The sequence below is a fragment of the Cajanus cajan genome, chromosome 7 (assembly GCF_000230855.2).
Source record: "Cajanus cajan strain Asha chromosome 7, NIPB_CcT2T_4, whole genome shotgun sequence".
NCBI lineage: Eukaryota > Viridiplantae > Streptophyta > Magnoliopsida > Fabales > Fabaceae > Cajanus > Cajanus cajan.
The window spans coordinates 1,394,968-1,539,146 of NC_138523.1; the positions used below are offsets into that span (position 1 = coordinate 1,394,968).

The window sequence follows — 144,179 nt, forward strand, 5'->3', positions numbered from 1 at the left end:
TAAAATAATTTAAAAAAAAACAAGTATAATTTAGCTTTAGTTAAAACTAAAAATTGAATTATGCAAAGGTCCGTGAAACATTGAAATGCATTCCTCTCCCTCTTTGTGAACCATTTCATTGTTCAATTTCATTATTCAATCCTTTTTTTTGTTCAATCTCGGGGGAGGCTATCTCTCTGTCTCTTTGTGACATCATTTCCATCTTCGCTGCCATCTCTCTCGTGAACCCTACTTTTGCCGCCACAACAAGCCTCTCATCTTTCTCCATGTGTCAATGTGACACCACCACCAAGAGACACATCTATTACAACACCTTCTATTTTACATACTAAAAAATCACACTACAAAAAAAAATTATTATATAGTGTACATATTTTATTATAATATAATATTTATCATTAAAAATTATTTTTACCTACATTATAAATATAATATATATTCATATATTGTTAAAAAATTATAGATATGTACACAATATATATTATTAAATTTTATTTAAAATTAATATTAAAATTATATATAATTATATGCCAAATAGATTTATATATATACGTACATATTTTGTACTTAAAGTAACATTTTTTTTATATGTTAGTATATGTAATATTTCTTGTAATATCAAAATCTATTCATAATTGATAAACTAAGAAAACACAAAAATCCTAAATTACTATCTTGATATCACATCCTATTAAAGCTCGACAAATTACTAATTCATAAAGTCTAAGCCTCATCTCCAATATTATCCTCAGGATGATCCTCAATTGCAACACATAACAAAAACACAAGACAAACAAAAGGAGAGCAATAACAATCTCACTTTGACTACTAGTGTAGAATATGACCAAGTAGCTGTTGTGCACTAGGGGGTTTACTACACATATACACATGTCTCCACATTGGTGAGATATTTTCCGTTTTGGGCCCAAGTCCTCACGGATTTGCTTTTGAACATCACCCAAAAAGTCTCTCAACCAATAGAGACACATAGCTCCTCTACAGCCAAAACTACGAGTATTATCCGATGGAGCTCAGAGTGCTTACACCGCCACTCCATCATGACCTCCCTCATGACAGCGGGACACGCCTCCTAACCCTCCATGTTATTGGGAAGTCTCTCTTCCACATGGACCCACTGTGAGGAAGACTTTCGACATAAGAGATCCCAAACTTGGATCCACCTGCCAACCATCATACTCGTCGAGCCGGTCACCTGATCAGACCATCAGCTCTGATACCACTTGTTATGCACCGAGAGGGTTTACCACACATATACACATGTCTCCACATTGGTGAGATATTGTCCGCTTTGGGCCCAAGCCCTCACGGATTTTCTTTTGGACATCACCCAAAAGGCCTCTCAACCAATGGAGACAATTGTGTGTATATAAACTCATGTTCATCCTCTTGTTTGAATGATGTGAGACTTTGCTTGCATACCAACAGTAGCCACACACGAAAAGGTAACAAACATATATATATATATATATATATATATATATATATATATATATGAGAAAGTATACCACGGGTTCAACATAATATAACAATCATAGTTCAAGTTCACTTAACACATTGTAATCATGTGTCACATTAATGCTATGGACACAAACTTTACTAGTCTTAATGTATGTGATGCTAGTAAAACATGCCAATATATCCTTGCCCAAAGGCACACATAGAGTAGCCTAGGAGAATATATCATCTCAAATTATTATAGCACTCTACAGTAGAAGGAGATACACAGAACAGGAAAAACTCGGACTGCCAAACTTGGTTATCCCTAAGATCATGAAATCTTTAAGCTTTTACATAAGGGGACCTTCTTTGGTAACTTATTTTATATTATACCTATCACAAAGCACTTTTATGCATATGATGCATGTTACATAAGACTTTATGCATATTCATATTATATATATTCACCATCACATGCTTATGTTATACAAGTCACATGTAAATCATATATTGTTTAGATAATCATACCCAGACTTTTATCCTAGCTAAACCTCAGCTTAGACTTTGCATCCTATGACCATCACATGGTCCACACATAAAATACTTGATTAAATAAAATCCTATGCACATCATACTCATCATATGTTTCAAGGAAGAATTACCATCAATTCCATAAAATCTTATGATACATTAACATAAAATACTTGATTAAATAATATAGATCATCCAACATGATTAAGCATATCAAAACATAGCGACATACATGTAAACCAATAACGACATACATGTAAACCAATAATTAAGCATAAGAAGGGTGACACCCTGCGTACCCCTATGCCTGACATATTCCAAGCCGAGAGCACTTGTTGCCCTCTAGAAGGAACTCGCTCGATGTGATCACTTTCACGCCTAATGAAAATGCACCAAAGAGTCCCCTGGAACTCCCACACTCAATGCGGACCCTTCCACACCCGACGTAAAGGTCACAAAGAGCATCTCTTATTCTTAGTCACTCCCGTGCCCAATAACCACTCATGGCGCCCGACTTTACATAAGAACAATGCTCATGCAGAAAATGCGAAAAATCGCACAAGACAATCCAAGAAGCGTAATCATACATAAACAAGCCATCAATTAACATTTGTAACATATATATTATTCCTTACCTATTCATTTTACTCTAACCCTAGGATTCCCACAAGAACCACATGTACTCATAGATTCATGATTCCATGCAATTATACATAATTAAACATGATTACTTATTGATTACTATAAATAGCACACATAAGAAAAGTATAGAACACAAAATCACAGTGTATAATCAGTGTATAATCAAGATTTGGGATTTCTCCCTCACACAACATACACGACCGAAAAGAAATTAAAGATTAATCTCACTACCCCATAGATAACCAACACCCCAAAGCAGGACTACTTACTGACCCTTTACCTTGATGAATGCCAAAAGTAGGTGGTAGATCTCCATAATAATCTCCGAAAACCTTTAATTCTCCAAGAATTTTAGAAGCATAAAGGGAAAGTAAGCATAATAAGGAAACATGTGAAAATCTAATATGACAATAACCCCTTTATTAAAGCCTCATAACACATGTTTTAATCCATCAATAAAACAACTAACCATAGTTACTTTCTCTATCCCTTAATTATTTAAAATTTATAGATAAATACATAAAATAAAACATATATCTTCCAACATAATAAAATAATTTTGCAAATCTCCATTTTCTTATCTAAAACCATTTTTATTTATAAACTTGTCAATTAGTTAATTAGTCAAATCAAAGTTCTCAAGGCATATTTGCTACATATTAATATTTGTTTTTATGTTTTAACATGGTTAGAGTTTTGTAGTTCAATTGGCATAGAAAATTATTTTCTAGAACTCCTTCAATCCTTCAACTTTTAATGTGCATAAGCTTCAAATTGGATCTTCGTTTTAAATGAAATCAAATTTCACAATCTTTTTTTATTAATATTAAATCAATTTTGATACTTGTAAAGGAGGAGAGATATAAATGTTTGAAATTTTGCCATTGTGTTTAATTATATATATATATTTTTTTTATAACTTGTGTGTTTAATGACTATGCTTTGTATTCAAGTTATGAGTTGATCATGAGTGAATCTAAGTTTCATGTTTGATATTTAATATAAAATAATTAAATTACTAATTATTGAACTGAATTTTGAATTGTCTAGTTGGATAATTTGAGAAGATTTACTTTTTATACTTGGTTAATACGTAGAGCTTAAGTGTTATCTTAAATTTGATGAAATTTCAATTTAGTGCATTTTGTGTTATTCTTTCAATCATTAGTATAAAAGAGGTATTTCACGTTGGTTATTTTGAACTTTTTACTTCAGAAAAAATACCAACATTAATGCGGGAGACGTAAATCTACGTCGGCTTTGTAAAATCGACATAAATTTTCGTTGGACATTACCAAGTTTTGACGTAAAAAAGTAGTAAAAAAATTTAAAAAAAAAACATAACGAGTGCAAGTAGAACGACTCGTTCTCCATTCAAAACGGCCCGTTCTGCATGGAGAACAGGCCGTTTTGAATGGAGAACAGGCCGTTCTGCTAGGAGAATGAGTCGTTCTGCTTGGAGAACGGCCCGTTCTGCTTCATAGAACAACCTAAAAGAAAAGGCCAACAACCCATACAAATAGAACAACCAAAAAATTGAATAGAACAGATAGCCACAATAGCAATGCGAAGCAAAAAGATGTTAACGAAACCTTGATTCATACCTGATGAGCTGCAACAGTGTGCGAATGAGTAACAAAGAGTTCACCGCACTCTGCAGAAGACAAAAAAATGATTCAGTAACACAGGAGAGGGAGAGGGTTTACAGAGAAAAAAAATGAAAAGTGATGAAGAGTGAATGCGCGCAGTGTGCCTCGCACTCTCTTATTCAATTTCGCGTCCTTTTTTACGTTGGACCTGGTAGGGTCTGACGTAAAATGTCAAATCTACGTCGGACACAACATACATTTGACGTAGATTTGACATTTTACGTCAGACCCTACTAGGTACAACGTAAAAAAGTTCACAAAATTTATAAAAATGTCACCGCGTCTTTTTTACGTCAGATTTTAGTGTGTCGGACGTTAAAGAGGTGACGTAATATACTAATTTTCCACTAGTAAATGAACACTTGATTGTAGTAGGTTTTGATTTCACAATTTTCATTTCATGAACTTGGATGTCAATGCAAAATGCTACCAATTTTTTTTTTCAAATTTAAGATATGAGAGTTATTTTTTATGTACTAATTATAACCAAGTATAAAAATGTTTTTTTTAATAGGATAAAATCTCACCTTATACCAAAAAAAAAAAGAATAAGAAGTGAGTTTTACATGGAAGATTGATATATGGACTTATGTAATATAGGAGGTAGTTATGAATTCTAGTTGGATCAATATTCATCGCACAAATGAAGAGTATGAAAATGGAGTGGAAAAGTCTCTTCAATTTGTTAAAAGAAAAGTATTTGCACTACAAGAAATGCTATATATAGTGACATACAAAAAATGTCACTATAAATATAAAATATGTATGTATAAATCTATTTAATAATAACTAAACACAATTTTAGTATTGATTTTGAATGTAATTTAACAACATATATTGTGTATCCCTATAGTCTATACCTTACACTTTTTAATAATATATATACTAACATATATTGTCTCTATAGTGTAGGTAAAAGTTATTTTTAGTAACAAGTGTTCTGTCATTATAGAATGTATATCACTATATGACATGTTAGGAATAAACAAGATCTCACATCGTTAGAATAAAAGGAAAAATAAGAGTTTATAACTACACACATACTTTGATTAAAATCCTTTTGAGTGATGACTAAAAACAAACTTATTAAAGTTTAATCTCATCAATATCTTATTATTGTAAAAATTTATGTGCAAATGTAATAAACAATAAAAAAAGATATAATTCTCTTCTTAATAAATATATCTTCCTCATATAAATACAAATCATAACATAACCTTGTCATATTGGTCATTTTAACACATTATATTTTATGGTGTTATACATGATTTTTTTTTATAGGTTTATGGCTTGTTCTATCATCAGAGGTTGGAATATTTTAACTACATTAGACTCAGCAGAGGTTGCTTGTTGATTAATATTTGGAAAGAAGTACATGCTCTATTCCTCACAAAATGCTTTTCTTTTTTTTCATTTCAAAATTAAGTGATTTTTAATTTGATGACATTTTGAGCAAGTCAATATTATTCTATAATAAGTGAATAATTACGATAAAAATTCTTTAACAAACTCATCTAATTAATTCTAAAGTATCAATCATATATACTTTAAATATAACATATTTCTTTTATAATTATTACATATAACTGACAAAGTAAGTAGAGCACAGTTGACCAATCCTTTTAACCCATAAAAATGATAAGGTGGGTTTTTGATAATTCAACCCATCAACTTTACCTATCTTGTCTCTACTAATTGTGAGATAATACAAGATGAATTCACTCGGATATTTAACCTGCTTAATTCATATTTATTTCACTTCTAACTAATCAATATTTAATTTATATAAATAAATTATATTTTTATATAACTAAAAAAAGGTAAAATGGATACTTATTTATGAAAAAGGAGTGATGTCTAAAAAATAAAAATAATTTTTATTCTCTTTTATTTATTATAAATTTTTTATATTTTGTTATCAACTCGTCAACTTGCCTTTCATTAACCCGTCTGGATTCGACTAAAGGTGGGTTGATATGGGTCCGGTGAACACAGAGTGACCCATTTTGTGACTCAAATACATAAAAATATATAAAAATAATAAAAATAAAAAAATAAAATAAAAAAAATAAAATAAAAAAAACTAGACAGAATCAATCAGCCTTGCTAATGAGTGGTTTCTGTTTTGCTTAATCCATGCATAAGACAGAAAGGACAGCCTTGCAATCGTAGATCTTGAAATCACGTGCTTTGATTTCTTCTTACAAGTGGCCTATTTGCATTTTGAAGTCTCTTTCAGACCAAATCTTATCCAAAGATGAAAAGATAAACAAATACAAAATACTGTGCCCTTGAACATTTCTACGTAAGAGTCAAACTTTATATATAGGAGTTTATTCCTTGTACTATTATTATTATTTTTTTTTTGGGGGGGGGGGGGGGGGGGGGGGGTAATGTGTTGTTTGTAATTTTGCCTTTAGACTACTTTTACGACCGTGTGTTGGCTATGCATTAATTTTATATATGTCGACAATTTTGAATGCATCAACTTGTAGAACTATTAAATTCTGTTTTTTCTTTACTACGACATGATGTAGTTTAAAATATTTTTTAACCCTTATATTGACAAGGAAAGTTTATACAACAGCACAAACTGTGATTATGGATATTATTCGTTAAGAAAAGAAAGTTGATTGCGGAGAAACAATAAAGCTTAAAGCATGATATATCCAAATGTAACGTACGAAAAAACCTAATAAAACAAAGTAAAAAAAAAACATTAATAACACATCTTTAATATTCTTTTTTTTAACACATTTTCTTTTTTAATATTCTATTTCTGACCCATTTGTTTTTATTGATTAAAATTTATTTAAGTTTTTGGACATGAGACATTGAATAAAAAAATAGACTTACATGATTTTCATGACATCATCTATCTTGCATGCATCAAATCAATAATCATAACAAAACATTTTTTTGAAGAGTCTTACTAAAAAAATTAAAAATCTCAAGGCGAAAGTATCACCGTAAAATCTCAACAATAATAAAGCCAAATTCAAAGTAATTCCAAGGAATTTAAATTGATACTAAAAACAATTTTAACTAAATAAAATATAAATCCTTATTATACAAATACTAGCATAATACAATTTTCTATCTATTTTTCGATGTCACATTCTAATAGAACATTCCCAACAAAATATGACACCTTCTACCCCACATGCATCATATCAATAAGTATAAGAAAAATTTTATGAATAGTTTTACTAAATAAATTAATAGCCTCAAGGTAGAAATATTACATTAACTAAAAACTCAACAATAACAAAACCAAATTCGAAATAATTACAAGGAATTCAAATTGATACTAAAAACAATTTCAAATGATTAAGTATAAATCCTAATACAAATAATAGAAAAATATAATTCTCTATCTATTTCTTGAATGTCACATCCTATTAGAGCATTCCCAACAAAAAGTTTAAACCTCTCCCCAACATTATCATATTCAGATGCTTTTACAGTCATACATCAAAACAAACCACAAAAGAAAGAGGAGTGAGAATCATCTCACTCTAACTATACCAGTGTAAGTTATGGTTGGATAGTCACACGCAAAATAAACAACATTGACTATACATATATATCAACAGTAATTATTCCATTCATCCAACATTATTCACATTTATAGTTAACATTAATCAAGGCACAATTAAGCAACATACATTAATCACATGATACATCAAAGACTATTTTGCATATCTCAACATTCATCATGAGTTCTTAATTCAAAAGCAATGAGGATGCTATGATCATGCAATGGACATGACTCCTTGTAAACTATATGTGTGTGACGCTAATAAAATCACATATCTCAACCTGAAGGCATGAGTAGTATAGGAGAACATATCAACCATCACAACACTCTACACTAGGAGGATATACGTACACCAAGGGCACATTGTGATATCTATGTCGGATAAGTTTCACCCAATGCACACAAAGGACAAGATTGAGGTTCCCAAACCTAATTAATCTATAAGGTCAAAAATCTCCAAGCTTTTACATAAGGGAGACTTTCCTTAACAATGCATTCCACATTGTACCTATCACAAAACGCATAATGCACATGATGCATGTCACATTGACTCAATACATGTGCACATCAACAATATTCATGATCATATACTCAATCTCAAGTCTCAACAATCACATCCCTACTAGGAAATTTCACCCAAACTTTCACACTACAAAGTTAGTCTTAGACTCAGTCACATGATTAACTGCACATTACTCGCATAGCACATATCTCATAATTTCAACAATCACTTTATCCAACACACATATTCCATCAAAACTCAATGCAACACTCTTAACTACACATAGTTCATTCAACATAACCAATTAGTTCATACAATTCATATATTCCAAAGTTATTCTAGTAGTTCATCAATCAATGGTGTGTATTTTATGGCGTAGGAATGGGGTTACGACTGGAAGTGAACACCCTGGAGCTGGTATTGTTCAAATAGAGAGGAACTTAATTTATTACTGAAAGGTCACACTTGACGTAACCTCCCAACGCCCGACAAATTTACAACAAGGAGTCCGCTAGAGCTCTAGCGCTTGGTGTGATTCCTCCTATGTTGGGCATAAACCTTTTCATCTTAGTGTGATCATCATAGAGAGCATTGCACATTCTCTGTCATGCTTCTTCTTAATAGTCCCATGTGACACCTGACGTGGTATCAATAAGGTTCTTTTGTAAAAAATATGAGTTATGCACAATTAATTTCTTAAACATGTTCTTACAAACTTATTCAATGTTAAGGGAGGCTATAACATAACCAACCCTTTCTACTCTATAAGTTTCCTATTCACATATTATTTCTCTAATAATTTGTTTTGTCTCAATCCTTAGGTTCCTCTAGGAATGCATAAGAACTCATAGATTCATAAATAAGGGTAATCACATAGATCAAAAATGAAAACATGATTTGGTAACACAATCATAATACTAGAGAACCACAAGTAACATAGATCACAATCTAAAACAGATTTGGGATTCTTTCTTCATGCATCATACACAAACAAATGAGATTGGGGGTTAATCTCAATACCCCACAGATAACCCACTCCCCTTTTACTTCAATGATTGTCAAACTCTAGATGTGGATCTTTAAGATCGTTTGTGGCTACCTTCAGTTCTCCCTCCTTAATGAGAAGCGAGAAGATGAAAATCCACAAAAGTAGAACTTTTATTGAGAAACACTTTTCTTTCACTTAATACACCCTTTTGAAGATCCAACATTTGAAAAAGAAGAATAACGTCCTATGAACCTATTGTCAAAAAATAAGCCTAATCCAATGATTAACAAATCTCTAATTGTAATTCACAAATCACTGCCTAGTGGATATGTGAATTGAACAATAGATTTCTCTCTCTTTTCTTATCTCTCATGTTTTATTGTTATTCTCTCAATGATGAACCACTCTCCTCTTCAAAATACAAAAATGTGGCATTTAGAATGATGAGATTTATGAGACAACCTTAACTTACTATTTTATATATATGGAAACTCTTAAAGCCCTAACCCACGTTTAAACCATGTAAAAACAAATTTAACCACGATTAAATGTCCACCTCTTATAAAATAATAATAATAATAATTAATTAACTTCATAATAATATTTCATTTTAGATAAGAATAAAATATATTCTTAATTACACACCACCTAAATCTTATCTATTCTAATTACATAATTATTTGTATTACTCGCCTCTCAATTATTTAGAATCATAATATATAATAAAAATATGTTAAAACAAATAATATATATATATATATATATATATATATATTTATATCTAATAATTAATATGCCAAGTAATTTTACAAAATCTTTCTTTAATTAATAAAAATATTCATAATTATTTTTTTAAAAGTATTTGATATATTTATAAAATTTATTTAATTAACTAAAATACCCTATTAATAATTTATAAAAAATAACTTAAAATGTTACACCTTTGAGTTAAAAAAAACTGTATCACTAAGATGATGTTGATGTACATCAATTCTCACAGAACCGATATAATTTTTTGTTGCAAAATGTTATTTTTTTAATAATGTTAAAGAATGTTTTTATCAATATTTCTCATTTAAAAATAGAGTGACAAAAAAAACATGAAAACATTTTTTTTTACCAATCCCACAGAATGCATATAGCTTAGTCATAATTTAAATATGTAGTTGGGTGTTACGATTTTTAATTAACTAAAGAACCGCTAATTATTTTTTATTTATTAAAAGGTTAAGTAACCATCTTATATATAATCTATAATTATTATTGATATTATATTGATATTTAATTTTTTTTAAAAAAATTTCAAGTTCTTAAAATAAATATTATTTATCTATCTTAAAATGATTATTAGGATGTATAAAAGTAATTAATTTAAATTTTAGAGGAATAAAAAATAAAAAAAAAACTATTTTACACAAATTAAATTCAAATTTTACTCATTTTATAAAGATTAAAAAATAATTTTTATAAATTTTAAAAGAATGAAAATAAATAATTTTTTTATAGAAATTAAAATCAAAATTATCTATTTTACAGAAACTAAAAACATATTTAAGTCAATAAAAAAAATTAAAGGATTATGTTTGACTGCAATAAGAATAAATTTGAAGAAAAAAATATAATTTATTTGGATTTATTTTATAACATAATTATTTATATAAATATATTTGATATAACTTGTTAAATAACGTATAACATACATATTGTTTTTAGCCTATTTTAGTAAAATATTTACACATAAATGTTATACATATAATGACATACAATAAAAAGTGTTCTATAAATATAATAGTGTTAAAATAATTATGAAAAAAACCTATTATTCATATAAAAAATAGTTTAATATTATTTCTCTTTCATTATTGTAACACTTTACACAAATGATTACATGATAAACTTAATTAACAAATGCTTAATTAATTTGTTTATCCAACACTCAAGCAATATTTCTTTAACTATTGTTTCTCAAAAGTATCAAAATAAAAATACTATTAGCTCTGACAATTAAAAGTTAACTATAGATTTTAGTATTAATTAAGTTAAATTATATTGATTCGAATGATAATATAAGTAATAGTAATTTATATTTTTTAATAAATTATTTAGAGTTTGAATTACAATCTTATATATGATATAAATTATTTGAAAGAAAAAAAGTTATTTTAGGTACACTCATAATTTTGGATTCACAGAAAATACTTTCTATATATCAATATCCTCGTTATCTCTTTTTCCTTCCTTCCAAGGGAGATGTCGAAAGCAGGACTAGTGACTAGAGTGAAGTCGTAATAAGGTAGTCGTACTAGAAAATGCGGCTGGATCACCTCCTTTTCAGGAAGAATTAATACTTGTTGGGTAGTTTAGTTTGACACTGCTTTACATCCAAAAAGAAGTGAGATTCTAATGATTATCCTAATATTAAAATCTTAAGATAAAAAAGTGAAAAGTTAAGTGTGGCGAACAATGTAGTGCCGTTATTTTGATAATCATTTGGTGTTTTATTCAATAGGATGCAGTCTTGCTGAGATAGCAGGAGCTAACACAATTGATTTTGAGCATTTAGCCACAAAGATAAGAAAGATGTCACATGTCTCTACCTAGCTCTATGCTAGCTTTAGTTTTGAGTATAGCCTACAACCATCTTGAGTTTTAATTTCTTTTTCTCTTTTGGAAAAAAATGAGGTACACGACGATTTTTATGTGGAGCAACGTTAACAACTTTTTCTTTAACACTCACTTATTAACCTTTGTTATTATTCGTTAAAATTTATTAGATATCATAATTTAGTAAGTTATTAAGTTTGTCTCCTTATTTAGTATAGTAACATCTAAAATCAAAATATTTTTTTTAGCTAATAATTAAAAAAATTTGTTAAGAAGAGAGTGTTAGAATGAATATAATTAACATTTCTCTGTTTAGATACATGGGTGAAAGTAAAGGTTTTTTTTTTTTTTTTTTTTTTATTACAATGCCACTCCCTAAAAGTGCCACCCGCATAAGATTATTCAGGGAACTGCCATACAATTTCATATCCATGAGAAGTTGGGTTTAGGATCGACTTCTCAATGATACACTGAAAAATTAAAAGAGAGAAAAAAAAAATAGAGTAAAGGTGAAATAAAAGATAAAATAAATATACGAAAATGAGGACTTTTCTCCACGATATTCTATATTAAAATTAACTCTTCTATATCTATGATAAAATATATCATTTTGAATTCTTTAGTTTCTAAATGCTCTCAAGTAAGATGAATGTATTGATATGAAATTTATCCTTTTAGATAAAATATGTTTTAAATCTCTAATTTCTAGATAAATTTGATTTTAATCCTTACAATTACAAAAGATAATTTCGATATTCGTATTTTTAATATTTGGTGAATGTTCGCCCCATAATCTTAGTATCCTAACGATAATGATTGACAAATTTCTCCAACTATGAAATAATATACAATGACGAAAATAATCGTTTTTAATGTATAATGACTAAAATAATTTTTTTTATTAAACATTGATATACTTAAAACACATTTTATTTTTATTTTTATAAAATAAAATTTTATTTGGGGATTTATATATTAAAAAAAACCAATTCTTAGAACTGATCCTAGTAAAATTCTTTAAAAGAAAATGTGACTCGCTTTATTAACAAAAGAAAAATTCATTATATCGTGTATAATAGACTTTCCTTTTCATAGGCTAAATTTTATTGATTGAAGTACAATGGATACTTCTTCCCATACACAAAGTTATATTTCATAATATCAAAATATGTTCAACCATATATATTATGAAAATCCAAATTAAAATATAGATATGAAAAGTAAAATTAAGTGTAAAATATTAATATAATCTTTGTATATATAAAGTACCAGATGTCATCAAACCCAAATTCTTTTAGCATTGTCCTTATGATTAGGTATGTGGACGTGACGGCTCAGTCAAATTACTTAAAAAGGAAATTTCGTAGGTCATTGGACAGTTGGCATGCATACACCATACTACAATAGTTAGAAATTCTTTTCCGAACTTGAGTTTTAATTTAGGGGAAAAAAAGAGGAAGATAATTTATTATTTTCAATAAATATTTTTCATTTCAAATTTTGTTTTGATTGTTTTTGGGTACAAGTTTTGATTAAACACATATAAAATATATTAATATTAATAAAAAATTAATGTCAATATAATTAAGAATTGAATTTGAAAATAAGTTAAATTACTAAAACTAGTATATAATTATTCTGAATTAAATTGTTTCACTATTCTGAATTTAATTACACATTTTTTTTTAATTTCATTATTTTTACTTTTTTTTTTTTACAATTTTTATGACGAGGAACGAAGGGTCTTATTTTGAATAGTTATTCATAATGTTATTTTATTTTCAAGCAATTTTCCTTATAAATATTCGTATAAAAGAGAGATTTTGTGTTGTTGTATGAATTTTACATAAATAAAATAAAATATATTATATCACAATTTTTTTTTCGAAAAGATGAAAGGTGATTATTAAAAGTAAAATTAAATTAAAATATTATTTAACTTAAACTTAATTACATAAACACAAATATGTACATATAAAAGTAGATTATTAAAAAATAAGGTAATGCTATACTTCGAAACAATGTACCGAAATTCTTTCTGAATACTTAAAACATTGACGCTGGTCAAAATACATATCTGACTTTTTAAAAAAATAAATAATTTGGAGGATCTTTTGGAGCTCATATTCGAAAGGTTTAATATCATTTTAATTAATAAGATAGATAATTGTCGACATATCAAATTGCAAAGGATTGTCGTGTTGCACGACATAACCTGTAACATGACATGTGCTCCTCTCACACGATTAATTAATGAAAAAGGGAGTATGTGACATAAGATGCATGATATGAAGAAAAAAATATATTATAAATAATGTTGTGAGAACTTGACATACAATTATACATGTATCATTATTTTTAAATTAGTTTTTGAAATTTTCGTTTCTATTAAACATGCACATTTTGCATACTTTGTTTGAACATAAATTAAAAATGAGTTTAGAACATGATGCGATGTCGTCCCGTGCGCATATCTATCCACAGTCACAAAACAAACAAGACAGGCTTCCGGTCTTTTGTCACAGTTGGGGCAGCCCTAATAATATAATGCTTTGAATTATTAAATGCTTAATTTTAGCTACTTGAGTATATCTGGAGGACTTTGGATATAGTGATGCTATTTGAACGTTTTTTTTTTTAATATTATTTATAATAATTTTGATTAATAAAAAAAACTAGATTAAAATACTTTTTTTTTAAATCTTATCGTAACACTCCAAGATTTTCATAATAAATTAATAAAAAGTTTTCAATAATTAGTTAGAGTTTTTATATATATAATTATGCATATTATCAGATAAAAAAAGAAAATATTTTGAAATTACTTATTTATGAATTATTCTTTAATTCTAAGCGAGAAATAATTAATTATGGTTAATTTATTTTTATTGATAGGTTAAACGTGAGTTAGGATTTTAGAGTTTCCTATATAAAGAATAGTAAGCTTGTTTCTCATAAATTTAATTCGAGTTTTTGTGATCAGAAGAGGAGGAGGAATTACAGACATTCAAAGACAACCTTGGAGATTTATTCTTAATGTTTGGCATCCATCGAGATAAGGGGAAGAGTGATTAATCTCATGCTAGGTATGGGTTATCTGTGGGGTAACGAGATTAACCCCAATCTTGTTTTGTTTACATATGTTGCATGAGGGGGAAACTCCAAATCATAATTATGTTTCCCTTATTGTTCTTATGTACTCTAATTATAATAATTGATAAGTAGTCATGTTTCTTCTTGTATAATCACATGTAATCATAAATTTGTGGGTGTTTGTGGGTTCCCTTATATGTGAGAGTATAGATTGATGGTTTATTAGTAATTAATTATGTTTATGTACAATTTTACTAATTGAAACCTGTGATTGTTGATGGGTCACTTATGTGATTTTTCCCACTTACTGTAGAAGCATCATTCCTAACGTGGTGCCATGAGTAGTCATTAGGCGTGAGCATGATAGAGAGCATGAGTTGCTCTTTGTGATGTTCACTCAAGGTGTGGGTAGTGTCACGCTAACAGTGGGAACTCTAAGGGCTCCCTATATTATAAATTCATTGGGCATAGAAGGGTTGTGCTTGAGCGAGACCCTTCTAGAGGGTAAATGTGATCTTTCTTTAGATAGCGTAGGGTGTATGTACTATGAAATGTGGAGGGAGAATTTGATAATTGGATGAATATATGTTGTTGTATGAATTTAGTATGATTAATCTATACTGAAGATGTGATAAAACATGTAATATGTTGTGTGTGGACCATGTGATGATCATATGATGTGAAATCTAAGTTTAACTTTATTGTGTGGAAGTTTGGGCGAGATTGCTTATGTAACACCCCAATTTTCAAAAAGGTTATTATTATTATTATTATTATTAGATGATATTTGGTCATAATTATTTTAATAATTATAGAGGAATATTATTTTGTACGTTTTAAATAATTATTATTTTGGACAATTATTTTGTACGTATTAAATAAGTATTTTTATTAGCATTTTTAAATAAATATTTATATGTTTTAAGAGAAGGTTGATTTTATATGATATTTTGTTATTGAAATTATATTATTATATTTAGGGTCAGAAATATATTATTATTATAGAGAAAAAATATTTTATAATATACATGTATTTATTTTATTTAATTATTTTGAGAAAAATTAGAAGTGGGTTAGAAGAGAAGGAAAATGGGTTGGGTTGACCCAGTCCAATGGATTAATTTTAAGAAAGGAGTCGGGTGGTGTTAACCCTATCTGCCTCATTTGCATTCTGAAGGGTTAGAAAAAAAAAGAGGAGAAACAAAGAGCTCTAAGGAAGAGTACTCAGAACGATCTTAGATCATACCAAGACCATTCATCTTCTGCTCATCCAGGTACGGGGGAGATGGGTTTCTTCATATGTGAATATAGGGGTGTTCAGGTAGTGAGGGCAATCCCTAAGTCCCTCTAGGAACTCTATTTAAAATTCTGAACGATTATCTGTGCAATCGATGTTCTAAATTCTTAATTCATTTGGAAGAACTTATTTCTTGAATTGTCTTTGAATTCCATTGGGGCTTTCTTGTTAATTCTTTATCCTTAAATTTGATGACTTGAATTTTATGTGTTAAGAAGAGTTTAGATTTTTTTTTGTAAAACCAATGGAAACCAATTTTTGAGGCTTGAGATGTGTATGGATTGATTTGGAACGTATGAAGAATATAAATGGAGTTAAACTGAACCAACGGGGTGTAGAAGTAGTGAAAATTGGTAAAAACCTTGTTGAAACTCGTAAAACGCAAGTTTAATTTCACAAAGGGGAGTCTGGGTAGAGATTTGGGCGCTCAGCGCCAGTTTTGGGAGTCGGGCGTCGGGACCCCGACATACGTTTGTAATTTTGCGATATCTTTTTGTGTAGTTATCCAAATCGAGTGCCGTTTGTTTTGTTAGAAACTAGACATCTGGGGCTACCATTTAGACACAAGAATCGTGTAAAAATATTAATATTTGATCAAGTTATGTGAGTTGCAATTTGAGCCTTCCAATCTGTGTGCGAACCACAACATCAATTTTTGTGAGCCCTGAATGGTAACCTAAACGACTTTATTAGGATTTGTGTTCTTCATGAAAGTTGTAGATATTGATGTTAGGATTCTAATGGAGTTGGGATCACTTAGAAAGAATATGTATATCTCGAGTTATGGTTAAATTATTAACTGAATGTCATAGATATTGTGATGTGTGTGAAGAATTATGTGAAATTTGTGGTCTATGATGTTGATAACTTAATGATAGGTACCTAGCATGTGAGGATGATATTGCATGGATTGTTATTGACATGTGATGATGTTATATAATGGAGATGCATTAATTATGAGTTACGTGGGATGCATGAGTTGCATGAGACTTATGAGTTGCATGTGGTGCTTGAGAAGCCAGACGTGGCTATATTGCATTGGACCCTGGGCCCAGAGAGGGGTTGAGACAGGGGGGACCATGACGGGAGGCATTCCATGCGTGGGCCGTTGGGTGTTTAACTGCGCAGCTCACTAGCCACAGAGGGTTTAACGGTGGGTGGATTGCCTTTGCACGGGCCGCTGGGTGTTTAACCGTGCAACATACCGGCCCTGGGAGGGTGTGAGAACGGTATGCCCGCATTGGCAACAACTAAGGGAATTGACGAGGTACGCCCATTGTGCGGAGTGCCAAGTTGAGACTCTTAGGAGAGGAGATGTGTATGAGCATATAGTGAGCATGTGTATGAAAGCTTGTATGATTAAAAAAAAATGATGTTTGGTAATTATATGAGATGTATTTGTTGTTTATAGTTAATGATGATATTTTGGTGCACGGTGTGGGGTGGGAATTGGGTAGCTCTATGTTCATATATGATGTTATCTATCTCTCACCGTCCTGTTTTTATGTGGTTTTCTTTTAGGTGAAGATGAAGGCACTCATAGTGTTGAGTTCTAAAGGGAAAGGGTTCTGCTCTGATAGGATGTGACATTGGGGCATGAATTTAGGATGCTTTAGTTATGAATTGTTATTTGTCGTTTGAGGAGACTTATTTTTAGGAGTTTTATATTCACCTTATATTTGTAAATTCTGGATCCCTTTCATTTTTCTTTAGAGACCTTGATAATTTTCTTTTAAGAGTAAAACTTTATTATCATTATTATTATTATTTCTATTTATTTCAAGACTTGTGAACCTATGAGTTTTTATTAAAATATGTGGACCCTTCTTGATGTTATATTTATTGAATTATTCTTATTGTTGTTACTTATCTATTATGTGGTAGAAGGGTGTCACAGCTTAGTTGGTTGTGCTTGCTGTGTTGTTTAGGATGAATATGATACAATTGATAAGTATGTGTATAAGCATGTTTTGATGAATATGTTGAATTTGAAATTGCACAGATTATAATATGTGATAGTTCATTTTGAGAAGAAACTTTGTATATATTTATTTGGCCTTTTTGACCTTTCTATGTGTCTTATATTCATGTTTTGGCTTAAATTTATGATAGTATTATTTGATGAATGTAATTTTTACTCAATTTTTGGATTTTTACTCACTTTTACTCTTTGTTCTTGTGCAGGCCATATTTGAAGCTCCCAATATCGGATTCGGACGTTCTTGGTGTCTATGGAAAGATAAAAGAGATTTCTACAACTTCTCTATTGGGAGCAAAGTCCAGTTCAGTTAAGGGACCCAAAATTACGTTGCAAAGTTTTGGCCTTGTGTAGTATTTTCTGTTTGTTTTTAGATTGTAATGTTAGGATTTGTTTAGTGGTGTAATTATTAGTTGATTTAGTGGGCTGGGCCTTTAATTACTTAGATTAGGCCCACCGAATTTCTCTATTAATAGGTGTTGTGAGACTTGTTGTATACACTTTATACTTATTTTATAGATTTAAGATTTCTTGCTCTAGAAGCTTCTCTCGTTTTCTCTCAACTCCCTTCTTTTCTCTTTCACGAATTCCTCTTTATTTTGATCAAGACTCTTCATTTCTTTCCAAACAGATTTGTGCATGGACAATGATGGAGATGAGCCGCTATGTTCTCTTGATCGATTCAAGTTTTTGATTATGCAGTAAAATCCTCTCGAATTCGAATTCCTCTCTTCTCTTCTTAAATTTTTCTATTCTTCAATTAAATTTGAATTAAATTTATGATTATGGATTTCATTTTTAATTAATTGAATAATATAAATAATTCAACTTAATTTTAGAACACCGAATTGGATTCAATTCGGATTGGAATAATACGAAACAAATTTTTCTTCATAGGATTTTCATGGAGCATGATTGCGTTCTTCATTCTTTAATTTGAATTAAATATTAAATGTTGGAATTCATATTATATTTTTTTACTACAATAATCAGAACTTGAATTGATGTTTTATCCAATTGGATTTTAAAATTTGTGATTCTATAGAGTTTAAATTTCAATTTATAGTTATTGCACATAAGCGTTCGACATTGTTAGCAATATGAAATGCATCATGTGCATTATTTGATTTTTATGAATGGGTACAATGCGAATTACACCACTAGGGAAGGTCATCGTGTAAAAGTTGGGCGATTCATGACATAGGGAATAACCAAGTTTGGGATCCATAGTTCTGTAACGACCTGATAGGTCACTACAATTAGTACAATATAACACTACATAGTGGAAAACATAGAAGATCTACTAAACTAGATTTATCACGCATGAGTACCTAAACATTCATGTAACATATATATAGTCCCTATCAACTTTGACTTGAAAACATAAAGTCCCTTATGGGATTACAATTAAACTATGTACATATATACAAGCATACATCTAGTAAAGCATACTGAAAACCTATAAATCCTAGCGCCAGCTAAGCATCTTTATACACAACTACTGTATTAGAACAACACAACGAAACAAGGCCATCTTTAACATGACCATCCACCAAGCGTGCCCTCCAACCTAATCTTGCCCTACTCCTATATCAAGTATGATCATTATAGTCTAACAACATGAAAAAGTAAGGGTAAACTTGTGAAAGAAAACAATATATATCAAGTAAGGAAGTAACAATTTCATCAACATAAACAACTTAAAGTAATGGATTAGTTTTTCAACTTAAAAGCATAACTCAACTTCAACATTATCTCACAACTGAAAATCAATAAGGAAACTGAATAATAACTTATATTCAATTGATAACAACTGAACAACTTACATCTTTCTCAATACAAGCAATTTCATGCATAACTTAACTTTAAACACTAGTTAGTTTCTAACTTGAGACATAATCTCAACTTACAACATAAATCACATCTTTCAATCATCAAATACAACTTGCAACATGAACATTCTTAACATAAACAAATTAAACAACTAATGCGTCATCACACATATCAATTTATGATGATCTCCTACATCAAATGTGAGCAATTTAAGTGACTAGATCTTATCGAACCACAACGTCTGACCTATCACAACTAGGTCAAGTATAGACAGCATAGGTCTCTCAAAGTGCCAAGTATACAACTTAAATTGATTTCTTAGGTTCCGCCACTTAAACTAAGAAATTCTAGTATGTTGTTATGGTAGAACAACTTGGATGTAAGCCTACCATGAGCTTAGCATGCATATCTAAGTCTCATACGAAATTAGCTCATTAACTACCCTTTAAATATTATGCACCTTTCCAACAATCAGTTAAGAATTTTACCCTTTGACTTCATACTTTACTTAGTTGGTCATTTTATACACGTATGACTTAAGATGACCCCCATACAAATTCCACATAAAATATAGAGAAGACAACTTAAAATCAACTACCCATTTAAAAGCCAAATTACGTACTGAAAGGTTCTTAACTTAGACTCTCGAAGCATCATAACTTACATCCATGCAATGGGATATTTTAATTTTTATAACAATTTTACTCTTCTTTAGTTTTTTTGTATCTCAACTAAGACATGTATCTTATACTACATATTTGTACAACTCATCATCATAAAACTTCAACAATAAGTAGCTTTCAACTTAAGCAACTTAAGGTTATAAACAACTTTCAACTTTCAACTTTAACAACTTAAATCAACATCATGAATCAACATATAACATGTTATGAATAAGATTCAATTATTAGCAACTTACATCAACAAAAATAAGAAAAAGAATAAATACCATATAGGTCCCCCTAAAATAGCCCAACATAAATAAATTGACCTAGCTAATTTGACATCAAAATGGTTTCATACCAATTTTTTCCCAATCATAAAAATTTGGCCCAACCAATTTAACTTGAAATACCTTTCAAGTGAATCTATCGAAATTTCGTTTGGCCAAGGAAATTTGGCCCAGCCAAATTAATTTCATAGTGGTTTCAACCCTAAATTTGCCTAGTTATAAAATTTTGGCCCAATGAAATTGTGTTGATCCTACATGCAAAAACATAATTTTTGGAAACTCTTAGCTCATCAACTCATCTATAAGTTCAACAATTGAAATCCAAACCATAGTAATGATTCTAAACAACTTAGATAACACAAATCCAACTTTAGACTCAACATGCAACCTAATTACATCAAGAAATCATCAAATTTTGGGTTTTGGTTCAGCAACCCCAAAACTCCAACTTCACCATCTTCAACAATTACCCCATAGACAACAAATTAAGCCACCAATGGGCAAGTTAACTACAAATATAACATGCAAAAACTTAAAAGAATCAAATAACAAGTTTCCCTTACCTCGATTGCTTTAAAAAACAAGGAAGAAGAGTAGAAAACTTGAGAACCTTGAACTCTTGTACGATAAATTCTCTCTAAGATTCTTAGCTCCTTAGCTTGAAAATCAGCTTCCATTACACCAACTAACGATTAGGGAAATAAAATAGATATTCCGATGGAATCGGATGGAATATCAAACTTTATTGGCTCTAAAGCATTTCTCTCTAACTTCTATCTAAGATTCTAGAGGTATGAACTTATGAAGTTCATTTCTCAGAATCCGCCTTATATACCTAAACTTTTCTTAGCCAACTCTCACACACTTAAGCTATATCGTATATAACTTAAGCTTAGAGTTATCTCAACTCTAATTTCCACCCCCACAAAGGCTAAAAACAACTAATTAACATTAAATGTAATTCTTGATTACATATATGACAAATATACATAATTAAGAAAGAACATGATGTTACAAGTTCCACCCATTGTGTGCATGGGGTGTTACTTGGTGAACATCACTATTCTGACGTGTGCTAACATATATCCTTCTACTATAAAGTTTATTGGCATCAACTAACGATTGATAATCATTTTATTGGCACCACAAACATATAGTTTAAGATTGTTTATGTGCATTGCATTACCATAAGCATAACAGTTGTATCTTGGATGAATGCAAATTATGAATATGATATATGCATAAATATGTAATTGTTGGAAGATGTGTTGATATTTATTGATCTTAAATGCAAATGTATAACTTTTGCTTGTTTTCTTTGACTACCCAACTATAACTTACACTAGTAGTCGGAGTGAGATATTTTTTACTCTCCTTTTCTTTCTCTATCTTTTTGCTTTAAGTTTTTCAAAAGAAAAGCATTTTAGATGAAGCAGTGACATACTTCGTCTGTAAGATGAATACACCAGATGAAGCATATAGTCTAAAATAAATACCATATTTATTTATCATTATACTGATAGACTATTCCTTTAAAGAAACATTATACTTTATTCCTTAACAGATCGAATAAGGAAGGATCCTTGAAAAGAACAAAAGCTTTCAAAAAGGAAACACCAAATCATTGTGTCAGTATAGAAAGAGAAAATCTCGGATATCTCAAACAAGACACTGAAAAAGACTACTCTGCACCAACTACTCTACACTAATATTGCCACACTCAAAATAACTGCCTAAGATTAGATAAGGAACACACACATCCCTGATCAACATTAAATGCATCTATAGTACCCACTAAAGAATAGACAGACAAAGCAACTCAAAGAAATTTGGACGTTGCTATAATGGTCATCTTTAAATGCTACTATATAAGGGAAAAACCCTCAAGCAAATATGATTGACCCAGATAGAAAAAGAGAGTGGATTGAACCAAAGATGAGCATGATGTAAACCATGAAGTAAGTGGAAGTGTGCAGAAAAAGGAAAGAAATCCTTTAGAATATATTCACACAAAACAAACTCAAGCAGTAAGAAATACAAAGCTAATATTCTACAAAGAAGATCTTTATAGCAAATATTGTATATAATTTTTTGTAGACTACTTGCGCTAAAATTATATAGCATCACGTTTAGAAGAGACAAATTTATTTGGTAACTCTTATCAATTGTATTTGTAAGGGCTTGTTTAAAAGAATACTTAGTGGTTAAGCCTGAAGAGGCTTGTTTGAAAGAATACTTGAGTTTAAGTCTAGAGAGGCTTATTGAAAGAATACTTGGGTTTAAGCCTAAAGAGACTTGTTGAAAGAATACTTGGATTTTAGCTAAAAGTGGCTTGGTAAATAATACTTTATCTTATTGAAGATAGTGAAACTCAATCTGATTGGTTGAGAACTAGATGTAGTCTTTGGATTGGAGGCGAACCGACATAAAAATATTTGTGTCATTTTTTCTTGTGTCATTTCGTCTACTTTATTACTTCGTTCGATTTACTTTCTAGTACTTCGTCTGTTTGTACTCTTCAATTCCTCATTGCAAAGTGCGAGTTTTTGATATACACTATTCAATCCTCATTGTAGTGTGTATCTTTTTTTCCAATAGAAATATTATTTTAACTTTGTGTGTCTAATGTCAAATTTATTTTGTTAGAGCTACTTTAAATTAGGTCTTTGACGTTTTGTATCTTTTTTTTGTATCCTCACTTGTTAAGACACCTTTTATTTACTCTCACAAAATTGAAGACTTCAACCATGTATACATAAAAGAAAAAAAAAACATTACAAAAAGAATTAATAACAAAGACTCAAAAAATTATAAATATAAAAATCGAAAAAATTTATCTTAAACTATAAGCACTAAATTTTTTTTAAAAACAATTAAGCATAAAAACCATTTTTTTAACTATATAGACTAATTAAAAATAATCTAAGTAAAACTATATAAGGGGCAGTATATTTAATTTTTATTTACCCTCTTAAGACTTAAAGTTATTCCTAGTGATCAGGAGGAGATCCACATTTTAGAAAGGTAAATAATACAAATTTGACGCAATATAGATAAAGTTATTCCTAGGGATCAGGAGGAGATCCACATTCAATCATCAAATCAGCCTTCATTAACAATAAATGTGTGAGCACGTGTCTCTCTCTCTCTCTCTTATAATTTGTCTGCTTGAAAATTTTGACTTAGCCAACAATAATAAAACCTGAATCTATAACTATTACTGGATAAGGCACATAAGTATACTTTATATGCTAGAATCTAAATAAGCCTTCAGAAGATAACTAAATTAAAACACAACACTATCAATTTGAGTTGCGGTGTGTGTGGCGATTCATTCTCGTTACTCAATTAAGTGGCTAGATGGTGTAAAAATAAACTAAGTTAATTTAAATATATTTTTAGTAACTTAAATTTAGGATAAATTTATTTTTAATTTTTTTAATTTAAAATTGTTTTATTTCTTATAATTTTTAACAAAATCTTATTTTATTCCCTAAGGTTACTTATAACATATTTGTACAAATTGAGACAATGATATAGGATTAGTTAGGTTTAATATAATATTTTCACTAATAGAAATACTAATAGGATTTGAAGTAGATAAGGATGAGGACGAGTAGGGATGGCAAATATACCCGTACCCGCGGATAATACCCGAACCCGTCCCGACTTTGACGGGGAATACCCGGTTTGACCGGGTACGGGTACGGGTATGTACTTACCTGCCCCGTACCCGTACCCATACCCGTCCCCGTTCCCATTTTTAATTAAATATTCACTTTTAATTTAATTATATTAAAGAATTTTTTAGTATTTTTTATGTGTAATTATTTATTATAATATGAGATAGAGAAATAATCTAATTATAATTATAATATAATTAAAAAAATAATTTAAAAATATTATATTTAAAAAAATAATAATAATAAAATAAAAATTTTGACGGGTACGGGTATACCCGATACCCGACGGGAACGGAGATGGGGATGAAAATCACATACTCGACGGGTACGGGTACGAGGACGGGTATGAGTTTGGCTCGCGGGGACAGGGACGGATATCATGAAACTCGTACCCGCCCCGCCTCGTTACCATCCCTAAGGACGAGAGGCTTGTTACTGAGTTCGATACTTTGAATAGGACTCATGGGACGATAATATTAAGATGTAGCAAAGAAATAGGACAATGAAGGCTATTTCTGTCAAAGACCGTCTTTTTCCAAATATCGTATTCTTGCAAACAAAGAATCTAACTTGCATCAATTTGGTCATAATAGTCCTTCCTCTCCCGTACCTCTGATCAGTTTTTCATAAAACAATCCTCAAATCAAAGAGAATCTCTAACAAAATTTGAGTATAAAAATTAAAATAATTTTTTTTTTTTAAATTTCAGGGATTAAAAGGACTAATTTTAAATTTGAAGAACTAAAAATAAATTTACATTAAATTTGAGAGACTAAAATATATTTAAGTAAAAAAATTAAGTGGCTAGATTTTGATTTTGAATCTTAACTCTTACATATATATAGAAAACTCAAGTTACAAGAAAATGTTCATCCTATTAAGTTTTTGAAGGTGATAAATTTCCGTGTTCAATGAGAGATACCTCTTGATAATGAAAGAAAAAACTAAAACATCAAACTATTTTTTTTCATAGATGACAATTATCTTTTATTAGATGTTTAAATTGAGTAAAATTATTATAGATAATAAAACTTTTTTTTAAGTATTTAACTCAGCTCTATATTTAAAAGAGAAATTCTATGGTACCCATCTTATTTGAGAGGGTACCGGTACAGTTTTTTTATATTTTATATTTTTAATAATTTATTTAAATATTTATAATATTTTATTCTTTTAATTTTTAAATTATTTGGTCATTTTATTTTTATTTTATATATTCTAATTTATTTATAATAATATTATTATATATTTAAATAGTTTAATTTTAATAATTTTTTAAGTATATTTTAATCTTTTCATTTAAAATTTTTGAATTTCTATATTTTAATTTTAATAATTTTTTAAGTATATTTTTTGTCTTTTTGTCCTAAATTTTTGAATTTCTATATTTATAATTTTAATAATTTTTTATTTATACTATTTCTTAATTTTTCTTTTTTTTAAAAAATATTTTATAATATTATTGAAATCTTATAATTTTAATCTCTATAATTTTATCTTACTTTTCATTTTATAAATATAATTTAGATTATTCATTTTATAAGTAAATTAGTTTTTCTTTTAATTTTTATAAGTTTACATAAAGAATGTATTGAAACCCCTCAATCTTTGAGGGTACCATAGCAACTCTCTATTTAAAATTCAAATTTGAGATAATGAATTAAATTCAAACAATCCGTTATTACGCTTTTTTTTTTTTTATAACATCACAATAGTTCATTGTCTAGCTAAAAAGATTATATAAAATCAAGGTCTTGAAGCCGTGAAAGACTTTGATGTGTTTATATTGTTTGTCATTTTGGACGTGCATGTGTTTGATTTGTCCCTTATGTGCATGCATGTAAATTTCTTCTGAACATGCAAGACTGACTTTGGTTATACAATGAATGAAGCCAGAGTTGTGTCCATCACCTTTTATTTTTCCAATTTAAAAGTTTTTGTTAACGAAGAAGTTGACCGTGACACTGGCAGTCCTATATATATATATATATATATGTGTGTTGAAATATATGCGGATTGGTATATTCTCGTGGGATAAGGATCATCTGCAGTTGAGATAAAACTGTACCAGGTGCACCTTTCTACCGTAAATTTTTATTCAAGTAAAGTATAATCAATGGTAAAGATTCATGAAGTGGAAAATTGAAATGCAGGAGATCTTGATCTATTCTTGGGAGGTGTAATCTGCACAAAACAAATTGCTTATGTCCCACCCAGCAATTTCAAGGTGCTTGTCTCCTTTCTTTAATAAGTAGGAATTAAGAAGACAGAAAATGTGAAGAGAGAAAAAATAGTTTTTAATTTATATTATTTGTTTAAAAAAATGGAAAGAGAAAGAAGAAAAAAAAGTGTCTCACAAAAAAGTAAACTGTGTTTGGTGACTGGTGTCCACGAAATTCACCATGGAGAGCGGAGGAGAAAAATGTAATGATTTAAAAAAAAAAAAAAAAGTAAATTCACCATGTTAGGAAAGGAGGAATAGACACGTGAGATATCGGTGTGGGTCAGGGTCTTAGGAAAAAAATTTATACCTCACAAAATGCGAGGATTTAAGTGAAATAATATTTATATAAGCACTAAATATTTACTTATTTGTTGAAAATATGATTGGGCGTATTTCTATAATTTATTATGCACTGTACGAAATTTTGGAATTGTAACATTGAGTTGTAGGTTATTTGATTAATTGAATGATTTATGTAATATGTTATTTTATATTTTAAAAACTTTAATAATTGAGGAATTCTTATAAGATTATGTTGTTTGGAAATCGTTTTACGTTGAAGTCATATTATTGACTAAATTTAGGAGAAGATATATAAAAAAAATTTAAGACTTGAATTTCTTAAATTTATTTCTTTAAGAATTTTAGAGAGAAGTTAGAGAGATATATTCTAGAGTCAAAGAAAAACCATTCTTCCTTCTAACTTCATGAATTATTCTAATCTTCCCCCCAGAGCTTAAATTATGTTGTTGAGTTTTGATTCGAAAGCTTCGGAGCTAAGAATCAGGAATCGAGATTGTCATGTAGACAAAGCTTGGAGGGTCGTGTTCTTCGTTATTATTCCTTCTTCTTCCTCTTTTCTTAGAGGTTTGAGATAAGGAAAACTTGTAAATTGATTATTATTATGGTTTATATGTTGATTTGTTACATGAATTCATCTCTTTTAGTTGTGTGGTTGAATTAAGAAGTGAAGAACTTTATGGGTTGGATTTAGGTTGTTTGAAAAGAATAATTTGATGAATTGTAATCTTCTGTGGTTGTATGATGCTTCTTTTGATGAAATTGAGTTTCTTGTGATGTATGTGTTATGAATTGGGAGTTGCATGATAGTTTTAGGTGAGATTATTATAGGTTAGAGCCACACAACAATCCAGTAGGTATGGAATTTCCTTCACGCTGGGCGTAGTTTAATGGCGTCGAACATGATCAAGTTAATGACTCTTTACTCACTAGCATTGGGCACGAGATGAGTAGCATCGGGCATAAGTTAGTTAGGAGCTCTCTGACTTGGTTATGTTGAGTGTGGGAGAAGAGGCATCAAGTGTGATTTCATTAGGAGCTCTCTACCTTGATGACACCAAGTGTAGGTTAAGTAGCGCTAGGTGTGGGTAAGACAAATACTCTCTGCCGTAGTAACGTCGGGCATAGGTTTAGTAGCATCGAGTGTGGTTATAGAGACTCTCTATCTCATTTTCACTGGACGCAAGAGGTTTGGTGTCGAGCGTGAGTGATCCCAAGGCTCTCTACCTTACTAACGTTGGACATGGATGCTATGCGTGAGCTGATCACGTTGGGCATGCGTATGGTTTAATGAATATGAGTAATGTGTAGTTGTGTGTTGTGTTGTGAATGTATGGGAAGTATATTATTGTGTAGTATTGTGTTATGATATACATGAAGCATATTATAGTGTTAAAATATGTTGATGAGATGCACATGATGTATATAGTTGTGCTGTGTTGTGAACTTAAGACTAAAAGAAAGGTGTTGTTTTGAAAAGCTAAAATATCTCATTGTGTGAATATGTTTATGGTGCTTTGAGAGTCCAATTATTGAAAAACCCTTATTGAGTATAATTTTCTCTTGAAATGAAGTGTTGAGTTTCCTCTAAGTCTTTAACTAATAATGTATAGGGCTAGGTTAAGTCATATTGGTTTAGAAGCGGTCAATATGAGCAAGATATGAAGTTAAGGGATAAAATCATTAACTGATTACTAGAAATGTGTGTGGTACTGCAAGGATAGTTAGCGGGTTGTACCCATAGGTGGCTTGGTTAATGCATGACAATGTCATGATGGACTCAAACCCAAGCTATACTATTCTTAATGACGAGTACTAGTCTTTCCTAGTCTAAGTGGTAAAATTTGAGAAATCACATTGTGTGGTGAATTGATATTCAATTTTTTGTTGATCTAGCAAACAAAAAAGATTAGGTTGTTAAGTTGGTTCGTTAGAGTCAATCCACTTAAACTGTTCACTTATGTTGTAAAGGATCTCTTAGTTGAAATACATGACGATGTATTGTGTTGCTATTTTGTCAAGTTGAAGTGTTGTTTAAGTTTTTGTGTTGTTAAGCTATGAGTTGTTGTGTTGTTCATATGTTGATACATTGAAAAATCGCTAAGTTGACATGTTGAGTAGTTGAAATGGTTATGTTGTTTTGTTAAGTTTTGGCTATTGTTGTATTGTGGATAAAGTTGTTAATATAGTTAATATCTTACTTCTATATAATATAAGTTGCTTTGTTGTTTACAAGCTTATCTTTGCATTTTTCTTATTGTTGGACTACAATGATCATGTTATTATGAGAGTAGGGCAGGATTAGGTTGGAGGGCGAGCTAGTTTTTGGTGCCATGCACGATGATGCTATGTTTGATGCTACTCTGATGTGGCTTGTGCAAAGTAAATTCTTGATCAACATTAGAGTCTTTATGTTTTCAGTATTCTATTCTACATGTATATTTGTATATATGTACAAGGTTGTATTGTAATCCCATAAACGACTTTATGTTTTCAAGTTGAATTGACAAGAATTGTTTTTATGTTTTTCGCACCTTATACATATATTTGTTGCATGGATGTACATGTACTATTGCATGATAACCCTAGTATAGTTAACTTATTTAATATTTTTTGTTACTTAGTTGTTGAGTTGTAAAGTTAGGAAAAAATGGACTCGAACCTTATTATGGACACCCACCAAAATATCCACATATGGGGTGGGTAAATACCTGCTTATATGAGGATGGGTACGAAATGGGTATAGACCCACAAAATTTAGTGGGTATGGGTCGTATGGTACCTGCGCTACTATTTTATATATATATATATATATATATATATATATATATATATATATATATAATTACTTAATAATAATTTAATTATATTTATTTAAATTGTATTATGATATTATAATTAAAACCTTATTTAGTCTCATTTTTTCTTCTTACAATCTTGCATCTTCACCTACCCACTATGTTACCACTCGTCGTTTGTCTTGCATCTTGCCTTTGGTTGCCATCGCTTACCATATCCCTATGCCACATTTATAGTCTGTTTCATGTCCTGCCTTGTATTGTCATCGCTCACATTTCTACCTCACATCATTGCCTTGTGGCGCTGCCTTGCCACTTCATATCATTGCCTCGTGTTGTTGCCTTATCGCCTCACGTCCCTGCGTCACCACCACGTTGGGTCTGCTAATTGTTGGGAAACTTGTAAGTTGTAACTTCATATAACACCATATTGGAGCTGTTAATTGTTAGATTTAAAGGTTCCTAACTATTTTCATATATGTTTTATTTTATCTACTAATAAAAAATGTTTTGTTTTATTTTGGGAAAGTTTTCTATTCCAACTTCAACAAAGGTAATGGAATAGAATTAGAGAATGTATGAATAGATTGTGTTGTATTTGTGCTATATTATTTGAAGAATGTTGGTAGTTTAATTTGCCAAGAATACATAAGTAAAATGTAGGTTACAAATATGGGTATGGTCATAGGTATCCAGTGGGTATGTGGATAGGGATTAAAACTGTTATCCACGTGGGTATGAGGCTATGATGGCAGCAACATAACCATAGGACCTACTACCAGAGCCATGGCTAGGAGGAATAAGAGGATTGGGCCTATGTTGAGGATCATAGGCCCAAGCTTTTCTTGATTTGGGCTATCACTTGAAGCCCAACACTCTGTTATTTTTTGAGTCATGTATTATGGGCCTAGTAGTATAAGATTTGGGCCTTTACTAAGGCTTGTATTTTTGGTCTTGTATTATAGGCCTTCTAGTTTAGGATTTGTGGGCTTTGTATTTCTTGAGCCAATGAGAGTAGGATGGGCCTTAGGCTTTAAATAGTTCATTTGGGCCTAGAAATACATTTGATTTGAATTTGGATCACATGTGGCTGGATATGAGAGTAATCGCACATGGGTTCTAAAATTCAAATGCAATTGCAACTCACATGGCATCCAAATGCAACTATTCAAATCCTAGATCTAAGTGCACATGGTGACGGAGAGTTCATGCACCAATTTGAATTTCAAATTTAAATTGGCGCGCCATTCAATCTTAGTTAGCCAACCTTGGTTTATTTTTGAACCTTGGTAAATCTAGCTTCTCTCATAAGCTATTTAGGTTTATATATTTAAAGGCTTTTGACTCCATTGTACGTTACTTTTAAGAGTTTATGCATATTGATATTTTTCATTCTCACCTAAATTCTCTCTTGAAAGTCCCATGGGTCCTTGTGTGCAAGGGTCCTTCAACTCTCATCAAGAACTTGTTCCCGTGGGAGACTAGTGCTCTCGGGTTCATGCTACACTTGGAGGATTGACACCATCTCAATCTCTTTATGTAGGTCCAAGGTCACGCCTAGAAGGAATTGGAGGAAGTTGATGTGAGTTTCTAAAAGGAAAGAGTCCAATCAAGACCTAAATCAAATCATTTTCTAGGATAATCTTCCATCATTGCCATCCGTGTGGGTATGAGGCTGTGTATAGGTATTATTTTTAAATGTGGGTATGAGGATGGGTACTATAGGACCCTACCTAGACCCTACCCATTGTGATCCATATGTAAAGTATAGTGACCTATCGATTTGTTACAAGAACTAAGAAGCCAAATCTCCATTTATTTAAACACACTCCAAAATTTAAGTTTTTAGTAGGACAAACCTAGAGAGCAATTGTATTTCATGGCAGCAAAGAAACCCTATTCACATTATTCATTTAACCCTAGGCACTACCCATTATGGATCTAAAGGTTAGACATACACTATTTCTCACATGTATCGAAATTAGGTGTCCTAAATCCATTAGCATTTGATCACATTATTAGTGAACTTAATATTATCAAATGAATCATAATATTATCACGTTTCTATTAAAACAAAATTCATAATTTATTGCAACCCACAACAATTTACACTCGCAATTTTTTTAGTATTTTTCAAATTACACATAACACCAAATTTTTTGTAATACTTTCACTAACCCTTTTTTATGTTTGAAAATATTAATTATACCAACAACCTTGTACATGTTACACTAACACATATACGGTCAATGTTTGAAAAAATTACACTAACATACCCTTAATTATATATTATATATAACATTAGCATCCTCTATTAATTAATTGAGTTATTAAAATGATTAAAAAATAGTGAATATTTGGGTAATTTTACAAAAGTTCATATGTAACACACTATTTTTTTATCATACCCTTTTTACGCTTTCTTTTACATACGCATTTCTTTTTACACTAAAGTTCATAGAACAAGAGCAAGAAGAAAATTACCTTGGAGTCGTTCATCTGTCTTCTTCTACTTACCAGGGTAAAGGGGAGTGAGAAACCTCACTCTAGATGTGGGGTTGTATGTTGGGTAGCAGGATTGACCCTAATCCTATCTTTATTGTAGGTTTATGTATGAGAGATTTTTCTCAAATGTGTCTTTATCTTCTCTATTTCTCCTTATATGTTCTGATTGATGTAATTAATATGTATGTGTGAGTAATGTTCAAGTTTGACGTCTAATTGCATATTTTGGTGTTCTTATTGGTTCTTGTGGGAAACCTTAAGAGAATGCATTGATAGTTGTATGAAAAGATTGTTTGAAGATGTAACTGTAAGAATAAATTATACTGTTTAGAATGTTTATTACATGATTTAGATCACTTTCACTAATTGTATAAATAGATTGATGATTTGGGATGAAAAATACAAAAATTATAGATTATAGTGTTTTTGATCATAGAAACCACGTTGAGTGCCATTTCTAGTTCTGAGTGTCACGGTGGTAGAGAGCTAGAAATATTGTTTGTGACCCCTACGTTGAGCGTGAGTTTCATGCTGAGCGTGGCTCAACCAAAGAGTCAAAGTTACTCTTTAAAAGCTTTTCGCTAAGCACCCAATCTGGCATTAAGCATCGGTTGTCCTATTTTGTTTTCCTCCTACTTTGTTTAATGAATTTTTATTAATGTGACGTGAATCTTATGCTACTTCTCTCTTGTGATCTATATATGGTAGAGAGATGTTATTTTTTATGTTATTCAATGTTAACCTTTAATAAACACAGTTGCATTGTTGATTACTAATTGAGATAGATGATGATTACGTGATATGAGATAAATTGATATAGTTAAAACAACATGATGAGGTCGTATGATAATGAAACATGATAATGTGATATGATAATGCATAGAGTCTTGATTTACATGCATCATATACATAAATGTTTTAAGGGTACGATATGAAATATACTGCTAGGGAAGGCCCCCTTGTGTAAAAGCTTGGGGATCAATCCTTAGGGATAACTTGGTTTGTAATTCCTAGTCTCATCCATTGTGTGCATGGGATATATCTTGTGTGGCTCAGCTATCCTAACTAAACCCTAGTAATATGTCCTCTTAGTGAGAATGTGTAGAGGGTGTGACTCGATATATATTCCTAGGATACTCTATGTGTGTTGCTAGATGAAATACACCATGTGGTGTTTTTACTGGTGCCACATGCATGATACCATGTATTCTGTGTCCATTTCATGTGCATTGAAACGTTATATGTTAATTAATTATTAGGTTATGGATGAGTGAATTGTGATATTGTTACTAACCTATCTCACTACAAGAAAAAGAGGATTAATGTAGAGGAAATAGAGGATTATCCGTCGAAAACAAGTATTATCTGTCGGAAATAGAGGATTTTCAACGGGCATAAATTCGTCGGAAAAAGGGGCGTAAAAAAAAATCCGTTGAAAATACTTTATTTTGTCTATAATTTCCAACATATATATCTGTAGGAACATCCGTCGGTAATTTTCGATAGAAAATTTCGTTAGAAATATTATTTGAATGTTTCTTTTTTTATAAATTTATTAATGTAACCAATTGACATTATTTTCACATGTTTAACAATATATATAGCTTGATAGAAGCTTCATCAAAATAAATTTAAAAGACAACTAATGTTTATATCATAGTAATAATAAATAATTCATAATTCAAACATCATATATAGTTAATTCAAATAGATTCATATTTTTCTAATGCTAACTAATAATCATCATAATTAGGAGAGTCTTCTTGATTTTTTCCTTCGTCATCTTGTTGTTGTTGTTCCCCATTTTGTTGATCTAGGTTGACATTTTGTTGTTGACTAATATTTTGAATGGCGATTTGTGCTTCTGCGGGTAAGAACTGCAAGACAATTGATTGAAACTATTGCAACTAACGAATAACCACATCATTTTCTGCAAGTCGTTGTTTCAGAATAATGTCTTCCGTGTCACGTGAACTATTACAAGATGCTTTCCTTTTAAGCTGGATGCGACTACTCTGTGTATCTTTAAAATCACGAGCAAGGTCTCCAACTACTCCATACAATTACCCCTTAGTGATCAGCCACCAATTGTATCAGACCAACAATTAGACCTAATTATACATCCAAACTAGGGTCCATAGGATGTGATTCATCAATAGATGATGCAACCTCAGACATAGCTTGAGAAAATTTATTGAGAAAATCTTCTTGTTATTCAAATAAAGGCATTGTTTTACTAATCTTGTAAATATGATTAAAATTAACATGAATAATTATTTAAATAACATAAATATGTTTTCTTAGATCTTTCATCAACAAACTCTCCAGTTTCTTTTCGTATATGGGTATATGTTGAAAGACCTCATCAATATGTATTGAGCGACCAAATTCTCTTGCCTAGAAAGTAATGTATTGATGGGAAATAAATTAATTTAAAGTTATATAGTTGTAAAAATATAAAAGAAAATTTTAATCTATACATATCATGCGCTTGACATTTTGATCATGAACTATAATTGAGCCACCTGTATGAAGAGTCCCGTATGAAGAGTCCCACCCTTTTCAGATGCTCGATTTAGTGAGGCTTGTGTAAACTTTAATCAAAAAGTAGCTGAATATTCCAATGTGCTACCAGTTGTTTCCACACTTATTGTCCAACCCAAAGTTGTCTTTTACTTGCTTTCCGAGCTTCACTAGACATATCAGACAATTTATGAGAGGCCTTTAAGTGAAAAAATTTTCTTTATTTGTTTCTCATCCTTAGCTCTCCGTTCCACCTTACACTATATGAAGAAAAAAACAATGAATTATAATAATTGTAATACACTAACAATTATAACCTATAAAATTAAAAAGATTCAAAAATTAAAATATAAACAAAACAAAAAACTCAAAGTAATTTTTTTAATAAACCAAATCATGTTATCTTTAATTATTATAAATCCATCATTTTTTTTTATTAAAATTACAATATATTAATAACAAAATTTATAGATAATTTTGACGGGAAAAAAGTAAAAAAAATTTTATTATTAAAATAACAACGTTGTTATATTCAAAAGTTATGAGGTAACTCTTAATTATCATTTTATTGTGTGAACGTTTGAAATTTACCAACAATATAATATAAGGTAATTACAAATTTCACCTCATCAAACTGTGTGAAATATCCAAAAAAAATATTAAGATGACTAATTGAGATATTAAATTTAATCTTAATATATTAAATATCATCTATTATCTTATACAAAAATATTTTTATACATTTTTCTTCAACAAATAAATTATCAATTAAAAAAATTGTGCTACAATATAAATTATTTATCATAAATAAAATACAATTTATATGTTTAAAAATATCTATCTATATAATTTTAAAATATAATTTATATATTTAAATAAAATATTTATTTATCTACATAATTTATTATAAATTTTAATTATATATATATATATAATATATTTGTGTATTTTACATACTATAAAATACTAATTTATTAAAATGTCCAAACAACTATAAAATAAGATTTATTAAGAATTCTTCTAAAAAAATATATTAATATTTTACTAACATATCTTAATAGTTAGTTTATCCAAAGAATAAAATATTATTAATTTGGTACTATTAATTAAAATTTATAACTAAAAGCAAAATATTTAGATTCAATATATTAATTATCATGTCATATATATAATTAATACTAAATATTTTCGACAGATGAAATTTTTGACAAAATATTAAACATTTCTGACGGAATAATCTATCAGAAACCTTCCGTCGAAAATGTTGACATTTTTGACAAATATAAATCTATTGGAAATATTTTGTCGGTAACATTAATTTTTCTACGAATTTGTTTTTTGTCGATCATAAAATCCATCAAAAATTTAAATTTTTCGATAGATTCATATTTGTCAGAAAATATCTATCGAAAATTTACATTTTTCTTGTAGTGTCTATGCTTTGTAAATATGTATGCCTTGTTTGTGTTTGACTATCTAGTGTGTGTTCTTGCACTGTGAACTAGAATGAAATATTTCTCACTCCCTTTCATTTTGCGTTGTTTCCTTTGGATGTTATACATGTGATCATCAACATGAGGTTAAGGACATTGGTGATGAGGCTTAAATTTTAGTGTTGGATTTATCTTTGATAGGACATGTGACATCGAGCAGTAGATAGGATTAGATTAGAATGTATTTATTTTGGAAACAATAGTTTTATTCCTATTGTAATTTCCATTAATTATGTTATTTCGTTTAAAGTTATATGAATCTGATACTCTCTATATAAACATGTTTGGTCTTAATTATAAAGAATCATGTTATTAAATTTTTATTATTTATGTGTTATGGTATTAGGGGTAAAGGGTGTCACATTTAGTGATATCAAAGCTAAGTTGATTCAAATTGGACGTGTATGTTATATGTCTTAATTGCATGTTTCGTGTGTACTTTGATTTGTGTTTGGTTGTGAGTTATATTATGATTGTTTTCCTTTGTTCTTTTATTGGCTTATTTGTTTTGATACTTCTTGCTTATTTAAGAAGTAGTGGTTGTGAGTGGTATCGCTAGTGTTTCTAGCACAAGTGTGAGTAACGGTGGACAATGCTTCATGCTAATCAACTAGAAACTGTTGAAAAAAATTTCCTTGTGTGATGTTGAGCCTTTTAGTTGTACTTTTTGATTTTGTGCAACTTATTCCTTCATATTATCCATTCGTTTGTCAAATAACGCCTGACATGGTGACCATAATTGGTTTCTTAGGTTTTGCGACTCACACTAGGAAAGTCCAATACTACTGTTAATAGAACAATTTGAATATGAGTCTACCACGACCTTAACATGCATAAATAAGCTTATATGGAGTTAGTTCGCCGACTTTCCTCCAAATATTGTGCACTTTTCCAATACTCTGTTAGGGGTTTCGGCCCCCAACTCTATACCTTACTCATTGGCTACTTATGATAAGTATGGTTCAACTTTCATCATATTGTTTCAACTAAAAAAAACTAGAAGAAATAACTTAAAACAACTTCCTAATCAAGGGACAACTTACTCACTAAAGAGTTTTCAACTTTTGGGCTCTTACATCACCACAATTGACATCCACACAATGGGATACTTGTATTTTTTAAAATAACTTTTATTTCATCTAGTTTTTATGCATCACATGTCCATCATAACTTACAATATACAACTTCATACAACAAGCTACCTTCAACTTAATCAACTTAAATCATGATCATATATTATTATATATCAACATACTATTAACTAAGTTCAATTATCATCAATTTACATCACCTAAATATGTAAAATAACATAATATATAGGTTTCACAAAATAGAGCTTTCATTGGGTGTTGAGTATTGTTTCAAAAATTGATAAATATTTATTCACCCTTTGTATACAAACAAAAGCCAAGTCAAAGAATACTTGTCTTCATCTAAGTTGATCTCTATGTTGAGTCTGGTAAGTAGCTTCTAGAACTTATGTTCATAGCGTGCTTGCCATCTGAATGAATTGCAGAGAGATCAAACTAGGAAACTAAAAGTGAGAGTCAAAGCATTATCACAATCATTCTACAAGGCTTCTGGTTTTGGTTTAGGAGGATTGAGATAGGGAGAACCTTCAAGGAAATCATAAAATAAAACAATATCTATAAGTAAACAAATAAAAATTGAAAATTGAAAGAAATGGTGTAATGAAATTTGAAACGAGGTTGGTAGAGAGCATTGTTGTCAAAGGGCAGAGTGGCCAAAGGAGGTGGAGTTTGTTGAAGAGAGCTTCACATAGCATACAAGGGATAGTCTTTACCAATTTTGCAAACCCTAGATTGATGACATTGAGCAAACAACATGTGCTTCGCATCCTGAAGGTAGGCAACCTTCTTCTCCTTCCCTTTGCAAGCTAAATGTTGCACAACCTTGATTTTATAGTGAGCGATGAAGAACTTGGTCCAAGGCTAGATCATGCACGACCTTTTTTTCCCATCAATCATTAGAGGGAGATTATGAGGAGTTCCCTCATAACTTAACTCTGGAGTAGCCCAAAAATGACATCCATCCTCAAATTCGTGGAATTGCTAATTGATGAGTCTTTGAGTTTTAAAGTCTAGATCATGCTGACCATATAGAACAAGGGGTGGGCTTCAGTGAAGATGTGTGTTCGAGGATGGATTTTGACGGGTTTCTCATCCCTGTAGCACATATACAAATAATCTTTTATGTTGTAGTAGGGAGACTACTTGAAGAGTCATGAACAAGGGGTTCCACATATTCTTCATCTATTGTGGCTTCCTCTGCCAAATGTTCAAGCTCGATTTCTTCTTTATAATCAACACTAAGAATTCAACATTCTCTCTTGGTGGTACTATAGAGACAAAAGCTTTAGGTCTACAAGGATTAGGCAAAACTAAGAAGGTGTTAACACTCAATGGTATGACCTCTAATGCAAACACTTCAAGTGACAATTGTGAATTATTATTGGCCAAGTCTATAGTCTTAGAGGCATACTATAAGACATCTTTAGTAAGGGCAGTATATTCAAAAAATGTTGCATCTTAAAGTGATTGTACTAGAGTTGCTGGTTGGAATGGTGGTGTAGGGGTAACTTTGGAAACTAATGGAATGGGATCTACTTCATCTATGATTATATGAATAATAGATGCATCAGCCTAGGTAGGACAGAGATCCTCGCCCACATCAAAAGATTTTTGAGCAAATGAAGACCAAAGTCCACATCTAACCTAGTCAAATGAAACTGTTGTGCTGGTGAGTCCTTTAGTAGAGAGAGAGAGACGAAAGGATAGTGGTTTGTCATCTAAGTCAAATGAAGACTCGTGTACATGGAGGCAGAGAGGCTTGGGTACAAAGGTTTTTTTATTTTGATTTTTGATGGTGGAGGAAAGGCTTGTGTGTTTGGGTTTGAGGAGGATTTGGTGGTTACTATAATAATTGATTATTCAACAAAATAATTGATTATTTTATAAGCTTGTTTCTGGAAAAAATCGATTATTGATCAAAATAATTGATTAAACTGTTCTTGGATTGATTTCCAGATCTATTAAAAACAAAATAATCAATTATCCATGTAAATAATCAATTATTTCAGTGAAAAAACTTATATGTATCATTAGTCATATTCAAAATAGAGAGACTTGAATCTTTGTGATGTATTTTTCAAAAAAATTCTCTGAGAAACATTTTTCTTTGCAAGAAAAGGTTCTTTAACCTTTGTGGTAACCTCTAGAAAGATTTTAAGAATTGAACTGATCATCATATTCAAGGAGTGAAAGGATAAGCTACTTTGCTTAATTCACCTACTCTGATTTGCTCTGTACATTAGGTGAATTCATTCCTTAACTTCTATATTGTGTTTTTGTTACTTAGGTTTCTTAAGAAGGGAAAATCTTATAGTGGAGTGCTACAGGTAAATGTTTCTTGGAGTGCAAGAAGTGGTTTTTTTTAATAGTGTAGAAGTGTATTGCATGTGGTATTGTAATTGTAAAACTTTTGATATTAAAAATTAGTAGAAAATCTCAATCGGGTTGATTGGAAACTAGATGTAGGTCACAAGTAAATGTGGTTGAATGAGTATAAATTGGTTGTGCATTTTTCTCTCTCCTTATACTTGACTACATTCTGGCAATTCTATTTCAATGCTTGTTATTATGTGTCATGAGACATAAAGGTTGCATATAGAATTGAGTAAATTTAGATTTGCATTAAATTTGAACTAAGTATCCTATATACAACAGTAGATTAATATACTTCTTTGGAAAGATTTAGAAAAAATTTTCAAAACAAAGAAAGCTACGCAATAAATTTTTAAGTAACCAATTCACTCCTTCTTAATTAGGTCATCTTTTCTAACATTTAAGACTATGTAAATGTTATCACAATTTCTTGGCACTAAACAAAATAATAATTAAACTATGTTTATTTATATATAATAATTTTTATATATTTTATAGTATTTATAAATACATATAAATTATGTTTTGAATAGTTATCTCTAGTAGTTTGATGAAATATGGTGACTTCCAAATCAATAATTAAGTAACCAATTTTGATATGTAATTTTTTCAAATAATTATTTTTTTGTCACAAGATTCATGCAATTTCTTAAATTTAATAATTAAGGATTAACTTGTACTTATAAGATATCGCCTAGATTTTGAATACCGAAACAATTGAAACATTGATAAAAAAAAATGAAGAAAAATTGTTTATATATATAGAGAGAGAATATTTACAAACTTATTTATAAATTTTAGAGTATTAATAAGAAAAATTAAAACGATTAAAATATTTTTGACTGAATTTTTAATTAAAAATCTTAATATATTATTTTTCATGTTTATTGATAATCAGCAACAATTTGAAATCATGTATTTAGATAATCTATTAAAAAAAAAACTTTAAAAAAGAGAAAGCTAGCTAATTTGTAGCAAATTGCACATGGCCAAATTAAGAGTAGTGTGGTGATTTAACTTTTATGTAATTAAGACAATTAACTGTAATTAATTAGTTTAATGAAATATAATTGCTCCCAAATCATAATTAAATAATTAGTAATCACTAATTTTGATATGTAATTTGTCAATTAATTATTGAGTACCGAAAAAAACAAAATACTGATAAAAAAAGGAACAAAATGTGTTTAATAGTAATATATAAAGTAAATTATGCTAACACTTTTGTCAAATTTCTTTTCATATATATACTCCATATTTTCTACTCTTCCATTATTTCTTAATTGTTTTAGAAAAATTCCCCGTAATCTCCTAGGATATTGTTGTAAACATTAAAAAATAGAGGGTTACGTGCAATCTCACGTAGTCTCATAGATGTTAATGTAATTTAGGGTATGTTTATACACATTTAGGTATAAGTCTAGGAGAACAAAGCATAAGCATAAGATAATTGCTAAAATAATTAGACAATTTTTTGATTTTGTACATTCTTTTATAAATAGTAGATAATACAAATAAAATAATATTAAAATTATTATAATATATTTTTTAATATTAATTATCCTAATAAATTATTATTATATTAAAATGAGAGCGATATATTCAATAGTAAGTAATGATTGTTGTGGTGTTAGGCTGCAATGAATAATGATTAAATTAGTATTGGTAAAACAATGTTGTAGTAAATGTTTGTGTTTGGGACAAGAAATTGTCCCGTAATTTCTTAAGTAATAAAAGTAGGATTTTTGTCATGTTCTTCTTCCTTTTTGTTTTGTCGTAACTGATCATGACTCTTTTGTAAATCAAATGTAGAATAATTATTTTTGTCTTATCTAATACCAAAAAATTTTCATATATATATATATATATATATATATATATTTATATTTTTTATAAAAAAAAATAGATTAAGGCGACATATTTACAAGTATCTAAAAATACATAGAGCGGGAGAAAAAACATATTGTTTAAAATTTTAGTTTATGAATAAAATGAGAATATATATTAATTTTTAAAATATGCAGATATTGAAAATTTGATTTACAAAATTTTAAAAAATAATTTTAATTGATGAAATAATTAATTATGATTTCAATATATATATATATATATAATATGTTAACAACAAAACTTTGAATATTAACTGAATTAGTTTAATATTGTAAAAAAATAGTGTAAAAAATTTATTAAAAAAAATCCTTGAATGCTTAATCTATTAAAAAATAATATATATATATATATATATATATATATATATATATATATTATTTTTATTATTTTGATTGATTGTCTTTAGAAAACTAAAATACTTTATTGGAATGTCCAATTATAAAATTTTAGAAGAAAAGCAATATAATATGTAACAAATTGTCCAAATTAAAGGTAATGTGATGTGATGATTTAAAATAATTAAGGCAATTAAAAACAATAAATAGGTTTAATTGAACATAAATAAAACATAATAACTGATTGAATGGCTATTAGTTGCTAATTCTCATATTTAATTAGTTAATAAGTTGAATTAAACATAAATAAAACATAATAAGTTATTGAATGGCTATTAGTTGCTACCTATTATACATATTTCTTGCTAAAAGAAAACTCTTATATATATTTAATATGTTAACTAATTATTCTGAGTTCCAAAAGGAATAAATCAAGTTTAATAATATATTATAATTTTTTATATGCATTTACAAGTATTTGACTATTTTCATTAAAAAATAAAATATGAAAAAAATATTTAACAAGTATTTAAATTTATAGTTTATTCACAATGAAAATATAAATTAATATTTTTAATGTTCAGAAATTCAAAACTTTAATTTAAAAAGTTTTAAAAGTAATTTCAATTCTTCAAAAAAGTAACTTTAATTAATGAAAGAATTAATTATGATTTTAATATATATATATATATATAATTTTAATTATAGATATTTGAGTATTAACTAGAAAAATTTTAAAAATAAAATATCTTTGATCAGATAATCAATTAAAAAGTTAAAACATATTATTTTTCATTTTTATTTAGTGTTTGGAAAAAGTTAAAATCTTTTATTTGAATATTTAATTAAAAATATTAAAATAAGAGAAATATATTCTACATCAAACTGTCAAAATTAGAGGTAAAGTACCAATTCAACATATATGCAGTTAATACAATAAAGTACAATTAATTAATTCTTTTATCCGTTAAAATCAAACTTGATACTAAAAGTTAATTAATTACCAAAAAACTTTAGTTTAATTGGTTCATTAATTGTGTTAGTGTTGTATATTTCTCGGTACCAAATGTGATTTTTACATAAAAGAAAAGTAAATTAATTTAATCTAATTCAATTAACATTTTATATGCACCCAAAAATTATCATCATTTGGGTAAAAAAAATTATTTTTATTTGATTTAATACATACAATTAATTTGATTGACCATTGATTACTAACTCGGTTAAGTGATTTTCCAATTAATTATTTTATGCGCTGAAATTAATAAACCGTGTTTAACAATTTTTATTACAATTTTTTTGTCAACTTTTTTTTTTTTTTTTTTTTTGCAAATAATACACACACACACACACACATATATATATATATATATATATATATATATATATATATATATATATATATATATATATATATATATATATATCAACTATTACATCACTTAATAACTTTATATTAAATGTGAATTTTTTAAAATTTATCATTAGATTGTAGGTTTCTTACTCCTAAACCATATATACAAAATTTTATACTAATCCATAATAAAAAAATGTATTTATTTTATGGAAAATGAAAAATATAAATTAATATATAAATATAACATTATTTAAAACTTTTAATTTACTAAGTTTTAAAAATTAATTTTATTTGATGAAACAATTAATATGATCTGAAAATATATATATATATATATATATATATATATATATATATTATATCCATGGTCAATTATAAAATTTTGACTATTTATTAAAACTAATTAAAAAAATACAAATTCTTTGACTAAATAATCAATTTAAAACAAAATATATTGTTCTGCATTATAAGTGATTTCCTGCAACTCAACATTTATACATTTGGGTAACAAAAACTATTTTCATTTGATTTAAATTAATTAAATTGATATATGTATACCACAAAAGAAAACACTTTTTAGTGTGGAGAAGTTTTACAAGTTTTCCACACTGTTTAGAAAATCTATAATTATTTTTTTTTTCTGAAAAAATCCTTTATTATTCAAATCAAATCAATTAAATTGTTATGTGAAAAACAATATATGGCAGACACTAAAAACATGTTAAACGTAATTGATATCAATTAAATAATCTTAAAGGTTAATTATGCTGGTAAAAATTGTATGTAGTATGTTTTCAATTGATACAAAACTATAGTATACTCAAAAGTGATATTAAATTTTATACGATCTGGTAATTAATGTCAATTTGTTTTAAAATAGATGTTATCAAATTTTTAACAAACTACATGTAACATCTTGGGTGCAATTGGGCTTAAGATGAGTAAGTTATGTCCAATTTTGCGAGGCAGGTCAAGAACTCCACTACCAATAGTATCTAAAACTTGGAGGCCCAATTTTTCGCTTAGTTTATCTACGATAGTGTTGATACTTGATATTATGTTTTCCTAATTTAAGATTTAGATTTTAGATGATTTTATGTCTGTTCATGTTTTGACTTTAGTACCCCTATTGTTTAACATGATTTTTCTCTTTTGTATAAATTTCATGGTGTACTACAAATGATTGATAAGGTCTGGAGTGTCAACTTGGTTGAGATTTATTTGCTTACCGTGATACTTTTGAATACTATTTGGTTTTAAAAAAAAACCAAATTTTCCTTGAATTTAGTTGAATCGGATGATGCTCACGAGACATGGAAAGGTACATGTTTGTTTTAGCTTTTCAAGGACATTAAGGTCACCACCAAAATTTCATTTTTGTAGGTCTAGATATACTATGTGGAAGACAAAAAGGTTAAGGTGAGTAAAAATTTAAAAATAACATTGATTAACAATTAAGGAACTCGGCCAAAACATCAATATCAAACACATAGAAACTAATTCAGCAAAAAAAATAAACAAAGTTGAGTGTCACAAAATTGATTTATCAACAAATATTATGCTTATTTAGATGTAATATATTTAGGTTTATATTATATTTGATTTGTATTATATGTGATGACTTGGTACGGTTTTACATTTTTTACATTTAGCACGGTGCACTAAGCAGCAAAAAAATATAAATATCGTCTAATCTAAGATTCTCGTATAGACAGTACTTGAATATATATATGCAACAATATATGTAAGGGATTAGAAAATTTAAAACATTCCTTGCTTATAACAAATTGAAAACATAAAGTCTCTCAATGAGATTATACATATATATACAAGTCTAGAACTAGAAAGTAATAAAAATCCTAAGTTACCAGTCAAGTAACAACTAACTATATCTAATTAACCTCCACCAAAACTGTGAGACCCCGTTCATATATTCTTTCTCCCTACTCACTTCACTCTTCTCATTTTCTCCCTCTCAACTCACTTTCTCTCAATTCTCCTTTACTGTCTCTTTTCCCTGTTTCCTTTTTCCTCTGATCTTGGGTGGCAGTGGCGATCTTAGGAGCTGAGTAATGGTGTTGGATTGCTAGCTGAACCGTGCGGAGCTCCTCTTCAAGCTTCTTCTTCTCCCTTCTCTTCCCGGAGCTCAGAATCGTCTCACCGAGGTAAGGGAAGCTAGGTTTATGGCTGTTTGGTTGTGAATGAATGCATAAACATATAGTGTAACTGATTTTCTTGAAATGATGAGCAATAAAGTGTAACGACCCGGCTAGTCACTACACATACACCACTGTACACCGGAAACGCCAGACAGAAAGGACAAGTATATAAATATAGGATCTAGAATATAAATATATACAAAGTCTCTATCCGACTAGAGTTAGAGTGTACAACACAAAGTCCAATCAATGCTACTATCCCAAGTAGCTACATAACAAAATAGTCACAAAAACGATCAGCTCTACTGGTCCGCCGAAGACTCATCCTTAGACGCCCACCTATCCCTGCTCTGCTCCCATACATAGTATGATCATCGCAGTCCAACATCATGGAGACAACAAAAGGGTAAGCTAGTGTAATTAAAATTCAACATACAAATATATATATATCAATATAAATAAACAACAGATACAATTATCAGCACACTTATACAGCTTATACCACTTAACAATATCAGCACCGCAATGCGGCAATATCAGCACCGCAATGCGGCAATATCAGCACTGCCTTAGCGGTTAGAATCAGCACCCATATGTGGCTAACAACAGCACCGACTTAGCGGCTATAATATCCCCCAACTCAGCACAGCCCAGCACAACACAACACAGCACTTCAACACATCAATCAACTTAACAAAAATCATTTAAAGTACCACATTATTTAGCCATAACAGCACACATCTTCAGCATACACCTCATCAATCTTATAGCATAAACATCAATCAGCACACAATGCGTCGTCACGCATATCAACTCGGAGATCTCCTACAGCAACTCAGCCATTATGGCCTACAACAACTCAGCCATTATGGCCTACAGCAATTCATATCAGCATTCAACACAACACAACTTTTGCAACTCAACATATCAACTTGCAATACAACACAACTGGACAACTCAACATCAACTTTCAACACAACTCAACTGTACAACTCAACATCAACTTTCGACATAACTCAACTGTACAACTCAACATCAATCAACCAACATCATCCATTAGTCATCACATTATATTCGTCTATAACTCAACTAAGCATAAAACAACATTAACCAACATATATAAATTTCTCATCTCCGCGCCCGGCGCACTCATGGTCGCGCCCAGCGCGGTACAACCAGAGAGCACCAGGGGCTAGCGCGCCCAGCGCAGGTATGCCTGCGCCTGGCAGGACTCAGCTAGAGAGCCCAAGGCTCACACGCGCCCAGCGCATGCCAGGCAGAGACTCCCAGGAGTCTCGCGCGCCCGGCGTGCCCATACCTGCGCCCAGCGCGGGGAAGGCAGAGACCTCCCCTTGGTCTCGCGCCCAGCGCAATTCAAATTGTGCCCAGCGCCCACAGGGCAGAGACTCCCAAGGAGTCTCACGCCCAGCGCGACAAGGGCCGCGCTCAGCGCAACGCATCAATATCAGCATATACATATATATACATTACAGTGTGGCATTTCATCATCAACAACATAAAATAGCATGATCAACAATTTCACAACGTACGACATGTTCAACACATACTCCGACCCAATCCTCTTATTTACAACTCATCTATCTTATCAAATTACCCACCCAAACAACACCAATCAACCTAAGCACCTAAAACAACTTTAAACTTAACCAAATCACTAAATGGAAAATGGCAACCTTCACAGAAAATAACACATCATGAGTTATACTACTCCTACCATGCTCATCCTTATCTCATATGAAAGATAATCAAATTTCACACAACTCTCATGAAGACACCAAGTCCTAATTCTTTCATCTACCTTGTTAAAAATTCTAAAAACCGCAACAGCTATACGTAATGCTGGCAGCTTGACCTCTCTTCACTAAAACAGCCATAACTGGAGTTCTAAAACTCCTTTTTGGGTGATTCCAACGCCATTGGAAAACTAACATCCAAGGCTACAACTTTCATGAAGACTATGAAGTCAATTTCGGAACTTCAAATGCGCGCTCAGCGCGTTCAAGTGCGAGCTCAGCGCGTCTCAACCAGAGACCTACAGAGGTCTATTGCGCCCAGCACGGTTCTCCCCGCGCTCAGCGCGATTCACCCAGTGAGTCCCCATTTCAAGTCGCGCTCAGCGCGAATTCAAACAGGAACCCTCACCTACTTCGAAAATTCCATCAAAACCTGCGAAAATCAACATGCAACCCAGCCAAAAGTTCCCATTCTCACCACGTATCAACAAAAACGTCTCATTTTCGACATGCAAACACAAATCAAGATTTACTCAAAATTTCCGCAAGGACCTCGAAAACCCGAAGAACCCCAATTCATCAATTTCAGCAGTTTTCAGCTCAAATGTAGCAAACATTATACCACAAAAGAGTTTTTAGAACTCGTTTTCAGCCAAACAAATCAAAGGACTAGCTTCCCTTACCTTGATGCGAAAATCCGAGCTTCGGGACCACGGAGATCGGAGAAGAAGAGGAAACTTGAAAACGAGTGGAGAAGAGAGACAATCTTCAGCTAGCTCTGCCTAAGCTTGGTCAACACCTTCAGTCCAAGGTCACCCCAAAGAAGAAAACCAGCAACAAGAAAAAGGAGAGGGTGAGAGTGAGAGTGGGTTGAGAAGAAGAAAATGAGTAAGGGGTTCACGGGTCTCACAACCTCCCCAACAACAAGTGTTTTCGTCCCCGAAAACAAACTTACTTGGGAAAAGAAACGGATACCGCTCCCTGCACTGCTGCTCCACCTCCCAAGTAGCCTCACCAGTAGCTGCATCCCACAACACCTTTACCAGAGCAATAGACTTGCCTCTCAACTCCTTCAGCTTATCATCCACCACTACTACCGATATCTTCTCAAACGTTAGGTTCTCCTTTACCCACACATCATCTAGCTCAACCACATGACTAGGGTCATGAACATACCTTCTCATATGAAAGATAATCAAATTTCCTACAACTCTCATGAAGATACCAAGTCTTAATTCATTCATCTACCTTGTTAAAAATGATAAAAACTGCAACAGCTATAAACAAAGCTAGCAGCTCGACCCCTCTTCACTAAAACAGTCATATCTAGAGTTCTAAAACTCCTTTTTGAGTGATTCCAGCGCCATTGGAAAGATAACATCCAAGGCTACAACTTTCATGAAGACTATAAAGTCAAATTCTGAAAAGCAAATGCGTGCTCGGCGCGTTAATTTCGCGCTCGGCGCAATTCTCAACCAGAGACCTGCAAATTCTATTATGCCCAGCGCTGTCCTCATCGCGCCCAGCGCGATTCACCCAGAAATTTCCCATTTCAAGTCGTGCCCAGCGCGAAGAACTGCGCCCGGCACGAATTCAAACGGAAACCCTTACCTGCTTCGAAAATTTCATCAAAACTTGCGAAAAATACTAGGAAACCAACATGCAAACCATCCAAAGGTCTGCATCTTCATCAATCATAATGAAAAACATCACCTTTTCAACATGCAATCACAGATCATGAAGATCCCCCAAAATTCTCACCCAACCCCGAAAACTCCTAAAATGAGTGTTCTTCACCGCAGCTCATCAGTTCAAGAAAATCAGTTACACTATATGTTTATGCATTCATTCACAACCAAAGAGCCATAAACCTAGCTTCCCTTACCTCGGTGAGATGATTCCGAGCTCCGGGAAGAGAAGGGAGAAGAAGAAGCTTGAAGAGGAGCTCCGCACGGTTCAGCTAGCAATCCAACACCATTACTCAGCTCCTAAGATCGCCACTGCCACCCAAGATCAGAGGAAAAAGGAAACAGGGAAAAGAGAGAGTAAAGGAGAATTGAGAGAAAGTGAGTTGAGAGGGAGAAAATGAGAAGAGTGAAGTGAGTAGGGAGAAAGAATATATGAACGGGGTCTCACAACCTCCCCAACAACAAGAGTTTTCATCCCCGAAAACAGATTTACTTGGGAAAGGAAACAGATACTGCTCCCTGCACTGCAGCTCAACCTCCCAAGTAGCCTCACCAGTAATTGCATCCCACAACACCTTCACCAGGCAATAGACTTGCCCCTCAGCTCCTTCAGCTTATGATCAACTTCAGCTACTAGCAACTTCTCAAATGTCAGATTCTCCTTCACCCGCACATCATCTAGCTCAACCACATGACCAGGGTCATGGACATACCTCCCCAACAGGGACACATGAAATACATCATGTAGGTTTGAAAGAGACGGTGACAAAGCCAACCGATAAGCAACCGGACCCACACGCTGTAGTAGTAGCTCTGGATGTATTTTTGGTACATTTTGAATCTAGTCAGACTTGGACATGTATATATGTATATTCTAGACACTATATGTATACACTTGTTCTTTTCTGTCCGGTTTCAGGTATACGGTGTGGTGTGTAGTGACCAGCCGGGTCGTTACAAAAACAACAACATCTCTTGCATGACTTAACATCTTGTTCACCCTCCCATCTAATCCTGACTTGTTTCAATATTAACATAATCATTACAGTCCAATAACATGCAAAAATAAGAGTAAGTTTGTATTACATGACTCAATCAAGCATATAGCTCACGAGCACAAACATCTGAAATGTACATAACAATTCATAGCACAATAATTATCACACAACATCTCAAACACATAGCTTTAGCCCTTCATACTTCCCATATACACATTATAATTACTCTTTAGACTTTCATACAACAAGTCATAAGATTATGTCTCTTTCAATTTGCTCATGGTTCTTAATATTTACCATTGTAATTCACAAATGCTCTTTTGCTATCTTAAGTTTTTATGACCTCATGTGGTATAAAGATGATACCCAGAGTTCTACCTATGATATTAAGTTGATTTTAATTTTATTAAAAGTTTAAGACATTAATTTACAACTTCTATGTTGACTATAAGAGTTAGTTTTAACATATAGTTTTTTGAAAAAAATACAAAATCATAGCTTTTAAGTCTAAATTTGATATCTTGACCTTTGTTAATTAATTTCATCATATCATGAGTTCTAAATATCCTTTTCTAGAGATGAATCCAATTCTATTGGAAAACTAACATCCTAGGCTACAAATTTTGTTAAGATCACAAATGCTAATTCAATCATTTAAATCTCCTTGCAACGCTTACAAGGTAAAGACATTACTTTTCACGCACAGGACATGAAACTTATTTTCTAACTCACATAACTCAATCATTTCTTAACATTTTTATATGATTTTTGAGTTTAAAAAATAACTACAAATTAATATCTAGTTTCCAACCCAACAAAAATGATACTCTAATTGGTTAATCACATAGAGAAAAATTACATAAATATTGAGATATGTTGAAACTAGAACTTTTAGATAACAAAGCACAACTCACACCTAATTCAATTCTCCCAAGTTAATTGATTAAAACATAATTAATGCTTAAACTACACTTTTATATCCTTAATTAATCAAACACATACACCAATTTCACAAAAATCTCTTAATTTCATCAATTTCCATTCTACTCTATAAATTAAGATTTTCCTATAGAAACTACAAGATCTCATAGATTCACAATATCTTGTGTACAAAGCCAAACATGTATTCATATTTCATCTGTATCAATACTTAAATTCAATAAACAACTATCTCCTTCAAACAATCAAATAAGGGGACTCCCAATGTCCTCACACAAAGCAAAACATGACACCAACCACTTATATTTTTTTCTCATATCAAACAAGGGGCTCTTAAGGTCCCATATAGAGTAACAAAATCATAACAAAGGTATTGTGGTTAATCTCACTAACCAAACAATTACCTCTCTCCCTTTATCTCCATAAACGTTAGAAGGAGGACGAATATGATACGTTCAACCCAAAGGAAGAAGGTCCAACTAAAGAGATCAACACAACTAGGCCCAAATGTGAAACTAAATTAACAACCCAATTGGCTTAAAAACTATATATGAAAATAGTTGCTTGGCAGCCCAATCTTTCACTTGCTTGTTTATCTATCCGTTGGAAACTTTTTTTATGCTTGTCCTTATGTTTGGGAACATCTTCATTAATTGTTAGAATAATTTAGTCTACTTTACCCTTATGTTTTTTTTATCACCATCTATGTATTAAGGGGCCTTTTGGTCTTTTATGGAAATAGAAAGAAATTATTTAGTAGTTATAGTTTTCCTTAGTTATTTCATCTTGTGTTTCTATTGAATTGGAAATTTAGATAGAAGAAAACCTATCAACAAAGATTTCTAACATGCATTTTGACGGCCTCTGTATTTTCTTCAAGGGATTCCACGTTTGAGAGAAAAAAGAGATAAGAGAAGCGTAAAAGAATTTGTAGCCTTAATCCCTTTTTAAAATCAACCTTAACTTATTTTAATTAAAACAAATATGAAATACACATCTCTCCAAATAATTTACATAATATCATATGATTTTACAAAATATTTCTTAATTAAATAAAAATACACTTAATTATTTTAAAAGATGTCATATTATTTATAAAGCACATTTTATTAATTAAAAAAATCCTTTATTATTTTTTAAAAAATGGGGTTAGACAAATTGGTTGGTTATAAGCTTATGTTGTGCTAGTAAAACACTCTATTTCAAGCTTTAGGACTTTTTTCTTGAATTCGGGCATCTATCATATTAGATGCTATATTCGTTAGAGGCCATGGATTCTATGATTTCCACACCCCCTCAGCAGTCTTTGCATTCATGGTGTCTCCAACCATCGAGGATCCTCTTGGTTTGGTTCACCAGTCCAATAAGGAATCATATATATACCCATTCAAGGTCATCAAAGTCAATGGTTATGACATTTCTTAAGAAGAGATAGATACCTTCCCCGTGCATAAATAGGTCCTTGCCCTCCTTTTACTGAAAGTTGATGATGTGATTTCTCCTTTGGAGATATAGAGAGTGATGGAAGAAATGGTCTATGAATCGTTCAATCATCACATCCCCAGAAATGTCTACAGACTTTGGAAGCACTCCTTTGCATTGTCCAGGGAAAAATCTCGTCTAAATAGCTTTCCTCAAGAATGTCTTGGAACTTCTCTATCTCACAAGTATCTAAAAACTTTTAGAGATGTGAGCATTGGGATCCCTCATCTTGCCTACAACAAATTGATTCTACCTCAATAAGTTAAGTAATGTTGGGTTAACGCGGAAATTGGCATTGATGGGATGGGATGATTTACAATAGCGAGTCGTCGATGACCCCTAGTATTCCTGAAATCGCCAAGAGTGCTCCTGGGTGGCAATGGTAGACGTGGTTTTTCAGCCATTAGTTTGTTGATTTCCTCCTCAAAAGTCTCCTTAAATGTGTGAAAAGAGTTGACTTCGCACTCATTGACAAGAATTTATCCATTTGCGTCCTAACTATGGTTTTCTACCCGTTAGCCTTCACAATTTTCTCAATTCCTAGATCAAAGATGATGATTCTTATTGATCGCAGACTACACATATTAAATAACAAAAATCGTAAGAAGCAAAGGTGTAGTATAAAAATTAAAAGAGAGCATATTTTATTAAGACTAGGCTTTAGATTATGGATTAAAATTATAATTAGAGACACAAATCTATAAGATCATTATTATTGTTGTCTCTATAATTATCATTATCATTATCATGCACTCCTATCACACCATCACCACCGTTGTGGCTGCCATGGCTATGACAACAACAAGGGTGGTAACACCAGTGGTGTTGGCAATGGTGCCACCATTACATTGCTCCACCACTCATTATCATCTTCACCACCATCACTATTGTCATAGTTATAACCTTCTCTTCTTGATACAAATACCCTCGCAAACAAATACTAATAAAATAATCCTAACAATATATATATATATATATATATATATATATATGAGAATGAGAATGTTCAATCTAAATACTTAAATTAAAATAAACAACTTAGGTTAAAATATTACAAATAAAATTACCACATATGACTACTATCATAATTAGCTCATTATTATTGATGTCACCACCACCATCACTACAAAAAATATGTAATTTAGCGACCACCAAAATTGGTCGTACAATTGGTCGCTATTTATCTTAGCGACCGAATTTAATTAGTCGCTAAAACCCTGGTTGCTAAGCTATTTAGCGACGGAAAAATTTTCGGTCGCTGTTTAGCGAACGAAAATTTCGGTCGTTGTGAGAAATACGTTTCTACATTTCTGTTAGGATTCTCAACATTAGCTGGCAAGATTTTTTTGCCTTACTGTCAATTCCGTTATCCTTGCTACGTTGGCCAGTTTGTTAGGATGGTTAGCTATTTTCTTTTTTTCATTTTTGAATTGTCTATGCTGTATATATATTCAGCATCCCTGTACCTTACATTTCGGATCAGTAATAATGAGGATTGAAGCATTTCAAAATACTCTTAGCATTTCTCTGTCATGGTATCATCACTGAAACCTCACCCTTCTTCCGCTTAACGTTCTCTTCTTCTTCCTTAATACTTGACCATGGCTTCCGCCAGCCAGAACACTACACAGACACCGAATCACCTGGTGAATCCAGCAAATCTGCTCTACCTGCATCCTGGAGAGAATCCAGCATTAGTACTTGTTTCGCCTCTTCTCACGGAGAGCAATTTTCACCAATGGGAGAGAGACATGGTAGTCGCCCTTGAAACCAAAAATAAGGAGAAGTTCATTGATGGTACTCTTTCTTGTCCACCTATTACAGATCCACTACACGAGGCTTGGCGTAGATCCAATCGGATGGTGATGTCATGGCTCACTCGTTCCATGACTCCTTCGATCAAACAGTCGGTGATGTGGATGGATACGGCATCGGAGATTTGGAGGGATCTCAAGGATCGCTTCTCTCATGCTGACAAATTCTGGATTTCTGATCTTCAGGATCAGATTCTTGCTTGTCGTCAAGGTGACTTCAGTGTTTCTGAATACTATACGAAATTGAAAATCCTGTGGAAAGAATTGGAGCTCTATCGGTGTGTTCTGACTTGCACCTGTTTGACACCTTGCAAATGTGGTCTTCTCTCTAAACTTCACAAAGAAAGATAGGATGATTATGTGATTAGATTTCTTCGCGGACTTAATGAGAGCTATGCACAGGTTTGTTCTCAGATCATGATGCTGGATCCAATGCCTTTGATTGCCAAGACTTTTTCTATGGTTCTTCAGCATGAACGTGAATTCATTGGCCTCATTCCGAAACATTTTGTTCCAGATTCTTTGGCTTTTGCTGCTATGTCCACTAATCAACCCAGATTCAACTCCTCCGACAGGACCAATTCCAATGCAAGCAAGAACAATTCCAAGAACAACAAATTCTGTGAGAAATGCAAGAAAACCAATCACACCATTGAGACTTGCTACTTTCGTATCGGTTTTCCTACTAGTTACAGAAAGAATAAAACCAACAACAAGGCTTCTGCCAGTTTGGTTGAAGTGGATTCAGCTGCCTCTCTTCCGCACCTAGATTTGGATGGCAGTCCTACCAATGACCAGTTCACTTTCTCTAAAGACCAGTATCACGCACTCTTGGCTTTGCTCCAACACACTAAGGATCATTCATCCTCAGTAAATCATGCTTCTGTCCACAACTCAGGTACATCTTATGCCTCTAATCATTGGATCGTTGACAGTGGTGCCACTGGCCACATTTGTCCAACCAAATCCTTATTTCATAACCTTCGCGCCACCAAACCAATACCCATTAAACTGCCTAATCACACTACTGTCATTGCCAATTTTTCAGGAAATATTCATATAGGTGACTTATTACTTGCTGATGTCCTGTTTGTACCTGAATTTTCTGTTTCTCTCATATCTGTTCCCAAGCTTGTTTCCACTATTGATTGTATGGCAGTGTTCTGTGATTCTCACTGTTTCTTTTTCCAGAAATCTCATTTCAAGATGATTGGAGCAGCTAGGAAGATTGATGGCTTGTACTGTCTTGAAGAATCAAATGATTTGAATTGCAATGAAGTTTTACAACATTCTGTTATAAATAAATCAAATATTTCTGTTGTAAATGCAGTAAATACCAGTGAATTGTGGCATCATAGACTCGGCCACACTTCGAATTCCATTTTGCAGTTGTTATCTTCTCAATATAATGATATTATATACAAAAACTGTACGCCATGTGATACTTGTCACTTTGCCAAACATAAGAAATTACCCTTTCCTGTTCGCATCTCTAAAAGTTCTCATCTCTTTGAACTGTTGCATGCTGACATTTGGGGACCTTTACACACAATTTCCATTGATGGTCATAAATATTTCTTAACGCTTGTTGATGACTTCAGTAGTTTCACATGGGTCCATCTTTTAAAATCAAAAGCTGAGGTCAAAACTGTTCTTCCTAAATTCATTAATCTCATTGAAAATCAATTTGGTATAAAACTTAAAAGACTAAGGTCTGACAATGGAAAGGAATTTTTCTTAACTGATTTCTTTTCCTCCAAAGGCATTTTTCATGAAACCTCATGCATTGAAACACCTCAACAAAATGGCATAGTTGAGCGCAAACATCAACATATTTTGAATGTAGCTCGAGCCTTACTTTTTCAATCTAGTTTGTCTTCTGTTTTTTGGTCTTATGCTATAAAACATGCTGTTCATCTCATCAACATGATCTATTCCTTTTCTTGAAAATAAATCTCCTTATGAATCAGTTTTTGGAAAAATTCCTGACCTTAGCACACTTAGAGTTTTTGGTTGTTTAGCTTTTGCTAACACTATCACTTCTGGCATAACCAAATTAGACAAAAGAGCCTATAAGTGTATTTTTCTAGGTTTCAAACCAGGGGTCAAAGGTTATCTCTTATATAATCTCACTACAAAATCTTTTCTGTTATCTCGCAATGTGATTTTCTATGAGTCCCATTTTCCATATGCTTCTAATTCCCCATCTATTTCTAATAACCACACCATTGGTACTACTGCATCTCAATAGTCATTTGATTCTTTAATTGCTTTTGACATTATTTCTGTTGTTCCTAATCATGTTACTTCTGACATTGTCTCTAGTAATATTGATCATAATGTTGTTGAACTAGTTATGCAATTCAATGATGATTCTAATGATGCTGTGCAAATAGTTGATCAACCTGCTAGAATTTCAACTAGACCTAGGAAACCACCTGCTTACTTGTCTGATTATGATTGTCCAACTCTTTCTTCTGCTAATACTTCCTGTTGTACTCCTTATCCTTTGCATTCATATTTTTCATATTCCAATTGTTCTGACTCTCACACTGCCTTTTGCATGTCTTTATCTGCCACCATCGAGCCTACTTCCTTTAAAGAGGCTTGTCAGCATGATCATTGGCAGCAGGCTATGCTTGCGGAAATTCAGGCTCTTGAGAGGAATAAAACTTGGTCATTGGTCAGATTGCCGCCAAAGAAAAGGGTTGTTGGGTGCAAATGGGTCTACAAGACTAAACTGAATGCAGATGGGTCCATAGAAAGACATAAGGCACGACTTGTTGCCAAAGGGTTTACCCAAATTGAAGGCATGGATTTTTTTGAAACTTTCTCACCTGTTGTGAAGTTAACAATGGTCAGATTCCTTCTTTCCGTTGCAGTTTCTCACAACTGGTTTTTTACACCAGCTTGATGTTGCTAATGCTTTTTTGCATGGTGATTTAGATGCAGAGGTTTATATGAAACCTCCCCCGGGATTGATTCTTCCTGAACCTCATTTGGTTTGTAAATTGCACAAGTCTCTCTATGGACTCAGACAAGCTTCTCGGCAGTGGAATTCTAAGCTCACCTCTGCCTTAATCTCCTATGGTTTCTCTCAGAGTCCTGCTGATCACTCCCTCTTCATCAGACACTCTTCTACTTCTTTTACTGCTCTGCTGGTTTATGTTGACGATATAGTTCTTACTGGTGATAGAATGCAGGATATTGTTGCTGTTAAGCAGTTTTTACATCATGAATTCAGAATCAAAGATTTGGGAAACCTCAAATTTTTTCTTGGTTTTGAAGTTGCTAGATCACAACAGGGTCTTATTCTGAACCAGAGAAAATATTGTTTGGACATCTTGGCCGAATTTGGTTTCACCGGTTGCAAGCCTGCCAATTCCCCTTCGAATCCTACTGTTAAACTCAAGGATGATGAAGGTGATCTTGTTCAAGATCCTACTGCTTACAGGAGATTAATTGGTAAACTGCAGTATTTAACAAACACTCGTCCTGACATTTCCTTTGCTGTTCAGCAAGTTAGTCAGTTCATGTCCAAGCCAAGATACTCTCATCTAAATGCTGCGTTCAGGATCTTGAAATATCTCAAAGGATGTCCCGGCTTAGGTCTTTTCTATCCTTCTGCTAATCCTCACAGAATTCAGGCCTTTTCTGATTCAGATTGGGCTAATTGCTGTATCACTAGAAAATCCACTACTGGTTACTGTGTCTTCTATGGTAATTGTCTTATCTCCTAGAAATCCAAGAAGCAATTCATAGTTTCTAGGAGCTCTACTGAAGCTGAATATAGAGCTTTAGCTTCTATTGCTTATGAACTGCAGTGGTTAAAGTATGTTGCTGATGATTTGTGTCTCCAAATTCCACTCCCATTTCCTACTTTTTGTGATAATCAGTCTGCCATTCAGCTGGATTGTCATCTTATTCGTGCTAAGATTCTTGATGGGCTCATTGTTCTTTCTCATGTTCCTTCGAAGCATCAATTGGCAGACATGTTCACTAAGCCACTTTATCCCGGGCCTTTCAATGTTAATTTGTCCAAGATGGGCTTGCTGAATATTCACCACCCATCTTGAGGGAGGGTGTGATAAATACGTTTCTACGTTTCTGTTAGGATTCTCAACATTAGCTGGCAAGATTGTTTTGCCTTACTGTCAATTCCGTTATCCTTGCTACGTTGGCCAGTTTGTTAGGATGGTTAGCTATTTTCTTTTTTTCATTTTTGAATTGTCTATGCTGTATATATATTCAGCATTCGTGTACCTTACGTTTCCGGTCAGTAATAATGAGGATTGAAGCATTTCAAAATACTCTTAGCATTTCTCTGTCAGTCGTAAAATGGTTGCAATGATTTTGGTCACGGAAGTGTATAGGACCAAATTAATGACCGAATAAATCGGTCGCTATATATTTAGTTTTTATTTTATTAAATTTTATAGACGTTGCAAATTTGGTCACTACGAACCACTCATATTTGGTCTCTGAAGGGTTTTATTTCACAATAATTAACTTTTTAGCATGTTTTGTCCTTAATTACACAATTTTTGGAAACTTCCTAGAAGGTCACCCATCTCTATATTACTCCAAGTCAAGCACGTTTAACTATGAAATTATGATGAAATAAGCTACCGAAAAGCAGATGTATATGTTGTTAGTATAAGTAGTACAAATTAATTCATTTAAGTCATCCTTAACTATCCAATCTCATACTTATATTATCTTTGGATCCTTATCATTTTGGTGTATCCGGACCTTTATAAATATATAATAATATATATAATAATTATATTACTAATTATAATAATTATATTATATTTAATTAATATTTATTTATGTATATACACTTACTTTTATAATTAACAATCTACTTATTTCTATTTAAAATTAATTTTATGATACAATTTAAATTATTTATTATAAATTTAAAAGTTTAAGTAATAATTTATATATTTTAAAATGAGAAGGGTTATAATAACACTGGTACGTATAACTTTTACTAAGTATTACACTGCTAAATAACTTTATATTAAATGTAAATTTTGTAAATCCAACCGTTAGATTGAAAGTTCATATCACTTTATATGTTTATATCAATTTTTGTTAAAATTGAACAACAACTTAAAAGTAATCAAAGTGCTCATATTTTATTTGAAATGTATATATTACGTTAATTTTGTTTTACAAGAATGAAGTATCAAATCATCATGAATTCGTATAAAATTTTGTATATATGATCTAAGAGTAAAAAACTTTTAATCTAGCGGTTGAATTTATAAAATTCACATTTAATATAAAGTTATTGAGCGATGTAATACTTAGTAAAAGTTACACCGATTTTTTTAAGTTTTATTTAGCGACCAAATAGAATTTTGTCGCTAATTTTAACTAATATTTAGCGACCAAATAAAATTTCGTTGCTAATTTTAACTAATATTTAACAACTAAATAGAATTTCATTGCTAATTGTAATTAATATTTAGCGATCGAATTTAATACTGTCGCTAAAAAAATCAAAAATTCTGATTTAGTGACCGAATTCAATTCTTTGCTAATTTTAACTAATATTTAGCGACCGAATTTAATTCCGTCGCTAAAAATAAAAATTTCTGATTTAGCGACCGAATTCAATTCGGTTGCTAAATTTAACTAACATTTAGCGACCGAATTCAATTTCGTCGCTAAATTTAACTTCTATTTAGCGACCGAATTGAATTTGGTCGCTAAATTTAACTAATATTTAGCAACCGAATTCAATTTCATTGCTAAAAAAAATAAAAATTTATAATTTAGCAACCGAATTCAATTTCGTCGCTAATTTTTAACTATTATTTAGCGACCGAATTCAATTGTGTTGCTAATTTTAACTAATATATTTAGCGACTGAATTTAATTTCACTGCCAAAAAAAATCAAAATTTATAATTTAGCAACCGAAATAACGATCAAATTTAATTCTGTCGCTAAAAAAATCAAAATTTCTTATTTAACGACCGAAATAGCGACTGATTTTTTAGCGACAACTTATTTTAGTTACTAAATCAATCGCTATTTTGATTATTCATAATCAGTCGCTAAATAGCTACTGATAAATTTCGGTCGCTATTTTGCAATTTTCTAGTAGTGAGTCACCAACACCACCATTATTGAAACCACCATCACCATCATTGAAATCATCACCTTTATTACCACCAACAATAACAATGATGGTTTGGGTGTGGTAGTTGCAGAGACCATAATGGTAGTGGTTATTGCGACGACATTTTTGATGGTAGTAACGATGGTGATGGTATCGACATCAATGACAGTGATGGTGATGATGTCAATAGTGATGATAATAATAGTGATGGTGATGGTGATAATAACAGTAATGACAATAACAATGGTGAAAACAATTATGATGATGACATTATGTGATAATTTTATTTGTAATCTTTTAATTTAATTCGTTTCTTTTAGTCTAATGGTTGAGATTAAACATTTTCATTATCACGTAAAAAAAGACATATTCTAGTAGTATATTCTCTATCTTTGTATGTGTGTGTCTCTCAATAAATCATGTTTTATATCAAATTTTAACGATTCAACTTTTAAATTAAAAGTTTTTAATAAATAGGTCAAATCTGCAAATTTTTAAAAATTTTGAAAATCATATGATACTTTATTATATAGATTCAAATTAACATATATAGAATATTTATGATTATCTGTCAATTTAAATCGAAATATCATATGATTTTTAAAAAAAAAATTAAAATTTGTAAACTTGATCTATACATTAAAAACTTTTAATTCAACAATGAATTGTTGAAATTTGATATAAAAGATGTGTTATTAAGTTGAATAAATCTAAATGAACTTATTCTTGAATTAAGTGGATCTCTTCTCTGTATATATATATTAAAGTCCTTTATTGTTTACATCATGCCTGTTTCTAATTTGTTTATAAATTATTTTCCAATTTGGATATAATCATCTGTGCTTGTGCTCATGCATTTTGACATATATGAAACGTGTTAAGAATCATGACTAGATTTGTTTTTCTATTATTGACTACAATTATATGATTGAGCAAAAGTCCCAAAATCCACATAGTAGTTTTCATATCTTCATTTTGCTGCAAAGAATGAACTGGCAGATAAAATAGGTTAGGAATAATTTTTTTCTTATAATTACATAATGATCATTTGATCAAGAATTTTGAATGTCCACCACATTATTATGAGTTTAATAGACATGTTCTATCAATATAAATATTTTATATTATTAATTAATTAAAAAATATTTTAAAGATAATTTTTATAAAATCAATATACTTATATATCTTTCCCGATGAATTATCATTAAGTGATGTGTATTATTTATTCTTAATACATTTAGCTAACAAATAAAAGTACAATCACCATGAGTCTATTTTAAATAAACAAAATAAAAAATAAAAATACAACCACTTTGTTGAACACAAACATCAATCAAACAGGAGCTGTTCTAGCAGACACTGCATGGTGAGTGTCCACAACATCATTTTCATCATTCTCCCCACTCAACTCCTCCAATGATTTTCCCTTTGATTCTGGAACCATCAAGGTAAACAACATCCCAATGAAGTTGATCACACCAAGCATAATAAGGGAGTTCTTGATCCCAATACCTGTAGGGTACCCTGCATCAGTCTTGGAAGGGTCCTTGCTTTGTGCAGCATAGAGGAATCCAAATGCACCCACAATTGCACCAGCCTTTCCTGCAGCAGCAGAAATTCCATGACAAGTAGACCTTAGTCTTGCAGGGAAAATCTCTGCTGGCACAACAAATGTGGTGGCATTTGGACCAAAATTGGCAAAGAAAAAAGTGAGAGAGTACATCACAACAAACCCAATTCTGTTTGCTTTCTTAGTCCAATGATCATAGGGTATGGCCAAAGCAAACATGAACACAGTCATGAAGAAGAACCCCATCAGCTGGATAGCAAAACGGCCCATGCGATCAATAAACAACACTGTTAACCAGTAACCTGGCACAGTGCTGCACAGTGCTATAAGTGTTTGTGCTCTTGCAATCTTATACACCTCATGGATTGCATTCATTTCCTGTGCTTTAGGGATCCACCCAATTGCACTGAAAATGTCCTTTTGGAAAAGGTTCTGGCTGTAGAATGCTATGTCCAAAAGGAACCAAGTGGTGGTGGTTCCAACCAAATGCAAACCATGGCGTTTCACAAACTCCTTGCTGAACAAACCATACTTGTTGCCCTCATTCTCTGTTAATTCCTTCACCTTTTCCTCTTCAGCTTCAAGTTCCACTTGTAACACCTTGGACATGTCTGCAGCAGCTTGTTTTGCATTCTTGGCCACAAGGGCTGTGTAACGTGCAGTCTCTGGCATTTTCATGCGCCAGTAGTAGGTGAGTGCTGCTGGTACTGCACCACACATCAAAACTATTCTCCAAACATAGTCAAATGCAGGCACCAAGGATGCTTCTGGATCTTGTTCATAAGTAGGAACCTTGTACTTTTGGTCATATGCATATGAAACAACCAAGGCAACTACTCCACCAGCCAAGATTCCAAATCCTTGCATGGCAAACACTGCTGCTATGAACGCCCCACGAGTCTTCTTGTTGGCGTATTCAGACATGATTGTGGCAGAAAGAGGGTAGTCACCACCGATCCCAAACCCTAGCCAGAACCTGAAGAAACAAAGTGTTGCCATGACACCCTTTGGAGTTGATCCAAAGGAGAGCCCTGAGGCAATGGAGCACACTACCATGAGGACAAGAGTTAAGCCATAGACCTTTTTCCTTCCCATTTTGTCACCAAGCCAACCAAAGAATAGTTGGCCAGCTAATGTGCCACATAGTGCCACACCTGTCACAGAAGATTGAACTCTTGGAGGAAGAGTTCCTGGCTTTGCTGCACCTGGCTGTGTGTAATATATCCTCCCCAAAAGCTTGGTGACAAGGGAAATGCAGAAAAGATCATAGGCATCAGTGAAGAAACCCATTCCAGCTATAACAATTGCAGTGAAGTGGTACCATTGTGTCTTGGCCACATCAAGTGCATTCAGCACTCCAAGTTGTCCAGCCATTACTACGTTCTGTTACCAAGCTAGAGACTAAGCTTCCTGCACAAGTACAAGAGATAAGTTTAACAACATTTGTGTTGGAAGTTTGAGATTTTTTCCAACAATCATAAATAGATTATTTTAAACTCTATGCGTAAGTCTGACTAAAAAGTTTTTTATGTCAGTAAAAATAAGTTGTAGCTTAAGACAAATGATACTTATTTGTTGATTTAATCAATTTTTGTTTTATTCAATTAGAGATTTGGAAGCTTTAGTACTTAAATACTTGTTGTAAATACTTTTAAAATATGCAAAATTGAATTCATAAATCAATTACATCAAATTAGGTTTTATTCTCCTTTATATCTATATTTGTTGATTTTTCTCAAAAATGTTTTTTATATGTTTGATTTTAGAGTTTGATAATAAAGGACACACATATTTTTATATTAATATAATATTATCTACTTTAAATGTAAATTTTATAAATTTACTTTTATTTATCATTTGAAATGTCTCGTATTAATGAAAATTTTGTATAATTTATAAATTCATATTTTTCCTCTTATTTTTAGGATATGAGATAGTAATAACTTTTTAAGACCATCACTAAAGATTGTTCGGTACATATGTTCTGTCTTCTAACTATATATATCTCCCAACGAGTCCAATAATCGTAACATAAGCATGCAATGCAATATTCTTTTATCCTTTATTTTTACTAATTTATGAATGAAAATGATATAGAAATTTGGGATTTCTGATAATTATATGGAGCTTATTAGTTTTCAATTAATTCTCATTTATAATGGTGAAGGAATAAAATAAAGCAGTTTGACAACTCTTCTCAATTAATATAATAGAACACGATCGAGGAACAAGTACAATTGACTTGTGTAAGAAATTAACATGAGCCGTCACTTTTGACTTCTGTGAGGTTGATGTAAGATATGCATAAACTATTGTTACTTTGAAATTAAAATACTATACTGATTGTCAAAAGCTCTGCCATAATATGTGCAGCTAGCTTCTCAAAAAGTTTGATATGTGGTCGAGGCATTTTGTTCACGAAAAACAAAACCCTAATGATGAAATCACTTTATGATAAACTGGTGAAGATAAGAGAAAGAAAAATAATGAAATGAAAATACAAAAAAAGACAAAGGTACAAGAGACCTTCTTTTTTTTAATTGTTTGTTTACATTTGTTTCACTTCTAGGAGAACTGCGCTAGTAGCAGGCAAAGTGTGTAACTGCACTGATGTAAAGTCCAGAGACGACAGTAATGTAATGTGTTGTGGAGAGTGCATGAAAAAATAATCATCAAAATAGCATCCTCGGAGTGGTAAAGAAACTCAATATTCAATGGTGGAGTAATTTTAATAAATCAAGATATTAAGAACTAATTCATCATGATATTGAGATTTATTTACGAACTGATTTTTTTAATAAATACTTTTTCATAATTACATATTAGAAGTTTAGAATTTAGAATCAAATTATCACATTTTAAAAGACAAAATTAACTATCAATCATGTTAGTTAAAATGATTTATGGTGTGTTATCATTATGATAACTAGAAATTCAATAAATATTTTTTCGTACGTACCATATTAAGAGTTTAGAGTCTAAGATTTAGAAGTTAAACTCCTAACAAATGATCACATTTTTAAAAGATAAAATTATCTATTAGTAATGTTCATTAGAGCAAATTCTTCTTTCTTATCATTATTATAACTAGAAAATGTGCTCCTCCCTGGCACCTAAAGAAGTGGAGCCTCCTACAAGGGAAGATCTTCCATTGAGATAGAAAGTAAAAACTCTTTCAAATTCCATGCATAACCAAAATGCACTACAGAATTTTCCAACTTACCAAGAGAGATAGAGAACAAACCTACTTGTCAAAGACTGAAGGAGTATAGAAGTGGAAGTGTTGGGTATGAAGAAATACACTGTGGCGTTGAGTGAAACTACACATATATATAACACAATATCTCACCCTTCCCAATGATTAATACATCCAGAGTAAAAAGAATCGACTAAAGAATCTACAGCATATGCTCAATCTTGAGCTTTCATATATCCTTTCATGTCAACGCTTCGGAAACACTAGGCAAAAAATAAATGTTATTAGTTTTTTTTGTTTTTTTTTGTCAACCATAGAACTTTAAGCCCTGACATTGATCCTACTTGGAGAAAGATACAATTAATAATTACCTTCCGTATTAGTTAATTGCAAGCCAGTATTCAACAAACAACAATATTAATTTTCTCAAATTTATAAAATTATCAGTTAACTATAACTGGCTTCACTTTTATTTTCTATAAACTCACATTTTGATTGTGTCATCTCACGCATATAAACTTGCAAAGGCTTGGTTGGTCATTATCAGATTAAAATTAAATCATATATAGTTTTTTTCAACTTGTTTCAAGTCCCTAAACCTTGCTGATATTTTTCTTCATGAAACAGTGTGCTTGGTTACATCATTAATCTATGTACTTCTATCTATCAAATATATATACGTATGTACTTCTATGTATCAACTGTCAATTATCCCAAAAAGTTAGTTTATTGTTGTTTTTTTTTTAATCTAAAACAATAAACTGTCAATTTATTTTTATCTATATGAGATTATAAAAATGTGTTATGAAGATTGAATCAGGTCCTTCCGCTTTTATCTCAACTCTTTCCTCTCCAATCACTGTTTACTCTAGTGAATTATCAATTATTTTAATCATAAGCTTAAAATTCGTGTTTATAAAATGTCGCTTTTTTGTAAACAAATTAGTCAAAGATTATAAGCTGAATATTTCAAACGATTGCAAAACATATATTAGTGATTCTAACGAGTTTCTTCTTAATATATAGAGAAAATCTGTTCTCAAAGAATTTGATGCAATGAAAAATGAATAGAAATAAAATAAAAGTACATGGAAATGGAATGAAAGACAAAAAGATCGACAGATATACATCTATATATATATAATTGCCAATTGGGCGATGTGATCAACCATAATCGTGTGCAGTCACTTCTGTGTTAATTCCGGTGTTAGAAATTTTTTTCCACCATGAATATACAGCGAGTGAGTGAGCAAATAGTTAAAGACTAAAACTATTTTTTAGGAGCAGTGTTTGGAAGAAAAATCACACCACTTTAAGTTCAATAACGAAAGAACATACAAAAATAAAACAAAATAAAGAAATAGGAAAAAGATGATATAAATTTATTTGAGTTTAAATATGATTTTGTTCATGTATTTATTTTTTTTATATTTTTTAACGATAAAAAATATGAGCTACTATTAGTTTTACTTTTTATCATTTTTTTTCATCCATCTAAAATTGAAATTGTTATCATTGTTGTTTTTAGTCCCTGATATCTGATTATTGTTAACTATTTTATGTTTATTACATGCATGGTCAAATGAAAATAAGTGTCATTAATTTTTTAAATGTAAATAAAATATAGAAAATGATAATTAAAAAATAATTTGAAATATTTTTTTAATTATCATTTTTAATTATAATTCATAAATATTATATTATATGTACTGTTGAATGAAAATTTCTAAATATTACTTTAAGTTGATAAAATAAGTTTGTGAAATATAAGTTAATTTATTTACATTTAAGTTAGTAATAATTAAATATTTTAAATATTAAATTATATATGAAATAGTAAATTAAAAATAACGTAAAAATAAATTCTTATACATATAGAGAGATGTTAACTCTTAATTATTTAAAAGTACCCTTCAAATACATGGTCCATTTTTATTTTGTCCATCTAATATGCTATCAAACTAAATGCTTTATGTCGTAAACACATACACAGACAGACACGTATATATATATATATATATATATATATAATCAGAAACAATGTACCTCAGCTAGCCACCAGTTATTTTTGTTGGGTGACACTAGTGACTAATTATATAGTCACTCACTGAATAGTACTAAATTAAGAAATTATATAAAGTACAAAACGTACAAGTTTCGACAACACACTTGCTTTTGCCATATATGGTGATGGTGACGCATGTAGCACATATATATAATACGCATATATACAATACAACACGAAAACATTATCCTCAATTGTGTGCTTATATCATACTCGTATTCAAGTCAAATCACGCGCAAACATTATTGCCGATAAATTATCTTAAACTTTATGTAACATGCATAAAAATTATTTGATGTAACAATCACGAAAGTCCCATTTGATGGAAATATTTTATAGACTGAAATACGTTTTTAATAAGTATAACAGAGTATATTTATTTTCAATGCTCAAGTATTTTTGTTTGCTTTAATTTCCATAAATTTTAAAACATCTTAAAAAAGAGTTTATTTTAAGATATTTGAAGAGTTTACAAGTTCCTTGATTAATTTATAATCTAATTTGATCAAAATAATCTTATTTGGTATAAGAATTTATATAAGCTAATTTTTAAAAGTTTATAACATATTTTATAAGTAATTGAAGTAGTTTGTAGTTTATAAACTATTTTTTCTCTATTTTATATTTTTATTAATTTACTTGATTTTTATTATCTTTTTTTAATTAAAATAATATTTTGTCTATCTTATCATTGTCTCACTCTCATTATAAAAAAATATTTATGTTATTTTATATTTATTAGTTAACTTAACTTATCGATTAATTTAAGTTTCTCATTGTGGAGAGAATTTTGACATTGCACAAAAACATATTTATCTATTATCTTTCAAGTTGCTTTGTAAATTGTGTTCGAGTCTTTCAATTCTATTGTTAATATTGGAATTTTCTTGACCGTGAAGATGCATTGGTTTGATTTTTTATTTTTTTTGGTTTAGTGAAGTAAGAAGATGGAGGACCAACCTTGGAGTTGCATGTGAGATCCATCACTAGATCTATAGCCAGGAGAGTGGAGGAGGATGGAGGAGCTATCATGCCTAGGGCCATGCTCATCATGAGCATATAGTATTGATCATCTCCTAAGCCTTGATATTATTATAATATGATTTATCATATCCTAAGCCTTGATATTATTTTGGGATACCCTAGACTATAGGACTTTGTTTGATTTTCTTGTAGAGTTAGGGTATTATAGGAGGGTTAGAGTATAGGACTTTATTATAGGACTTTGATTTTCAAATAATTTGGTTTTAGTAACTCGGAATGGGCTGTTCCAAAATTGAAACGAGTCGTTCTCAAATTGAAACGGGCCGCCCCAAATTACAAAAAATGGCCTAAAACTCTAGTTTGGAACGGGCTGTTCCAAGACTAGAACGAGTCATTCCAAGTTCCTAAAAAAGGCTAAAACCTAAGTTTAGAACGGACTGTTCCCAAAACTGGAACGGGCGTTCTTAAACTGGAACGGGCCGTTCCAAGTTGCAAAAAAGGCCTAAAACCTTAGTTTGGAACGGGTCGTTCTAGCATAGACATTTATGTGTTAAACTCAACTCTGGAATGGACCGTTTTGGTTTTCGAATGGGTGGTTCCAGGAGGCGAAATTAACACATAATGTACAGATCCAGAACGGGCCGTTCCGAATCTGGAACAGGCCATTCTGACAACTTTTTGATGATTACAAATAGCAGACTCGGGCACAGTTCTCAGGGTGACAAAATTTCGTCCAAGACTCCTTAGAGAATTTCTCTCTCTCTCCCTCCTATTGTATTTCTTGAGTTTTGTGAGGCATATTGTAGTGAGAAAGGTTGCCACAAAACACCTAAAAATCTCCATATTTGAAGATTTAATAGAGCTCGTTCAAGAGGTATTTCAATCAATCTTCTTCTCTCTCTTTTATTTCTTATCTTTGATAAATATTGTTATAATAAAAGCAATCATATAGACATTTTAGAGTCAATTGTGTAATTTAAATTTCAAGCATGTAAATAGTCATAATAAAAAGGGATTCAATATTTATATTATTATTTTTATAATGCTAACTTCATCATAGGGTACCGATTAAGGGCGTTGTAAGGGTGCTTAATACCTTTCCTACACGTAATTGACCCCCGAACCCAATTTTGGTTATCAAGGCCATTATTGAACTTTTAAAAATCTTTTCTTTTTCCAATGTTTTGAGTAAAACATTGGTAGTGACTCCAAGAACCTATTTTTATTTTTGAAAACCATTAATTAATGATTAGTCTAGTGTCCGAGCATTCCTTAATTGATGAGATTTTCAAAAGGATGTCTAAACCATTAGTCGCGAGATCGAAAATTTTCGGGTTGCGATAATAAGCCCCCAAGATTTGAGTCCATTTGGGTAAAAGAGATTATAGGGGTTAGTTAGACGAGGTGGGGAAGAATAAATTCTGAATGAAATGGCTAGGCGGGTTGGGTAGCCCAATTCAACTAGTGCATAAACTCGACGTAGCGGGAGCTCAATTTGGCAGCATGACTTACCAAGTTAGGCGGTGCATAAACCCCCAAGCTTTGAAATTAACTAGGGGAAAGAATTGAGTGAGAGAATAGCAGGTGTTGATGTGTTTGGCCCAATTAGTGGGGCTTTGATCATGATGACGTGTGGTGCATGAATAGGGAGTCGTGGGTTAGAGGCCATGTGGATGATCATGGATCGTTGATGGCTTAAAATATGGCTTCTATTTTTAAAGGTGTTATTTAAACTGCAGAAGTGGAGGTCAATGGTTACGTGTTTGAGAAGGAGAAAAATGTGCATTTTGTGTAAGGCTTTGAGTATTACGACAGTTGTGGTGCCTTTGTCTTATTGTGCTAGGTATTGATTTTTATTCTTCTTGTGTGCATTTTATATATTGTTGTGTGTGGTGTTAAGTGTGGCATGTGACAGAGATATGGTTAAAAGGTGTTTGGTGTTGTTGTCAAGTGAGAGCAATTCATTTGAAGTAGCTTTAAAGTTGCTGGAGAAGTGTGAGAAAGGTATTATGGGTTACAGTGCGACAGATGCGGTAGTTGTTGTGTAGCCCATATCTGTTAGGGTTGATGATGGGTTCGAGTCACAGGTGAAAGAGGGGGTAGATGACAAGGGAAAGGGTCCATTAGATGTTGATGTATACGAATGGATTAAAAGTGAAATGGACTGGTATAAGAGTAGGGTTGATTTGGAGGAGGTTATTGTGGCGTTGTTGGAGAGGTGTGTGCTGTAAGCTCTAAATGATGCCCACCTATTCGTAGTGCATAATTGCGTTGGAGAGGATCAGGTGTATTTGGGCAAGGAGATGTGTATGCAACCGTTTATGTATATGTATCACTATGTGTTGTAGGATATCGATGTTTCTTTGTCGTTCTCCAAGTTGGAGTGTACACTTTTAAGAAGGGTCAATGTTGCACCGAACTAATTACATCCTAATAGTTAGGTGTTCTTGAGGGCATTCCAAGTGTTGTGTTCTTATATATGTTGGGATTGAGCCAACATTGGCAAAGTTCATGTATTTCTAGCAATTGAAGGTGAGTTTGCCTATTTGATAGATGTCACTAAATGGGTGGCGACGAAGGACATTATTTAGTTTGTTTGCTCAATTGTTCAAAAGGTTTAGAGTAACTTTGTGCATATTGAGGTTATTGTTGGTCATGAGTAGGGTAATTTTGTATTCGACGGGTTGGATGGGGAGCCAAAGTTTCTGTTGTGGTGGATGGAAAATCCTTGGAGATTTAATAGGGAAAGGGGTATTAGAATTATGAAGGCCAAAGTGGATGAATGTAAGGAATTGGTGGGTCAATAATGGCCACTGGATGTGAGAGTTGTGTTGTTGTTGCCTGGTGTGGAAAGTTTATAGGACGTTATGTAGGCTGAGTGTGTTTAATGTTTTGTTTGGCATTATGGTTGTGTGGTACAACGACTTAGGCATTTTTTTGTTTGTTTATAGATTTGATGGGAAAATGAATGCGGAAGTAGTTGAAGACGAGGTTTTGAGTTGTTGATGAGGAGAAGGGGTCAATCAGGGGCAACTAAGAGGGATGAGGAGTAGAGGTCTCATTCGAATGAAATGGAAGGTTAAAAGGGCTACTTATCGTGAAATATCCAAAAAAGATGGGTGCTATAAAGCATGAAGGGTCATCCAAGAAGGTGAAAGTGGACGAAGAAAAAGGTAAGGGTTGGTTGAGCAAGGGGTTTGGTGCATAGGCTATGGTAGTTGGTGAGGTAGCTATGGATTCAATGTTGGTTGTGCAAGAGGAGTTGACTACTGAGATGGTGGTTAGGGTCAGAAGGAAAGGCAAAGCCAATGGTTAAGAGGGTAGATGTTCCAAAAGTGAGGAAAAGTGTTGGTCTTGAAATGATTATGTTAGATGGTGATAGCAGGTCAAAGAAGCTAAGGAAGGGTTTATGGCTATTTAAATGCGAAAATGGGTGGTGTTTAGGGAGGGCTCGAGGGACGGGTTGAGTTGTTCTAGGAGAAGAGTGTTGTGGTAAGATTGGTTGATTTGTGTGTTCTTGTGTCACGAGCATCAAAGGGGGCATGAAGGTTGGACCATCTATTTGTTGGGGCAAGTGTTGAATCATTATGAAGCGTAAGGAAGTTAGGGGTTTATTTTCTCCCGAATAAAGGTTTGGGAGATTTTGACAAGTAGATGGTGGAGAAGGTTGATGTTGTTAAGGGATTTGATGTAGTGGAAGTAATGTTGGATCAATTTCTATCTATTGTGGAATGGTGGGGCAGTCTGAAAGATATGAGGTGCATGCTCGACACACGAATGTGCAAGTGTTTGTGGTGGTTATGGAACAATAACAAACATTGGTAGCTTTTACCATAACAATGTGGGCTGGGAACATAGGAATGGTCAATGGGCAGAGTTTTGTGTTGCTATTAGGTGAGAGAGATCTTGTGCAACGATCACTGGTGGCGGGTCAAAAGAGAAGTTGTAAGAAAGAGAGTGAGAGTTAGAGAAGCTAGCAGTGTGGAAGGAGAAGATTAAGTTGTTGAAAGAAGAGTTAGAGGAACTTCGGTCTTAGAGAGTTGCAACAATGGTAGGACGTGGTCATGCAAAAATAGAGAAGGAGGTGTTATTGGAGGAGAATAGGAGGTTGGTGCATGAGATTGCTCAGCTAAAAGCATAGCGAGATAAGTTGGCGTTTGAACTAGGAAAGGTTGTTGATGATTTCATCTTGTTGGTAACCGAGCCTGAAGCTAAAATAACCAAGAGGAAGCAAGTGGAGGAAAAATTGGTTGTTATTGAAAAAGTTGTATGCAATGAGCATCTATGGGGTTTAGGGTTTAGGGAAAATTAATTTCAAATATTCAACATAGAGAGTACCACATTTTAACAAAACAAAACCAAGTGAAATCTAATACATTAAAATAATAATTGTCCTAAAACATAACTTAAAGAAAAACAAATCCTAGCTAAACCTTGATGTCACATTCTATTAAAGGGTAAACCCAACTACAAGGATTAGGCCTGATGACCAATATCCTCAACCTCATGATATAGATCACCTGCAATAACATACAATAAAGACAAACAAAAACAACAGAAGTGAGAAACATCTCACTTTGTCTCATGATGTAAGATGTAGTTAGACAATCAAACACAAACAAGATATACATATATACACAACATGGATAGATTGGTAACAATAAATCCTTTCACTCTTTCAAGACATAATAATTAAATAATACATAACATTAAGATACATATGCAATGGACACAGACTACATATTATCATGCCTGTGGCACAGTAAAAACATCACACGTCACACTTGTGCATTGTTGCTACCAATAGACATAGAGTAGCCTAGGAGTACATGTTAAGTCACACCCTCAATGCACTCTCACTAGGAGGACATATTACAAGGGTTTGGTCAAGATAGTTTAGTTGTACAAGATACATTCCATGTGCATAAAGGGTGCTACTGGGACTTCCTAATCAAGTTATCCTCAAAGACTAATCACCAAGTTGTTACACAAGGGGGCTTCCTTGACGGTGCATTCCATATCGTACTTTTAAAAACACTTTTATGCATATGATACATGTCAACAAACTCTATGCATAACAATTCACACGATCTCATTAATGCACATATCACATGTCTTATCATATTAGATTATCACATCATTTCACTGTCAATTAATCTCATATCATATAATCATCAACTATTCTCAATATAACAATTAACAATTCAACTATATCAATTAAATAATAATGAATCACATCACCAAAACTCCCACATAGCTCACCATCATATCAATAACATACTCACATACCACAACTAGTTATTAATATTAATTAGTACAATGATTACACATGTTTACAGTTTAAACATAACAATTACACAACATCATCCGATACACCTTAAGATAAAATCATTATGAGATCTCTAGTCATATGTTAACACCTCAATCATAGTTATTAAGAGATCAATGTCACTAAGTATTTAAATTGATAACTTAACTAGCCTAGCAACATTATCAATATCACATGTTAAATCCTTAGACATTGTTATCATGAAAACACTTCAAGTCATTAATAATCAACTTATATCATAAATTATTAACAATTAGTTTCTGCCATGATTTATCTTTCCTAGACATTGATATATGTACATCAAACCATTTGTAAGATTAAACATTTAAAGGGTAAAGTTATTCAACATCACCATTGACAAACTATATTTTTATAACTTAATCTTTTTAAGACATCATGTGTCCAAACACCTTATCTAGAGTTATATATGTGTTATCAAGTTGATCTTAATTTTATTAGAAAGCTAAAACAATTATCTCGAACTTTTATGTTGGCCTTAATAGTTAATTTTGTCATCTACTATTTTTAAAAAAATATAAAACCACTGCGTTTCAGCCTAAATTTGACTACCTAATTGTTGCTCACTAGTTTAATAATAAATTGACTTATAAACCTTATTTTTAGGTGATTTCAATGAAATTTCAAAGTTAACATATGAGGATACAACTCTTATTAAGACACCAAAGCCTAATTTGGACATTTGGGATGCTTTCACGAACTTGCAAGTGGGTGCACATCTGTGCCAATTGCGGTTCAGCATAGGACTTTTCAACATCAATCACATGGGCATGCAATGGAGAGCACGAACGTGCTAGTTGTTAACTTGGGGTGAAATTCACTATAATGAAGTGCAAAAACCGTACATGACAAACCCAAAATCCCAAAACTTTAAACCAATTGGTAAAAATTACGATTAAAGTTTTATACTACTATATTATACCATTAATACTCCAATCCAACCTCAATTTCACATTTTAATTATATACTTCTATTAACTATTCTTAAAATAATCATTTAGGATTTCTATGAGAACACACAGATAATCCAAACTTCATAATATATAATAGGTTCAATCATGAAATTGGAGATATATACAACTACACAATATCTAGGTTGTGCTTCCCTTGTGAACAGTCGTGCTTTGGAAGACCCTCATGATGTTATTATAAATAGGGATCAAACACATTGTAATTTATCCCGTTTCTATCTAGTCTTTCTCTAGTTTTAGCTTTATATTTTCTTTTCTCTCTTGTATTTGTTATTAAGGTTTTGTAAGAGGTTAAGGGCCAAACCCTCGAAGAAGGATTCTTCCAATATGGTTAATTATTTTTCTTTGTTAAATGGGTTATAGCAACATGTGTGACTATTTCTCTCATTCTAGGGTTGTAATGTAATTGTTCCTTGAGAATTCCTAATGATGAATTCATGAATTTTCTTGTTTAAATTTTTGTATTATTTTAGCGTTCCCAATTTTTATACTAGTTAATTAAAAGTTGCATAATCAAACACTTTTGATTAACGAAACCCTAAAATAAAAGAAATATTGTAAAATTGGCATGATCAAGTATTTTTCATAATTTTTAATTGAATTAAATTATTAATTCTCTTCTGTGTGCAAATGCTTCCTAGAACCATAAGGTTGTTAACAATTTTAGAAGTATAATTGGCAACAATTAATTGTGATTCATGAGTTTTATCTTTGGCGGGATCAGGAACAATAAGTCACAACTCTAGAACCTTTCACTACTACAAGATGCATATTCTACATCGATTCTCTAAAGTCATCTACGTCGGTTGTAAAACCAATGTAGAATAAAGCGATGTAGAAAATGTATACTTTTTTACATCGGTTCTTTCAGAACCGATGTAGATAGAATTTAAAAAAAATAAAATAAAATTATGCTTCTGTTTCATCTTTCCACCCTCAGTTTTTATTTTTTTTTGGACATTTTTTACGGAAACAAGTTTCTGTTGTGTATAAATCAGTTTCCGTCAAAATTAAGAAGTGAGTGTCAAAATTATGAGTTCATAGATTCGTCAAGCAATGAATGCCTTAATTCAAAATTGAAATAACTTTTTTAAACTAAGACTAATAGAAACAAAATGAAATATCCAAACAAATTGTACCTTCTATCTCCAGCGCTCTAGCAGAATCAGAATTAAGGGTCAATCTCTGCCACTGCATCTTTCATCATTCAAACTTTATTCTGTGTTAGATGCACATAAGTTAACTCTCATTACAGGAAATTACCATATAATAGTCAATAAAACATTAATACCAACTGCAGAGATAAAATTACATGCTTGAGCAAGAGTTAGGAAATAATAGAGCAAACACACTTCATGTAAATGCTTGACCTCCATCCACTAATAATTAGATGCATCCACCTTTCTGATATTAATTGTCCACCTTCGTGGAAGAGGGTGTTTATTCCCACTTTCTTATCTAAAAATCTAAGTTATCCCTACACATTCTTACAACTTCAAAGAACTTAAACTTCGCATGAAGAATGTCAGTTGCACATGAATGACAACATATAAAATATTGCAAATAATGATGAAACAATATAGAACGATAACAATTACATTAACAATCATGCCAGAGCTAAATGTCTTTTACTCAAAAAACTTTTGCAAGCTGCTAATGAATCGAGGTAACTTATGCTGCCTACCACTATGTTTTGGATTTTTATTTAAAAGTCATTTTTAATTTTATGTTAAAGTGACAATTTCATCAATCAAGGCAAGGGATAGATGAAAATAAGTTTCTCAAAGTGGTATTTTAATCATAAGAATAAGTAATATTCTGTCAGATGTGACAAAAATGAAGTGGGCAGAATTAAATAAAGCTCTGCAGCTTCAAAAATGAATAAGCAGGTTTTTCTTAACCAGATAGTGACAGTTGAAAAACTGACATAGAAATCAGTGTGATTCAGTATCCAGCTGGTAAAGCATGGATAGACAACTCACTGCACAAATTTGAACCAAATGCCAACAATTAACACTGTTTCAAGTAGACATGAATCCACTCCATTCATACTATTGCAATACATAAAAAGCTAGTTATATTGATGATAAATGCAACATACTTTAAAAGTAATTATGCTTGTTATGCAATTCAAGTTATGATTTATGACACACTCACCTTCTTTTTGTTTATTTAAAAGTATTTAAACTTGTATAATTAGAAATCAGCACCCGTGACTTTGATATAGTAATTTCCTTATATTACCTACATGATATTCAAAAGAAAAGGAAAGTAGTTTATCTTATATGTTTTAAAATTCCTCATGCAGGGTAGTGATCATCTATGAGTTAAATACATATATTATATATTCTCCAGCCAAAAATAAAAAGCAACAACGTATTTTGATTATTATTTTTTTTTTCAATTTCTCCAGGCATATTTTCTAAGCCCAATAAAAGGGAAAAAATATTAGCAAGAATGATTTACTGAAGCACACTAATAACCAAATTGATATATAAAAATAGAGTATGAGGTTTGAAGCATGACAAAGCATTACCTACACGGTATGAAAATTGACCAAGTGCTTCAATAAAAGGCATGGACTCAATATCCCCTGCATGAAAGAAAAGCCATTTTATCAAATGAAATCCTTTAAAATAAAGTTGACCCCACTCTTGGTTGTTGTTTTAGAATATATGAGTTCTAGAATTTTCATAGTACCGATAATATCAATATTATTTTCTCTCACTATTAGCCAAATAGAAGTCATTTTCAATTTTTAGTTTTCTATTTCTACCTAACCCATGATTTTTAAAGTTAAAATACGGAAAGTTTTGAATGGATAATTGAATTATAATAATAGTACTAAAAATCAAGTTCTATCTTAGTATTGATTAAAAGTTTCCTCTGAGTATTATTTACCTATAGTTCCACCCAATTCAATAACACAAACATCAGCTGGCCCTTCTTTCCCATCAACTGGTATCTTTGTAACACGTTCTATCCACTCTTGGATAGCATCTGTAATGTGTGGAACAACCTACAAACAAAGGAAAAGCAAAATGAAATCAAGGCACCAACAACAATTACAAAAGCTTCAAAGAGGAGAAATCAGAATCAGAATGATTAAACATACCTGAACAGTCTTTCCAAGATAATCTCCTCTTCTCACCTTCTCAATAACAGACTACAAACATTCATAATAAAAAAACCATTAAGAAACGTCAGGAACAGCTAGCCAAAAACAAAGAAGACGTTTAAAGGGAGTGTACTCACCTGGTATATTTTTCCAATGGTGATGTTATTGTCACGGGTTAATTTGATGTCCAAGAAACGTTCATAGTTTCCAAGGTCAAGGTCAACCTTCGACAAACAAAAAAGAAAGAATAAGAATAGCAATCTCAGAAAAACAATTGTTACTACCTCTTATACTACAAATGAAATCAATGATCATACAAATGACAAATTCAGCTGTAGTTTTGAGTAAAATGAGAAAATGAATGAAAGGAAAAAGGGAAAACACAACATAAGTAGATTCACACAATGGCTTGTGGCATGTCACTGAAGAGTATACAATCTCAACCTTCCCTTGAATTCCAGAAAAGAAACTAAAAAATGGCATCCAAGTGGTTGAAAAAAAATTAGTTTATTTACCTCACCACCATCATCTAAGACAAAAACCTCCCCATGGTCGAAAGGAGACATTGTTCCTGCATCAGTATTCAGGTAGGGATTTGCAAATGATAAAATAAAAAAATAAATAAAAATAAAAATATGGAACAAATAGCATTGTTTTACATAAAATGACAACTAAAGAAGACAGGATTTTGATTTCTCATAAGAGGGAAGAGAAACAATGAGCTCAAAATTAAACTTGCTGCTTTTTTTTATTTTCAACATAAAAGAAGACAACACAATGCAGGATGAGGATTAAAAATCCCACAAAACCAAAGAAGAAAAACATCAAAGCAGTCACTTTGTAAATCACACACGCAAAAAACAAAATCCACTTTTTCTTAAACAAAACCATTTCCATTTCAAAAGAAACTCAGCCTGTTACATCCCTTTTTCTTACGTGAGACTCCAAATTTATATTCTGTTACATCAAAAGCACAAAAATGCATTCTCTTCAGCATCTAGTGCTTCTAATGCTTCTTCAAACTTTTGCTCAGCCACTAGTACATCAATATTTTCCAAGAAAAATATTTTCTGGTCATTTCTCTCATTTGGTAAGGGCTCAACGAGTTCAGGTAGTTCAGGTTCATGCTGAATTTCAGCAACATCATTGCTTGACTAATTCCACTCTTCCAATTCACAATAGACACCAGTCATTAAATCCTGAACAAGAATACCTTTTGCTGAGATATGCTTCTGCAGCTCAATCAACTCATGCTTTACTTCCACAGCCTCTTCAGATATCCTACAATATGAAGAACAAAATTTTTATTCATATAATATGGTTGAGTTAAGTGATTTGAATTGTTACAAAAATCTGTTGTTTTATAGTTCAGGTTGCAAACTTGTTAGAAATATTAAATATGAATCATTCATAGCCTTCTAAGTTCTACTAACAGTTTAAGCTTTTGCAAAGCTAGGCCTTTCAACCATACAGTTAAGTGTCCAATACTTTACACCCCTGTTCCCCAGATTAAATTAATTTTCATCTCAAGATAGAGAGCCAGTGCTTTGTGCAAATTTCAAGTTCAAGCCCAAAAAATAGCTTGTGTTTCAGGGTGTGCTCGAGAAAATGAAACTTTCTTAGAACCAAATTGGTATGGTGGGTGGGAACGGAGATGATAAACTTACGAGTCAACTTTCAATACAACTTCACTAAAAATTATCTATGAATTTTTTATCTCCATTAAGATGTTAACCATTTTTTGAGACAGCTATTAAAGGCATGGTAGATCTAATTAACAAGCACCCCGTTCTCCCCATTCCAATTTGAAAAATATCAAACATAAAATTTATAAGCGAGTTCTTTGCAAGAAATTACCAATCAAGGAAATAAGATCGCTAGCTTCTGTTTCTATTGCAGAATCAACAAGCAAATGTATGTCGTACGTCCCATTTTACACTGATTCAAGAAAGAAGAATGAAAAAAGCAAACATATAAATGACATATGCTACCTCAAGAAAGCCAAGAACTTAGAGTGCAAGAACAAATTAAGGCAAATGTCAGCACCTTGTGAAATTATAAAAAAAAATCCCAAAATAATTTGCAAGTTAACTTACAAATCTTTTACTTTTCCCTTTGGCGAAGAACTCGTGCAAGACCACTACCACATTTCGAACAGCTCCTCGGAGAGGTTTGTGGATTTGGTGCACCACTCGCGAGAGCTCCTTCGAGACTGCGCGTTTGTGGATTTGGATGACTAGAAGAGCCTGCGAGAGTGTGTGTTGAATGCCGCGAGAGAGACGCTGTGTCGAGAGGTTTTGTGGATTTGGCGCACCACTCGTGAGAGCTCCTTTGAGACCGCGCGTTTGTGGATTTGGATCACAAAAGACCCCGCGAGAGTGTATGTTAAATGCCGCGAGAGAGACATTGTGTCGAGAGGGTTCAGTTTTACATCGGTTAAATGCAAAACTCGATGTAAAATTTTGATTTTTACATCGGTCAGAAGTAGACCCGATGTAGAATGGTTTACATCTTTAATTTATTTACAAAACTGCCACTGTACTTCTTATTTATATCGTTTGTAAAGGAACCGATGTAAATGTAATGATGTAAAATAGTAATTTTGTAGTAGTGTTTTACCTATGAATTTTCAATAATAATCCTTCTACTTTTATTCTTAATCACTAAATACTATCAATCAATTTCTGGTTATTCAATTCAAACTAATAAAAATCAATAGTAAGTTGGTAATTGCTTGTACCTAGTTTTTTGGGCTCGATATTTGGACTTTGTCCATTGTTACTACTACAATAAGGTATGGGCAGATGATTAACACACCTCCACTCTCGTATAAACACACCCCCTTTTTAAAAAAATATATATATAATGTCTAAATTACCCTTAAAAAAAATTCCTAAACTTACACCTCCCTTTCCCGTATCCCGTTCCCCGCATCCCACACCCCCCTTCCCGCTCGCACTGATTGGATTGCTCCTTGCTTTCAAGAGTTTGATATCATCTTAGGATAGAATTTGAATCAAACTCAACCTAACAAAATCGATTTCTAGGATAAGGATCGTCTCTGCTTATATACCAGAGTCTCATAATCAAGCTAATTAAAAAGCAACACATGAAGCAGGTGTGAAAAGAGAGATGATAACTCACCATGATGTGCAGGTGTGGTAACATCGGTTGAATTGTTGAAGAACTTGCGCGCAGAATACCTCAAGTAACAACCAGCATTCAACGCCCTGGCTTCCTGCGTTTCACAGGAAGCAATCCTAGAAACAGCATGAGACAAACATCTCCGGCACGCACTCCCGTTCACAGACTCCCAGCACTGAGCCAACCCATAAACAGTCACGTTCCTTCTCTCCAGCGACCCCACCACAAAGCCATCGTTTCGGGGCGCCACCTCGCTCAGGTTCCGAACCAACTCCGAAGCGTTGGCCTTAAACGCCACCAGCGAAAGTACCGTTAGTTCCACAGACCGCGGAGTCCTGGTCGCCGAGGGTCTGGTTGAAGAAGTCGTAGTCGTCGTACCTGAGGAAGCAGCCGTCGAAGAAGAGGGAGCCGCCACGTGTCCCTTTCTGGAAGGGAAGGCAGGAGAGGGGTTGCGTCTTGCACTGCGCGAGGCAGACGTCGCAGTCGGAGGGGGAGAACATCTTGGCTATTGGGACTACTAGCAGGTAAAAAAAAGATGCCATTCGTCCCCAGCCAAAGAAAAGGGTTATAAGAAAGACAAGTATGGATTTCGGCACATGGTCGGGCAGCCTAAGTATAATTGATAGTTAGACAGCATCACGCAAGCTTCATCATCCAAGCGCGGAAGGAGGGTGTGGGGTGTGGGGAAGGGGGGTGCGGGGACGGAGGTACGGGGAAGGGAGGTGTAAATTTAGGAATTTTTTTTTTAAGGGTAATTTAGACATTATATATTTTTTTTTTAAAAAGGGGGTGTGTTTATACGAGAGTGGAAGTGTGTTTATCATCTGCCTAAGGTATGTTTTCCTCAACTGTCTTTTGGGCTCAATATTTGGACTTTGTCCATTGTTACTACTACAATAAGATATGCTTTCCTTAAGTGTCTTTTGGGCTCAATATTTGGACTTTGTCCATTGTCACTACTACAGTAAGGTATGCTTTTCTTAAGTGTATTTCACACGTAACAATTACACTGCATTAAATTTTTAAAATCTACTAATTTATCAAAATGTTCATCAAACAATAAAGGAGTGCCTATAGTGCGAATTGAGGTTGTGAATTCATGAAACAATGATCCAAGACCATTGAAAACAACTTTGACAAGATCAAGGTCATCAACAAGATGACTAATAAGAAGAAGTTCATCCGCTATTAGTCGGATTGAATGCAAATAATCATTGACATTGGAGGTGCCTTTGGTGATGGATGAAATATGGTCTTTTAGAGACATTACACAAGTGTGAGGTCTAATCGCATAGTGTTTGTTTAACCTCATCCATTCAACAAAAAAAAGAAGTGGTCAAGGTCATGAAAAGTTGTCTATTAGGTTCACAAGAACCCAGAAGAGCAAGGAACACATATTGATCTTGAACTTTCCAATCGGTATAGGTAGGATTGGTAGTGATTGCATCTCCTTCACTAATATTTGGATAGGGACAAGGGGTGCGCTAGTGATGTATCAGTAAAGATCATGAGCCTGTAAACTATAAGTTATTTGAGTGTGTCAAGTGTGATGTGTGACACCCTCTACCCCGCATATCATAACTCAATAAATTTAAATATAACATTTAATAATCAAACATGTTTAAAGAGTATCACATTTTTAACATACACAATCAGCAGAAATTACAAAGAAATAAATCTCAAGTTTCCAAAATAATAACATTAACATCCTAATCTAATCTTATCTATGCCCCGATGTCACATGTCCTATCAGAGCATAGCCCATAAAGAAGCCTAAGCTTCACGACCAACATTCTCAGCCTCATACTGATAATCACCTGTATAACAGTCAGAGAAAAACAACACAAAGAAAAAGGGAGTGAGAAAACATCTCACTCGGCTCACAGTGTAGAAATATATACCAGATAGCCAAGCACAAACAAAATATGTATAACATAGATTAATAACAATATCACATCTTACTCATTCAAGGCATATTCATTTGTCATATAACATCAAAAGACACATGTATGGACACAGACTACATTTTATCATGCATGTGGCGCCAGTCACTTATCACGTAGTATATTGCCGCTAGCAATACACAAAGAGTAGTCTAGGAGTACATGCCGGGACACAACCTCTGCGCACTCTCACTAGAAGGACATACTACCAGAGTCTCGTCGGGATAGCTAAGCCGCGCAAGATACATCCCATGCACACAATGGGCGAGACTGGGACTTCCAAACCGAGCCATCCCCAAGGACTGATCCCCACAGCTTTTACACTAGGGGGCCTTCTCTGGCGGCGTATTCCATATCGTACCCTTATCACTTTATGCAAATGATGCATGTCAAACAAGACTCTATGCATTCTCATATCACTTTATCACTTTCCATGGTCATTTCTCTTTATCACATTTCATATCTCATTGTCACATTATCACATTATCTATCTCATGGTCAATCATATCTCATGGTCATTTCACATCATATTTCATCATCACATCATATCATTAGAAACATCACATTCACATTATCATATCATATTCATAACTTTCACAATCATAATCTCAACAGAATTTCTATTCATACACACATATTAACCAAGCAATTAGAACATACAAACAATATAACATACAACAAACACAGGATTGGGGGCCAATCCCACTACCCAGCATACAATCCCACACCCAGAGCGAGATTTCTCACTCCCCCCCTTACCTGGATGACAAGCGTTGAAACTAAAGAAGAGCTTCCTCCTCTAGGCTCCTTCTACTAGGATAGAACCACCTCCTATGGATTCCTCTAGGTCTTCAAAGAGAAGAAGAGGAGAAGAAGAGAGTATAAGAGAAGAGAGAATGAGAATTGAGGGATGGTTTGCAATGGAGAAGTGAAGGGCTATTTATAGCCTTCAAGACACATTAAAAAATGGAAAATAATGAAAAAATCTTAGACAAAACTAAGTGGAATGAATTAGTGAGATGAATTATTAAAGTTGGTGGGATGAATTAATGGAGTTGGTGCCATGTTCTTTTCCTCATCGACTTTAGCTACTGATTTGGACCTTATAGACAGCCGAATCTGAAAATATTTCCTTCATCAAAGTTGTAGGATTTTCTCTTATCTTTCCATAGCCACCAAGTTTGTATCATTTGAACAACCACCGACCAAGTTATACCCCACAAACCGAGGCTTGCCAATCAGTCCAGCGAGAACCAATTGTATCAATCAAATTCCAATTTTGACCTCCTAAACGACCGATTTTGCAAATGGCTATTTCTGTAAAAGTTGTGCGTTTGTCTCTTAGATTTCCATTGACACCAATTTTGCATCATTTGGACCATCACAGCCCAAGTTATGCCCTAAACACCGAGGTTTGCCAGTCAGCCCAGCGAAAACGATTTTATTGAAAAGAAAGTTTACAACTATCTAATTAAGCCCAACAATATACATATATTTCTAAAGCCTACAATTAAGCATAAATGAAATGTGAATTAGCTACAATTGAAGTAAAATATAATCACAAAATTATGACCAAATACCATATAATAATAATAAAAACTGGGATGTTACAATTCTCCCCTCCTTTAAGAAATTTCGTCCTCGAAATTTACCTGAAAACAGGAATGGATGAGCTTCCCGCATTTTGCTTTCTAGTTCCCATGTAGCGTCTTCTTCAAAGTTTCCTCCCCAAACAACTTTGACTAAAGGAATTTCCTTACCTCTTAGTTGCCTTACCCTCTTGTCCTCAATTCTCAAAGGTATGGTTTCATAAGTGAGGTTATCCTTTAACTGAATGTTGTCGGGTTCCACAATATGAGATGGGTCATGAATGTATTTTCTAAGTTGAGAAACATGGAAGACATCATGAAGATTTGATAGGGATGGAGGTAACGCAATTTGGTAGGCTACATCACCAACTCTTTTAAGGATCTGGTAGGGACCAATGAATCTTGGAGTAAGTTTGCGAGATTTAAGTGCTCTACCAATTCCAGTCCAAGGAGTTACTTTAAGGAATACATGATTTCCCTCTTTAAACTCAAGGTCTTTCCTTCTTTTATCATAGTAGCTCTTTTGTCTACTTTGGGAAGCTCTCATTTTATCCTGGATCATCTTAACCTTTTCGGTGGTTTGTTGAACTATCTCAGGTCCCAAAATGGCACTCTCTCCAGGTTCTACCCAACACAAAGGTGTTCTACATCTCCTACCATACAAAGCCTCATAGGGTGCCATCCCAATACTGGAATGGTAGCTATTATTGTAGGTAAACTCTATCAAAGGTAGGAAACTATCCCAAGTACCTCCATGTTCTAAGATACAAGCTCTCAACAAGTCTTCTAAGGATTGTATGGTCCTCTCAGTCTGGCCATCTGTTTGGGGGTGATATGCTGAACTCAACCTAAGCTTAGTGCCTAACGCCTTATGCAAGCTCTCCCAAAATCTAGAGGTGAACCTAGGATCTCTATCAGAAACTATACTAGTAGGAACCCCATGCAACCTTACAATCTCACCTATGTACAACTTGGTTAATCTCTCCAAAGGGTATCTAATGTTAATGGGAATAAAATGGGCAGACTTAGTTAATCTATCCATAATGACCCATATAGCATCCAAGTTCTTCCTTGTCCTAGGTAATCCTACTACAAAATCCATCGAGATGCTATCCCATTTCCACACAGGCACATCTAAAGGTTGTAGCAGACCTGAAGGTTTCTGGTGTTCTACTTTAGCTTTCTGACATACTAAGCAAGCATACACAAATTCCTCTACCTCCCTCTTCATCTTAGGCCACCAGAACATTTTCCTAAGGTCTTGGTACATCTTAGTGGCTCCTGGATGGATACTAAGGCTGCTCCTATGACCTTCTTCTAGGATTGCTTTCTTAAGCTCAGGCACACTAGGAATGCATAACCTGTCCTTAAATCTTAACACCCCATCTACTCCAACTTTAAACTCACTTTCCACACCTTGATTCAACTTCTCTACTTGACTCAATAAGAAAGGATCTGCTTTCTGACCTTTTCTAATCTCATCTATCAAGTTATTAGTCACTCTCAAGGCTCCCAACTTAATACTCCTAGAGGTCAGTTCACACACTAAGCTCATATCTCTAAACTCTTCAATCATGTGCAACTCCTTAATCATCAAAGAAGAGATTCTCAAGGATTTTCGACTCAGAGCATCAGCTACAACATTAGCCTTGCCAGGGTGGTAATTTAATTGAAAATCATAATCCTTAAGGAACTCTAACCATCTCCTCTGCCTCATATTTAGTTCTTTTTGGTCAAATAAGTACTTAAGGCTCTTATGATCACTAAAAACTTCAAATCTAGACCCAAACAAGTAATGCCTCCACAACTTAAGAACAAATACTACTGCAGCTAATTCAAGGTCATGGGTAGGGTAGTTTTGTTCATGGATTTTCAATTGCCTAGAAGCATAGGCTATTACCTTTCCCTTCTGCATAAGTACCCCTCCTAAACCCATCTTAGAGGCATCACAATACACTACAAAGGTTTCATTAGGGTCAGGTAATGCTAAAATAGGGGCACTAGTTAACCTCCTCTTAAGTTCCTGAAAGTTCTCTTCACACTTAGAGTCCCACACAAAAGGTTGATTCTTCCTAGTCAATTTGGTCAAAGGTAATGCTAATTTAGAAAAACCCTCTATAAACCTCCTATAATACCCAGCTAACCCCAGAAAACTCCTGATCTCAAAAACTGACTTAGGTGTTTTCCACTCAAGTACAGCTTCTACCTTAGAAGGGTCTACAGCTATCCCTCCTTCAGAAATCACATGTCCCAAAAAGCTTACACTATTGAGCCAGAATTCACACTTAGACAATTTAGCATATAACTGCTTCTCCTTAAGGGTTTGAAGGACAATCCTAAGGTGTTCAGCATGTTCTTCCTTAGTCTTAGAATATACAAGGATGTCATCTATGAAGACTACTACAAATCTATCCAAATAGGGGTGAAAGATCCTATTCATATAATCCATGAATACTCCAGGTGCATTAGTTACACCGAAAGGCATAACTAAATACTCATAGTGCCCATAGCGGGTTCTAAAAGCAGTCTTTGGGATATCCTCGGATTTCACTCGGATTTGGTGATAACCTGATCTCAAATCTATCTTACTAAACACACAAGCCCCAACTAGCTGGTCCATAAGGTCATCTATTCTAGGCAATGGATACTTATTCTTGATGGTTACTTTATTTAGTTGCCTATAGTCTACGCACAACCTCATGCTCCCATCTTTCTTCTTGACCAACAAAACAGGCGCTCCCCAAGGTGAGACACTAGGTCTAATGAATTGTTTCTCTTGAAGTTCTTCTATCTGTTTCTTGAGTTCAGCTAACTCCTTAGGGGACATTCTATAAGGTGCTATGGATATGGGTGCAGTACCAGGTACTAAGTCTATGGAAAACTCAATCTCCCTCTCAGGTGGTAAGCTAGATATGTCCTTAGGGAAAACTTCAGGAAACTCTCTTACTATGGGAATCTTACTAGGCTCATGGTCTTTCTCAAGAGTTAAACAGGCGAGAATCATGTAAACCTTTTCATTTTCCTTTAAACAAGTTTTTATTTTGTTAGCACTTAAAAACTCTGCGCCCTTATTCTCACCAAAAGATATGGATTTTTCAAAACAATTTAGTAGGACATGATTGGAAGATAACCAGTCCATTCCAAGAATGATATCGAGTTGACTAAGAGGCAAACAGATAAGGTCAACCAGAAACTGTCTTTCAGAAATAGAAATTGGGCATTTGAGGCAAATACTAGAAGTAGATATGGGACCTTCTGTGGGAGTTTCTACCACTAGATCATAGCTCAAATAAGACACTGGCAATTTCAATTTTTGGACACAGGCAAAAGAAATGAAAGAATGAGTTGCACCAGAGTCAAACAGTACAACCAAAGGATTCTCAGCTATGAAACAAATACCTTGTATTAAATTATCGGACTGAGTAGCTTCAGCACTACTAAGAGCAAATACTCTTCCAGTAGTTGTTGGACGTTTAGGTTGAGAATTAGCTCCTGTTCCCATCATACGTTGCTTTGGCGATTGTGGACACTGAGTACTAATATGACCTTTGCCATTGCAATTGAAACATGTTATTTCTTTGTCGGGACAGTTATAGTGTTCATGCCCACGCAGCCCACATTTCTTGCATCGATTAGTAGGGGTAGAAACAGAGCCTCCTACACTAGCAGCACCACTTACGAAAGAATTTCTAGCAACGGATCTACTCTTAGCATGATTTCCTTGAATTTTGGTAGGAACAGAGTAAGGCTTACTCTTACCCAGAGCACTAGAACCTGCAGCACGTATAGGACCTCCAACCCCTTTGTAGAAACTAGCACGTGCACGATTATCACGATCATAGATTCTACTCTTGTTGACAAGCGTTGGATAGTGATAGATCTCTTGATAATTAATTGCTGTTTTTATCTCCGGACGAAGGCCATTCACGAACTTAATACACTTAGCCCTTTCACCACCCTCACCATGGTAATGAGTACAATAGCGAACCAAGGCATCAAATTTTGCAGCATACTCTGCCACTGTATCATTTCCTTGTTTCAGCTCGAGAAATTCAACTTCTTTCTGGCTTCTTACATCATCCGGGAAATACTTTTCGAGGAAGACTCTCTTGAAGTTGTCCCAATTCAATTGCACTCCTCCATCAATCATCCTTTGAAGAGCTCCTTCCCACCAAAAATGGGCATCAGCAGTCAACATGAAGGTAGCCAGCCTCACCTTCTGAGCGAAAGGACACTCCATGGCATTAAAAATCTTTTCGATTTCCATTAGCCAATTCATCGCAACATCTGGGTCATATCCTCCTTGGAAAGTAGGTGGATTATTTTGTTGAAATCGCTCTAACCAGTTAGGAGTGATTTCAGCTCTATTATTGTTACTCACGGCTTGTGCTAACGCTTGAAGAGCATCAGCAATTGCACGATCATTTCTACCAGCCATAATCTAAGAAAATAGTACACATGACAACAAACATAATCAACCATCATGCTAGTATAAATTTCTCAACTATCACACAAGCACAGTAGACTCATAACTCACGGTCGATTTGATCGACCTGCTCTGATACCACTAAATGTGACACCCTCTACCCCGCATATCATAACTCAATAAATTTAAATATAACATTTAATAATCAAACATGTTTAAAGAGTATCACATTTTTAACATACACAATCAGCAGAAATTACAAAGAAATAAATCTCAAGTTTCCAAAATAATAACATTAACATCCTAATCTAATCTTATCTATGTCCCGATGTCACATGTCCTATCAGAGCATAGCCCATAAAGAAGCCTAAGCTTCACGACCAACATTCTCAGCCTCATACTGATAATCACCTGTATAACAGTCAGAGAAAAACAACACAAAGAAAAAGGGAGTGAGAAAACATCTCACTCGGCTCACAGTGTAGAAATATATACCAGATAGCCAAGCACAAACAAAATATGTATAACATAGATTAATAACAATATCACATCTTACTCATTCAAGGCATATTCATTTGTCATATAACATCAAAAGACACATGTATGGACACAGACTACATTTTATCATGCATGTGGCGCCAGTCACTTATCACGTAGTATATTGCCGCTAGCAATACACAAAGAGTAGTCTAGGAGTACATGCCGGGACACAACCTCTGCGCACTCTCACTAGAAGGACATACTACCAGAGTCTCGTCGGGATAGCTAAGCCGCGCAAGATACATCCCATGCACACAATGGGCGAGACTGGGACTTCCAAACCGAGCCATCCCCAAGGACTGATCCCCACAGCTTTTACACTAGGGGGCCTTCTCTGGCGGCGTATTCCATATCGTACCCTTATCACTTTATGCAAATGATGCATGTCAAACAAGACTCTATGCATTCTCATATCACTTTATCACTTTCCATGGTCATTTCTCTTTATCACATTTCATATCTCATTGTCACATTATCACATTATCTATCTCATGGTCAATCATATCTCATGGTCATTTCACATCATATTTCATCATCACATCATATCATTAGAAACATCACATTCACATTATCATATCATATTCATAACTTTCACAATCATAATCTCAACAGAATTTCTATTCATACACACATATTAACCAAGCAATTAGAACATACAAACAATATAACATACAACAAACACAGGATTGGGGGCCAATCCCACTACCCAGCATACAATCCCACACCCAGAGCGAGATTTCTCACTCCCCCCCTTACCTGGATGACAAGCGCTGAAACTAAAGAAGAGCTTCCTCCTCTAGGCTCCTTCTACTAGGATAGAACCACCTCCTATGGATTCCTCTAGGTCTTCAAAGAGAAGAAGAGGAGAAGAAGAGAGTATAAGAGAAGAGAGAATGAGAATTGAGGGATGGTTTGCAATGGAGAAGTGAAGGGCTATTTATAGCCTTCAAGACACATTAAAAAATGGAAAATAATGAAAAAATCTTAGACAAAACTAAGTGGAATGAATTAGTGAGATGAATTATTAAAGTTGGTGGGATGAATTAATGGAGTTGGTGCCATGTTCTTTTCCTCATCGACTTTAGCTACTGATTTGGACCTTATAGACAGCCGAATCTGAAAATATTTCCTTCATCAAAGTTGTAGGATTTTCTCTTATCTTTCCATAGCCACCAAGTTTGTATCATTTGAACAACCACCGACCAAGTTATACCCCACAAACCGAGGCTTGCCAATCAGTCCAGCGAGAACCAATTGTATCAATCAAATTCCAATTTTGACCTCCTAAACGACCGATTTTGCAAATGGCTATTTCTGTAAAAGTTGTGCGTTTGTCTCTTAGATTTCCATTGACACCAATTTTGCATCATTTGGACCATCACAGCCCAAGTTATGCCCTAAACACCGAGGTTTGCCAGTCAGCCCAGCGAAAACGATTTTATTGAAAAGAAAGTTTACAACTATCTAATTAAGCCCAACAATATACATATATTTCTAAAGCCTACAATTAAGCATAAATGAAATGTGAATTAGCTACAATTGAAGTAAAATATAATCACAAAATTATGACCAAATACCATATAATAATAATAAAAACTGGGATGTTACATGATGATTGTTAGAGCCAAGTTTAATGGAAAGAATGTATGTAGTGGTGAGTTCTACAAACGCAATGGCAATTAGGAAAGTCATAGGTGGATATAGAAAAAGTTGTAAAGCTATAGGCTAATCTGATACCATATAGAGAATAAAATAAAATAAAATATTCTTATTTGATATATATATATATATAATATATTATATATATATATATATATATATAAGATGACCATTATAGCAATTGTTGGATCGAGCACTTACCACTAGGCCAAAAGCTATAGCTAATAGTCAGGGCGCAACTCTTTTTACTTAAGAGCGCAGCAGCCCAAGCGCCATGATTCGACAGTGACTTGGCCCACCTAACCTCCGCCACGGGACAATTGATGCAACTCGCAACAACAATGTTCAAATTTCGTTGAGTTGCTTTGTTTGTCTATTCTTTAAAGGGTACTATAGATGCATTTAATGCAAGCATTAAATGCTGATCAAAGATACGTGTGTTCCTTGTCTGATCTTGGGCAGCTATTTTGAGTGTGGCAGTATTAGTACAATGATATATATATATATATATATATATATATATATATATATATATATATATATATATATAAATATATACACACACATGAATAAAGGATAAAATATCCAAAAAAATATGGATAAATATCCAAAAGATATAAGATATTAATTATAATTATTTGAATAATTTGATCACAATATCTTAACAAATTACAATAATACAAGTAAGATATTTCACCCCCAAACTAATTGAACTTCATAAAAAAAAGACTAATTTATGTTTTTGGTCATTCATCTTATTTTTTATATTCATTTTGGTCATTTATCTTCTCAAATATTCATTATGGTCCTTTATCTCTTAAACTTGGGCCAATTTGGTCCTTTTGAAACAGTGATTGTTTTCGATTTTGAGACATGATGTGTGACACCCTCTACCCCGCATATCATAACACAATAATAAAATTTTAATAATAGAACATTTTATAATATAAAAAAAATCCAACGTATTCAGATAGAGAGTACCACATGCATAACTTAACAAAATCAACAAAATTTAAAAAAAATAAAAAATAAAAGTAAAGTCTCCAAAAATAATTTAATAAGTGAACATCCTAGTCTAATCCTATCTACGCCCTGATTTCACATGTCCTATCAGAGCAAAGCCAGACTCTGAAGCCTAAGCTTCATCACCTACATTTCCAGCCTCATGCTGATAATCACCTGTACAACAATCAAAGGAGAACAACAAAAAGAAAAGGGAGTGAGAAACATCTCACTCTAGCTCACAGTGTAAAAATACACACCGGATAGCCAAACACAAACAAGACAGATATAACATAGATATGTTAATAATAAAATTTCATCTCACTCATCCAAGACATAAAAATATCAATTTATTATATAACATTTAAAATGCACATGTATGGACACGGACTACATATTATCATGCATGTGGCGCCAGTAAAACATCACATGGCATATTGCCGCTAGCAATATACGAAGAGTAGTCTAGGAGTACATGCCGGGTCACACCCTCTGCGCACTCTTACTAGAAGAATATACTACCAGAGTCTCGTCGGGATAGCTAAGCCGCGCAAGATACATCCCATGCACACAATGGGCGAGACTGGGACTTCCAAACCGAGCTATCCCCAAGGACTAATCCCAAAGCTTTTACACTAGGGGGCCTTCTATGGCAGTGTATTCCATATCGTACCCTTAAAACACTTATGCAAATGATGCATGTCATTCACGACTCTATGCATTTTCATATCACATTATCTTTTCTCATGGTCATTTCACATCATATTTCATTATCACATCTCATATCTCATGTTCAATCACATTTTACATTATCTCATCATATTCACAAAGCCTCCACAGAGCACTTTAATTTATATCAAAACTCATTTATTTATAAAATTAAATACATATTTTTAAATCTCATCAAACAAGGAATATAACAGAACAATCAGAAATCAAAACAGAAAATATTCATATTTTACCTATTTCTCACAGGGTTTCCGTAGGAACCCATAGAGCACTCTAAATCATATCAAAACATATTTATTTTCAAAATTAACCACATACTTACACATTACATTCAACAAGGAATAAATCAAAACAATCAGAAAGCAAAACAGAAAATATTCATATTTTGCCTATTTCCCATAGGGTTTCCTATAGGAACCCATAGAACACTCTAAATAATATAATTAATTGCATATAAGAAAATAATAAGTAAAACAGATACGATTGGGAGAAACCCCTCATACATGAGCATACAAAAAAATACAGCAAACACGGGATTGGGGGCCAATCCCACTACCCAGCATATATTCCCACACCCAGAGCAAGATTTCTCACTCCCCCCTTACCTCAATAAGTAGGAGCTGAATCTTGTTGGTCGCCCCCTCTAGGTTCCCCTTCGTCTTCAGAGAGAAAGGAGGAAAAATATTAGAAAATGAAGAAGTGAATTCTAAAGAATGCAAAACGCTCTATTTATAGGCACCAGGCCGTGGCCAGAACGGCCTGTTCCGAAACTGGAACGGCCCGTTCTGGATTCCTTCGTCACCTCAAAAATATGCCACTGGAACGGCCCGTTCTGGACTTATTAATGCTATGTAAAAAATATAACCGAAACGGCCCGTTCTGGATTCTAAATTTTCTTATAAAATCGTGTACCGGAACGGCCCGTTCTTAAATCGGAACGGCCCGTTCTGGTTTCAAATTTTTCTCATAAAAACATGTCTTGGAACGGCCCGCTTCGATGCAAGGTTTATATGTCATTCTAGTAGTTTGGAACGGCCCGTTCCAATTTCGGAACGGCCTGTTCTGGGCTACTAAAATATAAAATATTTTTTTTGTAAATAATAATTATTAAAATATTTATATTCATTAAAAATATCTAAAATACTTTATAAAACTCATTTAATTGGTTAAAATAATCATAAGAAATTAATCTTCATATATAAAAATAATAACAGTTAATCATTATATTAGTAAAAATTTTCAGGATGTTACATGACGGCTTTGAATCATTTTTTGGATTGATTTAATACTTGAAATTCATCTTATTAAATTCACTTATATGAAAGCAATTGAATGCAACTAAAGTTCAAATAAAAAAAATATTATAGACATGGTAAAAATTGCATAAAAATAACTCCAAAACACTATTAAAAATTCAAAAACTATAATTTCATACTATTTTTTAATTGTATATGAGACATCTTTTACACGATTTTCATCATGTTATAATTCTTATGAATTCAAATGTCAATTGAATTTTATAATTCTTATATAATTGAATTTATTGTTACAAATTTTACGTTTCGAATTGGTAAAAAATTGATTTAATTTTTTTTTTTTGTTTTAAAAGAACCAAATTGATCCAAATATAAAAGATAAAGGATCAAAATGGATATTTTAATAAATAAAAGACTAAAATAAATCTAAAAAATAAGATAAGACAAAAATATAATTTAATAAAAAAAATTATATCCTCTGAAATATTCTCATCCAAAATCTAATGTTCTTCTAATTTTATTTTATTTTTTGTGTCCGTGACATTTCTCTAAAATGAATAACCGTACGTGTAATTAGAAAGAAAGCCGAAATGCATGCTGCCATTCATAATACAATACAACAACTGGGGATATGAAAAGGGAGTTACAGAACTCTCACATCAAAAAGCTGAGAAAAAGAAAAATGTGAAACCTGACCTCTCAATTTGTGTTGGCAGCATTGTACAGGTTGAAAATGTGCCAGCACAGTAAAAGAAATTCAGCTATACTCAAAAGAAAAAGAAGACACAATTCTCCTATGTTCTTCATAGCTCGCATGTTATATTGCTAGTTGTACCCTTCCTTTACATTGAAGTGAACACGTGGATATCATTTTCTCCAAATCAATGTTACCCATGTTACAAACCTTATTATATATATCGATCAACTGCAGCACAATGGGTCATGCTTTAGCGGCATCAAGAAATGCCTGCTTGAAAAAGAAAAATTAAACAAGATGGCAAACAACTTTGAACATTATGATGCAACTGTTTTTTCAGATATAAGATATTGTTGGGATTCAATTCAACTAGATACATTATTCAAACAAGAAAATGTCTATGATTTTTTTTTCATTCACACTTGCTGTTATATCTTAACAAAGGTGTTATGCAAGATTGAGAAAAACAAAGTAACACATAGAAGGAAGAAGATAGATGAAGAAGAGTTGTATATTGACTGTGAGAATTACATCAGATGATCACCAAATACACTCACAGGTTACATTTGCTAGTTTACTAATCTACCCGTATTAGTTACCAGACATCGCATATATATATATATATATATATATATATATATATATATAAATCTATATATAATGTCATAATGGATTGAGAAAATATTTTGTGAGGACCAAAATATTTAAATATATATAATTTAAATTATTTGTAATATAATATATTAAAAAGGTATACTATTTAAAAGGACAAGAAAAAATTTGTAGGTTATGACTTCCCTCCTTATAAGTTCCACCATTAATAATGGACTAATTAACTGAAAATAGAAATGAAATTTAAACAAGCAAGGATTAACTTTCAGATTGAACAAAAAGCAAATAATTTTCATTCATATCTTGAAGATGCAACCATGCTTAATTATAGATTGGGGAACATCATACTCAGACATGCATAATGAATCAAAGACCCATTGTACAATTTAAATGTTCAATATCACAATTTAAGATGCCTTTTGTATAACTGATTCGGGAACTTTATTATGCATATATCATATACATGAGGACAATTCAGATACATTTTCTTTACAGAATCTTTAATTTCAGAATCACTTTCTAGTTTGCAGAATAACAATATTAACATGGTAAGGTACAAATCAGAGAACTGCTCCTTTAAGGCTTAAAACATTTAGTTCTGATTATGCCCAGAAATCACTCCCACCATTCCCTACCGCAAATTGTATGCCAATAATCTTTCCTGAATATAGTAACGCTAGTCAGTAATCTCACCTTTTGGTATTAGTGACAACATGAAGAAGCTACCAAAAAAACTGTTTCAATCATTCATCATTTCACAAATTATGGATTCAAGAACTAAAATACAAAGATTATTGTTAGAGTACTAGCCTTGAATGTAATTTTGCTCCCAAAACCAAACTTAGGCTTTCTGTCAGGCCTTAATATCTGAAAAGAGCACATAAGTGTCTCATCAACACTCATCATTGCTCCAGCATTATCAAACTCTCCACAGTAGTTAGGTGCAGAAAAGATAGTCACAAGTTGCCTATTGGCGAAAAATTCATATCCATCTTCAACAACCTACAAAAGGAAAAGAAAAGAAAAGAAAGAAAAAAAAGCTGGCTTATACTATCATGAACTAATTTTACAATTGCATACTCAAACTTTAGGATAAAACACCATTCAGGTCTTGAATGTATACATCGTTGACACTTTAGTTCTTGAAAGTAAGAAAAATTCAAATAAGTTCTCGTTACTTATTATCATTTTAGTCCCTAAATATATGTTAATAAGTCAAACATGTTTTTAAATTTTGAACTAAAATGAGTAACATTTTAAACTTTCATAAACTTTATTTTTAAAACTAAAGTGTTAGCGACATACACTTCAGGGACATGTACCGTGTTTTATCCCAACTTCATAAAAACTTTATGAGACCTGGTGTGCTCTACAAATCAAGTCAAGGTCATGCTTCCCCAGAAATTCTGTGACCACGCTAGCACCAAAAGTATATGAAACTCCACGTTCATTCTCTCCCCAACCCAGAATGTGTTTACTAGGATCAGACCACAAGAGATCACACAGTAGACCACTTTCAGGTACTTCAAATGGACGTGGCAAACTACGTATCTGACTTAGACTGTGCAATTCAGGAGAGAGTCCACCATGCATGCAGAATATTTTTTCATCAATGATAGCTGCCACAGGCAAACAGTTGAAACAATCTGCAAACATTTTCCATAGCCTCACATTGAATCTTCGTTTGCATTCATCATAGAAGCCATAGACACGGTTTATGGAAGCACATTCATGGTTTCCCCTAAGAATGAAAAAGTTCTCAGGGTACTTTATCTTGTAGGCCAAAAGAAGACATATTGTCTCAAGGCTTTGCTTTCCACGATCCACGTAGTCCCCTAAGAATAAGTAGTTGGAGCGAGGAGGGAATCCACCATGCTCAAAAAGTCTCAGAAGGTCAGAATATTGACCATGAATGTCTCCTGATATCATAGTGAAATTGAACAAGTTATTACTTACTAGTTTCTACCTTGTATTCATGAAGAAAATTTTGTTTAGACTGAAGAAACTCGTGTATGATTGTTGTTATTATCCTAAGAATAATTACTATTTGAAGCTGGATTCTACAACTATAGGAATTCAAGTAATCATAGCTATTATTTATTATGGAAAACAATCGAAACAGAGATATTAAATCTGGCATTTCATAGCACTGCCCTTGGAGCAATCTCGATGCACTTAACATCAATAGGTGATTAACAAATTGAATGAACATGAATGCTTTTCCATAGTTTTCTTTAAGAATTGCACTGGTTTCTGTAACATAACTAATAGCAACAGAGATATCTGAAAATATTGAACATATATGTTAAGGAAGACAATAAAATTAATGTATACAATAGTTTGTTTCCAGCTATAGCTGCACAAAAACATTTTGTTCAAATTGTCTTTGACTAAAATACCCCTAAGCTTAAATATTTTGAAACTCTTGGTATCTCCGATGATACAAATGGATACATTGTATATAGTAGTGAAATATGCCAACAAACAGAGCTTTTCAATCAAAGTGGATACTTAAATTGTAAAGAGGCAAATTTCTTGTCTGATTTTATCTACAAAAGTAAAAATCTGCAATACATTTGCCAAGAACGTAGAAGAGGCAATTGCATTCCCTAAATGGATATCATTTCTTAGTATACTTCACTTTGGATCATGTCACTATCACATGTTCACCTCTTCATGACATTTCTTCTGTAATTTTACTTGATTAAGGTCACGGTGAAGACAGTTAAATTTCTATTTTGCTGAGCACTTGGTTTTGAGATTTGAGAAAATACCAAGTGAACCGATAATAATTTTGCGAAGCAATCAAGAAAGCTAAAGTGATGATACCAAACTTGTACAACAATCAAGAATAAGAAGTGGCAACTCAACATTCCAAAAGTAATTAATTATAACATATTCTAAGAATATAACAATGATCCTCAATTTTGAGGTTATCTTAGAAACTAAATTTTCTAATTTTTTTGCTTTCCTTGAGTATCTTGCTGCTCAACAAGAGATTAATTGTTGCACACATATATATATATATATATATATATATATATGATATTTCAAAAGAAAATAGTCTCACATTGTTTGGTCCACCTAAATGTAGAACCTTTATATATTAAAGTGCTCCTTATACTTTTAAAGAGGCAAGCAATGAGTGGTGGGCTTGCACAGGTGAAAATGGGCCTCATGAGCCCATTGTAGTTCAAATCTTTTGATTTGCCCCCCTGCGTGTGTCGGAAATATTTTTATTTTTGATTACATTAAATTTTTCTTAAAATTAATTAAAGAAACCTTAATCCGATTAGTTTTCTTTATATTAAAGTTTTCTTTATTCAAGCTGCGTCTGCTGTTTAAACTACAACACTAAGTGGGTAAGGACCTTTGTCAACCAATTTTTTTTTTTTTCCTCTTGCTACATGCATCTATAGTTTATTAGATCATAGACTAATCTTACTCTCTTTTATTGTGACTGTCGCCAATATGAAAGATTTTCACACACAACACAATGGTGGGATTTCATGTTATAAACCATACTTTCTTTTTATACATGTAAATCTCAAGATAAAATCTTGGACCACATGTTTAAAGAGACCTAAGTACCTTTCATTCTTCCGACCAAAACTTGTGGGTCTAAACTTTTATAAAATTACTTAAAAGTCATACATGATTTGTATTTCATTGATAATATAACACATTTAAATATCATGACATAATGGTTGAACACATGACATAATGGTTAGTTTTAATAAAGCCAGTCTCCTATTATTATTTTATATGAAACTAACCAATTGACTTCAATTACTGCTCAAAAATCACATATAAACTCATTGCAGTGTACTTAAATTAGATAATAATAAGTGACTAAGAAACATAAAAGTAAGAAAAACGGGGTTGGGAAATAGATACCACATATCTTAATTGGTGCCTCTAGTTCCAACAAATTGGGCTGCTTCAAAAAGACATCTCTGGAGACCAAACAAAGCTGCCTGATTTCTGCCTCTAAAAGCTGCACCTCTTTCCCAGGTCTCCCTCTCACCTGAAGCAGCCTATTGATGATTCCATCAAGAACCCGACGTTCCATTACTCTCAAAGCAAGAAAGAGAAGAAAATAAAATGCTTGATCAATGGAATAAAGACCAGGAAATTTATGTTGTCGAGTCTTATATAAGTAACATCATTTTGAAAAGAAGGACATAACTTCATCTCAAACAAGGGAATCAATGCTTTGGATTTCAATACATAATCTTTTGAAGGTCACTTTTGTAGAGGTTCTCGGAAACGAGTGGTGCCAGTTGAATTCGTAAGGACAAGAATATATTCGGTCGGAGACTTTAAAAAAAACTATAACACAATAAAGACTCGTTGTGGAGGTAAGGAAAGAATGAAGAATAATTTGAGGGAAGCGAATGCGGAGTGTGTTGTTTAGTGTTTTTATCATAGATCGGAGTATTCTTTAACTTCTTTAAAGATTAATTTCTTTTGAGACTTTGATTGTATTAAGACTATTTCTCATATGATTTTTTTTTTATCAAACCTAAATTTTGATACATGAGAAGCAACTACATCACCAATTAAACTAATCATTGTGAAGATTTAGTGGTTTTATATGCGCAGTGCCAAAACTCAAAAAACTCAGAATATTGTTCTGTGGGGTCAAACAAATCTCTCAAAACAGTTTAAATTTAGTGTAGTGACGAATGTTATTATGTTATGGGACGCGTCAAAGAATTTTGTTTCCTCGTGTGTGGTTGATATTAATTGATATGTATTTTATTTTAGGGTGATAACTTTTATACTCCCAAATAAAAGGAAAATCTAATTAACATTCATGATTTAATTATGTCTATTTTCTCTCTTCTTGTTATGTACGTCATCGATCATATTAATTATTTAATCACTAGATTGGTTTAGTTGTAAAGATTTGTATTGTGTATACAAAATCTTAATTAGATTTAAATTTTATTGTGGTTATTATAATTTTTATTCAACTACGTATCTCTTGTCTCATCATATTTCTCTTATGGATAGGAATGACAACACAGATTGACTTTCTTGAGACTGGGCAGCATGTCTAACCTGTCTTACCAGCCCAACAAACTCCCTTTAGAACAATTTTCTCATATAAATGTGTAATGCATTTGAAACGTGAGTACCTAAAGCATGATATATAGCCAACCATTATCACGAAAATATTTGTTACATTCCCTAAAAATTAATATAACATTATGAAGAAAACCCTTAATATAATATATTTTAACTTTTAAGTTATAAAATTTAGTTTCTTTTTTAAATAATGAGATTAGAAATTTTTCTTTTAACTCAAAGAACAATAGATTATTAATATACTATAATCATTTTGTGTCTAATTTTTTTTTATTTAACTTCTTTTTATAAAACAGGTTGATGGACAATGTGGATGAGATTGAGTTGAGATGGGTCACGGGGTCCAGGTAATTTTTAACTTCATGGCACTTTCTTTTGCTAATATATGTTGTGTAGCCATTAATGTATAGTACGTGAGAACATTTTTAGTTTACTTACCGTAGAGGAGGATTTGTTAAGAGTAGACACTACTAAATTAGGCCCCTTCAAGCCTTAACACTAGCTATTATTTACCCATTAAGCTTACAAATTGACTTAGTGCTTTGAGGAGAAAACTTCCGAAAAACAATAAGAAGATTGATAATTCAAGCATTGCCAATAAAGGTATGTGCTTTATCGCCATTAGTTATGCACGCGTGCATGTGGTATTTTAACTTCAATGTAATATACCTCCATATGTTTTAAGCTCAACATATTTGATTTAAAAATATTTTTTTGAACACAAATTTGGAACAATGAAAGATAATCCCTGTAACTTTGAAATTTATTTTCAAATGTATGTGAAAAAGATAAATAAATGGGAGATAGAATCTATTTTAATACAAGTTATAAATGTATTTGATCGAATTTTTTTTACAAAAATAAAGAATATTTTTAATAAATAAATTCTCAAAAATATTTTTAAACTTGTATTCAAACGTACTCATAAAATAATTGTATGTGACATATTATGATGCATTTTTTTTTTGAAACTTTAAGTACATGAATAAATTTAAAAACATATGTTATTATTCAAATTGATATGAAAAAAAAAACCCTATTTTATACCAATTCTAATTTGAATGATGTAAAAAGAGCATTTTATATAAGTTACTTTATAACTTACGCTACATCGTCACACACAGTATCACCATATCACAGAAAGATGATATAAAATGGTATTTTTGAACTAATGAATATGCATGTGCTTTCGTAATTAGATTAATATAACATTTTTTTTAAAGTGTACTTAATTATTCTATGATTAGAGTTAATACAATGCACGTTAAAATAACATCTTTGTGGAGGGCCTTAGTTATACATTATTAACATCCATATCTTTCGCTTCATACCATGATGCCCAACGTTTTGAACACTCGTACAACTTGTCATACTCTTTCAATCATATATATTATGCAATAAGTGCATCCATGCATTTTCTTTTACATTAATGGAGATCTCATATTAGCTAATGATATGATTTCAAATAGCGTATATAAGTGGAAAACAATTTTTACTTTACAAGTTAGTTTAGTAAAATTGAGTTAGTTCTAATCCACTTTCTCAAGATTGTATCAAAGCATATAAGAGTCTATCCTAACGAGTGTTGTATGTTAGATTTATTAGACTACCTATTATCGAGCCATTATCATACCACTTATAGATGTTCAGTTCTACAAATTTCACGCTCAAGATCTTTTATCTTCAACATGAGGAGGATGTGTTGAAAATCTCACATCAACTAGTGAAATGACCAAATTAATGTATATAAATTAGGAGCAATCTTCATCTTATAAGTTGATTTTATAAGGTTAAATTATACTTCAATCCACTTTTTTTTAAGATACATTATACTTATTAAACATAAAACTTTCCTTTTTCCATGGTTTTGATCTAGCTATGTGTTATCTTTAAGAATTAGCATTTTTCTCAACAACTCAAGCAATTTATCTCAGCTTATCATAGCTTTATTAGTCATCATAACTTTTCTTTCATAGCCTTAATTACAATTTGGCTTTTTACCCAACTAAGGTCATTATTGAAACATATTATAGAAATGAGGTTGTTTTCAAACTATCCCCACTTTAGGCAGTCAACTACGAGTATTGCTGGTTAGCTATACTTGTTTTTTTTAATTTTTTTGAACAAAAATGGTTTATAGATAGACACGTGGTGCAAACAGATAATAAGGTATCCGTTTTTGTGGGTACCTAAACTCTACAAATATTAAAAATACTTTTAATTATATAATATATAAGTAATTTGGTTTAATTTATTTTTAAGCTAAATATATGTCTCATATTAATTATTTATTTTTAGTATAAATATATGTTACAAACTTATTTTTTAATATAAATATATTTATAATTGTTATTTTTAATTTTATTTTATTTCTTACTCTTTTATTTAAGGATCACAAAAAAATTTGTACTTGTAAAAATTCAAAGATAAAACTCGTTATGAATTTTATATGAATGATTAAATGGATATCAACTTAATAATGGAGTGAGGTACCGGTAACGGTGAGTCATAGTACTTTAAAAATATTAAAAATACTAAAATAATTTGATTTAATATATTTTTTAAAGTTAAATATATGTCTCATAATTATTTATTTTTAGTAAAAATATGTGTTACAAAATTATTTTTAATATAAAAATACGTTTCAAAATTATTTTTTTAATTTAATTTTATTTCTTACTTTTTTATTCAATTTTACATTTTATCAAATATCCATGTATATTAGTAGATATATATAAAAACTTATAAATACTTCTTAAATGTATAATCACACTAAACAAGGTGAGTACGTAACAAAAGACTTTTACACGTCACACCTTGCCTTATTGATATCCAAACACATAAATACTTGTGAATATATAAAAAAAAATTCATAAATACCTACTAGGTGACGGGGCTACTATAGCTACCTTCGTCCCACTTTATTGACATCTCTAATAATAATTAAAATCTCTAATAATAATTAAAAGTAAAACTATAAAAGTTTAAATTTAAAATGAACAATATTTTATAATTATAGAAATATGTGTACAAATAATAAGATACAATGCTACTCTAAAATAAAACACATGCATAACCTAAAAATAAACACCGCAACATAACCCTAACGACTTGAGTCAGTCGGCGAAGTTTACTCTTGCCAGGAAAAATGGCATTGTGTTGAAGAACTCTTTAACAGTCAAAATTGGATGCTTTACTCAATAAACAGTAGAACATTTAAACCGTCGAACAAAAGTTATGAAGTTTATAAATTTAATGTGTGAAATTGTAGGACTAAAAGTTAATTAAGAATCAAAAACCACGGATCAAATATTATAAGAAGTCAACAGTGTCATTTAACATGTATGATATGAAAAAATATCAGGAAACTGGCTATAGAAAGTTTTACAAACATAATTGACCGCCGATATTTTTCAAAACAACTATATATGTATACAAAACAAGATGAAAAATGATATATCTTCCGAAACTCATACTCTGAAATATTTTACAAATTTTACCTTATCTTAAGTTAACACGAGTTAAATTTTTATGGTTTAGAATTTTCGACTACTGTTTTCGGAGGAAGTACGTAGCATCTCTTTAAAGATAACTTGTACCCTTAAGCTCTGCAACTGCCCCTATTATAAATTATAAATTACAAAATAAAACTTTGTACAAGCTCACTCTTATCGAAGTCGTTTTGAAGAAATTTCAAAAGAGGTTGCGAACTTGGTCAAAGTTCACATTACTCTAGAAGGTAAGTCAATTACTCTTCACTACCAGACAATCTCTTTGTACCAGAGTTTCAAAATACCATCATCAGACGATACGAGTTTTTTAATTTATTAATTAGTATACCAGCCATAGGCAGCGTTTGCTTATGTGTTTATCATAATTAATAGTTACCTTTTTACAAGAAAGAGAATATATAAGGCCGAAGTATGTAATTAAGCTTATATTTGGTTTATCTTAGAGTGAAAGGATGGACTTTAAAAGATAGAGTATGATTATAAGGTATAACTAATGATTAAAATAATCAAAACACACACACAACTACGAAGGCTCATAAAAGTTAATTAACCCATTCATCAAATTTAAGGTTTTAGTGTGTTGTCTTTATCCATGTGATATAAGTTATTTTATAAGCTTTTGATTTGATTTAATATAGTTGTTTTAAATTTTTTATTTTTATTTTTTTATTTAGAAACTTACTTTGTATCAAGTCTTATGAACAAGTTAATAAACCTATTTCTACGCAAGATAATAAATCTAAGAGAAAAAAATGTTTTTAATTCCTGTATTTTCGATCAAACATAGTTGAATTCTCTTATAATATATATGAATAAATAGTCTCTAGCTAATTTAGTCTTATAGAAATATTTTGTAAGATAAAGAAAAAAACATTTATATAATTTAATATTTTAGTTATCTAATATAATAATTAGTCAATTTGAGATCTTCAATACATTTATTTACACTAATGATCAAAAAAATTTAACATGAAGTTAACAAGATTGAGCATATATGAGTAGTTTAATAGATGTAATAATAGTTAGAAAATTCTAGTATCATCATAGAATAAGTTTTAAACCTAACTCAATTTACAAAACTTATTTATAAAGTAAAAAATACTCTCACTTACAATATTTTATCAGCGGTCAGTGTACGTATAGAACTTTGGGTAGGTGTCCTTATACTTTCATATCCATGAATTTGGTTCTCAAATCTTAAAAAATATCTGAATTTAATTCCTCATTCTTAAGAAATCATCATGTTATTTAAAGTTGGTGTAGTTTTTCTCTCCAAAAATGTTTACTTAAATGTTAAATAATATGGTCATTTTATGTTGGCTCAAAATAAAAGTAATTAATTATTACTTCCATCTCTAATAATAAGACTTTCTGAATTAAATTAATTAATTTTTTTAAAAGGTGTAATTTATTTTTTTAATTTATTTTTTCAATCCTAATAATTTCAAATATTTATTATTGTTTTTCTAAAAATACTATTAATTAAATAAAAATATTTTAAAGAAAATATAATGAATGTAACTGACGATTAGAATAAAGTCTTATATAAAATAACAAGTAAAAAGTTAAAAGTATTTTATATATAGAAACTATCAATTATACAATTGTAGTAGCTTTTTGTTATCTCCTTTGACAAATGTATCAAATCGTATAAGTAATTCAATGAAAATATGAGTATCGTCTCCCAAGAGACTTGTGTAACACTTTACAATTTCACTTGTTATACTAACTAAGTTACCGGAAAGTAATAAGAGTTTGATTTGCTGTAGTAAATAATGTAAACAAGCAATAACAATTCTTTTTGGTATTTTGGTAAACACTTAGAGTGCAAAACTTGATTCAAATGCAATATTAATAAATTGTTAGGGTTTGACTTCACTAAACCTTCCTCTCATGCTTATCACTAAGTTCACAATAGTTATTATTCATAATTTATCAATCACTCTCAAAAGTAACCAACCCTAATCTCTTACAAGTTGGAATCTAAGTTGTTAACTTAAACTATCAATTAAATCTCTTGCATAGTTTAACCAAGAAACTAGCTTTAAAAACAAGAGCTTAAGAAAGACCAATGGCATTTACTCTATCTCTAGCAATACGCACCATTAGTTGCTCTATTTCATTTCAAAGGTTTAAAATCATTTCTCAATCTCTTAAAAACCTCAAGTTCAAGTTAAGGGTGATCAAGCCATAACAAGCATTATGCACAAAGAAAAAGCAATAAAACTGAATAACAACTTAGATTGATAGCTTAGAGTTTACATATGAGAATGAGTTTAGTTACATCAAACCCCAACAAGGATGAGTTTAGCTACACATAGACATGTAGAACTCTACAAAATGATGAAGAAAGGAAGAAGCTTGATCTTGAAGGTTCCAGAGCTCTCCAACCACCACACAAACTCCAAGAATGGTCCTTCTTGCTTCTCTCCTCGAAAATCCCACTTTTAGGTCATAAATTTTTTTTTCTTATGTGAATAATGACATGTCAACACAATCCACGCTAAGTGTGAGAAGCCACGCTAAGCTTGAGGATAGGTCTGGAGTGAAATGAGATTCTGGGACTCCCACGCTCAGCCTCAATTCCACGCTCAGCGTGAGGATTGAATTTTTGTTCTAGGGACTCTCTGCCAAGCTGAGGCTAAGCCTGGATCTGGGGCTTAGCCTGGGGACTTAAACCAAAAATTCCTTCAACTTCAAATTCACCTCTTTGTGCTTGACTTCCTTCCTTCTTTCCTAGCTTTCTCCTAAACTACAAAACAACAACCAAATACTTGTAAGTTACCTAAAAACATGATTCAAAGACAAAATGTGATCACCTAATAATTTAGATATGTTTTGAGTTAAAAACAAGATCTAAAGCAAGGAAAATCGATATAAGTGCTTCAAACTAGGCCAGAAACTTAATGAAATCATAGCACTTATCAATACCCAAAACTTAAGATCTTGCTTGTCCTCAAGCAAAGAAAAATGAATCAACTAAGTTAACACACAACCTAATCTCCTAATTGAACACGATTTGAACACTGGTAATCACATAAAACAGCCATACATGTCTTCCAATAGTTGAACACCAGAAAATGTTTACACTTGATCAGCCAATTAATGTGGTGCCCACACAATTTGATATCAGAAGTGTATTGCAACAGTTCCCAAAGGGAGCATGGCAATGATACTAATGAAAATTAGTGAACAACCTCTTCATTACCAAGATCAGTGTTTCTCTCATCACACAAGTGTATTTAGGTGGAATCTCTCAAATTTACACAAATGAATCACACAAATCAACTTTGTTTTTCATCTCAATCAAATTCAAACAGTCACATAATCATGCATAGATCACAAGGTCTTTCATGGGTTGTAATGTGGCTGGGCTAACAAAAGAAATTGGTTTTTCTAGGTAAACAAAGGACACCACAGGAGTAGAAGAGCAAGTCTTAATGATCACCATGTATAATTCTTCTTCCTTTTTCTATTCCCAAAAGTCCCAAGATAATACCTTCATCCAACACACTTATTCACACAATTTAATCACTTTTTGATGTTTGATTTTTTTTTTTGCTTTTTCTTTTGCTTTTTTTTTTTTTATTTTTTTTTATTTGAAACTAAATAATAGCTGACTAATGGCCATAGTGGTATAACCATAACATGTACATTCATGAATATGCTCAACAACAATGATCACCCCAAAATACCCCAAACTTAAGACTTTTCTCCCCTTATGATCAATTTGACTGCTCTCTTATTCCTAAGGTGTGGGAGAATTTTGTTTTTCTTAAGGGCATCAAGGTCTTCAATGAATTCACTATTTGGCTCAAAGTAGGATGCAATGGATTCACTTTTTTGTTAGGTTGGCTTTTTGGTCAAGTGGCTCAAATTTACAAGAAAAATTGCCTTGATCATCTCTAAACAACATATGTTATGCAAACTCAAAAGAGACACAAGCAAAATCAACCGCATGAAATCAAATGGTAACACTCTTACAACAAGAGGGGCCAAAACTCACATGGGTTAGTAAAGGTGTTCAAAACTTTTCAACAGTATCATGCGATAGTCATTAACCACAAAAATAACTATCACACACTATCACTACTCATCCCTAGAGTGCAACCACAAACATATTTGATCTTGTGTCTTAAAATACCTTTGTTCACTACAGGATACATGCACACCTGATATGATTTTTTTTTTAGTTTTCAAAACGCATTAAAACTAAACAGTCAAAAACATTGAAATATGTACGCAACAAAAGGTAAAGGGTTAATAAGAAGTACACAACAGGATAATCAAAACAAAATAACAGAACACAATTTTTCAAAGTGACACAGCTTAGTCTTCCTCATCATCCTCTTCAGCATCATCAGACTCTTCTTCATCGCCATCCTCCTCCTCAAATTCCTCCTCAGAATCCTCATCATCATCAGCTGCATCACCTCCCCCTACTGTTAAGCATGGACCCCTGGCCATGCTACATGAGCAGAATAAGCTGCAGCTGAAGGTGGTTGAAAATTTGGGGTGAGTCCTGGTGCATGAATTGGAAAGATTATGAACACTATCCATCACCATGGTGATAGCTTTGAACATGGCCTCATCCCTCTTTTCACTGCGAAGCAGAGCAGCATTAATATCTTCCCAGCGCTGGGAGTCCATAGCACTAACCGGTGGTGGTGCTCGAGAGGAAGAAGCTGAGGTACTGGCAGTCCTCCTACTAGTCTCCTTGTAGCAGTAGGTATCAATGTAAACTTTGTTGATGGGCATCTTCAGCTTCTCAAATGATGTTTCAGTAACATCGACTCCAGCTCGATGATAGAGATGTGTAATGAGTGAAGGATGGCCCAAGATACCTGTATGCTGGGCACAATTTCTAATTTCGTCAGCTATGAGTGCCCCGACATCAATAGCTTTTTTATCCATAATAGCATATAAAAGTAGTGCCCTTGACTCCAAGACATCAGAAGTGTGGCAGGAAGGAGAAAGATTGGCATGAATAAAAGCCACCCAAATTTTTGCCATGGAATCAAATCTTCCCGGAGGATGTGAGATATCTTCCCCTGCTTGTGTATTGAAATCCCTTCCCTGGTTTACAAACCGTGCGTTCCACCAACCTATAATTCTTGTTGCGGGCTATCCAATCAGAATACTCGCAATACCTAAGGCCTTCACTCAGATGAGCGCCTAGAAAAGTGTTAATGGTGGCAGCATCAAACCTGATCATGATACCCCGAACATAACTAGTGTACTCAGGGAACTCATTGCTAAGAACCCGAGCATTGCAATAAAATTCCCGCACAACAGAAATGTTAGCAGGGGCCATGTAGGAGGCTAGCTTTTCCCACTTCCTTCTTTGTATTTCTGCTTGGAATTCTAGATATTCAGTTGGCTTGAGTTGGACCATCCTTTCCATCTAGAGACTTCTTTCTTCCAACTTTGGATAAAATTCTTGATGTTCCTTGTCACGGAAGGTGTGAGGGTGAAATGAAGGGACACGAGATGGTCACCCTGCAGTAGTTTTAATTCCTTTCTCCGGGTGTGTCTTTGGAGGAGCCATCCTTCGTGCCTTTGATGAACAAGAAGAGGGAAAATAGAGCCTACCCACACCAAGAGCAAGACGACCAAGGAAGCAAAGAAAGAATCTTAGGGTTTGAGAGTGTTTGTGAGAGGTTGAATAGTGGTAGAGGGAAAGAAATGGGCGCCTGGAGAGAGGGAGTGACAACATTTAATGAAAAAGGAACTCCGAGGCTAAGCGTGGGACTAGGGCTTAGCGTGGGAGCTCAAGGAGCCCAATTGCTCTGCCACGTCTACGCTGAGCGTGGATTTCAAGCTAAGCGTGGGAGTTCCAGAGAGAACTACCAGTTTTCAAGTTCAAGTTCTGAGGCTCAGCGTGGGACTGAGGATAAGCGTGGCACCTCCAGAGAGCTATTCTTCTACCTCTACACTGATATAGCTTAGCTTGGAACTTCATGCTGATCGTGGATTTCAATTTTTCTGCAAATTTTCAAAATTTTCAAGCATAGCTCAACATGAAGTTCCTCAAGCCCTCACAATCACAATGCTTTCTCGACTAAGAAGCAAACACAATGATTAACCATGCACCTACACCTAGAACACATTAACACAAAATAATTGAATTTAAAGGCATGCTAACTTGTTTTTGGATTAAAAATGATAGGTTGCCTCCCATAAAGCGCTCGTTTTCTATCACTAGTAGGCATGGCAATCTAACCCGTCTCCGTGGGTACCCGCCCGAACCCACCCCGATTTGGACGGGAAAAACCCGTGTTTATCGGGTTCGGGTTCGGGTTCGGGTTCGGGTTCGGGTTTTCCCTGATTGATAAAATCGGGGACGGGGCGGGGACGAGGATGTTAATACCCACCCCGCCCCCGCCCCCATACTCGCCCCCCGCCCCCCGCCCCCCGCCCCCCGCGCCGCTTAATAATATAATTAAAAATTTTTTTTTATATATATATAAACCAAAATTAGAATTATTTATATGTAAAAATTTATATTATTTTTTTTCTTTTATTTTTTATAAATTGTTCATATTTATTTAAAAGAAGAAAACAAAAAGGAGCGGGGGCGGGGGCGGGGGCGGGGGCGGGGCGGGGAAACCCTAACCCCGCCGGGGGTGGGATGGGGACCTAGATTTTACCCCCGGCGAGTATCGGGGGCGGGGAACGTAAAACCCGCCTCCGTCCCGCCTCGTTGCCATGCCTAGTCACTAGCTTGACAAGCCAAAGCTTCAAGGGTTTTCCAATGCAACGGTGGAATAAGCTCGCTCAATTTCACCGCCCAAGTAGAGTTTAAGTCTTTGGCCATTTACCACCCAACTCTCCTTGGAGGAAACATCCTCCACTTGTATTGCTCCATGAGGCTTAACTTTCTTAACTCTGAATGGCCCTGACCACTATGACTTCAGCTTCCCTGGAAAGAGTCTCAACTGCGAGTTATAAAGGAGCACAAGTTGTCCCGGATGAAACTCTAGCTTTAGAATCTTCCAGTCATGATACAGATTGATCCTTTCCTTGTAGTGCTTAGCTGACTCGTAAGCATTAAGACGCAATTCTTCCAATTCATTCAGCTGTAACTGTCTCCTCTCAACTGATTGGGTCGGATCAAAATTCAAGAACCTGATAGCCCAGTATGCCTTATGTTCCATCTCAATCGGCAAATGACATGCTTTACCATAAACCATCTGAAATGGTGACAGTCCAAGAGGTGTCTTATAGGAAGTGCGATAGGCCCAAAGTTCACATCCAACTTGAGAGCCTAATCTTTCCTACTTACATTCACCATTTTTTCAAGGATACGCTTGATTTCCCGGTTTGAGACCTCTGCTTTCCCATTTGTTTGCGGGTGATAAGGAGAAGCCACCTTGTGTCGCACATCATAGTGTTCCAACACCTTCTTTAATTGAGAGTTGCAGAAGTGAGTTCCAGCATCACTAACCAAAACTCTTGGAACACCAAACCTAGAGAAGATGTTTTTCTTGAGAAACTTGATCACGGTCTTAACATCATATTTTTGTGCAGCCACAGCCTCGACCCATTTGGAAACATAGTCCACAGCCACTAATATGTACTCATTTGAGTAAGAGGAAGGTAAGGGCCCCATGAAATCGATCCCCCAGCAATCAAAGACCTCTACTTCAAGCATGTTTTGCAATGGTAGCTCATGGCGTTTGGAAATATTTCCAATTCTCTGACATCTATCACAACTATTTGCATGATCATAGGCATCCTTAAACAATGTTGGCCAAAAGAACCCCGATTGTAGGACTTTGGCTGTAGTTTGTTCACCATTGAAATGACCTCCATACGGGGAATTATGGCAATGCCACAATATGTTCTTGGCTTCATCTTGAGATACACAACGCCTTAGCAGATTACAACCCCTACCTTGAAGAGATAAGGGTCATCCCAAACATAGTAATTGGCATCACAAATTTTTTTTTTTCTTTTGCTGCCAAGTATAGTCTTCCGAAATAATACCAACTACTTTAAAGTTTGTCATGTTAGCAAACCACGGACGTTCTTGCACTAACAACAAAGCTTCATCTGGAAACTCATCCTTGATTTCACCCTCCTTGCAAGTAACTTCTTCATTGACTAATCTTGAGAGGTGATCAGCCACTAAATTCTCAGAACCTTTCTTATCCTTTATCTCCAAGTTGAATTCTTGTAGTAGCAAGACCCAACGGATTAGTCGAGGTTTTGATTCAGTTTTGGTGAGCAGGTATTTAATGGTTGCGTGGTCGGTGTATATGATGACCTTGGATCCAATAAGATAAGCTCGAAATTTCTCCAAGGCATACACAATGGATAGCAGCTCTTTCTCTGTGGTTGCATAATTCAACTGTGCTCCGTTCAACACTTTACTGGTGTAACGACCCACCATGTCTCTACACTTAATGGAATCATACTACTACTAGTGAACTAAGAAAATATTAAGTTGGATAACTCATACATACGGTATATATATAGAAATAAAAAAATAACTAAATTTCTTAAATACAAAATAATACGCCATATATGTACAGTCATCCCAAAAATAATATTCCCTAGTGCCGGTCAAGCACAGACAAAGTCGTTACCTAAAATGGTAACCCTAACACGAGGATCAAAGCTCCCTGTCTCGCAGCGGACACCTCAACTCCAAGCTAGCCCTGACCTGCTCCCATACCAAGTATGATCATCGTAGTTCCACCACATGGAAAACAGAAGGGTAAGCTAGAATTCACAAATCAATCATAAAAGTATAGAACTATAATCTATACTACACAATGATCCAACCATTAATCATATCCATAGAGTCTCACCATACACTCTATCCAATACTACTCATGCATAACATACAATGCACCAATCATGAAGTCAAACACCACACTTCATCATATTAATAATCATGCAGTAAATGCATCTCATGACAGATATCAATGCATATCAATCATCTAATGCGTCGTCACGCATACACCTAGGAGATCTCCATAACAATAGAGCTGTATAAGTGACATTTCATCCTACCGAAACCACCCCAACCGTTTTCACGCCCAAAGCGCCCGCTCGGTCACAGCTAAACAGGATATAATCCTCCCTCGGGTTTACTCGGATGATGTCACTTACACACTTGGAAGTCCAGATCCACCGTCAGGTATAGCACAGCTGGGTACGGGCTTACCACGACCTTGACATGCATTAACCAAGTCAATTGTGGAGTTCGCCCACCGACTATCCGCAAGGATCCACGCACCTTCCCGAGTACTTGGTTAAGGGAATAACTCTCGACCTCATACCCCGCTCCAACACTAGCTAAGGACTTAGAGGAGACTCACCCAACCTAGTGGCCTATCTGAGCACCACTCTCCCAAATCCAGTGGCCTCCCAGAGCACCACTCTCATATATCAGTGGCCTATCCAAGCACCACTCTCAAGAGACTCTATGTGAGCTCTTCCAGTTTGAAAATATTTTTCCTCTCCTCAAGTCCTAGGCTAGACTCATGCCATAAGGCATCACATGCAATAATGCATCATACATCATATATGGTCTACCCACCATTATGATCAACAGTCATACTCATATTCAAACATTCATACGTATCATCACAAAGCATACATATGAATCACACCGCACCATACATCATATATCACACATATATGATCTAACATTTTAACTTTTAACATATTTACGCTCGGCGTAGCCTGAGCTCGCCCAGCCTAATCCCAACCTGAGAGCCCTAAGCTCTTCCATGCCTGGCGCACTCAACCTGCGCCTAGCCTAATCCCAGTCAGAGAGTTCAGAAACTCTCATCCAAACCAACAAATCCAGCTCCATGCAAACACAAAACACAATACATAGGCTCCATACAACTCAAAATAAACTCAAATCTCACATGCATCCAACCTATGCATCGAAATTATCAAAATCCTCTCAAAACCCCAAAAGATGAGATTTTCTTCAATCATCTATGGATTCTCAACATTCACGCACCTATTGAGTTTCTAAACTCACATGCAACCTACACATCAAACATTTTAGCTTCCCTTACCTGAAGATTGGTTCAGATAGCCATAGACTGAACAAAAGTAGAATTTCCCCTCGAGGCTCAACTCGGAACTTCAGTCCTCCCAAAACAAACTTTCTAATCTGAATTTCAAGAAAATACAGACGGAGTTATTGATCTAGAGGAGAAAATGAGTTAAACAGAGAAATTTGGGAGAGAAAGGAGCTCACTAACCCAGAGACCTTCTCTCTAAAACTTCTCTCTAGAATAAGAACTCTTCACGGCCCCCCCCTCACCCCTATTTATAGGCAATCTGGAGAGGCCAGAACGGCCCGTACCGAGTTCGGAACGGCCCGTTCCGAATTCCCAATTCACACACAAAATCCACGCCCAAAACGGCCCGTTCTGAAAACAAAACGGCCCATTCCGGGACTCATCCGGAACGGCCCGTTCTCCCTCCGGAACGGCCCATTCTCCTTCCGGAACGGCCCGTTCTCCAACCAGAACGGCCCGTTCTGGAATTTGGAACTGCCCGTTCTCCCTCCGGAACGGCCCGTTCCCAACCACGAATTTCAGTTTAATTTAAGAGCTTGGAACGGCCCGTTCTAAATTGGGAACGGCCCGTTCCGAGCTACTAAATCAGCCACCATTTTTTTTTATTTTTTTAACTATGTTACAATACTCCCCAACAAACAGGAATTTTCGTCCCCGAAAATAGGTCTACCTGAAGAGAGGAATGGATACTGTTCCTTGAACTGACTCTCCACCTCCCAGGTAACCTCACCAGTAGCTGCATCCCAAACAATTCTCACCAAGCCGATGGATTTGCCACAAATCTTCTTCAACTTGTGATTAACCACAACTACCGATCTCTTCTCATAGGTCAAGTTCTCTCTAACTTGCACCTCATCCATCTCTACCACTTGACTCAGATCTGGGATGTACTTCCTAAACTGTGAAACGTGAAACACATGCTCTCCCTCATCAAATTCTAGAGATCTCCTCCTCCTATCGGCATAGGACTTTCATCAACTCTAGGTAGCCCTCAACCTTTCCTGAATCTATCTCACCATCTCATTAGTCTAAAGAACTAACTCTGGACCAATCACTACAGACTCACCCTCCTTATACCAACATAATGGAGTCCTACACTTCCTAGCATACAAAGCCTCAAAAGACATCATGCCAATATTCGAATGATAACTGTTATTGTAGGTAAACTCTACCAATGGCCTGCTAGCTACCCAGATGATCCAACACACAAGCTCTCAGAAGGTCCTCTAGTGACTGAATTGTCCTTTCCGACTGACCATCTGTTTGTGGATGATAAGCGAAGCTCAACCTCAACCTCGTCCCCAAAACCTGATATAGAGTCTGCCAACCTGGAAGTAAACCTTGGATCTCTGTCAGAGATAATACTGGAAGGCACTCCATGCAACCGTACTATCTCCCTGATATACAACTGTGCAAGCCTCTCCAAGGACCACCTCTTGATAGGAAGAAAGTGCGCACACTTTGTCAACCTATCAACAATCACTCAGATAGAGTCATTGTTCCTAGCTGTCCTAGGCAACCGAACCACAAAGTTCTTAGTGACATTATCACACTTCCACTCGAGAATCTCCATCAGCACTAAGCTCAAAACCAGCTGCCTTCTCAATACCAAGCAATCCCAAAATCCTCAACAACTCTAGATCATGTAATTGCTTAGTTCCCACCTGTCTTAAGAAATCATTAGTTATGGTGATCATACCACAACTAATATGATCATGAACAACCACCACCTCTAGTCTCAAATCTCTAAACTACTCAATCAGCTCCAAGTCCTTAATCAACATAACCGACACATGAATGAATTTCCTACTCAATACATCTGCTACCACACTCGCCTTTCCAGGATATACATCAACTTTGAAATCAAAGTCCTTTAGGAATTCCATCCACCTCCTCTGCCTCATATTCAAACTCCTTTTTTATCACTAAATACATTGAATCTCGCATCATACAGATAGTGTCTCCACGACTTCAAGGCAAACATCATAGCTGCAAGCTCCAAATCATGAGTAGGATAATTCCTCTCATGAGTCTTATGTTGCCTCGAAGCATACACTACTATTATCCCTTCCTGCATCAACACACAACCCAACCTCTGGTGAAAAGCATCACAAAAACATATCAAAATACTCACCAGTGTCAGGTAACACCAAAACTGGAGAAGTAGTCAATCACTCCTTCAATTCCTGAAAACTTTGCTCACAAGCGTCCATCCAAACAAAAGTTGATCCTTCCGAGTCAGTTAAGTCAAAGACATTACTATTCAAGAGAAACCTTCTATAAATCTCTGATAGTAACCCGTTAACCCAACAAAACTCCTAATCTCCGTAACAAAGCCTCGGACGCTCCCACTGGATCACAGCCTCCACCTTGGCTGGATCCCCTGCAATCCCCTCTATCGATATCACATGCCCCAAATCTCACCTCAGACAACCAAAACTCACACTTGGACAACTTGGCATACAACTACCTCTCTCTCAACACCTCTAAAACCAACCTCAGATGCTCACGGTGATCCTCCAAACATCTAGAATACACCAATATATCATCAATGAAGACCACCACAAATCTGTCCAAGAACGGTCTAAAGATCCTGTTCATGTAATCCATGAACACTGCTGGAGCATTAGTGACACCAAAAGGCATCACCACATACTCATAGTGGCCATACCTAGTCCTGAAAGCAGTCTTCGGTATGTCACTCTCCTTCACCCTGATCTGATGGTATCCAGATCTCAAATCAATCTTTGAAAACACTGAAGCTCCCCTCAGCTGATCCATCAAATCATCAATCCTCAGAAGTGGATACTTATTCTTTATCGTTAATTTATTCAGTTGCTGATAATCACACAAACGGCCCCACCACCTTTCTCTACTAACAGTACCAAGGCACCCCAAGGAGAAACATTGGACCTCACTACTGTTTCTCCAACAAATCCTCAATCTGTTTATTCAGCTTTACCAACTTAGCTTGAACCATCCTATAAAAAAAAGCCATTGATACTGATCTTGCACCAATACCAGGTCAATGGTAAATACAACATCACGCATAGCTGACAATCCCGGCACATCATCTGGGAACACCTCAGGAAACTCACTGACAATCTCAATCTCAGTGATGGCCCTCATCGTCTCAATCATTCAAAACGACAAACAACATGAAGCACTCAGCTCCATCTCTCATCAACTACTCAGCCTAACCCGCTGACAACAACACCTTATCCTCTAACTGAGGAAATACCAACTCTCTTCGAGCACAATCTATAAGGATGTGATAGGCAGATAACCAATCCATCCCTAAGATTATGTCAACATCTACCATGAACAACACAATCAGGTTCACTCAGAACCTCCTACCAAACACCTCTATCAAGCATCTCACATATATCTCCGACGTCACCAAAGAAATTGAAGTCATAATAGATACATACAGACACCGACAATCCAATCTCTCCACACAATCAACAGAAATGAAAGAATGCGTGGCACCAGAATCGAACAAAAATAAAACATCCTCACCTGCTGCTTTCCCCTTCCTCTTCACCAAATCTGATGAAGTGGAAGTCTCTACACTTGACAATGCAAGCACTCTCCCCACAGCTGTAGGCCTGGATGGCCCCGGGACACTTCCAGATAAAGTCGACGGTGTCTGACAATCTCTAGAGATGTGGCCTGGCCTACCACATCTGAAGCAAACATTCCCCGGATGAGGACAATCTCTAACCACATGTGCTCTTCCACATCTGTAGCACCGCACCGACTGTGCTCCACCCTGAGGAGTAGCAGGACAAGGTCTCCTACTAACAGCTACTCTCTGAGACTGTACAGGTCTGTCATAGGGTCCCCTCTGCTGGCCTCCTCTCCTGAACTCTAGCAGCCTTACCACTGCTACCACCACCTTCCAATCTCTCAACAATATTTACCTTCTCAACCAAGGCAGGAAACTCCACTATGGACATAGGGACTATGACTCTCTTCAGCTCATGCCTCAACCCCTCCGCAACTTCCTACATCTCCAAGCCTCAGATACGGCCTGAGAGTAGAAACAAGCCAGATGCTCAAACCTCGTAGCATAATCTGGAACGGACATGCTCCCCTGTTGCAATTTCATGAACTTTGCTTCCTTAACATATCTAACGCTATCCGAGAAATACTTCTCCAATAAAATTATCTTGAAACAATCCCAATCTATAATCACACCTTTGTTCTCTATCATCTACCTGGTGTCTCTCCACCAGTACACAATCTCGCCGCCAGCATGTATACTGCATAGGCCAACTTCCTCTCCTCAGAAAATCCCAAAACACTAAAAATCTTCTCATCTCACACAACCACAAATATATCACATCGGGATCTGAATCCCCCCTTGAACTGATGAGACTAACATCTCCTGAACTCTACTAAATCTTTCCCATCTTGAGAGACCACCGGTCTAGTTGCCTCAACCGCAACTCTACCCGCCTCCATCTGAGCAAAGTGAGCACTTTGTTATCGCATCACCATGGCCATCATCTCCATAGCCCTAGTGATATGATCAAACTGAGACCTCACCATACTAAAAGAATTCAAACATTCTTTTACTAACACTTCACCACTACAACTCACCAATACTAACAAATATCAGAGATATGACATACCAGAAACCTAGAAGGATCATTCCCCACAGAGTATCCTAAAAGACTTGACCGGCTCTGATACCATAAAAGTGTAACGACCCACCATGTCTCTACACTTAATGGAATCATACTACTACTAGTGAACTAAGAAAATATTAAGTTGGATAACTCATACATACGGTATATATATAGAAATAAAAAAATAACAATTTCTTAAATACAAAATAATACGCCATATATGTACAGTCATCCCAAAAATAATATTCCCTAGTGCCGGTCAAGCACAGACAAAGTCGTTACCTAAAATGGTAACCCTAACACGAGGATCAAAGCTCCCCGTCTCGCAGCGGACACCTCAACTCCAAGCTAGCCCTGACCTGCTCCCATACCAAGTATGATCATCGCAGTTCCACCACATGGAAAACAGAAGGGTAAGCTAGAATTCACAAATCAATCATATAAGTATAGAACTATAATCTATACTACACAATCATCCAACCATTAATCATATCCATAGAGTCTCACCATACACTCTATCCAATACTACTCATGCATAACATACAATGCACCAATCATGAAGTCAAAACCACACTTCATCATATTAATAATCATGCAGTAAATGCATCTCATGACAGATATCAATGCATATCAATCATCTAATGCGTCGTCACGCATACACCTAGGAGATCTCCATAACAATAGAGCTGTATAAGTGACATTCCATCCTACCGAAACCACCCCAACCGTTTTCACGCCCAAAGCGCCCGCTCGGTCACAGCTAAACAAGATATAATCCTCCCTCGGGTTTACATCAGATGATGTCACTTACACACTTGGAAGTCCAGATCCACCGTCAAGTATAGCACAGCTGGGTACGGGCTTACCACGACCTTGGCATGCATTAACCAAGTCAATTGTGGAGTTCGCCCACCGACTATCCGCAAGAATCCACGCACCTTCCCGAGTACTTGGTTAAGGGAATAACTCTCGACCTCATACCCCGCTCCAACACTAGCTAAGGACTTAGAGGAGACTCACCCAACCTAGTGGCCTATCTGAGCACCACTCTCCCAAATCCAGTGGCCTCCCAGAGCACCACTCTCATATATCAGTGGCCTATCCAAGCACCACTCTCAAGAGACTCTATGTGAGCTCTTCCAGTTTGAAAATATTTTTCCTCTCCTCAAGTCCTAGGCTAGACTCATGCCATAAGGCATCACATGCAATAATGCATCATACATCATATATGGTCTACCCACCATTATGATCAACAGTCATACTCATATTCAAACATTCATACGTATCATCACAAAGCATACATATGAATCACACCGCACCATACATCATATATCACACATATATGATCTAACATTTTAACTTTTAACATATTTACGCTCGGCGTAGCCTGAGCTCGCCCAGCCTAATCCCAACCTGAGAGCCCTAAGCTCTTCCATGCCTGGCGCACTCAACCTGCGCCTAGCCTAATCCCAGTTAGAGAGTTCAGAAACTCTCATCCAAACCAACAAATCCAGCCCCATGCAAACACAAAACACAATACATAGGCTCCATACAACTCAAAATAAACTCAAATCTCACATGCATCCAACCTATGCATCAAAATCATCAAAATCCTCTCAAAACCCCAAAACAATTCCCTTACCTGAAGATTGGCTCAGATAGCCAAAGACTGAACAAAAGTAGAATTTCCCCTCGAGGCTCAACTCGAAACTTCAGTCCTCCCAAAACAAACTTTCTAATCTGAATTTCAAGAAAATACAGAAGGAGTTATTGATCTAGAGGAGAAAAGGAGTTAAACAGAGAAATTTGGGAGAGAAAGGAGCTCACTGACCCAGAGACCTTCTCTCTAAAACTTCTCTCTAGAATAAGAACTCCTCACGGCCCCCCCCCTCACCCCTATTTATAGGCAATCTGGAGAGGTCAGAACGGCCCGTACCGAGTTCGGAACGGCCCGTTCCGAACTCCCAATTCACACACAAAATCCACGCCCAGAACGGCCCGTTCTGAAAACAAAACGGCCCGTTCCGGGACTCATCCGGAACGGCCCGTTCTCCCTCCGGAACGGCCCATGCTCCTTCCGGAACGGCCCATCCTCCAACCAGAACGGCCCGTTCTGGAATTTGGAACGGCCCGTTCTCCCTCCGGAACGGCCCGTTCCCAACCACGAATTTCAGTTTAATTTAATAGCTTGGAATGGCCCGTTCTAAATTGGGAACGGCCCGTTCCGAGCTACTAAATCAGCCACCAATTTTTTTTTTATAACTATGTTACAACTGGCATAATAAATAGAGTGAAACACCTTATTCCTCCGCTGACCCAAGACAGCTCCAACAGCATAGTTGCTGGCATCACACATCAACTCAAAGCTCTCACTCCAATCTGGAGCAACAATTACAGGAGCTGTGGTGAGTTTGTTCTTCAAGGTTAAAAACGCTTTCATGCACTCTTCATCAAAGAGAAAGGGTTGGTCCTTGTTCAATAAGGTGCACAAAGGTTTGGAAATCTTAGAAAAGTCCTTGATGAACCTCCTGTAAAAATCGGCGTGCCCAAGGAAGCTACGAACACCCTTAACATTAATTGGGGGAGGAAATTTCTCAATCACATCAACCTTGGCCTTGTCCACTTCTATTCCTCTAGCTGAAATTTTATGGCCAAGAACAATACCTTCTTGAACCATAAAGTGGCACTTCTCCCAATTCAGAACTAAATTGGTCTCAATGCACCTCTTCAAAACTAGCTCAAGATTCTCCAGACATACATCATATGAAGACCCAAAAACAGAGAAGTCATCCATGAAGACTTCAATACATTTCTCCACCAAATCAGCAAAAATTGCCAGCATGCATTTCTAGAAGGTAGCTAGTGCATTGCAAAGACCAAAGGGCATTCTTCTGTAAGCAAACACCCCGAATAGGAATGTGAAGGTAGTTTTTTCTTGATCCTCGGGATTAACTGCAATTTGGTTGTACCTCGAGTACCCATCTAAGAAACAGTAGTACGCTTGACCGGCCATTCGCTCCAACATCTGATCCATAAAAGGAAGAGGAAAGAGGTCTTTCCTAGTGGCTTGATTTAACTTCTGGTAGTCTATGCACATTCTCCAGCCTGTTACTGTTCTTGTTGGGATCAACTCATTCTTCTCATTGGTGATCACAGTCATTCCTCCCTTCTTTGGCACGACTTGTACGGGGCTCACCCATTCACTGTCTGAAATTGGATATATCATCCCAGCTTCCAAGAGCTTTAGAACCTCTTTTCTCACCTCCTCCTTCATAATGGGATTTAGTCTTCTTTAAGTCTGAGCTACTAGCCTGTAATCACTCTCCATGTTTATTTTATGCATGCAGTAAGCTGGACTGATGCCTTTAAGGTCAGAAATGGACCACCCTATAGCTTCCTTATGCACCTGTAAGACTTTAATCAATTTTTCTTCTTCCAATTGAGACAGGGAGTTACTAATGATGATTGGTTTTTCACCATTTGGCTCCAAAAAGACATATTTGAGGTGAATTGGAAGTATCTTCAACTCTGGCTTAGTGCTCACTAGTGTGCTATCACCTTTTAACTCCTCATGGTTGGCATCACTAGGTGGCATCTCTTTGAAAGTATTTAGGTGCTTCAAGCATTCAGACATTTCAATCACATCCTCCTCATTGAGTTCATCCATAGTATCAGTCAACACACATTCAAGAGAAGATGACTTTTTTTGCTTTTGTGTAGCCTCAAGCACTACTTCGTTCAACACATCCATTTGGAAACAAGCACCTTTATCATTCGGATGGGTCATAGCTTCAAATACATTAAAAGTGATCACCTCATCATGGACCCTCAATTTAAATTCACCACTCTCTACATCAATGATTGCTCGTGCAGTCTTCATAAATGGCCTCCCCAAGATAATAGGAATAGCAGAGTCTTCTTCCATGTCCATAATCACAAAATCAGTTGGAAATATGAATTTGTCAACTTTAACTAGCATGTTTTCAATCACACCATAGGGTTACTTAATAGACCGGTCAGCTAGTTGCAAAGTCATGCAGGTTGATTTTACTGTCACCTGTCCAACTCTATCCAACATAGACAAGGGCATGCGATTAATGCTTGCACCCAAGTCTAATAGTGCTCTTCTAACTGATAAGTCCCCAATAGTGATTGGAGTTGTAAAGATTCCAGGGTCCTTGAACTTGGGAGGTAAGTTCTTTTGAATTATGGCATTGCACCCCGCTTCCAACTCAATGATCTCCTGCTCAATGAACTTTCTCTTCTTTGTCAAGAGGTCTTTCATGAATTTTGCATAAGTGGGCATTTGCTCCAATGCCTCTGAGAATGAAATGTTGATCTGAAGCTTCTTAAAAAGCTCCATGAAACGTGCAAATTGCTTCTCTTTAACCTTTTTGGTTGGGGCTGGGGGATATGGCATATCCTTGGTACTAGACACCTTGGGTTTCATCTTCAATTCTCTTGCTAGCTGGCTCTTTGATTTTTTAATAGCAACTTCCTCAGTCAATTCTTCTCCCTCTATGACATTCTCTTTTGCATTTTCTGTTTTTTTCTTCATTGTTTTCTCCACCTCCCTCGTTCATTTCTTCCTCGTTTTCTTGTTGCTCTTCCTCATCCTCCAACACACCCACTCTCTTACCACCTCTTGTTGTAATTACACTACAATTCTCTTTTGGATTAGTATGAGTATTGGCTGAAAAAATTCCACCAGAATTTTCAGCCAATTGTTTTGCCAGCTGCCCCATTTGAATCTCCAAATTCTTTATAGATGCTTCAGTACTTTTGTGGTTAGAGATTGAGACCTGCATGAATTGATTCAATGTTTCTTCTAATTTAGACTGCCTGTCATACAAGTTAGGCCTTTGCATAGGAGGTATACTAGATTGAGCAATATCATTCTGGTTCCACCTTGTGCTAGGGTGTGATTGCCAATTCTTCCCATAATTACCACCATAATTTCCTCCTTGTCGAGCTTGATTCCCTATGTAATTCACCCCTTCTCCATGAGATGGGAAAGTATCAATGCACTGTCCGTAAGGATGATTCAACCCACAAAGATCACAACTTAAAACTTGATGTTGAGTGGATTGTGGTTGTTGTGGAATCCGAGCAACTTGCCAAGAGCCTCAATTTGCTGGGACAAGAGCTTATTTTGAGCTCAACTCTAGAATTTCTCTTTTTTGTCTCGACTCTTATTATTATTATTATTATTATTATTATTATTATTATTATTATTATTATTATTATTATTATTATGATTATTATGATGATGATTATTATTGTTATTATTATTATTATGATTATTATGATTATTATTATGATTATTATTATTATTATTAGTTTTATTATTAGTTTTATTATTAGTATTATTATTATTATTATCATTATTATTATTATTATTATTATTATTATTATTATTATGATTATTATTATTATTATTATTATTATATTATTATTATTATTATTATTATTATTATTATTATTATTATTATTATTATTATTATGATTATGATTATCATCATTATTATGATTATTATGATTATTATTATTCCCTCCGTTTTTTATTCATAGTCGTTTAAGGTTTTGTACGGGACTTAAGGAAATGATTGATATTTTAGTTTTCAAAAATATTTATTACTTACTTTCCTATTCTACCCTCTATTTTTTTTATAGTATTTCGTTGGAAACATGTTATCCTTTTAAATGCAACATTAACTTCACATAGGTGATTGGAGAAAAAATAGGTAGACATTAGAAATAAATAGACACATTATTCAGTAAACATAGAATAATTATCAAGGGTAAAAATGAGAAAAAAAAATAATAAGTCATTGATTTTAGTAAGATGACAATAAAAAAAATGACAAATTCTGACAAAACGACTATGAATAAAAAACAGAGAGAGTATTTTTATCATCATTATTATCGTCATTATTATCATTATTATTATCGTCATTATTATCATCATTATTATCATCATTATCATCATTATTATCATCATTATTATCATTATTATCATCATTATTATCATTATCATTATTATTATTATTATTATTATTATTATTATTATTATTATTATTATAAACGGTTGATTTTTATTTTTTTTATATCCCGTTTAATTTCTTTTCTAATAGGTAATTCCTTTCATGCTGTACTGAGCTCCTGACCTATGGATTCTTCAGATGAGTACTCTTAATAGCTTGGATTAATTGTAATTTAAAATTTTGCCCTTGTATGAATGAAGGAAACATAAAATTCATTGTTGTTCTTACTCTTCATCTTCACAAAACATAATCAATTAAGAACTCAAGAACCAATTAAGTCTGAAATGTGCGATATCACATGGTCTTTAAAGACTTTATCAAATTCTTGATGCACAAATTAAATAGACTCATTCCAACAATTGTTGGGCATAACAAAACTAACAAATTTTTCTTATCGAGAAAATATCTGGAACTCAGAAAATTGATGGAGATGTGTATACAAGGACTCTCTGGAAAACTTTTAAATAGATACGTTTATAATGAAAATTAAACAAAATCAAGTCTAAAAGATAAAATACGAGTCGAGTCTAAAAGACCAAATCTAAGTAATATTTGTTTAATAAGCACTAAAACATTTTTTTTAATATTTAACTAAAAAATTAAATATTAATGTTTTGTATACATAAAAAAGTATTAAAATTTTGGAATATCAACCAAAATATAAGACATTATTCATTTCATAAACGACAAATTGTCACACTAGTTTACACGACTGCAAATTGAAAAAAAAAAAAAAAAACAAAGAAACAAATGATTGCATATGCATGTAGCATGCACATCCTTATTCTTTGAACAAAGCCAAAGTGATCAAAGCATACTAATACAACAGTAAATGCCTTTTATTTCAAGAGCCAATATTGGACTCTAATTAAACGACATATTTCACAAGAGTGCATGCATATGCATGGTAGTAGCAGCTTCACTAGATTAGTTAGTTTCCTGAAGGAGGATAATGCTTGTGTGGAGGCTTATAATGGCCATCCTCCACCTTAGTGTGTGGCTCATTGTTTTCAACTTTCGAAGGCTCATTTTGTGTGGTAGGAGGCCAGTGCTTTTTAGGTGGGTAGTGATGGTGATGATGGTCATCCTCTATCTCATTGTTTTCGACTTTTGAAGGTTCATTTTGGGTGGTAGGAGGCCAGTGTTTTTTAGGTGGATAGTGATGGTGATAATGGCCATGGTCATCCATCACGGAGGATTTCTCCACCGAAAGTGTGCGACGATCTGCTAGGGAAGTAGTGGCCAGAAGGATCACCATCCCTAGTATTACTAGAAGGCACAAGGACATGTATTTCGGAGACATTTTGGCTTCGTTTCTTTGTTTAAGTTATGGTGCAAATACTAGACCAATATCATCCACACTTTATAGTGTTGTTCAACCTATCTTCTCATGACACGTGTCTTTTTTAATGCGTTGTTGGTGGTGCATTATAATCAAGGTTAAGATTTTTATTTCCTTGTTTGACTTGTATTCGATCATATAATGAAATGGAGGATAAGGTTAAATACATAAATCTGTATTGCAATCAATGACGATCGGTTTCATGAAATTTTGACTTATTCCTCAAAATTGACCGGTCTTTGGGTAGGATATTGAGTGTAGTAATTATTGCGTCTTTTTTATATTTATTTTAAAGAAGTTAAATCTTTAGCTATGGATCGACTTTTTCAGCGAACTATCAAATCATTGTTGGGCAAGCTGTGGGGTGCTGGAGAATATTTGTCATGACATGGATCAGTAGCTTCAATGGTGAGAATTAAGTTGAACTTTGTTAAATGTTGTTAAAACTAGAAGAAATGTTATATATTATTATATATAAAATGTGTCACTATAAATATAATAATATATGTATAAATTATTTAATATATATTCATTTATACATAATTATAATATTAATTTTGAATAAAATTTAATAATATATATTATATATTACTATAATTTATATTTACACTTTTTAATAATATACTAATATATATTATATTTATAATTAGGTAGAAGTAATTTTTAATGAAAAATATTGTATTATTATAAAGTGTGTGTCACTATAAGATGCTTTTCTTTTTGTAATGCAAGGATTGTAGTACCTTCGTAGAGTGGGAGAACTGGGCTTTGTATAATGGGTCAAGCATTGAGACGGTCGTAACTTGGGAAAGTTTGTTAAAGTCAAGGGTTGTTAGCTATAGTTGGTATTTTTAGAAGGCTAGTTATCTCATTTTCATCTTGGATTTTCTTCCCTTGAAGGCTATGTTGGGGGTTCTTTGGTTTGTGATCACTAGTGGAAAAATGAAATTTAATAACAAATTAGTTTTATGATCAATGTAATAATATATGTAAAGTGATGCCATTTTTTGAAAAATAATATCAACTATTCTACAATGGTTATAGTTCAACCAAGGTAACATAGTACCTTTTACATCGATTCCACGATGAATCGATATAGGAAAATGCTATATTACATGAGTTCGAATTTGAACTAATACAATATGTGTTTTGTATTTTAAAAAATATACATTATGTTAAATATTGATGAGTGCTAGAAGTGGGCACGATTTCGTTTCTTCTTCACTTTCATTTCATATCTACACGAGTTGCTTGGGCTATTGTTTTTAGGTTTACAAATTTGGGAAGAACAAGGCACAAGGGAGGTGCAAATCTGGTTGGAGTTGCAAAGAAGGACGAAGTTGTGGTCATGGTTGCAGATTTGGATGAAGTTGACGAGTGTAAAAAGAAGGATCGTGGAGGAAGGGAAGCGAGTATAAGGGTGAAGTTTCAAGGAAGGGGGTAAGGCTTTTGTGAGGGAGGGGAAGATGAGGTGCTAAGGTGAAAAGCGTGTAGTGTGATGGGTGGAGGGAGGAGTTGTTGCGTCGAAAAGCAAGAGGTGAGGGTAGGGATTTTTTTTTTTCATTAACACTTCTACAATGGTTAAACGGTGGCCAATGTCGAAAATCATTATATTTTACATCGACAACATCTACATTGGTTCTTTGATCAACAATGTAAAAGACCCCTATGTATTACTGGATCCCTCTAGTCCTTCAGCTTCTGATATGGTAACAATTGGATCAAGATGTAGATGGGAATCCCTCTTCTTCAGAAGATTCCATTCTAACTTCCTAAGATTTTGACAAGATTCTACTTGCACTGCTTTTGTTGGTGTTGACAAATAGATCACTATTGAGGTAAATAGACCCTGACATGTTGTCAAAGTCTTATTGGGTTTGTATCACCATATGACATCTGATTAACTTGCCTAAACAAGTTGGATTCACTAGTGCAAAAATTAGATTTAAAATCAGAGTTTTAAGATCGGTTAAAAGGTAACCGATCTTAAAAGTGACGCAGTGACAATTTTGTAAATAATATGAACACTTTTAAGATCGATTATTTTATGACCGATCTTAAAAGGTATGTCTGACACAATTTTTAAGATCGGTTACAAAAGAACCGATCTTAAAAGTTGTATCAGACATAACTCTTAAGATCGGTCATAAAATAACTGATCTTAAAAGTATTTTTTAGATCGGTTATTTTATGACCGATTTTAAAAGTGCTACTTTTAAAATTGGTTATTTAAGAACCGATTTTATATGTAGTATGCAAAATCGGTTCTTAGATAACCGGTTTTAAAAGTATCGTCAGAAACCTTTTATCTTTTCCATCATTCTCATTCTCTTTCATTTTTCCCTTCATTCCTTTATTTACTCTCTCGTGCTCTCATCTAAAGTCCCCAACTTTTCATTTTCTTTGCAAGACTAATATCTCAAGGTAACATTCTCAAGCTCTTCTCGTGTCTCTACTTTCATTATTGGTTTATTCTAGCTACTTTCGTTGTTGGTTCATTCTGATAAATTTTGAATTTAGGGTTCTGTAAGGAGAACGGGTCGTTCTGCAGGTAGAACGACCTGTTCTACAAGGAGAACGAACTGTTCTACAAGGAGAACGGCCCGTTCTGGATAGGTTTTCACTCATGAAAAACTATGCTGGAATAGCCCGTTCCAAACGACAGTTTTAGGCCTTTTTAACAACCTGGAATGTCCCGTTCCAATTTTGGAACGGCCTGTTCCAGTTTTATTTTTTTCAGAACCCAAGACTTTCTAGATCGGTTATAAAACAACCGATCTTAAAAGTGAACTTTTAAAATCCGTTAAATAACCGATTTTAAAAGTCTAACTTTTAAAATCGGCTCTTCTAAAATCGATTAGAGAACCGATTTCAAAAGTTAAAAATAACCGATTTTAAAAGCTTTTTTTCCACTAGTGATTGGTTTACACATTTCAATCATCATAACCTAACCTACACAATCCGTCAACCCAACAAGTTAAATTAAGGTCTATGTTAGGTTGGCCTATAGGGTTGACTTATATTTTTCCTTGACTTTTACTTATTAACATTAACTCATGATATTTTATTTGTAGTTCATTTTCTTATTAAGACTTATTTGTGATTGTATAATATACTTATTCAATTATTGTTGATAGATTTACTTATATTTATTTTGTGAACTTATTTTATTGTCATAAGTGTGCTTAACACTTTTAGTGATGGGTGAAAAAACATTTTATGTTGGGTTTAGACCAGTTATAGATCTCAATGACATAAAAAGTCTTGCTTTTCTATGTTGGTTACAAAAATAATATTGATATAAAAAGTATTATTTTTGAAGTTAACATTTGCTTTTCCACTTTGTTGTTTCCCTCTCTTTGCATTCCTCATCATGTTTTTTTCCCTTTCATTGCATTTCTTTGCATTTTGTCGCCCCGTTGTTTCCCTCTCATTGTCACATCTCTTCATGTTCCATCGTCACATTCTTTCCCTCTCATTCTTGCATCTTTGCATTTTTCCACCACTGCATTTCATGTTTTATCATCATCGCTTTCTCTCTCATTCTCTCATCTCTTCATTTCCACATTATCATCTTCATCGTCTTCCACATCATGTTCTCCACTTCCACCATCATATTTGCTTTCAAACCATCACATTATCAACATTTAATTAATAGCAACAAAAAACATAAAAGGTAAATGAAAACAAAAGAGGAAAACAATTTACTTGGATGTGCAAGGAGGACAAAGACAAAGAAAAGGTAAAGAAGACAAAAATATAAGCAAGAGTCTAGAGTTGAAAAACACGAAGTGCATTTTTTTTTGTTGAAATTTTAACACTTTTTTGGTCAAGTGTAGTTTCACCCGTTAGAGAAAGGTTTTTCCTATGTAAGGTTTCATACATTTGTTATAAAAAGGTTGGGATCAACTATAAAGTTGACCTTCCTCAACACATGTGTTAGGTATCAAGTATCTTGATTTTATCTATTTATTTTTAGTATTTTATTCAATCCAACTGATTTATTTGGAGTTTGCTCTAGTTAATGCCAGAAACGGCAAAATCATATGAATAGGTCCTTTCCACTATAGAGGTAACTAAAACATAAAATTCTTATACATGAATTTAGGCCAAAATGATTTCCAAAACATTTATCCCTAAGTCAGTATTGCTTTGCATAAATAGTACTAACATGGTTTAAATGATAGAGGAAAGTGATAAACACTAAAAAAGTTTGTTCTATTCAAATGAGTAAAATCAAGTTACATGAGTACAAAATATGGCTTATATAGTCAATTCCTATAATTAATATTAATATTCTATATTTCTAATAGCCCTATGTACGTTGGGAGATGTACTCACACTACTAGATTTTAATCTTTTAGCAACATTTTCTTGTTTACATTTGTTAAAATGTTACTATATATTAAATAAATATTATTTTGTAACACTTTTTTGAAAAATGTCATTATAGATAGAGTAACATTTTTTATTTCAATATTATTCTTTCTAATTGTTTTCAAAATCAAAGTCCCATATCGAATAAATTTTTTTTACATAAGTTATTTTGCAACATTTTTTTGAAAAATATTACTATAATTGCTTTTAAAATCAAAGTCCCACATCGAGTAAAAAAAAAAAATATTTCTCTTATATCTAATTGTAACTCATAATTAAAGTCTCACATCGAATAGGTTAATGACTTATAAAGAGTATATATACTCATATAGTTATATTTAAGATAAATGAAATTTGATATTCTATATATAATTAGTGGTGACTAACTAAAAATGTATTTTCCTAAAAACTTAAGGAACTCTTAGAAGTTTAGGAAACATAAAAATATAATAATTGATAGTAATATTAATTAAAATTAATTTTTATTTTATAAGATTAACAAAATATTGGTAACATCATTAAAATGTTACAAAAAATTATTAAAATGTTACAAAAATACTACTTTGGTAACATTTAAAAAATGTTACCTAATTATGCAAAAATGTTATTAAAAGTCTTTAGCAACATGGACTATATACAACATTTGATAATATGTTCCTAAAACAAATTAGCAACATTTATACATAATTAAGTAACATTTTTCAAATGTTGCTAAATACCATTTGTGTTGTAGTGTCAATACTTCTAGCTTGGGATATGACAATACAAAAGCATATTTAACCAAAGATATTACAATGAAATGCAAAAAACACATCGGCTAAAAGATATACAACAACTAAAACAATCAAAAAGTCATTAGGCAATGGCTTAACTATCAAGCATAAACTATACTCAAAGTTTAACTACTTGGTAGAAAACAAATCACTAAAGAAGCTTAACCATTATATGGCATAAGCAACAAAGCTTAACCATCAAAAGTAGAAGCCAAAACAATGTTTAACTATTCAAGACATAAGGACAATATTTCAATTCTCAATGATTTATAACCATCCAGAAAAATAGCTGAACACAACGCTCACCATCATGGGTAAAGCTAAAAGATTAAATTAGGAAAATAAAAGAAAATGATACCAAATCAAAACTACCTTAAAAAGGATTAAGCTAAAACACCTTGAAAACATTACATAAACCACAACTCTGAACAACTTCAAGAAACCATAATATATTTAAAATAAATCATCGTCATTAACAAGAAGTAGAATTAAAATCATTACTATGACTTCAAAACCAAACATTTTTTAAGAAAAAATTTCATTGAAATATTAGTGAGCACTTCAAAATGCTTGAGAGCTTAAGGGACATATGGCCTATTTGGATAAACATTTCCATAAGCATGTATAGGAGAAAAAAATAGTAAAAATATTGAAATAAGCTTCTTTAATAGCTAAAACTAGCTTGAGGATATCATGCCAAGGAGCCAAGTATAAAAGCAACCAAGGGGAGAGGGCTATATTTAAAGGAAGAAGACCCAAAGCCCTTTTTAATAACTTACTTTCTCTTCTTTGTATATATTTTTGCTTGTAAATATTTTCTTAATTTTGAACTTGTATTTTTGATTAAATAGTGTAGGAATTTATTTTCTTATATATATATATATATATATATATATATTTTAGGGGTGTAAAAAATAGTATTTTAAGGGGCAGAGAGTATAACTTGAAAATGAGAAAAATAACTCACAGGCTTGAATGGCCTATGAGAACACCTCTTGGATTCATGACTATTAAGGTGGGTCCACTTAAGGGGAATAAGAGGTTGGACATCCACTTGAGGGGGGGACAAGATGTCTTAGGCTCATTTAAACTTCAACAATATCGCATGGTCTTGTTTAATCACACTTTCAGCACCTCTTGCCATGCATGTGGCAAGCCCCCATTGACTCTTTTAGATCTAACATGTTCATATGAACCACACTTCTTGCACCTTGTCATGTAACAAACTTATATCGGCTCTTCTAGATCTAAGATAATGACATTTTTAGGAGGAAAAAATTCAAATTTTAAAATGAAATTAGAGTTAGTTATCTTGAGTACAAGTTAACCTAACCTTGAATACACTTAACCATGATAGGCCTAACTTGCACCATAAGCTACTAAACTCCATATATAGGACTTTCCTTGTATCTAGATGTCACTTTTGAGTTGTGAAGAAATAAAATTTGGATTTCTCTATGAGCAAACTTCTAGTTCTCTCTTAGGAGACACTTCTCTTTATGAACTTTTATCAAGAAATTCCTCTTGGTGGCAAGTTTTTCACCTCTTTCTTATCCTTTCCTTGAAGTGGCACATCATCGTCTCTTCTTTTCCACCATTTTTGTTTTGATTACAAGTTATGAGTTCATGGATGAAAATTGTGAGTTTCAATGGAGCTAGTTGAGGAGAAATACCAAATCTCTCATCTACTATAGTTCCCATGGACGTTTGTCATATTTTGTTAGGAAGGCATGTAAATTTGATAGAAAATCCATACATAATGGCCTTACTAATGAAATATCCTCACTCATAAAGACAATAAATATTTGTATTACATCCTCTAACACCTACCCAAGTGGTAGAGGATCAAATACAAATGAACTTATGAGGGAAAAGAAAATGAGAAAAACAACTCCTTGACAGTGAATAGAGTGAAAATAAGGAAGATGTTTCTTCTCAAGTGATTGCTAAGAAAGAGAGTCATTTTTCTCTAAAAATTCAAACCAAGAGGACTTTTTATCTTAAGCAATCCCATGTTACACCACTCAATGAGTTGGTGAAGAATATCATTCATTCCTTTAGGGGAGAGAAACTTGAGCAAGCTTTTCAACCTTACAGAGTGAGCTCTACAATGCACGTGTTCTAGCTCTCCTAACATTTCTAAAACTTTTGATCAGTTAGAATATTTTGAATTTGGATTAGGTGTGAGAGTTGTTTTGTTGAAAGGTGAGAATTCTATTGATTCTATAAAGATAACTTATTTTGGTGCAACTTTTAACTAGCTAGGCCAGCAATAACAAAGAGTTCCACACTCTTTTCCAAGCTTTCTAATGTTGGAGACAATGTTTTTTTCCTAAGAAGTTTATTAGTCATGGTGGCTCTAGATCACCTTAATCTTTAGGAAGGCAAGGAAATTTAGTTGTAGACAGTTTAGTTTTTAAGAGCTTAGGTGATCATATAGGACACCTAAGACAAGTCTTTTTAGTTAGAAGTTAGTAACAAACCTCATTTAGAAAAACTTGAAAAATATAGTTGAAGTTTAGATAAAATAAAAGTGCTTCAAGAGGACCCTAAGAAAATAAAAATCCTTAACGATAGCCTATCCCATGCATGTATATATTTTTGGGTCAAATAATTTAGGAATTTATTTTTGGGTCAAATCCTTGACCTTGTATTTTTGGGTCAAATAGTTTAGGAATTTATTTCTATGTAATTTTGTTTTATTTTTAGGGGTGTAAATAGTATTTTAGGGGGTGAAACTAGAAAATGAGATATGGACTTCATAGGCTTAATTGGCCCATAAGACCACCTCTTAGATGCATGACCCTTGAGGTGAAACGTCCAGTTGAAGGGGCATAGGGTGTCTCATGGTCATTCAGACTCCAACAAAATCACATGATTTTGTTTAGTCACACTTATGACACATTGCCATGTGGCAAACCTAATTGACTCTTCTAAATTTAGGATACTGACATGGTCACACTTCTATCATTTTGCCATGCCGCAAACTTCTATTGACTCTTTTATATCTAGGTTAGTGTCATTTTTAGGAGAAAAATTCAAATATCAAAATGTAACTAGAATTAGTTGTCTTAAGTACAAGTTAACCTAATTTTGGTTACACTTAACCATGATTAGCTAGTCTAACTTGCACTAGAAGCTACTAAACTTTATATACATGACTTTCTTTGTATCTAGACATTACTTTTGAGTTGTGAAGAAATAAAATTTAGATTTCACTCTCAACAGCTTCTAGTTCTTTGTTTAGAGATACTTCTATGAGATTTTATTAAGGAATTTCTTCTTGTGGCAAGTTCTTCAATTCTTGCTTATCTTTTTCTTGAAGTGGCACATCATCTTTTCTTTTTCTCCTTTATTTTCGTTTTGATTACAAGCTATGAGTCCATGAATGAAGATTGGAGGCTTCAATGGAGCTAGTTGAAGAGAAACACTACCTTTCCTTCACTAGTTTCATCATAACTTATTCATTAGTTAAAAATAAGATTTTAGAAATGTTAAAAGGAGGGAGTTTTGACAATTTAGCTTAGGTTATATGCTTGTGTCTCATTAATTAGTTATTTGTTACTTATTACTTTTTTTTTTACTAATATATAAATAAAAAAGTTTAATTTTTATTTAAACGGAAATTTTTTAGTCAATTTAATTTAATTTAATGTTCTTATTATATAAAAATAGTCCCAAGACAATAATGGAGTGTTGCCAACAATAAATGTCATTAAAAATATACTAAAAAATTTAATATAAATTTTATATGAAATCTTGAAAATTATATGAATTTAACAAAATTTTCTAATTTTGTGTGAAATTAAATTTTTACTTGTAGTTAAATTCGGCGAGATTACAGGATAATTCGTAAATAGTATAGAATTGGTGTATGTTAGATTTAAATTTGGTTCTCCTATAGTGAAGAGATGCACTTTAGACAATAAAATATAAATATAATTAGTAATTAAAAAATTAAAAAATCATTAGTTCCGGTATAAAAAAAAAGTCAACAATTAAGATTGTAATTAAATACGTGTCTATAAGAAACTACAAAATCACATAATAAATTTTATATTTAATTTATTTCTCAAATTTAAGGTTTTAGTGTGGTTTATCCGTTTGGTGTCATTTTTTTTAATGCTTTTGTTGGTTGTGCTTCTTCATAAATTTGTTTTAGCCTTATTTTGTATTTAAAACCTACTTTATAATAACACTTTATAAATATATTAAGAAAACTTGCTTGTACATAAAATACTGAGTTTAACTAATTACATAAATAAACATAAATCATAAATCTGTATGTAAACATAATGAGTTAATACACATAAATCTGTTCGGCTTAACAACTATAAACTTGTATTGCTAACTCGTAAACTGTAAAAGAGTGAAGGAAGATCCAGACAATGAATATAACAGATATTTTTAGTTCCACAAAGTAAAGATTGCACGTACGTACACAAATCATACACATGACCAGGAATAAAGGGAATACGGAATTCATTTCATAATTAAATAACAGATTGTGGCACTAGTTTACTCAGCTGCAAAGAAAAAGAAATTACATAAATAATTGCATGCATGTAGCATGTGCATCTTTATTCCTTCAACAAAGGCAACGTGATCGATCAAAGCAAATACCACAATACTAATACGAGAAAAAAACATTAAATCCCTTTTATTTCAAGAGCTATCCAAGAGCATAGACTCTAATTAAACGACATATTTCACAAGAGTGCATGCATATGCATGGTAGTAGCAGCTTCACTAGATTAGTTAGTTTCCTGAAGGAGGATAATGCTTGTGTGGAGGCTTATAATGGCCATCCTCCACCTTAGTGTGTGGCTCATTGTTTTCAACTTTCGAAGGCTCATTTTGTGTGGTAGGAGGCCAGTGCTTTTTAGGTGGGTAGTGATGGTGATGATGGTCATCCTCTATCTCATTGTTTTCGACTTTTGAAGGTTCATTTTGGGTGGTAGGAGGCCAGTGTTTTTTAGGTGGATAGTGATGGTGATAATGGCCATGGTCATCCATCACGGAGGATTTCTCCACCGAAAGTGTGCGACGATCTGCTAGGGAAGTAGTGGCCAGAAGGATCACCATCCCTAGTATTACTAGAAGGCACAAGGACATGTATTTCGGAGACATTTTGGCTTCGTTTCTTTGTTTAAGTTATGGTGCAAATACTAGACCAATATCATCCACACTTTATAGTGTTGTTCAACCTATCTTCTCATGACACGTGTCTTTTTTAATGCGTTGTTGGTGGTGCATTATAATCAAGGTTAAGATTTTTATTTCCTTGTTTGACTTGTACTCGATCATATAATGAAATGGAGGATAAGGTTAAATCCGTATTGCAATCAATGACGATCGGTTTCATGAAATTTTGACTTATTAATCCTCAAAATTGATCTTTGGGTAGGATATTGAGTGTAGTAATTATTGCGTGGTGACAAGGGTTATTCTTCCTAGCTCTCTAGCAATGGTGTATGTGAGCAAATAGGTGCACTTGTTTCCTTGTATAGTATCTCACTTCAGTAGTAAAATTTATAAAATTGAATCATGCTTAAAACTCATTATTTTATAATTGTATTATAATCCATCATAATTATTGTTATTAACTCTATCAGATTATCTATGTATGTTTAATTTTGCAAACTTGATATTTGAAATATCTTGTTCTTAATGTAAAGAAGTGTATTAGAAATATCACCTTAGCTAATAATGATATACTTATATAAAATAAATTATAAATAAGGGTTATCTTTCCCTTATTGTTTTCATAAGATTCAATCAAACAAATTACTCATATTTTAAGAGACTTCAACTATGATCGACCAAAATGTAGAAACTAAAAACATATTTTTTTCTTAAATTTATCATCTTATATAGAAATTATTTTGTTGACTTATTTTAAAATATTTAATACATAATATGTTTTTTTTAAAAAAAAAAGCTTAAATACTGTTTACTCACTGTAATTTAATTTATTTAGCCCCTTAAATTTAAAGTAAATTTATTTTTATTCCATCAAATTTAAAATTAATTTTTATAATTCCTGTAATTTCAAAAAATCTTATTTTAGTTGTTATACTCAATTTTCTTTAAATAATTTGTCAAATATTGTTGTACAAAATCTATTTATTAATGTCTTTTGTAATTTTTTTAATATTTCATTCATTTGTTTAAGTTTTCTAAACCTATAGAGAAAAAATACAATCCAAGTGGTTCAATACAACATATGCTTGTCTAGTTTAATATAGACCTATATAATTTACAATATCTTATTTAAATTAAAACAATGTACAAAATAATCTATCAATCAAAGAAAGTTAACAATAAAGTTAAAGTGAACAAATATTGTTATTAATTAATAACAATGAGTACACATAATCATGCCATGTCCATAGTGTGTAACTTCTAAGGAATCCATCATAGAAAACATGTTCTTGTATAATCTCTATTGAATTCCTTTGTAAATTGAAACAACTCACACAAAGATAATAGAACCTTCTATTAGTGTCTCTAACATTCCTTTGTGCAAACTATAATGACCCACTTGATCATTACACTTACTAGGATCCAACAACCACTAAGCGGAAGACTAGAATCAAATGTCAACCTAGGATAACATGCAAAAAGTAGGCAAATCCTATGCAAGTAGTCATGTGTAACATGAAATAAAATGATTATTCTTGATCATATATATACATACTATTATTACAAAAGAAATAATTATTGTATACAAGATAAACCTAGTTATCAGTCAAACGTATATACAAGGCCTAACTACCTCAGGGTAGCAACATAAAAAATATAGCCACCTCCAACATGACTCACCACCGAACAACACCACCACTACAAGAAAAACACAAATTTTCGATGGATAATTTTTGACGAATACAAATCCGTTGGAAAATATAAATTTTTCGATAGAAAATTTTTTACAGATACAAATTTGTCAGAAAATTTATATTTTCGACAGATACAAATATGTCAAAAAATTTATATTTTCAATGAAAAAAAATGGTAGAAAAAGTTATATTACTGATGAAGTATTTTCGACAAATTTATATTTGTTGAAAATGTAAGAATTTTTTACAAAAATTGACAATCATATATTAAAAAAGATCAATAAAATTTTAAATATATATATATATATATATATATATATGTGTGTGTGTGTGTGTGTGTGTGTGTGTGTGTGTGTGTGTGTGTGTGTGTGTGTGTGTGTGTGTGTGTGTGTGTGTGTGTGTGTGTGTGTGTGTGTGAGGAGGGTTATAATAACACCGGTATAACTTTTATTAAGTATTACACTGCTTAATAACTTTATATTAAATGAGAATTTTGTAAATTCAACAGTTAAATTGAAAATTCTTTACTCTTAAATCATATATACAAAATTTTATATTAATCAAAGATGATTTCTTATAAAACAAAATTAACGTAATATATATATATATATATATATATATATATATATATATATCAAAATAAACTAAAATATGAGCATTTTGATTACCTTCATGTTGTTATTCAATTTTAAAAAAATTTGTTATAAACATATAAAGTGATATGAACTTTTAATCTAATGATTGGATTTACAAAATTTACATTTAATAAAAAGTTATTGAGCGATGTATAATACTTAGTAAAGTTTACACCGGTATTAGTATAACCCTTCTCGCACTCTTTCTCTCTCTCTCTCTCTCTCTCTCTCTATATATATATATATATATATATATATATATATATATAGAGAGAGAGAGAGAGAGAGAGAGGAGAAATCAAATAACTAACAAAATAACTCTTTGTAAAGTTATTCCGCTGATCAATAACTCATGGTGTGTGTTGAATTTCATCGATCTAATTGTTAAATTAAAAGTTATTAAATTTTACTAATAATTAATATAGAAAAAAATTAATTAGTTTTGGAATAAATTATTTATTAATTAACAATATAATTGAAACATTAATTATTTTAAATTATTTAACTAAAATCTTATTGACAATTTACTATATGATCTTAATATTTTTGTATAACTAATATCTTGTTTTAAATTTGATATGAAAATATTATGATATAATTAGATAATATTTTAAGTTAGTATTTTATTAATGGTTGATATTTGATAATTAGAAAATAAAACAAGGATAAATACATTTTTTTAATTTTATATGTTTGATTTAAGATAAATAAATATATTAAATTAATTAATACTTTATTTAAAATGTTAAAATTTAATTTATAAGAATGTAATAAATAAATATTTATAATTTTATAAATTATATTATCATTATAAATTATAAAAGTAAATAATTTTAATTATAATTTTAAATAAAAATAAGTAGATTGTTAATTATAAAAGTAAGTATATATATATAAATAAAGATTAATTAAATATATTATTATTATTATTATTCGTAACATAATTATTATATATAATTATATTTTTATAGTAATCTAACAGTTAGATTTACAAAAGTTATATTTAATATAAAGTTATTGAGCAGTCTGTAATACTTAGTAAAAGTTACATCGGTATTAGTATAACCCTCTCTCTCTCTCTCTCTCTATATATATATATATATATATATATATATATATATATAGAGAGAGAGAGAGAGAGAGGAGGAATCAAATAACTTACAAAATAACTCTTGGTAAAGTTATTCCTCTCAATAACTCATGGTGTGTGTTGAATTTCATCGATATTGTTAAATTAAAAATTATTAAATTTTACTGATAATTAATGTAGAAAGAATTAATTAGCTTTGAAATAAAATATTTGCTAATTAAAAATATAATTGAAACATTAATTATTTTAAATTATTTAATTAAAATCTTATTGACAATTTACTATATGATCTTAATATTTTTGTATAACTAATATCTAGTTTTAAATTTGATATGAAATTATTATGATATAATTAGATAAAATTTTAAGTTAGTATTTTATTAATGGTTGATAATTAGAAAATAAAACAAGGATAAATAAATTTTTTTAATTTTATATGTTTGATTTAAGATAAATAAATATATTAAATTAATTAATAAATTATTTAAAATGTTAAAATTTAATTTATAAGTATGTAATAAATAAATATTTATAATTTTATAAATTATATTATCATTATAAATTATAAAATTAAATAATTTAAATTATAATTTTAAATAGAAATAAGTAGATTGTTAATTATAAAAGTAAGTACATTTAAATAAAGATTAATTAAATATATTATTATTATTATTTATAATATAAAATTATTATATATTATTATTATAGTACAAGTATGAGATTGTATAGTTGAGGATATGGATGGCAATAGGGCCCATGGGGGTGGGTAATAGTAAACCCACTTCTGCCCCATTGGATGAAAATTGGCCCCATACCCACCCTATCCGCGCGGGTATCCATTAAGCGGATATCCATGAATTTCTTGAATACCCACAAATATCCATGGATATTTATAAGTTTTTTTAAGAAAATAAAAAAATTATATTACAAATAATTTTAATTTTATACTTAATGTCATTGAAATATTAAAAATAAAAATTTAATATTAATTTTGAACTTGTATTTAACGTTAATTTTGTTGAAATAATAATAAAAATGCAAGATAATCAATAACTTAAAATACATCAATCTCACAAGTAAGTTAAAGTCTCATCACAAAATTACAATAATTCAATCTCATAATTCCAAACAAAATTAAACAACTTAAAATACAAATTTTATTGGTCCAATCAAAGCTAGAAAATTAATCAAATTACATCCAACATAATTTTATAACATGCTTAACACATGTTGGTAACTCCATTAACCTCACTTTTGTAAGAAAAAAAGATGAGAGAGTGTAGTTTTAGAGTTATGTGGTACAAGGATAATTAGGATATTTAAGAAATATTATTAAACAGGTACACGCGGGTATGGATATCATCATACCTGCCCCCGCCCCGTTTATAAACGGGTAAAAAAGTATCCGTTCTCATTATTCGCGGGTACCCAATTAGCCTATCCATCTATTATCCATAGCAGATTTTACCCGCAGATACCCGCGGGTGCGAGTATTTTTGTCATCCCTAGTTGAGGATGACTTAAATGAATTAATTTGTACTAGTTATACTGACAACATGCATTTACATTTCAGTAGCTTATCTCATAAGAACTTCACAGTTAAGCATGCTTGACTTGGAATAATATAAGGATGGGTGACCTTCTGGGAAGTTTCCCAGAAATTGCGCAAGTAAGGATAAAACACGCCAAAAAATGAAATGTCGTGAAATAAAACTCTTGAGAGACCAAATATGATGGCTGTTACATTAATCAATTTATTAAAATAAAACAAAAAATTTTCGACGAATAAATCCGTCGAAATTATATAAAGATTTTCAAACAATTTCTTACGGATGTATCCGTCGTTAATTTTTGACGAAAATATCTGTCGAAAATTTCTGACGAATAATTTCGCTCAGAAATTTTTGATGGATTAAATTGTTTCCGGTGGATTTTTTTTTTGACGTCCCTTTTTTCGACAGATTTGCATCCGTCAAAAATAGAGAATTTCTAAAGAATATTCCTCTTTTCCAACGGATTTTGTCCATCAAAAATTTGCATTTTTCTTGTAGTGCACTTGACCCACTAATCATGTCATGCTCCCATACCGAGTATGATCATAACAGTCCCAAACCATAAGGGAAAACATAAGGTAAGATTGTGATAAAAATCAATGTCATACAACAATATGCAACATAAACAACTTAAAATAAAAATCATTCATTACATCATATCAGTTCTCATCATATAACTTAAGGTACTCAAACAATGTGTACAACTAGGTAACTTCATTATAGATACAATACAACACATAGTCATTAGACAACATCACACTCACAACTTTCATTAGATAGTAGCTTCTACATCTTTACACATTCAACTTAACCACTTTCAATATGAATATATGCATATTACTAAATAGGATGTACATTTATATCATCAATGCATTACAAACAACATAGTTTATCACAAATACTAATTTGACTATCATTCACCTCAGCATCTTCAATAGAACGACATAATCTACATACATTTAAATACAATTGATGCATCGTGACACATATCAACTATGAAGATTTCCTATAGTTGAGGTGAATAGTTTAAGTGACTTCACCCTATCAAATCACAACGGTTGGTATAAAATAAAAAACAATGGATGGTATAAAACCAATAACAATGGCTAGTATAAAACTAGAAACAGTGACTAGTATAAAACCAGAAATAATAGTTGGTATAAAACAAAAAATAATGGTTGACATTATGGTTAGAAACATCAGTTGACGCTAAGGCCAAAAAATTGTGACCACTACAAGAATACAGCGAAATAGCTGCGAAAAATAAGTGCCGGCTAATAGCTAAAGCAAATATTATCGGAAAAGCTAACGCTATTTTAAGATGTAATGTTGGCTTTATTGACACTAAATTTAAATTTAGTGTCAAAAAAGTCGATGTTATTCTTTAAATATAGCGTCGACTTTGTCGACACTTACTTAAATTAAGTTAGTGTCAACAAAGCCGACGCTATATTTAAAGAATAGTGTTGGCTTTTCCGACACTAAACTTAAATTAAGTTAGCGTCGACAAAGCCGACACTATATTTAAAGAATAGCGTCGACTTTTCTGACACTAAACTCAATTTAAATTTAGCGTTAGAAAAGCCGACACTATTTCTAAAGAATAATGTTGATTCTTTTGACACTATACGTGCTTTGAAAGAGATAAAGATTTTTTGAATCTTATATACACATAATGTATGATGGTGTAGTTGGTTATCAAGTTTCCTTAACACGTTAAGGTTCTAGAATCGAGTCTCGGTAATGCTAAAATTATGAACAAATAAATGATAAATTGGAAAAAGAAGATGAAGAAAAAATAAAATAAATTTTGTGGCGACGTAGTGTCGGCTTAACCGATAATAAAAAATTAAAATAAATAAAATAGTTACTGACGGCTTAGCCGATACAAAAAAAATTGTGTCGACTTATTTAGCGTCAGCCAAAAGCTGACGAATGACTAACAATATTATGTCAGTTTTTATTATTTAGAGTCGGCTTTTGGCTGACTCTAAAACGAAACATTTTTGTAGTAGACTAACACAAGGCTAGAAACAATGACTAGCATAAGCTAAATTGATTTCTCAAGTTTTTCCACTCAAACTAAGAAGTATGGTACTTTATTAAGGTAGAACAATTTGGGTATGGACCTACCACGATATTATCTATAGCTTAACTAAGTCTCTTATGGGATTAGCCCACCGACTTCGTACTTTACTTGGTTGATCACTTAATACGCATTTGCCTCAACCTTGGTCACATACGAATACCACATAGAACCTAGAGGAGACAATTGAAAATAATGTACCCATTCAAAAACCAACTTACTTACTAAAGGATTCAATACAACATATATATGCACAATGGGATATTAAAGTTTGAAAACATCTTTAACACTTCTCTAGTTTTTATGTATCTGAACATAAGCATGTATCACAACCACATGTCTAACAACTTAACAACTTATCGTCATACATTGTTACAACTTAAACATCATTTAACTTACATTTTAATTACACAACAACATGACATCATATCAAGTCACATCTTTTCAACTTAATCATCTTTCAACGTATATACTTCTCAACTTAACAAAAATAATAAACAGAATATTTTGTACACAATAACTTTACAACTTTCAACTTTAACAATTGTCAGCATCCATCTTACAACTATAAGACAACTTACAACATCAAAGCAATATAACAACTTAACAACTGAATAACTTAATGCTCAACTTCTAAACACTAGTACAACTTACAACATGTATAGTAATCTCAACATAACAACCTCAATCAC

The 144,179-nt window shown here is 32.8% G+C and overlaps 3 protein-coding genes and 1 long non-coding RNA gene across 11 annotated transcripts; all 4 read right to left on the reverse strand.

Moving 5' to 3' along the window:
* Window positions 1-61,807: 61,807 nt before the first annotated feature.
* On the reverse strand, window positions 61,808-65,748 carry LOC109792317 (putative inorganic phosphate transporter 1-3). 2 transcript variants are annotated; one of them, XM_029270117.2, is made up of 2 exons: window positions 65,424-65,748; window positions 61,808-63,589 (listed from the first exon to the last, which is right to left on the reverse strand). In XM_029270117.2, the coding sequence occupies exon 2, from the start codon at window positions 63,551-63,553 to the stop codon at window positions 61,943-61,945; it is 1,611 nt and encodes a 536-aa protein (XP_029125950.1). In that variant the 5' UTR covers window positions 63,554-63,589; window positions 65,424-65,748; the 3' UTR covers window positions 61,808-61,942. The 2 variants fall into 2 exon arrangements, with proteins under 2 accessions (XP_029125950.1, XP_020207308.1); XM_020351719.3 differs by having other exon boundaries at window positions 65,403-65,747.
* A 6,973-nt stretch (window positions 65,749-72,721) lies between these two features.
* On the reverse strand, window positions 72,722-80,259 carry LOC109792314 (uncharacterized). 5 transcript variants are annotated; one of them, XM_083059489.1, is made up of 11 exons: window positions 79,956-80,259; window positions 79,717-79,797; window positions 79,073-79,140; window positions 78,375-78,430; window positions 77,997-78,083; window positions 77,857-77,907; window positions 77,643-77,760; window positions 77,278-77,334; window positions 76,899-76,985; window positions 75,881-75,960; window positions 72,722-72,944 (listed from the first exon to the last, which is right to left on the reverse strand). In XM_083059489.1, the coding sequence occupies exons 4-9, from the start codon at window positions 78,423-78,425 to the stop codon at window positions 76,945-76,947; spliced, it is 405 nt and encodes a 134-aa protein (XP_082915615.1). In that variant the 5' UTR covers window positions 78,426-78,430; window positions 79,073-79,140; window positions 79,717-79,797; window positions 79,956-80,259; the 3' UTR covers window positions 72,722-72,944; window positions 75,881-75,960; window positions 76,899-76,944. The 5 variants fall into 5 exon arrangements, with proteins under 5 accessions (XP_082915615.1, XP_082915616.1, XP_020207302.1 ...); XM_083059490.1 differs by lacking the exon at window positions 79,717-79,797; XM_020351713.2 differs by lacking the exon at window positions 76,899-76,985 and having other exon boundaries at window positions 77,282-77,334.
* Window positions 80,260-80,565: 306 nt separating this feature from the next.
* On the reverse strand, window positions 80,566-81,826 carry LOC145949505 (uncharacterized). Its single transcript, XR_014427751.1, has 3 exons — window positions 81,382-81,826; window positions 81,004-81,289; window positions 80,566-80,886 (listed from the first exon to the last, which is right to left on the reverse strand). It is a non-coding gene; the product is annotated as an uncharacterized LOC145949505 (long non-coding RNA).
* A 12,894-nt stretch (window positions 81,827-94,720) lies between these two features.
* Window positions 94,721-99,675, reverse strand: LOC109792316 (serine/threonine-protein phosphatase PP1). Of its 3 annotated transcripts, none has more exons than XM_029270118.2 (4): window positions 99,354-99,675; window positions 96,816-97,375; window positions 96,267-96,458; window positions 94,721-95,072 (listed from the first exon to the last, which is right to left on the reverse strand). In XM_029270118.2, the coding sequence occupies exons 1-4, from the start codon at window positions 99,526-99,528 to the stop codon at window positions 94,965-94,967; spliced, it is 1,035 nt and encodes a 344-aa protein (XP_029125951.1). In that variant the 5' UTR covers window positions 99,529-99,675; the 3' UTR covers window positions 94,721-94,964. The 3 variants fall into 3 exon arrangements, with proteins under 3 accessions (XP_029125951.1, XP_020207306.1, XP_020207305.1); XM_020351717.3 differs by having other exon boundaries at window positions 94,721-95,114; window positions 99,354-99,665; XM_020351716.3 differs by lacking the exon at window positions 94,721-95,072 and adding an exon at window positions 95,874-96,117 and having other exon boundaries at window positions 99,354-99,666.
* Window positions 99,676-144,179: the final 44,504 nt, after the last annotated feature.

What these genes read in the sequence shown, in the direction of transcription:
- LOC109792317 (XM_029270117.2), bottom strand. Translation starts at nt 63,553, where the DNA reads ATGGCTGGACAACTTGGAGTGCTGAATGCACTTGATGTGGCCAAGACA.
- LOC109792314 (XM_083059490.1), bottom strand. Translation starts at nt 78,425, where the DNA reads ATGTCTCCTTTCGACCATGGGGAGGTTTTTGTCTTAGATGATGGTGGT. An exon ending in TCTTAGATGATGGTGGTGAG is followed by an intron (nt 78,084 to 78,374) that starts GTAAATAAACTA and finishes TGTTTGTCGAAG; the next exon opens with GTTGACCTTGACCTTGGAAA. An exon ending in CCATTGGAAAAATATACCAG is followed by an intron (nt 77,908 to 77,996) that starts GTGAGTACACTC and finishes GAATGTTTGTAG; the next exon opens with TCTGTTATTGAGAAGGTGAG.
- LOC109792316 (XM_029270118.2), bottom strand. Translation starts at nt 99,528, where the DNA reads ATGGAACGTCGGGTTCTTGATGGAATCATCAATAGGCTGCTTCAGGTG. An exon ending in TGATTTGTAGAGCACACCAG is followed by an intron (nt 96,459 to 96,815) that starts GTCTCATAAAGT and finishes TTCCTTTTGTAG; the next exon opens with GTTGTTGAAGATGGATATGA. An exon ending in GGAGCAAAATTACATTCAAG is followed by an intron (nt 95,073 to 96,266) that starts GCTAGTACTCTA and finishes ATTGTGCTGCAG; the next exon opens with TTGATCGATATATATAATAA.